This window comes from Drosophila mauritiana, chromosome 2R (assembly GCF_004382145.1).
Source record: "Drosophila mauritiana strain mau12 chromosome 2R, ASM438214v1, whole genome shotgun sequence".
Lineage (NCBI taxonomy): Eukaryota > Metazoa > Arthropoda > Insecta > Diptera > Drosophilidae > Drosophila > Drosophila mauritiana.
The window spans coordinates 2,528,905-2,650,800 of record NC_046668.1 but is presented as its reverse complement, the minus strand read 5'-3'; the positions used below and the strand labels follow the sequence as shown (position 1 = coordinate 2,650,800).

Genomic DNA, 121,896 nt, shown 5'->3' with positions numbered 1-121,896 from the left:
CTCCGCCTAGCTGCCGATCACGCCATCAGCGACAACGACAACGTTCTGCCGACGCCTCTGCCAGACACCCACAGCTTACTTAGGGCTTACTCTAATTCTCAATGTTTAGTTCTTAATTTGAATCCGAAATAAAAGGTCAACCTCGCAAATTGGACTCGTTTAATTTCCACAAAGGAAAAGATTAACTGGCGCCCGAACAGGGACCTGATGAGAAGGAAATCTTGTTAAGTCAGATTAGTACATTAGTACGACTCCATCAGTCCCAAAAACCCCTGTTGCATTCTTTGGTACGCGGATTTACTAAAGGCAACCCATAGGCGGTCTACGTGTTCTGTAAGGTACGACCGCAGAACATCCTCTACGTGTGGGCATCGCAGGATCCCGAGTAACAACGTAAAAAGGACAACATCCGGATCACCAGGAGGAGTAGCCGTATCAAGTTAGCAATGTAAGTAGAGTTAAGTGAATCAGATTACCTAAAACGTAATAAGAAGTCAAGAAAACTAAAATAATTCAAAGTAAAAATAGCGATATGTTAAAAGCAAAAACAAAGTGAAAGTGTTTAAAGAAATTGACGAAAGTTTGTGAATAAAATAAATAAGCGTAAAGCAATAAAATAAAATATCGCTGCACTACCAATAAAAAAAGCAGTATAACAAGCTCAATCTTGCGAATCCCAAGGGACCCTCCAAGGTAAAAGAGCAAAACCAGACACTGGTTTTCAACAATTAAAATAAATTAAATTCACTTTAAACAGAACACAGTTCTTTGATCACGTTCCTTTGCTAAAACTAAATAAAGTAAAATTCGAAACTAAAAGAAATTACAATTCATACGCAACTAAATAGGTTTAAAAAAAATTTTTATGATTCATAATTTAAATTTCAATTAAATAAAATTTTTAATACGCGATTAAATTTTACCATAAAATAATTAAATTAGGAGTAAGTTTCAATATTAACGTGCTATAAAATTTTGCTACTAAACACTATTGATTATTAAGACCTATTTAAATTTTAAATCAAACATAAATTAACTAAATAATTGAACGGATCTATCAACAAATCTTAAGTGACACAATTTAAAATATTTTGTTCCCTCATTCATTTTATACACTTAAATAATTGATTATATTGCTATAACCATACTTAGCTACGCGTAACCATACTAAACAAGTTGACTATTCGATATCACAGTAATTCTTTACCTCAATGGAAATTTCTCCTTATGGCAAATTTCAACAATTTAATTAGACCACTAGTGCTCAACTTAGAAACAGAATCTGAGGCAATAAACCGAACAGAACCTAACGCACCTAATCTAATTCAACAACACGGACAAGTCGCAAGACAACAAACACACCAACAAAACAGAAACATAATGGCACAGCCCGAACAACTAGCCGAAATCGTTCGTCAGATTCTGGCCGAACAACTCCCAACTCTCTTGCATCAAAGTCAAAGCTCTAGCTTTGATTTCGCAAATGTCGAGAACCAGGGTATTAATCCAGAACATCAACATAATTTACAAGATTTAGACAAAGTCCCCGATATTGTAAGATCTTTGCATGATTTTTCCGGTGACCCAGCTGAATTCGGTTCCTGGAAAAGGAGTGTAGATAGAATATTAGAAACTTATGCTCACACCGTAGGTACAGCAAAGTATTTCGGTATTTTGCACACAATTCGAAATAAGATAAAAGGCATCGCAGACATTGCCCTCGATTCTTATAATGTCCCGTTGAACTGGGCAGCAATCTCAAAGTGCTTAACATTACATTACGCAGACAAACGAGATATTTCCACCTTGGAATATCAAATGACAACAATATTCCAAAAGCCCAATCAGACAGTTGAAGAATTCCATCAAGTTGTTTACAGACATTTGTCTCTAATACTCAATAAAATAAGTTGCATGGAATTGGGCAGGGAATCAGAATTGGTTATGACCAAGTTGTACAGGGATAAAGCTTTAGATACCTTTATCCGAGGTCTCCGTGGCGACCTTCCCCGGTTGCTGGGCATAAAAGAACCCACTGACTTGCCATCTGCTTTGCACTTGTGCCTAAAGTTGGAAAACCAGACTTACCGTATCAATCACGCTTCGGGCAAAATTCAACAGAACATTTTTAGAAGCACACCTCAAGGGCCGCCTCCACGCCCACTACCTATACCCAATAATATGGGTTACCAAACCAGACCAATACTACCACCCAGACCCATGCCAGCAGGAGTGTTTAATGCTAACTTTGGACACCCACAATACCGACCAGCACCGAATAATTTTGGGCAACAATTCCGACAAGCTCCGATAGCACAACCCCCAGCACACCAACCGTATCCACCACCTCGTCCAATTGCAACAAAACCCCAACCACGACCAGAGCCAATGGACGTGGACAGAAGCCTTCAATCTAGGCAAATTAATTATATGAACAGGCCTCAATTTGATGCCTCTGGTAAACGACCCCCAATACCTATTACAGATCCAACCAAAAGACAAAGAAATTTTAATATCCAAACTGAAATCGAACAACAAACTGAGGCAGAACAAGGAGCACCGACAATGGCCGATTACGAACAGACTTTAGCAGAACAAAATGAACAGACAGACTATGAACAAACACTTGGTGAATACACAGAAGTGATTGACAGCAATGACCAAGAACCAGAGCATGACTATTCCTATCTCAATTTTTTAGGGTAACTGACTCTTCACTGCCATATTTTGAATGTAAGGTGAGGAGTGGAGAAATCTTAAAAATATTAATTGATACCGGCTCTAATCGAAATTATATTCAACCAAAACATGTCTCAAACCCGTTACCAAACAAAACCATATTCAATGCTGTCTCTGTAGGTGGCGATATAAAAATAACTCATCACAAAAACGCCAATTTATTTAACGATCTGAATACAATAGTTAAATTTTTCCTATTACCAACCCTCAAAACTTTTGACGCGATATTAGGCAATGACAGCTTAAAAGAATTAGGCGCAGTCATTGACACAAAAAACCAAATAATGCATTTAAAAAATGGCTCGAATATTCCCATTAAAGAAAAAAAATTTGAATCAGTCAATGTAATAATACCAAGGTTGGATCACCTTACACACAATCAGCGATTTGAATTAAATCGCTTACTCAAAAATTACCCAACCTTATTTGCCGAACCGGATGACAAACTGACCTACCTCACAAATGTGAAAGCCGAAATACGAATAAATACTGACACACCAGTTTACTCTAGATTTTATCAGTACCCAATGGCTTTAAAAGCTGAGGTTGACAAACAGATTAAAGACCTTTTAGAGAATGATATAATACGACCATCGCGTTCCCCATATAATTCACCTGTGTGGATCGTTCCAAAAAAACAGGATGCTTCCAACGTAAAAAAATATAGACTGGTCATTGATTATAGAAAACTGAATAATGTAACAATAGCTGACAAATACCCTATACCTGACATAAACGGAGTCATTGCACAGTTAGGTAATAACAAGCTTTTTTCCGTTTTAGACCTTAAAAGCGGATTTCACCAAATTCCATTAAAAGAGAAAGATATAGAAAAAACAGCATTTTCCGTAAACAATGGAAAGTACGAGTTTACTAGGCTCCCCTTTGGTTTAAAAAATGCCCCTTCAATATTCCAACGCGCCCTTGACGACATCCTTAGAGAACACATAGGAAACATTTGCTACATTTACATTGATGACATTATTGTTTTTAGCAAAGACGAAGAGTCTCATTGCAAAAATCTGAAAACAATTTTTGAAACACTAAGTGCAGCAAACGTTAAATGCCAACTAGACAAGTGCGAGTTCTTTAAGAACAAAGTAGAATTCTTAGGATTCGTTATATCAGATAAAGGAATAGAGACTAGCCCAACAAAGGTAGAAGCTATAGCTAACTATCCGAGACCAAAGACCTTAAAGGAATTAAGATCCTTCCTTGGGCTATCAGGATACTACAGGAGGTTTATACTGGGCTATGCGACAATGGCCAAGCCACTGACTGATTTGCTTAGAGGGGAAGACGGACGCATTTCAAAGGGAATGTCGGCAAAGAAATTGATTCACTTAGACGATAAAGCAATAAAAGCATTCGAACAGTTGCGCAGTACACTGATATCCAAAGATGTAATACTCCAATACCCAGACTTTGATAAGGAATTCACACTAACGACAGACGCCTCTGACTATGCGATAGGAGCAGTATTATCACAATCCAACAGACCGATTTCATTTATATCTAGAACACTTTCCAAAACTGAAGAACAATACGAAACGGCAAAGAAAGAAATGTTAGCAATACATTGGGCTGTTAATTTCTTCAAGGGATATCTTTACGGTGGTTCAAAGGTCAAAATCTATACCGATCACGAACCACTTACGCACGATTGCAATTGGAAAGGTGGGATAGCTATTAGAAGGTGGAAGTCTTATTTGGATGAATATAATAAAGAATTGCTCTACAAGCCAGGGAAAGAAAATGTAGTAGCAGACGCACTATCGAGGGCACCAAGACAAGTTGAAATTAATTCATTGACAGCAACTCAACATAGCACTCAAAGTTCTAGCCACAATTTGATATCAAATGTTGAATCTCCGATTAATGTTTTTAAAAACCAAATTTTTATACTTAAAGAAGAGCCACCTGACTATAAATTTACCCTTCCATTTCCCACATTCCATAGGCATACAGTATCGCAGCCAACATACTCAGACGATGATTTAATACAAATTTTAAGAAAACATCTTTATCCCACAGTCATTAATGGCATTCACACAACAGAAGATATAATGGGCCAAATACAACGAATTTATCCAGAACATTTTCGATCTTTTAAAGTCAGATTTAGTCAAAACCGGGTAGAAGACATAGTTAATGAAACAGATCAAGACGAACTTATCCTTAAAACTCATAATAGGGCACATAGAAATGCTGAAGAGAATAAAATCCAATTATCCGAAAAATGCTATTTTCCCAAAATGAAATCTAAAATTTTAACATTAGTAAAACAGTGTCAGGTGTGCAAGGAAGGAAAATATGATAGGCATCCCACAAACCCAGAAATAATGGAAACTCCAATTCCTGAGTTTCCGGGACACACAATCCATATAGATATTTTCTCTACAGAAAAAAAACTGGTACTAACGGCAATTGACAAATTTTCTAAACTTGCGCAAGCTAAATTAATAAATTCAAAATCAATAGAAGACATAAGAAAACCCTTACATGACATCCTATTCTATTTTGGCGTACCAAAATACGTCGTAATGGATAATGAAAAATCTTTTAATTCCGCTACAATAACTTTTATGATGAGAGACCAGCTGGGCATACAAATTTTTAAAGCACCCCCTTATAAAAGTTCCGTAAACGGACAAATAGAACGGTTTCATTCTACCCTCGCTGAAATTATGAGATGCTTAAAAACTAAACAGGTACACCGAACTTTTGAAGAACTATTAGATTCAGCTGTCTACGAATACAACTTCACAATTCACTCTGTAACGAAAAAGCGTCCATTAGAAATATTTTTTGGCAGAAATATAACCACTGACCCAGGAGAATATGACAAAAGCAGACAAGATAACATTGAAAAACTGAAATCAAAACAAGCAACAGACTTAAAAAACCATAATGAAAAACGCAATAAGATCAAAGACTATGAGCCAGGGCAAATAGTGTTTATAAAGCAAAACACAAGACTAGGTTCTAAACTTTCCCCACGGTACAAGAAAGAAACAGTAAAAGAAAATAGACATACAACTATTATCACAGAAACAGGAAGAATCGTTCACAAGAGTAACATAAAACAAGAGTAATAATACCCTCTAACTCAGTATTTTTGTCCGTTTGCGGGTATCGATCCGATCGATGAGGGATGAGGGATGAGGGATCGGCCTATACCCGTAAAAAATTAATTCGTTCACTGAATAAATGATTTTTCTTCTTCTCCTTTTCCCCATTACAGGATTTTCTTATTTTTAATGCTTCTGCCATTAGCATTGGCAAATATGGAAATCACTAATTACACCGACGCTCAAACCGTCTCAGTGTACAAAGGATTAGGGAAACTACAAATATCATCAACTAAATTAATCCATCTAATAGACCTAGAACAGCTAGAAACAGAATTGTACAAAATACGAGAACACACAATTAATGACTTAAAAGGAAGCTACCTCTACCATACACTAACACACGAAATAGCTCAGGCATTTACCGCATTAAGTACTCTGACCTCAAAATATCGCAAAGCTCGATCAATCAATTGGATTGGTTCCGCTTGGAAATTTGTGGCAGGAAATCCGGATCATGACGACTTAACTATGATCGAAAATAATTTAAATAGCCTTATAACTAACAATAACGATCAGGTAATAGTTAATAAACAACTGCAAAGTAGAATCAATAATTTAACAACAATCTCAAATATGCTTACGAACTCAATAAAAAAGGATAACAATTTTAACAATGAAATAGCAACGAGTCTGCAAAATCAGGTCAGATTGATAAAAGAAGAAATTGTAAACATTAAATATGCCATTCAATGGGCAAAAATTAACGTAATTAACACACTCCTTTTAAACGAATTTGAACTAAATGAAGTAAATAAAATATTTCAAAAAAACAATATTACCTCTTTATCAATCGAAGAAATGCTAGAATTTGTTGATGTTTCAGTATTACATAATAAAACAGCGATTATCTATATCATCAAAATACCAGAACTAGACCCCACTACCTATCAAGATATGTTGATAAAACCCGTTATAAAAAATAACTTTATTGTACACTTAGAAACGAATGAAATATTCATAGCGCAAAAAGAAATCATTAATGTACCCAAAAACTGTAAAATATCCAATTACTTAAAAATATGTAAAAAAGAAAACACTGTAAATCTAAAACAAACAAAATGTATTGCTAAGTTAATTGAGGGAAAGGAAGCGCTGTGTGACTTCAGTAATGCAGAACATATTCAGAAAATAGAGGAGATCGATGGCAGCTTAATATTACTTAACAACTACACCGGCAACTTAATACACAACAACATAACTTACAATCTAAAAGGAACATACCTGGTTCATTTCTGGAACGATACCGTTCAAATAAATAGCAAGCAATTCAACAATAAAGAAAAATCTATCCTAAAACCCGGAACACCAATAATTCAAATGTCACCCATAGAAGTGGAGAGGTTAAAAATTTTGTCATTGGAATCACATCAAAAACACAAAGCACTTAAATAACGTAACAACACACTCTACCATAAACCGCATCGCGATCTTGTGCTTACTGGGCACCGTCATACTTCTTTCAATAATCTCCAAAATCCACTTTAAGCCCAGAGAGAAAGTAACCATTCAAATTCAACAAGAGCCTCCCACGCTTAATAGTAAACTTAAGCCAAGGCCGATACAGCCCGAATTCAACAATATTCCCTATTTCTAACACCCACTTGAGGACAAGTAGGATCCTGAGGGGGGAGAGTTAACAACAGAAACTTTTGTTACTCCTCTCGACGGCCGATACAATGAACCCTTAGTACTTTTCCTGCAAGAATTGTGCAACAAAGTATTCTAAGAAATACAAGAGTTCAAAAATCCTAAATCAACAATATTATAAACATCCGCCGCGACGAACCCACGCAACACCGAAATTGCAGAGATTGCAATTCGATCCAGTTCAATCGAGTTCAAACCACTCCAATGCTCCGCCTAGCTGCCGATCACGCCATCAGCGACAACGACAACGTTCTGCCGACGCCTCTGCCAGACACCCACAGCTTACTTAGGGCTTACTCTAATTCTCAATGTTTAGTTCTTAATTTGAATCCGAAATAAAAGGTCAACCTCGCAAATTGGACTCGTTTAATTTCCACAAAGGAAAAGATTAACTTATACATATATATAAATATTATTTAATAAAATAATTTTTATTTTTTATTATTTAATATTTATTCGGTGGTAGACTTTTTCACTTATTCTATTGCAATACACTTTTATAATACCTTATCTTCTATTTGAAGCTGTTCACGATCTCGTCCCGATTCAGACTGATCTCCTAATTCTTAATCCTGATCCAATCAACCTCGGTCAGAAGCTTTTCATTTGAAACTTTTTGAACTTTCAATTATGTTAGGATAAGAGATTTATGCTGAAATTATTTCACTGTATTATGAAATTGAAATTTGCTGACTGATGCAGTTTGATTTAAGCTTAACAAGTTGACCATGGCTTGATCTCCAAGTAGAAGTTGTGTTTACTTGAAGTTTGATTATTTATCGGGTGGCTAAGTGTTGGCGACAAAAACAAGGGCAAAGGCAATGCTGCTGAGATTGGAGTTTTTTTTTTTTTTTTTTTCAACTGGGGCAGAGTTTTATATTTACAAAAAAAAAAAAAAAAAAAAATATTACGGCTTTATTATGAATTTCGCTTAAGTGCTTTCTTAATTCTGTTAAAAATTCTTTATCAGTATTAGTTTTTTTTTAGTTATGGTCGTTTTGGTGAGGTTACAAATATACTAGATCCAAATTTTATAATTAGTTATTAGTTTTATTATTACTGTGCTAATTGCATCTGTATCTCCCCGCCCCGTAACGCTATCAGAAAACTCGGGTACTTTCCAGAGAGATGGAAAAAGTCGATCAAAGTAACGATACCGAAGGCAGGAAAGGACCTTTCAGTTTCTTCATCATACAGGCCTATAAGCCTATTGTCTTGTCTTTCGAAACTCTTCGAAAAGTGTCTGATGACCTGGATCACCCCCTACCTGATGACACGTAACCTTATTCCAGCGCATCATTTCGGCTTTCGAGAGAAACATGGAACCATTGAAGTAGTCAATCGAATTTTTTATTTATTTATTTATTTATTTAGAAGCGATGAATCCATACAATGCAGTAACAGTAACATAACAGCGCAATTAACAGATAAATGATAAAACCAAACCTCGCACTAAGCATGTGAGGACTTACAACTATGTCTCATATTTCGAGGGGGTCTTTAGGGTTGTCCAAGAGTTTTGGCGAAACCCTTCCTTTTTAATCTCCCTAGAGGCCTAGCAGGGAGTAAACGTCTAGCAAGTATACTGTGGTGTCGTCTAAGTCTATCACTATATCTGCTGTGGTGGATATCTGCTCTTCCACTGTATGAAGATTCAGATCACGGTGAAGGGTTGTGACACGTACATAGTGTCGCGGATCGAATATTGTTATCGATAGGCTAGTTAGTATTTTTGAGAAGTCCGAATGTGGAAGGATTTGTAAGCCCATATGTGTCTGGGCACATTCTTTTTCGCCATTGTAAATTGCCGGGAAAATTTAGCCTTTCATTGTCGTGTAAGAGTTGGAGGACACACTGCGGTGAGCTAATAAGTTAAGTTAGTTGCAATTGTGAAACATTGAATTCTTCAAGAATAAAACGTGTTCTACTACCACGGATTAGTCTGCCCTTTCTTTCGGGAACCAATGCGTGGGGTAGCCGTTTAAGGCAACTCCATGTGACGCACGACGACAACCTTTTATTCGCAGTCCTAGGGCGACTGCAGAGGCAACTTGCGCTGGAATGACGGTTTAGACGGCCAGCTAGAGAGTTGCCGGAGCTGGAGTGACGGTTTAGACGGCCAGCCAGGATTTGTGTGAGCGCAGCCAGTGCTACGTACCGGCAGAGGAGTCGCAGCCAGCGACAGTGGCGTCGCAGTCAGCGACATAGAGGGACGCAGCCAGCGTCGAACGCCGGTACGAACGAGTCGCAGCCAGCGAAAAGGAGACGCAAGAAGCGTCATTTGTGGAGACCGCAGCCAGCGGTCAGAAGGCGCAAGGAGCGCCAAGCATCCGTGGCCGCAGCCAGCGGCACGAGGCGTCAGAGACGCCGCCATTTTGAAGCTGGGGAAGATGCAGCATTCCCCCAGGAAGAGTGCCCGGCTGAACGGAGGGGAAGCCACCCCTATAACAACAGTGAGTCAGCAGCCAGCCAGTAGTGGAGCAGGAACTCGGACGCGGGTGAATATCACGGCGGTGTCGATTCCTTGCCCGGCCACTACGGTGACTACAGTAGCTTCCCAACCTAGAAGTACTGCTGTCACAGCTGCGAGTTCAGTACCGGAGGTGAACCAGCCCCTCGTGTTGGAACTCATGGAGAGGATCGCAGCGTTGGAGAGGGAGCTGGAGAAGGCTAGATCCTTCACTTCACTAGACACTTGGAAAGTGTGAGCACCGCCAATTGCGCGCCAATCGCAGTTGGCCCAAGCGCAGTTGGCGCCAACAGTGGAGCGTCGGGGCGGCCGCCATTTTGGAGCGGCCAGCCAATACCCACATCTAAGGAGAGGCCTTACATAACGGGGTCGGGTCGGTGCCATACAACGGTGACGGTGCGAGCGGTGCGGCCTGCACGCTGCCGCCATCTTCGAGTGGACCGCCATTGCTAACGACTAGCAACTATTTTGTGGAGCCACTGTGTGCAACAGGCACTGCGCAGACAGCGCATGGACTCGTGCTACCGGGCGTGAGCATCCACAATGCGGCAACAGCATCGCCACTTGTCGGATCCTACGCCGCGACGAAGCCGAGTGGAATCCAGGGAGCATATGGGCCAAGGAAGCTTCCGGACTTGCCTATATTTGGAGGGCAGCCCGAGGAGTGGCCGATCTTCAGCTGTGCGTTCGTGGAGACGACCCGAGCGTACAACTGCACGGACCTGGAGAACGACCAGAGGTTGTTGAAGGCGCTGAAGGATGAAGCGCGCGAGGCAGTGAAGGCGCTATTGATTCATCCAGGGAATGTCAGCGCCGTGATGGAGCAGCTGCGCTTTAGGTTCGGCCGACCGGAGCAGCTTATACGCAGCCAGCTCAACAACGTGCGAGAGGTGCAGCCAATTTCGGAGCATAATTTGGCGAAGATCATTCCCTTCGCAACCCGAGTGAGTAACCTCGCGGCCTTCTTGCAGTCAGCGAAGGCGGAGCAACACCTGGGGAACCCAACACTCACGGAGGAGCTTGTGGCCAAGCTGCCAACGAGCAAGCGAGTGGACTGGGCCAGGCATGCTGCAACGATTGCGCCCTTTCCCACTGTAGTCCACTTCAGCGCGTGGCTACAGGAGTACGCAAACGTGGTGTGCACGGTTTTGGACGTCGAGGGAAAGGAGCCGAGGCGTCGACTTCTCCATGCAAGCGTCGACTATAATGAATGCGATCAACAGGATGATCGGCATGGAGGTTGTCCCATCTGTGGAGGACAGCATGGAATATTGAACTGCAGAAAATTTATTGCAGCTTCGCCAAAGGAAAGGTGAAGAGGCATCGGCTCTGCTTCAATTGCCTGCGAAGCGGGCACACGGCTAGATCCTGCTATACGCAAGGTGAGTGCCAGATTAATGGATGCCGAAGGGAGCATCACCGTCTGCTACATGGTGCGGACGAGGAGCGAAGGCCGCTGCAGCGAGGTGCCTTCAGACGCCACGAAGGGAACCAGCAGCCAGCAGTTTCCAGACGCAGCCCGGCCAGGAGGCCTTCGCTACGAGATGGTCACGGGGACCAGGAGAGGAACCGGCAGCCAGCCGTTCCCAGCAACAGCCTGGAGAGAGGAGCTCCGCGTGAAGCGGGAGCGCCCATGCAGAGGAATTTGAGCTGCGTTGACGCCGAAGGAGGCCATCTACTGTTCCGTATACTGCCGGCTACGCTGTACGGAGCGGGGCGAAAGGTGGATACGTATGCGCTCCTAGATGAGGGATCCTCCGTCACGATGATCAATGACGAACTACGAAGGGATCATGGAGTGCAAGGAGAGCGTCGGCAGCTAAATATCCAATGGTTTGGAGGTAAGGCAACCAGAGAGCCTACCAACGTGGTGAGTCTGAAGATAAGTGGAGTTGGAAAGCCCACTCGCCATGTATTGAGAAACGTTTATGCCGTTTCGAGTTTGAGTTTGCCGATGCAGACATTGAGCCGACGAGATATCCAGGGCGTGCACAGGGATCCGCGTCTGCCGATGAAGCCTTACAGCAACGTGGTGCCGAAGCTGCTCATCGGCCTGGATCACGGACATCTGGGGTTGCCACTTAGGACGAGGCGGTTTGCTCGAGAGGGACCGTATGCGGCCGCAACCGAGCTGGGCTTGGTTGTGTTTGGGCCTGTAAGTGGGCAACCGACCACGCCGTCACCGAGGTCCTGCCTACTTGCCGTGACAGTGGATGACGCGATGGAGAAGATGGTGGAGGACTATTTCGACATATAGAACTTTGGAGTGAAGACCGCGCCGCCGGTCGCAGCCAGCGACGATGTTCGGGCCCGAAGGATACTCGAAGACACCACGGTGAAAGTGGGGCGTCGCTACCAGACGGGATTACTCTGGAAGGACGACCACGTTGTGCTGCCACCGAGCTATGAGATGGCGTACAGGAGGCTGGTCGACGTCGAGAAGAAGATGAAGCGCAACAAGCCGTTGGCGCAGGAATACGATCGGATTATAAAGGATTACGTGTCTAAAGGATACGCGAGGAGGCTGCAGCCGGAGGAGGTCACGGTAAGAAGCGATCGCCTATGGTATTTGCCACATTTTGGTGTCGAAAACCCAAACAAGCCCGGCAAGGTACGGCTTGTGTTTGATGCTGCAGCCAAAGTTGGAGGAACCTCGCTAAACTCGGAGCTGGACAAAAGGCCTCAGCACTATAAGCCTTTGCCAGCTGTGCTCTTTCATTTCAGAGAGGGAGCCGTCGGAGTCTGCGGTGACATCAAGGAGATGTTCCACCAAGTGCTGATCCGACCCGAGGATAGATGTTCCCAACGATTCCTCTGGAGAGATGGCGACGACGAGAGAGATCCGGATGTCTATGATATGAACGTAATGACGTTTGGAGCAGCCTGCTCGCCGAGCGCTGCGCTTTACGTGAAGACTATGAATGCCCTGAAGTATCGGGATTCGGATCCGAGAGCGGTCAAGGCCATCACCGACTACCATTATGTCGATGACTATGTGGACAGTTTCGCTACAGAGAGCGAGGCTATCAGCGTATCTACCCGAGTGAAGGAGATACACAAGGATGCTGGATTCGAATTATGCCAGTTTTCATCCAGCTCACCCACCGTGGAGACGGCTTTAGGACCTGGTCGAGTCAAGAGCGTCGGATGGGGTGAGGCTGAAGAGAAGATCCTCGGAATGCGTTGGCAAGTTGGCAAGCAACAGATGACTTCAGATTCAACGTGGAGTATCATCGAGTGCCAAGCAGCGTCCTGAGTGGAGATCGAGTCCCTACGAAGAGGGAATATTTGAGCCTGGTGATGTCAACGTTTGATCCCCCAGTGGGGACGAACCACTACCGGAGGAGTCAAGCAAAGCCTTTGCGATTTGGCGCAAAGAGATGGACGCCGTGGGACAGTTCCGATGTCCGCGCCATTATTTTGGGCGTGGAGCAGTCCGGGCCATAGAGTTGCACGTCTTCGTGGATGCTAGTCAGGCAGCATTCGCGGCGGTGGCCTATTGGAGGGTCACATATGAGGACGACGACGTGCAGGTGAGCTTCGTGAGTGCGAAGACGAAGTGTGCCCCAATGAGAACGATGACGATCCCACGGCTGGAGCTACAGGCAGCAGTTCTTGGAACCAGGCTGATGAACACTGTCAAGGAGGAGCACAGTGTGGTCATCACGGACCTGGTGTTATGGACGGACTCTAAGACGGTGCTGAGATGGATCGGCAGCACCCACCGCCGGTATAAGCAGTTTGTTGGCAACCGAGTGGCGGAGATTTTGGAGTCGTCGAAGGTTTCCCAATGGAGATGGGTGCCTACAGCCGACAATGCGGCTGATGATGCGACGCGGTCGCAGAAAGGAGTCGACCTTAGCCAGGAATCCTGGTGGCTATTAGTTAGGTGACTATCTGTCTCAAGGCAAATTTTTTTTTTTTTTTTTTTTTTTGGATGTATTAATTTAAAAGATCCGAATCCAAGTCCCAGCTTTGTGTTATACCATAGTTGCTAGGTGGTCGGGTATACCATGATACAATGCGAAGTCTATGCAGGAGGGCGTATGACTGTACACGTACGGGTACCTTGTCGGAGAGCCAGTTGCGAGGATCTTAGCTCCAGTCACGGACAAGGCTTCTGCTAGTTTCCGCCCGCGAGGTGAACTGTAAGTGTCGCCCCAAAGCCAGTGGCGGGCATTCCAGTCGCCACCTACCAGGCGCGTATTATGTCAGTAAAATGCCTTTCCTCGATTCTAGTACTTGGGGAGCAGTAAATGGCGCTAAACTGCAGGTCCCCCAGTCCTGTGGCTACTTTTACTGATGACAATTGTATGTGGCGTGTCTCAATGACCCTTTGTGGAAAGTGACGAACACCGCTACTCCGCCAACACTATTATTATTAAGGGATGGTCTATAAGCTGGATAGTACGTATATCCATATATCTTCACAGTTTCCCCTCTTTTAAGTCTAAGTTCAATCACAAGAAGAATGTCTACCTTATTGTTGTGCGCGAACAGCTCAACATCTTTGGCTTTTCTTAAAATGCCGTTAGCATTCCAAATAAGAATCTTTAGTTTATTCATTGGGAGGCTGAGACGTTGTTAAAGAGCTGGGGGTTAAGTTCACTCCTAGCCCATTCTTTTAACATATTCGCTAGTTCAAGAACCATTTTTTCAAGCTTTTCCAGTCTTGATTGGTTTGGCTTTTATACTGTAGTTGTTCTTGCTGCTGCTGTTGCAACCACATAAGAAACTGCTGGTGTTGTTGTTGTTGGATCTGCTGTTGCCATTCCAGAAACTGTTGTTGTTGCTGTTGTAAGAATACTTGCACATCAGATGAGTTATTCTGCTGTGTATTCGATCGATGTTGCTGCAATATTTGTTTCGCTTGTGAGTTGTTTAGGCGTTGACGCTGGGCTGGTCCATCCTTGGAGGGCGCTATATTTGGGAATCCTTTTACTACTGCAGCATAGGATACTGCTCTGTTTCCGCCAGTGCCTATAGATGGTTGGCTTTGGGCCAAATTAAGCTGTGGTTGTGTTGGTAGCTGATGTACTGTTGATTGCGTGTTGTTCTTGCGGTTCTTGCGGCAAGGCAGGAAGCTCTTGCTGGTCTCTAGAAGATTGATGATGATTGTTCATATTTAACCTGTTCGCATTTCTTGCAGGCCGATAGAAAGAAGAAGCGAAGAAGCTCCACATACTTTAGGCAACCTTTAAAGCTAGCCGTATGATTTTGAGAGCAATGGCAACATGTGGGCAGCGCATCTATCGGTCGGGTGCATTGCATGGTTTGGTGATTTTCGCCACATCTGGCACAATTTCTTTTTAATCCGTATTTTCTGTCGGCAAAGGGTCTTCACATGGTAAATTACATTAATTTTTGCACAGGGCTTTATATTAATAAAAAAGATGTTTAGTTTTTCGTCCTTATTAGTCCTAGAACTAGGGTTGTGAATGTGGAGTACTTCGTAGCCTAAACATTTCAGATCGGCGGTTATGTCTTTGTTTGATGTACTGTGATGTAAGTCCCTTATTACAATTCTCTGTGGTTTATCTGTCAGCATTTGATAAGTGTGAAACTGAATACCAATGTCATCCATATGGCTTACTATTTCCCTGTAAGTGTCACTGTCTTTTGGACATATTCTGACCGTTTCCCCTTGATTAGCTTTGACGACAACGTTATCTAAGCTTGTCTTTTCTTTTATAATCTCAAACAGATCATTCAAGTTACTAATATTAACAACAATTTGTGGTGGTTTTTTGTGAACATTAAGTTGATTGGTTGTATTGGATGGTTCCTGAAAGTTTCGCCTAGTACTGGAACCATCAAGTTGAGAATCATTCATATGGGCACTGTCAATATCAGCACCCTCTATCATCATGCCTTCCACGCTATCTTCGTTAGTAAAAATATCCGTGCCAATCGAATAACATCAGAAATACGAACTGCTTTCGAAAAACGCGAATATTGCAGAGGAATCTTTCTGGATGTCTCCCAGGCATTTGACAAGGTCTGGCTAAATGGTTTAATGTTTAAAATCAAAGCAATGCTCCCCCAAAACACCCACAAACTCTTGAAGTCGTATCTCTACAATACAGCCTTTGCTGTGAGATGTAACTCTGATATGTCCAATGACCACGCTATAAACGCTGGAGTTCCCCAAGGCAGCGTACTTGGACCTACCCCATACGTCCTTTATACAGCAGATACACCCACAACGACGACACAGCGATTAAGTCGATCCAAATGTCCTCTACAAGCAACAACTCAACTCTCTCGTCACTTAGTGGCTGTGGAGAAGTGTATATCTGATTGGCGAATCAAAATAATCGAACAAAAATGTAAGCAAGTAACATTCATACTCAACCGGCAAGACTGCCCTTCGATCACTTTGAACAACACCGTACTCCCGAAAGCAATCGAAGTTACTTATCTTGTAGTGCACCTCGACCGAAGGCTCACTTGGCGTAGGCACATCGAAGCCAAAAGAACACATCTGAAGCTTAAGGCTAGTAGTCTCCATTGGCTTATCAACTCACGGTCATTCCTCTGTCTTGACCACAGGGTCTTACTCTACAATTCCGTATTAAAACCAATTTGGACATACGGCTCCCAACTATGGGGAAGTGCCAGCAGTAGCAACATAGATATCAGGCACCATGGCAAAGGGCTCTGTCCAAGATACTGAGAACAATCACTGGGGCACCATGGTATATCCGAAACGAAAATATCCAAAGAGACATTAACATCATATCTGTCAGAGAGGAAATTACTCAACAAAAACAGAATTACATAAGGAAATTAACTTCACATTCTAACCATCTTGCGAGAAGTTTATCGCGGGCTTGTGACCAATCCCGTCTTCGCCGCAACGACCTTCCGACTCATCGCTGATTATTAGGTCCGTTCTTCAAGAATACAGTTCAAAAGACTGTTCAAAGCAGTACATAATTTAGATTTGTAAACTTATTGTTAGTCTCATAATTTCTCAGAAGATCCAATAAATAAAGTAAAGTTAAATAAAAAAAGAATGGGTAATCTACAATACGTTGGGGAGCTCTCACATATACATTCGCACCGATAGGCTCATAGGTAGGGTGGGATAAGAAGCGATCTCTACGAACAATATCCTTGTAGAAGCGGAATCCTTGTAGGGTGCAATAGCAATTTTAGGTCCCGATTCAGACGACACCCCGCACGTAAAATAAATAATACGCAAGGATTTTCTATAAAAGTCGTATAGATCTTTGAGGCTGAAATGTTTAACGAACCCCGCCACAAGCTGTTTGATTAGCTGATTTTTTAAGGAAACTGAATCAAGGTCGTCGGTCCGAAGAACAAGAAAACAATAACGGAATGTCCCCGAATGGGATGTTAGGTTCCTACTCAGCAAAAAGAACGAATCGTGTGGCACGCTACACAGCTCATTGGGATCTCACGACTATCACTTCGAGGCAGTCCGCTTGCCATTTGGAGTGGCAATGATACACACTTTGTCGGTGCAAAGAGCGTGTTTGCCGAGCCGCGATGAGATCGATTTTAAGTTCATTTCTCCGCGTCCCACACACTTCGGTGGTTTATGGGAGGCTTATGTTAGGTCTGCTAAATTTCACTAAATTTCGTAAGGTATACATCTTAGCCATCAAAGAATTAAGAACTCTGACGTATGAGTTTCTGCCATCCTTAACTCTGTCCAATTAAAAAAAAAATTTTAAAGTCTTTAGTCTCTTAATTATCGCAATAAATGGTCTTTGCCCTTGGGAAGAAGTTCATGAGCTGAAGCAGCACTGGCTTCAGGTCTGCAATAGTTCTGGAGACGATGTTCAGGCACCAGGTTGCCAGCAAGAGGCGTATTTGCATCTTGGGATCTTGGTAAGCCGCTCACCTCTCCAACATAACGAGAATATATATTAGAAGTGGTTGTAAAAATAATTACATTCGTACTGTTCGTCTTTCAGTAGTCCTCACTGCCCCACAAGCAAAGATGTCGCTTGATCGTAAAACGATCGGGCAATGCTTCAGCCACATTCCCTACTCAATACGATCCCCTTTTATTAAGGCTTTCCGTTAAATGTTAATGTCTGTCACCGTTTCTGACCTAGTCCACTTCTCGGGTAGCACCCATCTTGAAAATGTATATCTACTCATTTTGTTGTAGTTAAATTAATAACATATCATTATTGATTTATATATTATATATTATTATACATTTTATATATTGCTGGCTAGTGTCATGTGTAAAATGTAATTAAAGGCTAATATACAAAAGCTCCACGATGTTGAAAACAATGGTTTTAACGAAGAATATCGAATTCAGTACCAAGCAACGGTGCACAAGTCAACAAAATTTGTAAGCTTTTCAGGAGAACAAGCGCAAGTGCAAAAAATATTTTTATCGTAAAAAAAGATAAGCAAGGTTGGCACGAAAATATATGTATATATTGTAGCGCTTGTGGCAGCTAGTGTCGGCAGCGTCATCTATGGAGGTAAGAAGGTTTGGGGCCACCATCTATGTTCGGTTCCCAGAACTAAAATTGGGGCAGAAGAAGAATTCTACGGGTCGAGAATTTCGGATTCAAAGAGGCAACAGAGCTGATTGTCAGTTCCATGGGAATGGCGGTGGGACTTAAAGAAAGATAGATGGGTTCGGCCGGCATCCGAAGGCCAAGATGGTTTTCTTCCATTTCTGACGGTCTGACGAAGCAGTGAGACGGAAAAGTTTTTTTTGGTTGGCCATCGAAAAGTGAAAACAATTCAAATTATCATCGAGGCGCTGGATTCGGAAAAAAAGGGTAAGCGAGTGCTGGGGGAAATTTAGGTTGAGATATCTAAAACATAATTTAAATACAATGTAGACGCAGTGCTGAAATATTAACACCGTGATCAACTGGGTCCAGGACAGGAGGCCTTGAGGCCCGGGAAAGTGAAAATCATACATTTAAATGAAATTATGAAAAACTGGCATGCATTTGTGAGGGTCGCCGCTGATTTTTTTTAGAAAATATCAAGGTTCGAAAGAAAGAGCGATACATCCGCCGGTCTCCGAAGTTCGCCAAAAAAATTCGCGACCGACCGCAATTTTTGGCTCGATGCAATGCAAAGAATTTGCTTAAGAGAACTTAAGAGCAGCGTCATATTCCTGGCTCCCGCCCGCGTTCTAAGCTTCCAAACGGTTCGGGAAAAGAACACGGCGATCGAGCTGATTAGTTCCCGGAGACTGGCCCAAAGCAATGGACACGGCTTTTGTGGCATTATAGTCTTTATTAATATCGTGTTAATATCGATGCGTCGTAAGAAATCTTAAGGCCAAGTTGGCGAACGCGAAGGGATAGTCCGGTCCGAAGTAATGAGTTAATTTAAGTTAAATTCTTAGTGTTTTTTATATGTTGTAAGGAACTGATTTTCTTATTTCTCTCGCTACGGATTGCAGCGGCTAGCTCAGAGAGTTTGTGCGTTCGTCCCACCAAATTTATGATTTGTGTGATTGCTCGACCAAGGAAAAGCAATGGGTTCATAATATAGCCGTTTATTCTACCGTTTCATATATAATTTCTTCAGAGATCTTACTACTCCTGCGGCGCTTCTCCTGCAACGCCTTGCCTCCGGGGTATTGCTTGCTCCTTGACGCGGACGACGAGTCGGCCCGGCCGGGACTAGTATGTTATGGGGCAGGGTGTATCGTCCTTGGGCGAGGCAACGCTCGTCCTGGGACCACCTTTGCCGACCACTGACTCCACTGTCCTTCTCGAACCCGCTACGTCGCTGTCGTCTCCTCTGGAAGACCACCCGCCGGTCGGTCTGGGCTTAGGATGTTATGGGGTAGGGTGTATCGTCCTTGGGCGAGGCAACGCTCGTCCTGGCACCACCTGTACCGACCACTGACCCCACTGACCCTTACGGACACGCCAGGTTCTTGCCTTCCCTTCTTAAGGTCCTTCTGCCGGCCGGAACGGATTTAGGATGTTATGGTGCAGGATGTATCGTCCACGGGCGAGGCAACGCTCGGCCTGGGACCACCTTTGCTGGCCACTGACTCCACTGATCCTTACGACACGCCAGATCCTTCTCCTCCACTCCCAGGATCTCCACTTGCTTGCGGTGATCGTCCTCCCGCGTCCTTCGGGCTTCTTGCCGCCCGATGCTTGCACTGTTACTTTCCTTCTGACTTGACCGCGCGTTCACACTTCCGAGCTCCTTCCGTTAACACTCCGACGCTCGTCCTCTTTGTGCACGCACCGTTACCGGTCGACCTATGGTCAACTCGAGTCCAAGGTCCAGAGCGGTACCGTTAGTTCACGGTGCGTCTTCTTTGTGCCTGTCCGACATCCGCACCGTTACCGTTCGAATGCGAGGCGCCGAATTTAATTTAGCCCGTGCACACGCACATATGTCTGAAAAGAAATATATGTTTATTTTTAATTGAGGTACAAAATTGTCTTTCCCCTCTGGAATTATTTCATCCAAATTAAGTATTTATTTTGAGGGAAATCGAAAGCTGTGAATGGAAATATTATTATTTGCGGTCTGAATTTTATTAAGTCTCAATTAACATGTATGATAGCTGTGAGAAATTTTATTCATGCTAATATACTCCTTTTTATAATGTTTTGAAAAACTAATTTGTTTGCCTATGACTAGGAGGTATTCCCTGGGGAATTCCCTGGGCCGGGTAGCAGGGATTTTCCCCTAAAAAATTTTAGGTGTCAGAATCGCTTTCAGCGCCGTCTTCGATCTGTGCCACAGCGCCGTTGGCGGCTTGGGTTATATGATTGACCCTTTTTTGCCTTTTCTTACCGTTTTAGCAATCGGACATGGCCGACCGCCTGTTGACGCCAACGGAGGCCTGGATTGTTTAAGACAGCGAAGGTTCCACCTCCATTGGTTCTGGGGCACCGGCGCGTGTTTGCTGCTCGGCATTTCGCTGCCTACTGAAGTGTGGGTTCTTTGACCCGCTTGCCTGCGCTTGTGCTTGTTAGGGCGGTTGACTCGCTGCTGGGCATTTGCCTTGGATTCTATTTCCTCCACGCTCCTCGCGAAGCTGGCAGCGAATGCTTATCTTCCGTGGTTCAATTCTAACTCTTGTGCGAGCGCCAGAGCTGACGGCAAGTCCCTTGGCTTTGCTGAGAATAGCACATCTGTGAGACTACTCTCGAGTCCCGACTTTTTGCTGACTTCATCGTAATATTGCAGTAGGGACATGCTGACTTGTCTCAGCGTGCCCAACTCTTGCTTGATTACGTGAAGTGGACGTTTGTCACTGTATGTGAAGTCGAGGCGACTTATAATCGCGTCAAAGTTAAGTACTGTGCCGAAAAAGGACAGAACAACATCCGCGGCCGCCATTGATTTTGTTTCTTATAATTAAAACCGCTTGATAATGGCGTGAGCAGCCATCGTACGGCCTTAAAATACGGTAGGCTGAGAGAGTCACCTGTCTCCATGAAACATATGATTCAAGTGCGCCTGCAAACTCAGGCAAATATTTGACGGCATCCAATGACTCATCGCAGCGAATATCATTACAACGATTGAGGACGGAGGCAACAAGGTGGCAAAATTCCACGGATCGTATTACGTTGAACGATAAAACAAAACGGACAAGACAAAGGCAGACGGAAAAATTTCGTGTTTTTTTTTTATTTAAATAATTCTTGCTGCCAATAGTATATTATTTTTCGTCAACCTAATCCACCACTACTTTCACGCGTCGTTGTGTGTGTTAAAACTTCTTACTGTTAAACTCTATCTTAAGAAAGACACTTGCAAAAACTGTATTTTAATATTAATTTTTAATTCGCAGATTCCCGCGCAGCCGTCTCCGCTGTCCAGATAGCTTGCGCGCTGATCTGGGTACAATTCGCTGCCCGAAGAGCTCCAGCGGGTTCAGTGAAACGTGAAATTAAATTTGCGCTAAAATAGCGCTCCTCAGCCAACCGTACTCAAGAGGCGAGGTTAATGACGTTGTCGCTGAGTCGCCTGCGTTGACGTAGGTCAGCAGCAGCCACTTGTCGGATTGCTCTGTTGCACGCACTTGTCATTAATGTTAGCACTTTAGCCCTGTTGACGTGGCTGAGTTTGATTCACTTGTAGTTAAAAGTAATTTTTTAGCACTGTCAAGTACCACTACTTGGGCGCCAATTAACCAGTTTCCTGGTATGTTATGTTTTTAGTATTTTACGCCGGTTTCCGCAAGCTGGTGGCTTCACAATAAATACACGACGGAGTAACTTTTAAAAAACTCTTTATGGAGCAGAGAAAGTGCTGCTGCTTATGAGGGTAGAAAAGAACTAAATACACAAATGCAAAAATTTAAATTAAGAGCTAAAATGAAAACGAAACGTATTGTTGCGATTTCATATTTGTAGCGGCCACGCAAATAAGCAGTGTTTGCCGGCTACGTAACGACATCCGGTCTAATGCTTACATTGGAGAATGTCGTTGTTGCCGTATTTCACATGCTCGCCGTAGCGGTGTTAACTTAAGGTAACTTATATAATTTCGGCAATAAGCAACCTAATCAAAAATCAAACTTTTGTAAACTGCTCCTATGGGAGTTTAACTGCGTCGAGGAAATAGATTAGGATACATTCACACTTTATATAATTTGCTAGAGTACGTCGTTAACCCAACGTGAAAAGGCCTTTATCGCAGTTGCAGCGACAGGATGAGTGCATAATATGTAAGCCTGACCTTGTTCCTCATAAAATCAAGACAATAAATAACCCGAATTTGAACATAAAATGCCAACAAGGAAACGGTTATCCATGTTAGTCTAACCAAGATTTTTGAATTTCTTTTTTTTTCCGTTAGGTAAATACCAAGGCACTGCACGTTGAAGTCGCTAAGATAAAAAATGAACTATATTTAGCATGGAAATTGTAATTTAAGATGGCTTTACTTTTGTCATAAGTATTGTACTTTTCTATAAGTTTAATAGTATGCCACAAGAAATTGCATGCCTATGAATTAGATGTGGCTGAGGATGTAGGTTTAAACATGAATTGATACCGTTTTGGACATGAAAACATATGTCCTTTATATTATGAAGTAGTAAAGGAAAACCTCTCCTTCACAGTAGAATGGGTAATCTACAATACGTTGGGGAGCTCTCACATATACATTCGCACCGATGGGCTCATAGGTAGGGTGGGATAAGAAGCGATCTCTACGAACAATATCCTTGTAGAAGCGCAATTCATGTAGGGTGCAATAGCAATTTTAGGTCCCGATTCAGACGACACCCCGCACGTAAAATAAATAATACGCAAGGATTTTCTATAAAAGGCGTATATATCTTTGAGGCTGAAATGTTTAACGAACCCCGACACAAGCTTTTTGACTAGCTGATTTTTTAAGGAAACTGAACCAAGGTCGTCGGTCCGAAGAACAAGAAAAGAATAACGGAATGTCCCCGAATAGGATGTTAGGTTCCTACTCAGCAAACACAACGAAACGTGTGGTACGCTACACAGCTCATTGGGATCTCACGACTATCACTTCGAGGCAGTCCACTTGCCATTTGGAGTGGCAATGATACACACTTTGTCGGTGCAAAGAGCGTGTTTGCCGAGCCGCGATGAGATCGATTTTAAGTTCATTTCTCCGCGTCCCACACACTTCGGTGGTTCATGGGAGGCTTATGTTAAGTCTGCTAAATTTCACTAAATTTCGTTGGGTATACCATCAAAGAATTAAGAACTCTGACGTATGAGTTTCTGCCATCCTTAACTCTGTCCAATTTGAAAAAATTTTGAAAGTCTTGAGGTGCTAACTAAAGGTTTCCAGCTACAGACAATTTCCTGAGCCGGACATCACTCTCTTTCGCGACCGCCTGAGCAGATAGCAACGGGTGACCCAGATGCAACAACACAGATGGAGCTGCAAGTATTTGACCCTTCTATAAGAGAGAAGTAAGTGGCATCAAGGTTGGAAACATAGTTTTGCTGAAGGATGACAACATTTCACCCTTGAGATTTAAATATATATATTTAATATATGTGTATATATATATATTGGAGCCAAGCTTTCGCTTATTCAGTCACATCTCCGAATAAAACAATGCATGCATATGCATTAATATAACCTATTTGTGCGTTCTTATTAATTATAGCCATAAGGATTGCATATGTATTTGTTGTTATATTATTGAAATTATAGTGACGTATTTGCGCCACTCAAACCGACCAATTTCATTAATTCAATGAACAATAAAGCACTTAATTGGTTCCCGTAATGTATGCCATCTGCTCAGTATGCGTTTTAATAAACAAATTCTCTGGCAACGATAAACAAATTCTTTTGCAACGGTACTTAGCCATTCATGTAAACAAATCACCAAGGCTAACCTAAATAGTTTTCCCTGCTCTCTCTCCTCAACTGAAGAATCCAAGAGCAATTCTCCACTAAGCATCCAAAAACAAATTCTTTGGCAACGGCACTTAGCCATTCATGTAAACAAATCCCAAAGCCTAAACGAAGCAGTTTTGCCTGCTCTCTCTGAGGCTCAAGTTAAGGCTTTAAGGCTTCTCCTCAATTTCACTTACATTTAAATTTCAATCTTAAGCAAGAATTAAACAAGAAGCGGTCTGGTTACATTAATAGTCTTGTTATTTTGAAAAAACGTTGATTTCAGCTTCGGACTAAGTTTGTATACGAAACGGTTCATTTAATAGATTTAAGCCGATTTGTTGTGGCCTTTTATATGTAACTATATATATATATTATATTTTTAATTTATAGTAATTTACTTTTTATTATACAGTATTTTTTTATTATATTATATTTTTTTATTTTATATTTTATATATATATTATATATTTTATATATATTTTATTTTATATTTTTTTATATTATATTTTTTATTATATTATAATTTGTATTATAAATTATTGTGGAAGGGAGGGAGACTACTATACTATATACACAAAGAAAAGACAATGATGAAGTTTTTTCGATCATAACTAGTGATATGCGAATAGAAAAGTAAAACGTTACTTTAAAATTTAAGCCTACATTTTTTTTCAGTTAAACCGCTTGATATGATAAATTGTAGTTCTACCACTCTCCTCTCTCAAGGAAATTTACCTCCACAGGTACATTGTGTTTACAAAAAAAAAAATGGTGTTGAAATGAAATTAAACGGAATTTGAATCATATAAACGGTACGAAATAAAAATATGTATATTACCATGTAAAAGTGTCAATGGTTCAAAAAGTTATACATTGATGGAAACCAACTGATGACGGTTTGAAGATGGGAATTAAAGTGTTGCTGGAATTTATTATTCATTTTCGATGGTCATTCTTAGTTGTTATTGCAATATGTAAGAATTCACATATAATTTATATGTAAAAATAAATTAATTCTAATATAAAAGCATTTTTAGATCAGAAATACAAAAGTTAGTCATTTAAGAGTGAAAGTTGATTTTTTTTTAAGTTCCCACAGCCACGACTCATCTTTTATATGTGGTACACTCGTTCCCCTGGTTTCCAATCGTCCAAGGATGATCAAGGATGTCTTCGCTTGTGAAACGAACGTCTGGATCCGCCTGAAGCATATTGGCTATAAGATCGCGCACACCGTCCCCTATATCAGACCAGTAAGGATCTGGAAACTCATAAATGCCAGAGATAATAGCATCGAAAAGCGGCTCCTGTTGGTTGTCAGGCGCTACAAACGGCGGAAACCCGCATAGAAGTATGTACAAAATGATTCCAGCGGCCCAAACGTCAATCTTTGAGAAGATTATGTCAGTATATTCATTTTTAATAAAGCTATTATTTGCTTACCTTTAGCCCATATCCCACTTCTAACAATATCTCTGGTGCTACATATGTGGGAGTCCCGCAGACAGCATAGAGAAGATCGTTTACCTCACATGCTAATCCGAAATCAGCAAGCTTTAGTTCAAGAACATGTCCATGCTCATCTAGTTTCACCTGCAAATAGTTCCAATAATTAGTCGTATTAATGATCAGTATTTTTCATTAGTTATTTCATACTAGAAGATTCTCAGGCTTTATATCTCGATGCACAATGCCCATTGAATGCAGATAAGTCATGGCCGCTCCCAAATGTCTAATCATAATGCGCGACTGGCTTTCTGAGAATCTCGTTACCTGAGTTATAGCGTCGAATAAATCACCACCTGTTACAAATTTAACAACATATTTAAGCAAAAAGAAGCTGTGATTGTATTCACATTCAACGTACCACTTACATATTCCAGTACAAGATACATATTTGTATTTTGGTCTACACTCAAAATAAGCGAAATTATATGCGGATGATTTAATTTTTTCATGACGCGAACTTCCGCATCAATGTAGTGTTCCTTGCCCTTGCATTTGTTTTTGTCTATTATTTTTAGGGCGTAGGAATGACCAGTTTGGCGGTGCTTTATCTTAAACACAATGGCAAAGTTGCCGTCGCCAATTATTCTTCCCAGAGTGTAAGTGTTCCGAATATTCGATGGTAATTCATTGATCTCCATACCAGTGCTCGTAAGTAAAGCCGCATGCCTATCATCTTCTGGTGTGGTTGCTGCCTTAAAAGCCTCCGAATCAACCACAGGAGGATAAACTTTTTTGCTCTTTATGGGCATCTTAGGCTTAGGTCCCTTGCATGTGGTTCCAGTCGTGCGCATGGTCTTACGAATGACATTAATAGCTCGATGCTCCTCCGCCTCTAACTTAAAGTCTTCCGCAGTGTTAATCCGCTCTGTCCCATAAGCGAAGAAAACATCATCCGACCCAAAAAAATCAGATAGTCGGACCACTGATACACCTGAAAGGGTGAATACCTTTCTCACATAGCCCGTGTCCAATCGAACCACTTGCGTAATGGCGGTCAGCACATGATCGAAGCTCGGGCTGTTACGCTTGTTTAGCAATAATCGCACAATACGCCGCGGTTTAGTTCCACTACGTATCAGCGTCACAATTCGAGGATGAACCACTGTAACTCGATCGCTTGATCTGGAAGCGATATGTGGACTTCCGTTGCCCGTTCCTCCGCCACAAGTTGGCAAAGGACTGCTGCCTGCAAGTAAGCCATTTTTCAGGGGAGACGATGGTCGACACTTAGCCAGTCGATGACTGTTGGAACGACTATTGGTCAGCGTCAGATTGGACAAAGGCTGGGATCCAGTGTTGTACTCAACCTTCTTAAAATTCTCGTTATTGCAGGAACAAACATAGCTCTGTCCATCTTCCAATTCATCGAGAGAGGTAATCTACAAGGGCAAATAAACAATAAAAGTATGTGTAGTAAAAATAACGAGAAGTATCCACCTTCTTCCCACACATGTTGTAGATGGTGCGAACAGCACCTGGTATCTTTACATTCTCTTCCAACAGACGGGTTAGGTCTTCAAAGAGTCTTTCAAAGGATCTGTACCGTTCGTTAGACACGGGAATGGTTATACCCGGATAAAAACGATCCCCGTTGCGGTAGAATTTGATTCTTAGTGCCTTTCGTGTCGGCGTTCGACTGCTTGGAATACGTTTCTTAATGTGATCAGCGGTGGGTGCAATGGTTAAGCATGCCGACCCACTAGCAGAGTTGGGTTCAAGCGTTTTAGTTCTGGAAGTGACTGATGTGATAGAGTAGGCGCCGTTTAGCGAGCCAGTCGATTTTCCCACCACTACGCTGTTTGTTAGAGAGGAGGAGTGCAAGTACCGCAGATCATCCAACTCCTTCTCCGGCTCCGAGCTAGAACTTACGGGGCTGTCGCAATCTCTATTGTAGCTATTATCTTCCTGGACATTATGCTGTATATTCGTCTTTTCGATAATAGAAGCCTCGGTGACGGCATTCGCCTTTGAAGGAACGCTCTGAGGGTGTGTCGCAGAAGGGGATGCTTGAAGTGAAGACAGAACAGCATCATTACAATGAAGGCTGTTTATCTTTACTTTCTCTAATTCCATGCTGAAGCAAGAAAGAAATGATATGTGAAGAATAAGCAGTTAATTTTTATATATGGTTTACGTAACGATATAAATTTGTCTGATTTTTATACTTCGTTTTTGTTACTATATTTAAAACCAGAGAGAATGCTATAGTAGATTTCATTTTCCTGGAATATTGATAGATATTGGTGAGTAAAATAATAAAAATTTAACAATTTTTCAATAAGGTGGGCGTGACGGTTTTGGGCGGTTTGTGGGCGTTAAAGTGGGCGTCTGCGCTGCGTATATGTCTCCGGAAAGTGTATGCTTAATCTCAACTCAAGCTTCTACAGTTCTTGAGATCGACGTTTATACGGACGGACAGACGAACGAACAGGCGGACAGATCGACTCGGCTTAAGAATCTATACGCTTTATATGGTCGTAAACGCTTCCTTCTGCCTTTTACATATTTTTCAACGGATCTGGTATACCCTTTTACTAGTAACAGGTATAAATAATAGATATGTATAATGCATATTTGCTTTGACCAGCACTACCGGATGTGCCGATATAGACAAATCCCGTGGACTATGTAAAAGTTGTAGTAGGAAAGCATGTGAATGTATATTATAATTCAGCATATAGTTAGATTCGGCCTTTATAAGCGAAACCTTAATTTTGGAAATTTGAATATCGATTTGGGTCAAAAGGCGTCCTTAACCAATTCCTTTTAGCAGATGTTGAGCTCATAAGCTTTTTTAAGCAATTAAAAGAGCGATTTTGAACGATATGTTTTATTGTTGTAGCGATAATTGCATTGATGCTATATGTACCATGATACGAAGGCGAATGGTTATGAGCGATTTAATTGCAGAGCGAACCGCGAGAGATTGAACTCTCTCTCTGAGTGAGGGGAGCTTAGATAACCAAAGATAATGCTGCACAGCTGGGGTGCCGTATAACTTAATTGTGCCTCCAAAGCTGGCATGAACGAATAATAAATTTAGGATTGCTGGCGGCTGCGTGACCTGCCATACTACCCCCGTTGGAAGCGTGGCTTTCAACAGAATTCCTAAGGGGTAGCAGACAAAGCTTATTCACTGCCCGCTTCGTCAATCCTGTCGGTGTCCTCAGCGCAGCAACTCTACTCCATCTTCTCATAATGCCGACTGCGGTTGTAACTGTTAATGCTGTCGTCATCAGCATCTTCCGTTTGTCGACGGCCAACAGGCCGGGCAGGTTAGACATGCCAATAAACTGGATCGTAGAATCCTCGAACAATAGTACCCAAGTGAACCCATCGAACAGTCCGCCTTCGAATGTTACCAAACTTCTCACCCAAGTAACTTTCGATTACATCCCAATCAAGTTGAGCTCGTTGACAAATTTTCTAAATGTTTGTTGGAACTAAACGATTAGCTCCAACCTCACACGAAGAACGAACTCATTAAACGAAATTAACGCAAAACTTGAAAAAGAATACGCTAATCGTTCCACTCGATTATAAATTGCAGCCTCCTTGCTGCAAAAATGTAACCCTGTTTGCATCAGCGGAAATTTCAGCAGCCATGGCAAAATCAACAACAGCGAAAAGGCAGAAATTAGATTTCTGATTAGATTTAGTAGAACTAAATTGTGTCTCCAAAGTAGGCATGTTTGCGGCTGCGTGCAATGTCGGGTGACACCCGATTTCCATTGAGTTGTATGATGCAGATCCCTATTGCTATGTGGGCTCCGCTTTATAGGACTCAAAAATTAATCAGACTTCAAGTTATTAATTTGGAGTGCGCGTGTACTCTCTTATGCTCTTTGTACTCAACTGCCAGATCCGAGCTTTATTTCACATGTTCTGTCTCTTATCTTAATTCTTAGGCTAGCTTAAGTGTAGAAGTAGACTATTGTATATATGTACATACATGTATACATTTTATGAACTTATACCAGTTACGCATAGAGTAAGAGGGTATACTAGATACGTTGAAAGGTATGTAACATGCTGAAGGAAGCGTTTCCGATCATATAAAGTATATATATTCTTGATCAGGATCAATAGGTAAGTCGATCTGCCGTATGAACGTCGAAATCTCAGGACCTATAAAGGCTACAAGGTTTGAGATTCAGCATACAGATTCTAGAGACAAAGACGGATCCCAAGTTGCCACGACCACTCTAACGCCGCCCAAACTTGTCACGACCACACTTTTGAAAAATGTGTTGACATTTTTTCACATATTTATTAGTCTTGTAAATTTCTATCGATTTCAAAAAAAAAAATTTGAACGCCCACTCTAACCCCCTAAAACAGTTCAAAACTGCCACGACCACATTTTTGAATCAGTTTTTGATATTTTTCATAATTTTTGAACATAACATTTTGGATGTTTTCATAATTAAATTAGTGTTATAAATTTCTATCGATTTGCCAAAAAAAAATTTGCCACTCTAACGCCCTAATACCGACCAAAACTGCCACGCCCATATCTTAAAAATATTTTAATTTTTTTTATTAATTTTATTAGTCTTGTAAATTTCTATTGATTTGCCAAACAACTTTTTGCCACGCCTACTCTAAAGCCCTAAAGCCGCCAAACCGGCCACCCCACACTTTTGAACAATTTTAAAAGTTTTTCTAATTTTATTCCCCATATCTATCGATATCCCAGAAAAATAATGAAATTTCGAGTTCGAATTCACAATAGCCGAGTACCAGGTATCTGATAGCATTCTATTTGTTTTAGAGTAAATTTAATGAAAAACCTTTATGTGGTGGTGGGTTCAAAATATAAATAAGATACTATATATACTATATAAAATACTATATAACATACATATATCTTAAGTGCGACATTACAAACCACATAATATTCCGCAAATTACTTTTACAATAGAGCTAAAATTCCTGAGTTTGAAATCATGGCAGATCCAGTGGGAAATGTCTTATTTCGCCACGCTCATATCGCAACGATTAAAAGCAGTGCTTTGATACCAGGATTCGAGAGAATTTACAACGTTAGTCTCTGACGTTCATCTCTGATTAGTGAAAGAGTACCAAACACCAATGTTTATGCCTTGCTTGGTCCGTATGATCCCCTCGATCTCAGGAACTAAAAGCTAGAATGCTGTTATTAAGAGACAATTTCTAATTTCTACCAGTATAGCAAAAACACTTTGGCCACGCCTCTTCTTACGCCGTTAAATAGCCCAAAACTTTTATGCCACACACTTTTAAACCATTTTTGTAATTTTTTCAGACTTGCACTTCCACTAGCTGAGTAACGTTTATCTGATAGTCGGGGAAATCGACTATAGCATTCTATCTACTTCTTTCTGCAAAACCCTATTTAAGGGCGGATATACATAATGGGGGTATAAGCTTTTCAAATGAATATTTAAAATACTAACACATTTTAATTTTTATATATATAGTAAAATTAGTTGTAATATTTTTTTATTTGAGTCGAATAAATGTCCCGCCAGTTGACTAAGGACAACGCTGAGAAGAATTATTTAACGAAGGGTTTTATTGAACTTCTTTATTCGGATATCAGCTTAAGACTAAAAATCAAATGTAAATTGGATTGAATATTTTAACAATATTTGTATTTCGGGAGACCCTCGCTCTTGATTCTTAAGATTAGGAAAAGATTCAAAGAGAAATCTGCTTAGGTCAGGCTTTATGACTTTTGCCGCTGCCAAAGAATTTGTTATTAGAGACGGATGCTGCGCAGCTGGGATATATTATGGAAGTCTCTTAAGTACTATACTGTTTATAGTTCTTTGATATCATTGGAGTGGCCGGTTTGGACCAGCCAAATACGTCACTCCCCTTTCCTTAAAGAGAAGCCTATACTTGGGCTGGGATTAAAGGATATAGTATGGGAAATGGAGTTTCTTCTATTTCTATTTGTTGTGGAGTGTTTCGATTTTTTCTTATTTTAAGTTTTACATTCAGATTTTTTCTTATTTTAAGTTTTGCATTCAGCATCATAAATGGCTTAAATTACACATATCTTAAATATAAGTACAACAAAATTAGTGCAATTATTCCAATGGTCATTAGTATGTAAAGTGTAATATTGTTCTCTGAAATCATCTCAACAATGTCGTTGTGTTTTACAATTTTTATATTTGTTATATTAAGTGGTGTCAAATCTATTTCTGGTTTTAACAAATTTGCACTGAAAATTATACTATTGATTTCTATTTTGCATTGCGTTACTCTTATCATTTTGTTTCCTTCTATTTTTATATTATTAATTGAATTTTGGCAATTTTGGTTAAAAATGGTTTGGGTTAAGATCCAGGTTTGTCTTGTTTGGTTCGATGTATTTTATAATTTCTTTCGTGTGCAATGGCTTAAAATTACAAATTGATTTTAAGTGTTTAATAATATTGGTGACACATTCATTTTATATTTCTTCATTTTCGGCATTATAAAATTTAGTTTCTTTTTCATTGTGTGTCTGTGTAATCTAGCTGATAGCCGTTGGAGTCTGGGTAAGGGATTATTTTAAATGTGTTTATTAGTGAAAAGTAAATGGGTATGTGGGATATGATTAATACTTGGTTATCATTGTAGTTAATGCGCGTTAATGCGTTTCTGTATTATTTCCAATCCTTAGTTTTAATTGGCTCAAGTGTAGCGAATTTAGAATAAATATCAATGCAACTGATGTAATGTTTTCCCTCAGATGAATAAATATCTACCACAAATTTTTCTCGGCAATGTTCCGGTTTAGGTGTGATTTTGGTGTTTCCATGTTTTGTTTTGACCAAATTGCATATGTTGCATTCGTTTATTATATTCTGAATTAGTAGTTGGCTATTTGGAAAGAAGTGATTTTTTTTGTTTTGATTTTGTCATTTTCTGTTTACCAGGGTTTAAAAGTTTTTTGTGTGATTGAAGTATGATTTCTTTGAAACAACGTTCTCTAATAGGAAAGGACTGCGTAGTACCTTTGTGTAGGTGGTATTAATAATTTATTTGTGTGCACTTTGAATACTTTCAAAATCTACATCGCTCTCAATATAAATGGTAATTTTTCTACGGATAAAGTGATCGAGTAAAATTTGTTTGGCCTTTTCAAGTGCCATTACATCATATTGAATTGTGGTAATGGAGTTACCGAATATTATTGCATTCTCTACTTTAGTTTTATCGGATTTAATAAAGATTATTTGTTTTTTGAAATAATTTATTGGTTTTTCTGTTAAATGAATAAGGTTGCTATTGTCTTTTTTTGCACTATGTTGAGTAGCTTCACTATGATGATTTTCTCCAATTTTAATTCTGGATAATGCATTTGGCAACTGAATTTTTCCTCCCTTTGATATAATCGATTTTAAATTGGTATTCTAACTCTACATCTTTATATTTCTAGCATTCGGTTCTTTAAGTTATAAAGCCATCTAAGAGATTGATGGTCACTAGCAATGAGAAATTGTCGCCCTAGTAAATAATGTCGAAAAGTTTAAGTGGCCCAAACTATGGCGAGTAATTCTTTTTCGATAGCACTGTAATTTAATTCGTGATCGTTAAGTGTTCTACTAATAAAAGATATAGGAAGACCGTTTTGAGAAAGGACAGCCCCGAGGGAAAAGTTACTTGCGTCTGTGATTAAAAAATTTCTTTTCAAATAAATTTTTCTCGAATTATCAAAGCCTTAAGTTTTAAGTTTTTTTTAACTCACAAAAGGTATTCGTAATGACCGCTTTTGGTGGAGAATGCAGTTTTAGGTATTTATTCCTTTCTATTTGGTGAAATCCTTTTGCGAGATCGATTGTTGTAAATTTATTCGCATTTACCCAGTTGCCAAGAAGTTCGTCCATATTTGGAATTGGATATCTGTCAGGTATGGTTATTTCATTTAGCTTTCTATTCTCAATTACTACCCTGTACTTTATTATGCCACAAGCATCCGGTTTTTTTTTTGGTACAACCCAAGTAGGACTATTGTATGGTGAATTACTTTCCCTAATTAATCCCTGATTTAGCAATTCCTGTACTTGGTTTTCTACTTCAATTTCGTGTGTTTGCGCAAGTGGGTATAGTTTTGAATAAATTGGGGAGTTATTTGTTGTACTTAGTACGAGTTTAATGGTATTTGTAAATGGTAATTTGCCTCCTTCATTATATTCAAGATTTCTAAATTTACATAATAAGCCTTTTAACTTTAAGGTTTCTTCCTGATTTAGGTGATCTAATCGAAATTGTGAAAAATCTAATTTTTTATTGATTCCTAATCTGAGTTTTCAATTGGTTCTGGTGTCCTTTGGATATAAAAATTTTCGTTTTCTTTTGGATTCTAAGTAAATAATTTGTATGTTTGATCAAAAATCGTATTTTTTTATTGATTCCTGATCTGAGTTTGCAATTGGTTCTGGTGCCTTTTGGATATACAAATTTTGGTTTCTTTCGGATTCTCAAATAGTTAATTTGTATGGTTGATTAAAAAGGGTAACTGAATTATTTTTGCAATTAATAACTGATTGTGCATTTTTTAACAATTTTCTGCCAATTAGCATATCGTAATTATTAGAAAATCTATGCACATAAAATGGTTCGGTTTTTTTGAAAATACTATTTCTGGGTCACATAATCAAGTCGTTCAAGGTAATAGGGCCATTTGATGTTAAAATTTCACATCTTCTATTTTGAATAGGAAGATCATAATTGATCATATTAATTGTGGATCCTGTGTCTATAAAGCAATTGCATGTGCAACATTTGTGTGCTATTTCTATGTATTCGTGTTGTCCGGGGATGTTGACCGAAAATTTTCGTTCGGTTCAGAGTTATTTTGATTTTGTTCGTGATTAATTTTGGCGGGTTGGACCTGTTGTTGCCCTTCATTAATGAACCCATTATTTTGATATGGATTGTACTGATTTTGCTCATACTACTGTTGTTCGTAATAATTAGGTTGGACTTGTTCGAATTCATGCGCGTCTTGGAATCTCATTTCGTCAATAGACATTTTAGTTTGTTCACTGTCCGATGATCTTAGTCGTTTAGTAATCGGGAAGTTAGTATTTTTAAATGTAGAGGGTTGTTGCAATTGAGGGTATGTATTTCCTCTTAAATGTGTTGTTTGGGGATTTTGGGCTTTGTTGGGATGTTGTTGGAAAGGATTTTTTTTAATAATGTGTTGGGTGTTTATGTATTGGTTGGGTATGAAATAATTAGGTGCGTGCACATTGGTGGGTTGTTAATCATCTGCTGTGTATAGCTAGGTCTAAATGGTTGCATGTATTGACAAAATTAGGTTGGAAGGGTTGGAAATATTGTAGGTAACTTCGTCGATATTGAGTTTGAACATTTGTATTGAATTTATGTGATTTCGAATTCTGATTAGAATTTGAGTTTTTATTACGGTACTCTGGGTTTTTATTAAATTCAAAATTAATGTGTTCTTCATAAATTCCCTCATTTTGTGCAATGGTACTTAAAGATCTTAAGTCTGTAATATCGTGATGAGCATTTTAGCTCATAAATAATTAAATTGTATTGGTAGTTTTCTTATCAGTATCTTAATAGAGTCTTTAATAGTCTTAATATAAATAAGAAAATCCGATGAGTTACCTTCCAGGTGTAGTTTTGAAATTAATAATTGACGGCGTCTTTCAGCTTCTTCGCAGAATGATCTTAGGTTTCCTCTGTAACGGTGTCTCCCTGAAGTTCTCCAGAAGTTTGTAGCTTGAAGTTTGAGGGTAGGCCAAACTTCGATGTTCGGAAGTCCCAAAGATCGAGTAACCTGTCCGTCCAAGTTCCTTTCGATGGCTCCCAGTACATTGGTTGGTGGATATCATTGGACATCATTGGTTTGGTAGAGCGAAATTACGTAATCTACTCTGCTGATGAAGGTGTGAATGGTTTCTGGATCACCCTCGAATGGTAAAATGTCTTTAAGCTGCCGACGGGCTTCGTCAAGGTTGTTGTCGCTCAGCGCAACGATTTGGGGTGCGGCAATAGTTGGTTGAGAAATTTTTATTGTAAAATATATATATCCGTATTTCACTTAATTATAATCCAAGTTGAAGAGTTTTCACGAATTTATTTTGGGAAATATTTCGAGCACTGGATTATAAAATTTAACTTATTTTCCACTCAAAGGTCCTTTTTTCGGATAATTTTGTATCTTACCGAGTGCGCCAGTAAAATTAGTTGTGATATTTTTGAGTCGAACTAATGTCCCATCAGTTGACTAAGGACAACGCTAAGAAATAAAAAATTATCGGAGAAATAGTTTTCACGTCTTTATTTTTTTGATCTCAGCTTAAGACTTAAAATCAAATGTAAATTGGATTGAGGAGAAGATTCTTCAGATTAAGAGAAGATTCAAAGAGAGGAGTCAAATCTGCTTAGGTTAGGCTTTAGGATGTTTACAAGAACGACTCAGTGCCGCTGCCAAAGAATTCCTTATTAGAAACGGATGCTGCGCAGCTGGGATACATTATGGAAATCACTCAAGTACATTACTGTTTAAAGTTCTTTGAAATAATTGAAGCGGCCGGTTTGTATAGTGAATTATCCATAAGTTAGTAACTCCAAAGCTCTATTTTAGTAGAACTCTAAAATTCAAAGGCCATATTTAAAAATCTCTAGACCGAGGCTTGAACGTCTATCAATCCAGATCAATTATTTGAGTTTAGTTTGATACCTTCTTAAAAACGGTCGGTGACTTCAAAATATAATTCATTCAGATATTAAAAATTTTATATTTTTTAACTTATGAATATTGCAAACTCTTCATAGGCGCTCACACTTTTGAAAAATATTTTGATATAAAAATATCAATATTATAAACTTTTATAAATTTGACAAAAATCTGTTTGCCCGCCCACTCTAACGCCTTAAAAACGCCCAAAAATGCCACGTCCACATTTTTGAAATTTTTTTGGATATTTTTTCATAATTTAATTTGTAAATTTCTATCGATTTGTGTCAAAAAACTTTTTGCCACGCCCACACTTACGCCTACAAACCGCACAAAACTGCCCCGCCCACACTTTATGAAAATTTGTTGGATATTTTTTTAAATTTTTGTAGTCCACCTTTTCATAAACCAAGCACACGCCTGGCCTAATTGACATTAGTCGATATATGGACTAAAAATTTTTGTTTTGGGTCCATAAATATCATCAACCCGTGTTATTCCGTCCAAAGAGCACGCACTTACAGTGACACAACTAAAGGACTTAACTTTTAACTTTGAGCCATTTAAGTGTAGTACCTTATCGCGGCACCATATTTGAAAGCTATCTAGATCGTATTGTAAGTCCAAATGGTACCATATTTCTTTAAACTGGAAGCATAATTTAACATCGTCTTCGTAAATAAGTACTGTCGTTAATAAATATGGTAAAAATAAGCGGACCGAGAAGGCTCCCTTGTGGGACAACGAATGTGACCCGGGGAATGCAAGATAGAGATTTTTTAAAGACGGCCCGTTGCGTCCTGCTATTCAGATAACTTAAAATCCAATTTAGAAGATCAACAGGGAAACCTAATAAATCAAGTGTGCTTACTAGAAGAGAAAGACTAACGGAGTCAGATGCTTTACTAATGTCAATGTACATGACATCTTTTTAAAGATTGTTTTTGAAGCACTGTATTTCAAAAGAAGTTAGCTCCAATAGGTTAGTGGTTGTTGATCTTCGTTTCAAAAGACAGTGCTGACATAGTGATATAATTGAACTACAAAAGTGCTGTAAATTAGCAGTAATAAAATTTTAAAAAAGCTTATGGATATCCGACACTTTAAGGATTGCTCGTAACTGCTTGCATCCAATTTGTTACCTTTTTAATGGAGAGGAATCACAAAGGATTCCTTCCATATATGGAGGAAGATTCCAAAGATAAGGTTAACAGTTTCAGTAGAGTCTTTCACATGGCTTCCGCACAGAATCTGGGCACACAGCCAGGGATTCGGTCGGGACTTGGCGAATAGACAGGCTGAAGTTCGTAAATCACTGACCATTCATTTAGAGTGGGAAAATATATTAAATTCGACTTTGACGACTTTAAGAGTATGGCTGTTTGCAATTTGGTAACGTGGAATATTTGGTTTGAAAAACTTTGTAAATTTCCTGATCAGTGGTATTTTCAAAAAATAGCGAGGAAGGGTAAGAAATTGTTTGGCGAACTGGAACGTACAGTACAATAGTTCTTGTAACACTGGGCATTGAGCACAGTAAAATTTTACCGAGCACTTTAAAATTTAAAAAGGTAGACCGGTATTTTTAAATTTTGTATGAAGGCTGAACTTTACATTTCTTAGGTGTGTCAAGTCTTTAGTAAACCAAGGAGGCGTATTAGAGATTGACGGAATGTAAATCGGAACGCAATAGCTTAAAAACAAGAGGGAATGCTATATTCGAGCTCCCCGACTATCAGATACCCGTTACTCAACTAGTGCGAATGCCAACCCGAAATTTCATAATTTTTTTGGGAATCTATTAGATGAGAATTTAAAAATTGTTAATAAGTGTGGGCGTGACCAGTTTGGCAGCTTTAGAGCGTTAGAGTGAGCGTGGCAAATCGTTTTTCGGTGAAAATTTACACGACTAATAAAATTATGAATATGTATCAAAACATTTTGCAAAATTGTGGGCGTGGCAGTTTTGGGCGGATTATGGGCGTAAGAATGAGTTTTACATTTTTTGGTGGTTTGTGCGCTGCCTCTATGTCTCTGGAAACTGTATGCTTAATCTCAAGCTTTTGCTTTGTATTATACTTCTCAACGAATCTATTATCCCCTTTTAATATATCGAAAAGAGACGTGGTTTTGGTTGTGGTTGTTTCGGTCAAAGCGACCGAAAGCGCCAGCGCAGAAAAAAATTTTCAACGTAAATCTCAGCCCAGAGCTACCTTTTCGCGACCTTTTACGCTTACAGGACATGACTTGGTGGGCCCCTTTAATGTCAAGAACTAATCAGGTCGCGCCTGTCGACTTACTAAAGGCTATGTGCGTGTATTCGTATGCTCCAGAAGGCCATACTTTTAGAGGCCACCTCTGACCTCTGACCATCTCTATTACGAGTGTACATGAATATTAGCTGAAATAAGGACACGCCTTTCCTGAAGTGAAATATAACCCCCTTCAAATCTTCTAACAATTATATAAACTAAATCTCCCAAAAGATTGTTCATACATTTGTGAAATTTTGGAGGGGCACGATTGTGTATTCAGAGTGCCCATGTTTAGTTGAAAAAGCGTAAAAGCGGTCCACTCGCAATGGAATTTTCATCCATCAGAATTTGGTGAAAACCCTTGGCTATCGATCGTTGTAAAGTGTTGACTTCGTCCAAGTTTATCAAATATTTCATCCATTCTTGGAATGGGGAATTTGTCGTTGTTATTGAGATTCCCTTTATCGACTACCAATCTAAGCTTCCTTTTCCCAGAAGCGTCTGCCTTTTTCGGGGCCACCCAAATAGGAGAACAATAAGGTGACTGAGACTTGCGATTTATACCTTGTTTTATCATATTCCTAATATACTTGTTGACCTCCTGATCAAAGCCTTAAGGATATTTTTAAGATCCGAGTCTAGATGACATATTTAAAAGTACTCAAATTTTCTCCTTTGTACCGAATGTTCCAACACTCATATGGGACCTCCTTTAAACACTCAACTTCCTCTGTACTCGTTGCACTCGCGTAATTCATTATTTATCGCGATGCTGACTATATCGTCGTCAACGGACATGAGATCAAAGTGCATCATATTCCAGTGCGTCAATGTTTATTCTTGGAGTGAGGCATTTTGCTGATACGGTCTCCTCTTTCTGTTGATTTGGTTTAAGTTTTGGTTTAAGCATTGCTTTAAGGAACTTTGCAGGTGCGGACTTTTTTAGGTCGAGGCATTTTGTAGATGTGGTCTCGTCCTTCTCTTCCTCGTATCTGATCTTGTAGGTCCTCGATCCTTATGTTATAGTTTCCTTGTAATAATCAATCTTATCTTTGGTTTGTTCGAGATATTTTTGATCTAACTGGAAATCATGTTTCAGAAAATTTATGAATTATATTTATATTTATGAATTTTACTTTTCTTTAATTTTATTGGCCCTCTTATAGTGTATACTGTCAAATCTCTGTTTCCTTCCTCCAAGCCTGCAATACATTCTATTATGGTGTTGATAAAAGAACCAGTATTGATCATTCCATTATAAGAATTATTATGATAACTTGTTCAGACATGGGTACTAGTTCATCCCTCCACGTCTCTTGAGTTTACGTTCTTCCTGCTTTGTTCACTCTGACTTCTCTCTATCTTTTTACCGGCCCATTACCATTCACATTATTTGAGGTTGAAAATTGAGAGAATTGTTTGTCTACCTTGTTTATCCACGGTACATTTGTATACACTATAAATAAGGAACAGAATCCATAATATCTTTTAAGCTGCACATTAGGTTAGGTCATAAGGAACTGAACGATTCCTACTGACCAATGAATAATCAAATGACTTAATCAAATGACTTAAGCTCAAAAAAAAGTCTACCTTGAGTTAAGTCCCTTCTAAAGGTGTAGTAATTTCCTCTCTTATTAACAGTTACAGGATGAGGCGAGTACTGATTTTGATCTCGTCCCCGTACATCTATACCTTCTCGCTCAGTGGCAATGTATGTTCTACTTCTGCCAGCAAGACTCACAGTAGCTCTCTTCTCAGCTCATTAGCGGATCCCCAACCTTCTGCAGGATGGCAAGATGTCTCTTTTACACCAGGTAAAGGAAGAAACAACAAGAGAGCAAGCACAGCCCTCCACACAAAGAAGGCAAGGAGGGCATCATCTGATCAGCCTTCAATAAACTCCACAAATCGCTTTCAACCCATAAGCAATGATGAAGATTTTGATATGGCCGTCGTATCCTCGAGTGACAATGATGAGCCTTGTTCACCGAAAGACGTCATTATTCGTGCCTCAAGGAAAACAACACGCAACAACCAGCCGGCTAGCTGATCCCCCCACCACGAAGCCAATCCATCACTCTAAGGTATCCAGAATGATGTTTCCCAATGTGGTGAGGCAGCTTTTTTTCACAGCTTTTCGCAGCGAACTGGACGCCCTTTTAGGTGATTCCTACACCATTGTGTAGGATATGTTTATATAAGTTAACACGCGCAAGCTTAAGTTTGCTGACAACGCTGCTACGCCGGATGCCGTCGCGACGGAGTTGCAGCCGAAACCAGAAACCCGCACGCGCAAGCTGCCTGACCGCCCGTTGCAGACGCTGACGCAACATTCAGCCGACTTTCCAGCGGCAGCGGCGGCTTCGTGGTCCGGCGGAGCTTGCCCTAAGTTTCAGTTTTAATTTGTTCTCCAATTGTCACGTACAATGAATAAAAACAAATAAATACAATTAATAAATAACAGTCTTATTCTAATTTATACTCCACGCAATAAGTCGACTTCACTCCCTCTTAATATGATGTTTATTGATCTCAAAAAAGCGGAAAATAACAAGCTTGTTAAGAAAATTCTTGTCGTGTTCAACATCGAGTGACATGGGAGAAACCACGTAAGCAACTCGAGCATGTAAAATGCCGTAGATGTGCAGGCTATGGTCATACCAAAACGTATTGTTCTCGGCATTTTATTTGCAGAGAATGTGGAAATGTGGTTGCATTAAATACCTAAAATAAGCTTCTACTCGTAAGCATCATTTGAAGACCTGTTGGTCCTATAAACGGATCCCCTGCTCAGAGGCAATCAGCCAATGTTCAGCCAATGTTTTTGCTGCTGCCTACTGCTTCTAATGTAACTACCAACCTGGACTCCAAACTGTAACATCATTTTTATTCTAGGTTTGACAAAATGATGTCGTTAGTGGAAACGTAGATGCAACTACTTCTCCAAACCCATCCATCGTCGTCTGCTTTTAAAAATGGGTCCTCTTAAGAAAGCAGCATGGAATTAAAATGGGTCCTCCTCGATGACCAATGATATCCTCGCTTTTATTGATCTTCACGACTTCACTTCTCCTCCCGGTCCAGCTTCCGGGTCGATGGCTTTACCCTACATACTACCAACCATCCGGATGCCAGACAACACGCTGGTGCGGAGATCCTTGTTAGATCAAATATCTCTCATCAACCATTCGCCACTCTATCGCAAAATCATATTCAGGCAGTAACCATTCAGCTGACTGCAAGCAGAGGAAACCTAAATGTTGCCTCATTATACTGCCCTCCGACTCATAGATGGACAGATGGTATTGTTGGGCAGTTCATCACACAATTTGGCACATAGTTCCTTGCGGTAGGTGACTGGAAGGAAAAACACAGATGGTGGGGAAGTTACAGGATGTGTACCAGAGGTAGGGTACTGTGTTTTGCACTTGCAGAAAGTCGAATCGACCTCGTTGCAACTGGAGAAGCCACATGCTACCCTATCGTGCAACTGGCTCTCAAAGTGCCATCGATTTTGGGATCTCCAAAGGCTTTAGACAGCAACAAATCAGGGTGATCTGACCATCTGCCTTTGAGCTAGATGAAGACGCCCAATCATTTAGAAGTGTTACAAAAACGCTGTCTCCACAAGCGAACACTCGGATCTTTAAAAAACACATCGATGCTACTGTAGAACTGAACATTCCCATTGACACTTGCAGCAGGCTGGAAGCGTACGTCGACTACTTCACATCTGCAATCATTGAAGCTGCAAGGCAGGCTACACCACCCCCTCACCAAGTTGGTCTCACGACCATAAGGAGGCCTCCCATTTTAAGCTTGGAGGCTAGGGACTTGCTTAGCCACAAAAGACGCCTCAGAAGACAATACATCGGGACAGGAGATCCTAGCATTTACCAGCAATATTCAAGTACTACTAATCGACTGCGTCTGCTAGCCAATAACAGTAAAGCAAACCTGGATACCTTATTCGGGAGTGCTGGTCCAGATAGTAATAGTGGAATATCAATATCAATATGGAAACTCACGAGAGGCATCAAGAGACAGCCTCTGTTCCAATCACCAATTCAGGATCGAAGTGGCATCTAGCACAAGACGGATGATGATAAAGCAAGTGGTTTTTCTTCGCACCTGTCCTCCACTTTTATGCCCTTCAATTTAACGGAAGACACCAATCGTGAAACCATCGCAAATTTTTTGGATACTCCGACTGCTCAGGCACGCCCTATTAGACATACCTCACCGCAGGAAGTAATGACGCAACTAAAGGCTTTGCAACCCAAAAAAAATATTTAATGACATGCTAAGTTTAGGTTATTTCCCCAGGCAATGGAAGCGTGCGCGCATTGTAATGATCCCCAAAGCTGGAAAGTCACCAACACAGATCGACTCATACCGCCCGATGAGCTGCTACCAATTTTCTCCAAAGTTTTTTAAACTCCATAAACATTTGGTGACCCCGACGTGATCTCAGTTTTTTATAGGAGTCTGTAACTTATTGCTTATTATCGTTTAATTTTCGCTGTCGTTTGCGGGCATTCGGTCACAAACACATGAACATACACACATGTGTAATATTGGGGAATAAAATGAGTGTGGGCGTAAACGGTTCGGAGGCTTTAGAGCGTTAGAGTGGGCGTGGCAAAAAGTTTTTTTTACAAGTCGTTAGAAATTTAAGCGACTAAAAAAAACTGTGAAAAAATATCAACACATTTATCAAAATTGTGGGCGGCGACATGGGTCAACAAAACTGCGCTGCGTCTTTGTCTCTAGAATACGCTGAATCTCAACCTTCAAGCTTTTATAGTTCCTGAGATCTATATACTTTAAATAGTCGGAAACGCTTCCTTATGCCTGTTACATACTTTTAACGAATCCAGTATACCATTTTACTCTACGAGTATTGGGTATAAAAATATAATTTTTATTAACTGAATTATTTTGTTTTGAAGAACACCTATCGTTTTATTTGGGTATCAAACTAAACTCAACTAAATCTGGATTGATTTACGTTCAAGCCTCGGTCTAGAGATTTTTAAACATGGCCTTTGGATTTCAGGATTCAAGTGCATTTGCTATTGGATATAAACGGTCTTAGATTCTTACAATTTTGTTTATTAAAATCTAAAACTTCTGTTTTCGAGTTTGTGAGTCCGAACTTTAAATGTGGGAAAGTGACAATTGTGTAAGGGCAGCCGAGAAATGTTTAGCTCAGGAGTTTTCTATCTATTTGGGGATTCATGTAACAGTGTTTCTTATCTGGTATTGACTGGGTATATAGGCATGTGTTTAGGTCTAACGGAGGTATGGATATGTCACTCTCCAAGCCATTGACTTTCGCCTGTCCATAGGCCGTTAAATTTCGATTTATCATGATATTGGTTTCGGCCTGAATCTGTTATTTTACATTGGTATTGGTTATTATAGTAACGAAAAGAAGAAATGTTTATAATTTGGAATACAGTGTAGTGTTTTTTTTTTATTGTATTTGGGCTATCGGTTCAATTCTTGTAACATTCATACTGCAAAAAAAATATGTTCCGATTTACTATCCGTTAATCTCTAACCAAAGACACTAAAATAACTATTATTTTAGTATCTAAATTTTCAAAAAAAAAAGAAAATACATGTTAAAAAATATATTTCATAAAAATAATACAAACATATATAGTTAAAAGTTAACATTTAAAATAAATAAAAAAATGCAAAATTGATTTCTTGGGGCACGAGGTGCGGACATTTCGATGTCTACTATAAAAGGTCTCCTCTAATTTTTCACACGTCGCAAGCTGAATACTCTAATGCCAATTATTCTGATATACAGTCATTTTTTAAATTTAATTTGTGATATTATGTACATAGATTCGTCTATTACTATTTCAAAGATGTATAATAATAATAATAACGTTAAGGCAATGCAAAACAAGAATTTTTTACATATATGTATATACATATATATACAAAAATAATATAGATTTAAAGTCTAAGGACTTGTAAAGGGAAGGGCATATTTTGCAAATTTACAATGCATGAGCATACGTGTGCACACATACAGTTGTCGGCTGTCACTATAGGCGTAGAGCTGCTGGCTGTAGAGCTCTCCTCTCTCTCGCTCTTGAAAAAAAATTTGAGAGAGCATGGAACCACCTAGAGCCACGCCGAACAAATCGTGTGCAAAAAATCGTATGGCGGTAAGCATCTTGATATTCTAGTGTCTTTGATTCAGAGATGTTAAATAGCGCTAGCGCATTCTCACATATCTACTGACAACTGGGATTGTCTGTTCGTTATCCTGTGCGCGAGAAAACTGCCAAAGTAGACCCTCTATTTCTGGGAACAGTCCTTAACGTCCAAGTCCGAAATCCCAGCTTGGGATGAAATTAACACCTTCCTGAGCCGTATCGGACATTGGAGGCCATCGAGGATATGAAAGCGACAAAGGTCAGCACTAAAGAGCACTAAACAGAACGGGTGTGACTTATGCTCCAAGGAGAAGCATACGGTAGGATTGTGCCCGCGCTTTCTCCAAATGTCAGTTGCCGCGCGTTCCGGCTCCATCAAAAAGAAGCAGCTATGTCAGAATTGTTTTGCGAGAGGCCAACAGTCACATGACTGCACGAGCATACTCAGCTGTTTTACCTGTAAAGAGAGGCACCATACGTTGCTGCATTGCAGCCCCGAATTCCTCAACCTCCTTGCCTCCTACACAGCCATCTCGACCTTCGAGAACCTCCAGCAGAAATTGCATCGTCAAGCTCTTCAGCGGTGAAAACACATTTCGCACCGGCACTTCTAAAAAATTCTGTTCCAAAACAAGGAAAGAAATATCCGAGACTTCGAATTTCGCTTCCGGCACTTCTAAAAAATTCTGTTCCGAAACAAGAAAGGAAATATCCGAGACTTCGAATTGCAAACAGTTACCTTCGGGGTCAACTGCGCCCCGTTCTTCGCTTTTCGAGTACTGCAACAGCTGGCAAAACACGCATCATTAAGCAGCACATTTACGTCCACGACATTCTGGCGGGGGCAAATTCCGAGCACCTCATCGACATTGATGACATCGTTGAAGGTCAAAGACCGATTGGATCCTGCCGGCTGGCTCGCTTCGTTCATCATCCGTTCCAAAATGTTCATGCAGGATATTTGGTTGCAGGACTTAGGCTGGGACGATAAGCTTCCACCCAAAGTGAGTCAGAGATGGCAATCGTTCTTAGTGAGTATTCCGACCTCAACCAGATCCGCGTTCCGAGATGGGTGTGGTATCAGCATGAGGTAACCATAGAGCTTACCGGATTCTATGACGCGTCTCAGAAAGCCTATGGAACGGCTATCTACATCCGGGTCGACTGCCAAGTTCAGATATCCGCTGCTGGACAGATTCCACAATTGTTCTAGCCTGGTTAAAAACGCCTTCTTGCTACTGGACCACGATTGTGCCAACAGAGTTGTCCAGATCGCCACGTTCGATCTGAAAAAACTCCGCCGAACTAGCCAGTCGAGGCGTATCCCTACATGAATTGCCAGGTAATCATCTCTGGTGGCACGGACCAGCGCAAGGGGCACTCATCCAGCGGTCAAAGTGCATTTTGCCAAGGCGCCGTCTATCGACTTCCTGGAATGTTTTTCCAAACTTTACAAGGCATATCTACGACGTTTCCTGAAGCGCTACCGCAAGGGTTCGATCTCGCCCAATTCACGTTCCACTAGTGAAGAAATCCGAGAGGCAGAAAAAATCTCCATTTCGCAGCACCGAGTATACGGCCAAGAGCAGAATCATCTGGTAGATAAAAGGCCCCTCCAGTGTCCATTCCGTTTCTAAATCTGTTTCCATTCATTGACCAACACGGTCTTTTAAGGGAATTCTGCCGCCTTACTGCCTCAAGAGGATGAACGCCATATGATTCTCCCCTACGACTGTAGACTGTCTCGCCCTCAATTCCAATTTCCAGATTACTCTTCACGGCGGTAGTCGTACGCCTGTTCCGATCGAAGTATTGGATTTCTAAAATCAAGAATCTCGTGAAGGCTGTGGTGAATCCGTGCAAGATTTGCACGATTTACAAGAGGAGATTTCAAACCTAGTTGATGGGCGATTTTCCGACAGATAGAGTCTTCTTCTCGTGGGCCTTCTTCTTCACGGGCATTGACTATGCCGGCCCTTTCGAAATTAAAAATTAAACAGAGAGAGCGTGTCTCTTAAGGAAGGTATATTTTTGTGTGTTTTTCCACGAAGGCGATCCATTTGTAACCCACCTCCGATCTTATAACTGAAAAATTCATAGCGGCCTTTGCTCGATTCGTAGCGATGTGCGCTTGTCCTCAACGGGTCCATTCGGCTAATGGCAAGACCTCTGTGGGGGAAGCAACTTTACTTTCCAGGAACTTCGTACAAGCCATCAAAGAGTCTGTGACTGACGCATATAGCCACCAGGGACTTGTGTGGCGGTTCATGCCACCCGGGTCTCCACATATGGGGGGTCTGTGGGAAGCGGGAGTGAAAAATCTCAAAACACTTTTCTATATACCTACATCCGCCCGCAGGTTTACGTTTGAGGAGCTGGCGATGCTTCTCGCTCAGATCGAGGCTTGTCTCAATTCCAGACCCCTCTCCACGATGTCCGAAGATCCCATATTTTTGCAGTTGTTCTGAATTCTCTCTTTCAGAGCGTTTTACGTCGGTATTCACGACCGAAATCTTTAAAATAAGAAGCAGTAGCGTATTTCGTGAATTTATCGATTGTAAGGTACATGATGTTGGGAAACCAAATATCTAAATTAATTATTTCGTTGCGTTGCGAAAGGGTATTAGTTATGTTTTACATATATTTTAAGGGATTTCGATTATAATAAGATTTATTATTCCAATCTTCTTATTCGCTTATATCGCTTTTTTATTGCTGCAAAAATTTCGTTCATACCGCTATGGTTACTCCTTAAATGTTCTTTCATTATTTTTAAAATTTTTTTATTCATCTGTGACGTCTATTAGAAAAAAACGATCTTTTTAATTTAATTCAAAATAGCATTACTTCTCGTGTGTGTCTTATTTTTCGTTTATACAGTATTTTGGTGCCTCGCGATTTCTTTTCCGACTCTTTTAGTACTGCAACTTATATATGTTCAATGCGTTTACTGTATTTTTAATATAGTTTAAATTGTCAGATTGAGCGCTGTAGATTGGTTTGATAATTGGTCTATTAGGTCAAACGAAAAGTCATTCTTTTATTCGTCATTTCTTTTAACTGATTACATGAGATTGTTAAGTTTGCCTAAGAATATACATGTTTCATCTTATTGGATGGTTTCATTCTTATTTATTTCGGGATGGTCTAAGAGGGTATTATTAGTTTATATCCTACTAAGACCATCCGCTAAGGCGTTTTCTTTTCCTTTGATGAGAGCAATATTTCCATCTCTCAATTTTCCATCTCTTTAGCTTTAAATTGGGTTCTGTTAAATTGTTCAGCCTTAGGCCAGAAAATAGCTTGAAGTTGGATATCGCCATTTTGCTAAGTCTAAAGAAGAAAATATCTTTCAGCCACCCAGCTTATGATATATGCCGTCTATATTAGGTAAAGGATATCGATCTTCGATTGTTTGCGAGTTTAATTTTTATAATCGACAACTTGTCGGCACCATTTCTGTAGGTTTATATGTCCAAATGTGGCAGTTTTGGGAGGTTTTAGGGCTTTAGAGTGGGCGTTTTTAAATCGATATAATTTTACAAGACTAATAAAAATATGAAAAAATATCAAACCATTTTTCTAAAGTGTGGGCATGGCATTTGCGCGGTTTGTGGGCGTTAGAGTGGGCGTGACAACATTGGTCAACAAACTTGCGCTGCGTCCTGTCTCTAGAATCTGTATGCTTAATCTCGATCTTCTAGCTTTTATAGTTCCTGAGATCTCGGCGTTCATACGGACAGACGGACATGTCAAGATCGACTCGGCTATTAGACCTAATCAAGAATATATATATATGTACTTTATACAGTCGGAAACGACTGTAACGGGTATAATGAACGGCACTTTTTATATCAACAAAATCGGAAGTTCAAAGAAGAAAGCCACCGTTTCAGCCATGGCCCAAGAAACGTGCTAAGACGCTTATCATCAGTTCACGTCATGCGCGTTAAAAATCATCAACACAATAACCATATCCAATCCCGGCAGCCATCGGGAAAGACCTCGATCTTTTGCTCTCTTCCACAGACTTCATAATCCTCATTATAATTTATCTTATTTGCCGCATCAAACGTAAACATCCATCTAAGGACATAGAATTCGGATGCCTTCAGCTTGAGACAGGGAGAGGGTTAGCACGCGCAGGTCGAAGTGATACAATGACCCAGCGAAATGCCACTCGGAACCGGATGCGGCACCGTCAACAGTAACATCAACGTTACCTCGCCGGGCGAGCTTCATTCCGCTTCGGCAAAAGCGATGTGCAACGTTCAAAATAATACGGCACGGGCTTGTGAGCGCCAATTGTCCGTCGGAGTCATGAAGCTCCAACTTGCAAAAGAGGCATGGCGCGAGGCGCTGAATAAGCGATCTGAGTTTGACTTTGCGGGATAAATAAGTTAGCTCTATAAGTTATTTCGTAAGAGACCGAAAACAAGAGCAGTTGGCTCAATAAATAACTCTTTTATTATAATAATCTAATTGACTTAATTTATATACTACCAGCAATAGAAAAGTTTTAAAGTTATAGGAGTGTGAGACTAGTTTGCTTAGGAACGGACGGCCAGGCACAGATGCCTTCTGTCTAAATCAATATACCCTCCGCAAGGGTATATATATAAGTCAATTTATAAGTATAAACATTGCAATAATATCGAGCAGTAAAAATGTTTCTGCTTGGATGGATGTTTTTTAGGATGCTTGTGTTGGTTGAAATAAGCTGCAAACCATAATTCCCTGCATTGAAAAAGTTTGTAGGGAATACCAGTCTATTGAACACTCCAATCAATACACAGACGAACTTCAATTTGATAGCATAGTGGAGAATTTATGTTCATCATTAGGCCCTGCAGTAAACGCAAAACTTTGCCACGCTGTTAAGGGGACGGGTTAAATATTTATTTATTTATTTATTTATTATGATAGATAGAATAGTTTACAAAACTAGACTAACTTAGATAGTATAGCATTAGCTACGGGGCTTACAGCGGGTTAAATATAAATGGTCACAATGCGTACTTTAATGGAATTTTGTGTTATTAGGCATCTTTAATGCTCTCACCTGATGTCAAAACAATTTATTTCTTGGGTGGTACCTTTAAACCTGTACAGCAGAGTTACGCACACAATTTTCTAGTTATTCACACAATCGGATTATGCCGAAATGTTACTTATGCGTTTTGGCTTAAGAAAATTTATGATGTCAGCATGTTTTTTAACCGTATTCGACATTCGTTATAGCACAAACTAAATTTGATTTACCTGACAATAATACTAATTGAACACTGCTATTAAATATACTTGTTTACAATTCTTGTTCATTGAATCATTCCGCCTAAACAAAATTAAAAAAAATTATAGTTTGTTAAAAGATAATTCGAAACGGATATCGAATATATTAAATTTAATAAAAATCTTCAGCAAAAACTGATTCAATTGTAATACCGTGCTTCAATATATATCACCACATATACAACGTTGGGCCGCAACTGTTTTAGGAAACTCTTTCCTAAACAAAATCCAGGTCAAGATATCGTCGCTCAGTTTATGCCAACTAAGGAACATTGAAGAAGGGAAAAATAGGATCCCATTGATTCGTTATTAAGGGTCTTAATTATATATATACATTTTTATATTATCATTGTATATAAGTTTTATTTTTTTAAATAATCGATATAAACTAGTCGCGTGTATCGAGAGCTGCCTGTTAACTAGCACAATAGCTAGAACACACTGTGTCGCCTTGTTCGAGGGCACACGTAAAAATAGGCTCACCCACTCATGATCGGAACGGCTTGTAAGGGGAATAAGCATTCTCACCCTGACCAACCACTAAGTTCGCGCGAGAAGCAGAGCGAAGCGATGCGATAATATTGGGCAAGAACGACCTATAAGCCACTGCATGGATTCTTAAGTGCAATCACTCAAAAAATGTCAGAGTGAGAGCGAAGCTAGTTGTCAGCTCAAGCGATAAAGCGGGAGAGCAGTTTGTAACCTGCTTTATCGCTTTCACTCGCTCAGAGCTTACGTTTGTTTTGTTGTATTCTGTTCTTTAATTACCGTTTATATTAATTTCTTTCTGTTTGGTCCATTCTGTGCTTTATTTACCGTTTATTTTTAAAGTACGCGGTTTTAATTTTTTCATAAGGAGTCATTTGTGAGAAAACACTAGAACGAAATGGAGATAAACGTGGTTTCGTAAGTCATTTTATAAATTATTATATTATTATTATTATTTTTCATTTCTAATGCTCCTTTTATTAAGCAGCTGGTCATGGGTTTTGCTATGTCTGCGTAATTTGGAATAAATTTGTGATAATAACCTGTTAATCCGAGGAAAGATCTAATCTCTTTTACTTTTGTCGGAACTGGGTATGAAACTATGGCTTTAACTTTAATAGGATTTGGTTTAATACCATCAGGAATTACTACGTGACCAAGAATGTTACCTTCTTTTTTTAAAAACTCACATTTGTCGAGTTGCAATTTTAAATCATGCACCTTTGAAAAGTAGCGGGTGCATTCCTATGGCCAAATGGCATTCGAAGGTATTCGTAATGACCCATTTTGGTGGAGAATGCAGTTTTAGGTATTGATTCCTCGTCCATTTCTATTTGGTGAAATCCTTTTGCGAGATCGATTGTTGTAAATTTTTATTTACCCAGTTGCCAAGAAGTTCGTCCATATTTGGAATTGGATATCTGTCAGGTATGGTTATTTCATTTAGCTTTCTATTCTCAATTACTACCCTGTACTTTATTATGCCACAAGCATCCGGTTTTTTTTTTGGTACAACCCAAGTAGGACTATTGTATGGTGAATTACTTTCCCTAATTAATCCCTGATTTAGCAATTCCTGTACTTGGTTTTCTACTTCAATTTCGTGTGTTTGCGCAAGTGGGTATAGTTTTGAATAAATTGGGGAGTTATTTGTTGTACTTAGTACGAGTTTAATGGTATTTGTAAATGGTAATTTGCCTCCTTCATTATATTCAAGATTTCTAAATTTACATAATAAGCCTTTTAACTTTAAGGTTTCTTCCTGATTTAGGTGATCTAATCGAAATTGTGAAAAATCTAATTTTTTATTGATTCCTAATCTGAGTTTTCAATTGGTTCTGGTGTCCTTTGGATATAAAAATTTTCGTTTTCTTTTGGATTCTAAGTAAATAATTTGTATGTTTGATCAAAAATCGTATTTTTTTATTGATTCCTGATCTGAGTTTGCAATTGGTTCTGGTGCCTTTTGGATATACAAATTTTGGTTTCTTTCGGATTCTCAAATAGTTAATTTGTATGGTTGATTAAAAAGGGTAACTGAATTATTTTTGCAATTAATAACTGATTGTGCATTTTTTAACAATTTTCTGCCAATTAGCATATCGTAATTATTAGAAAATCTATGCACATAAAATGGTTCGGTTTTTTTGAAAATACTATTTCTGGGTCACATAATCAAGTCGTTCAAGGTAATAGGGCCATTTGATGTTAAAATTTCACATCTTCTATTTTGAATAGGAAGATCATAATTGATCATATTAATTGTGGATCCTGTGTCTATAAAGCAATTGCATGTGCAACATTTGTGTGCTATTTCTATGTATTCGTGTTGTCCGGGGATGTTGACCGAAAATTTTCGTTCGGTTCAGAGTTATTTTGATTTTGTTCGTGATTAATTTTGGCGGGTTGGACCTGTTGTTGCCCTTCATTAATGAACCCATTATTTTGATATGGATTGTACTGATTTTGCTCATACTACTGTTGTTCGTAATAATTAGGTTGGACTTGTTCGAATTCATGCGCGTCTTGGAATCTCATTTCGTCAATAGACATTTTAGTTTGTTCACTGTCCGATGATCTTAGTCGTTTAGTAATCGGGAAGTTAGTATTTTTAAATGTAGAGGGTTGTTGCAATTGAGGGTATGTATTTCCTCTTAAATGTGTTGTTTGGGGATTTTGGGCTTTGTTGGGATGTTGTTGGAAAGGATTTTTTTTAATAATGTGTTGGGTGTTTATGTATTGGTTGGGTATGAAATAATTAGGTGCGTGCACATTGGTGGGTTGTTAATCATCTGCTGTGTATAGCTAGGTCTAAATGGTTGCATGTATTGACAAAATTAGGTTGGAAGGGTTGGAAATATTGTAGGTAACTTCGTCGATATTGAGTTTGAACATTTGTATTGAATTTATGTGATTTCGAATTCTGATTAGAATTTGAGTTTTTATTACGGTACTCTGGGTTTTTATTAAATTCAAAATTAATGTGTTCTTCATAAATTCCCTCATTTTGTGCAATGGTACTTAAAGATCTTAAGTCTGTAATATCGTGATGAGCATTTTAGCTCATAAATAATTAAATTGTATTGGTAGTTTTCTTATCAGTATCTTAATAGAGTCTTTAATAGTCTTAATATAAATAAGAAAATCCGATGAGTTACCTTCCAGGTGTAGTTTTGAAATTAATAATTGACGGCGTCTTTCAGCTTCTTCGCAGAATGATCTTAGGTTTCCTCTGTAACGGTGTCTCCCTGAAGTTCTCCAGAAGTTTGTAGCTTGAAGTTTGAGGGTAGGCCAAACTTCGATGTTCGGAAGTCCCAAAGATCGAGTAACCTGTCCGTCCAAGTTCCTTTCGATGGCTCCCAGTACATTGGTTGGTGGATATCATTGGACATCATTGGTTTGGTAGAGCGAAATTACGTAATCTACTCTGCTGATGAAGGTGTGAATGGTTTCTGGATCACCCTCGAATGGTAAAATGTCTTTAAGCTGCCGACGGGCTTCGTCAAGGTTGTTGTCGCTCAGCGCAACGATTTGGGGTGCGGCAATAGTTGGTTGAGAAATTTTTATTGTAAAATATATATATCCGTATTTCACTTAATTATAATCCAAGTTGAAGAGTTTTCACGAATTTATTTTGGGAAATATTTCGAGCACTGGATTATAAAATTTAACTTATTTTCCACTCAAAGGTCCTTTTTTCGGATAATTTTGTATCTTACCGAGTGCGCCAGTAAAATTAGTTGTGATATTTTTGAGTCGAACTAATGTCCCATCAGTTGACTAAGGACAACGCTAAGAAATAAAAAATTATCGGAGAAATAGTTTTCACGTCTTTATTTTTTTGATCTCAGCTTAAGACTTAAAATCAAATGTAAATTGGATTGAGGAGAAGATTCTTCAGATTAAGAGAAGATTCAAAGAGAGGAGTCAAATCTGCTTAGGTTAGGCTTTAGGATGTTTACAAGAACGACTCAGTGCCGCTGCCAAAGAATTCCTTATTAGAAACGGATGCTGCGCAGCTGGGATACATTATGGAAATCACTCAAGTACATTACTGTTTAAAGTTCTTTGAAATAATTGAAGCGGCCGGTTTGTATAGTGAATTATCCATAAGTTAGTAACTCCAAAGCTCTATTTTAGTAGAACTCTAAAATTCAAAGGCCATATTTAAAAATCTCTAGACCGAGGCTTGAACGTCTATCAATCCAGATCAATTATTTGAGTTTAGTTTGATACCTTCTTAAAAACGGTCGGTGACTTCAAAATATAATTCATTCAGATATTAAAAATTTTATATTTTTTAACTTATGAATATTGCAAACTCTTCATAGGCGCTCACACTTTTGAAAAATATTTTGATATAAAAATATCAATATTATAAACTTTTATAAATTTGACAAAAATCTGTTTGCCCGCCCACTCTAACGCCTTAAAAACGCCCAAAAATGCCACGTCCACATTTTTGAAATTTTTTTGGATATTTTTTCATAATTTAATTTGTAAATTTCTATCGATTTGTGTCAAAAAACTTTTTGCCACGCCCACACTTACGCCTACAAACCGCACAAAACTGCCCCGCCCACACTTTATGAAAATTTGTTGGATATTTTTTTAAATTTTTGTAGTCCACCTTTTCATAAACCAAGCACACGCCTGGCCTAATTGACATTAGTCGATATATGGACTAAAAATTTTTGTTTTGGGTCCATAAATATCATCAACCCGTGTTATTCCGTCCAAAGAGCACCACTTACAGTGACACAACTAAAGGACTTAACTTTTAACTTTGAGCCATTTAAGTGTAGTACCTTATCGCGGCACCATATTTGAAAGCTATCTAGATCGTATTGTAAGTCCAAATGGTACCATATTTCTTTAAACTGGAAGCATAATTTAACATCGTCTTCGTAAATAAGTACTGTCGTTAATAAATATGGTAAAAATAAGCGGACCGAGAAGGCTCCCTTGTGGGACAACGAATGTGACCCGGGGAATGCAAGATAGAGATTTTTTAAAGACGGCCCGTTGCGTCCTGCTATTCAGATAACTTAAAATCCAATTTAGAAGATCAACAGGGAAACCTAATAAATCAAGTGTGCTTACTAGAAGAGAAAGACTAACGGAGTCAGATGCTTTACTAATGTCAATGTACATGACATCTTTTTAAAGATTGTTTTTGAAGCACTGTATTTCAAAAGAAGTTAGCTCCAATAGGTTAGTGGTTGTTGATCTTCGTTTCAAAAGACAGTGCTGACATAGTGATATAATTGAACTACAAAAGTGCTGTAAATTAGCAGTAATAAAATTTTAAAAAAGCTTATGGATATCCGACACTTTAAGGATTGCTCGTAACTGCTTGCATCCAATTTGTTACCTTTTTAATGGAGAGGAATCACAAAGGATTCCTTCCATATATGGAGGAAGATTCCAAAGATAAGGTTAACAGTTTCAGTAGAGTCTTTCACATGGCTTCCGCACAGAATCTGGGCACACAGCCAGGGATTCGGTCGGGACTTGGCGAATAGACAGGCTGAAGTTCGTAAATCACTGACCATTCATTTAGAGTGGGAAAATATATTAAATTCGACTTTGACGACTTTAAGAGTATGGCTGTTTGCAATTTGGTAACGTGGAATATTTGGTTTGAAAAACTTTGTAAATTTCCTGATCAGTGGTATTTTCAAAAAATAGCGAGGAAGGGTAAGAAATTGTTTGGCGAACTGGAACGTACAGTACAATAGTTCTTGTAACACTGGGCATTGAGCACAGTAAAATTTTACCGAGCACTTTAAAATTTAAAAAGGTAGACCGGTATTTTTAAATTTTGTATGAAGGCTGAACTTTACATTTCTTAGGTGTGTCAAGTCTTTAGTAAACCAAGGAGGCGTATTAGAGATTGACGGAATGTAAATCGGAACGCAATAGCTTAAAAACAAGAGGGAATGCTATATTCGAGCTCCCCGACTATCAGATACCCGTTACTCAACTAGTGCGAATGCCAACCCGAAATTTCATAATTTTTTTGGGAATCTATTAGATGAGAAAAAATTTAAAAATTGTTAATAAGTGTGGGCGTGACCAGTTTGGCAGCTTTAGAGCGTTAAAGTGGGCGTGGCAAATCGTTTTTCGGTGAAAATTTACACGACTAATAAAATTATGAATATGTATCAAAACATTTTGCAAAAGTGTGGGCGTGGCAGTTTTGGGCGGATTATGGGCGTAAGAATGGGTTTACATTTTTTGGTGGTTTGTGCGCTGCCTCTATGTCTCTAGAAACTGTATGCTTTCTCTTTGCTCTCAACTTTCAAGCTTTTACGGACAGAACATGGTCAGATCGACTTCCTTCTACCTGTATTATACTTTTTAACTTTATATTATCAGCTTTTAATATGTTTGAAGTTGTGCACAAATAAAAGGGGGATTCCTTAGCAAAACGAACGGAGTTTTAATAATTATGTATACAAAAATAATTTGTAAGGAATTTATTAATAATCCACGACGAGTTTTGGCTGGTGGTTGTCAAGGGCATGCCTCTAATTGCTTAAATATCCTTAGTACAGCAAAAGTCTCATGCAAGGTCGGAGGTGTCTTAATTATGGACAGGTCACGATGCAATTTATGAAATTAAGAGTGAGTATTTTTGCTTTCTGAAGTCGATTTGCTGGGTTACGTTTTAAGGTGAAGTCCCACCTGGGAAAACGGCTGCGTATACGCGTGTCCGATACCCGGGAGGTCTTTGGGTGCAGAGTAAAGAGGAGGGATCGTCTGGTACGTGGGAACTAAAACAGTCGTGGTTTTGGTTGTTTATGTCAAAACGCACGAAAGCGTCAGCGCCACGCATCGATTGCAGGCGTCCGCGATAACTCGCTTCTGTTTCTCTATAATTTGGCAAAGACACTAGAATAACAAGATGAGTAACACCATACGATTTTTTGGCACACGATTTTTTCGGCGTGGCTTTAGAGGTGGCTCCAGGTTCTCTCGAATTTTTGTTCAAGAGCGAGAGAGCGGAGAGCGCTACAGCTAACAGGTCTTTTCTACGCATAAAGTGATAGCAGACAACTGCATGTGTGCACACGTATGCTCATGCATTACAAATTTGACAAAATATGCCCTTCACCTTAGAAATCCTTAGACTTTAAATCTATATTATTTTCGATCAATTGGCAACCAAGTAAAAAATCATTGTTTTGTATTGCCCTAACGTTATTATTATTTAAATATTGCTTAGAAATAGTAATAGCCGAATCTATGTACAAAAGATACCAAAATAAATTTCACAAATGACTTTATATTTAAATATTTTTCTATAGAGTATAAATTAATAAGGCAATGATTGTTGAGTGCTTGTGTCCGCACTTCGTGCCTCCAGATATGACTTTTGCAATAAACAGTTTTCATATTTTTATTTATTTTATAAATTTTCATTTTCTACTACGTATTATTTTTATGAAATATTTATTTCTCAATGCATTGCCTTTTTTTTTGGAAAATTTATGTTTTATATTACAGTATATATTTGCATTTGCTTTAATTATTTAGAATATTTATTCGCTTCAAATATTTATTGTGACTGATCTTGAGTACAATATTACTGCACGCAGGCAGCCAAATTACATGCTAAAGGGAATCTCACAATAAGAGAAAAAAAGCTTTTGGTTACCGCGACCAAAAGAGGGAGACACAGTGCATTGACCTTAATACATACATATTTTCAACAATAATGTAGGTAAATGACCCATTTTTATTATTTAAAATTCAAATTAGATTCAGTGAAATATTTCAATTTGATATTTTTAAAAAGCGCTCAATTTTGGGTGAAAAAAAAGAGCTCCAACTTTATGGTTTTCCTTTTAATTTCTCTTAATCCTTTTGCTTAATGTTGACTATACGCAGAGCTCCTCGTTTTAGAAATTTTCGCTTTATAACCGAGTTTACGTTCAATTATAGTCGTTTTTTGCAATAGTAAAGTAGTGAAAAATATGCTCGAAGGTTATATAAATATAGGACACCATTAATTATTAACATAAATATAAATATGTAAACGGTAGCTAATTCGAGCGGCGATATTAACAAACGAATATTCAAAAACTTTAAAATTATAATTGTCAGGGCGTGAAGTTTTAATTATTATTTTATTTCATCATATTGCTACGAAATTGGTCAAAACTCCAAATAAGTAAATTTGATTATTCGATCAGAATTGATTTCGGCCCGAAAATCGTCTTCCAGCACACGTACGCACACATATACACGTTCTCGTCTTTGGTTTTTACTCACAGAAACAAGCAAATTCTATTTTTAGACTTCTTACGCTCTCAGTATAAGCGAGCGGACAGAGAGCAATTTTCGCCGTCACCAAAAAAGTGGCTACATATTGCTATTGCACCTGCGCTTTGTAGCTGACGACTTGTACTAAATGTTCGTGGGCAGGGTTGGTTTGCCTCTTGATCACTAAATGGCACTAGGGATAAAGTCTAGAGATTTCTTTCCTGAGGTTCTGGATCGTTATCATTGACGGTATCCTTAGCTTGTCGTTGACTAACGGCCGTGGGCTGTTATTGAATGTTGCTGTTGCTTAGCTGGTGCATATTTCGATCGGTGGAGTGCTTGCGATCGAATGGCCAGAATGTTGCCTGATTGAGGGCGGTTAAAAGCATTTTTAAAAATTCCAGTTCTCAATCATTTATATAGATAACTAGCGGAGTTCCAGCCCCACCACTTTTGTCTAGGATAAATAAATGCAACGCTGCTGCTGTTAGAAGCTACTGCTTTATTCTCGGCGTCAATTCCGTCTCTTGTTAATTTAAAAACCTCATGTTAATCAGTCACAAATCGTGATTCCGGCAATTGCCGTATCTGGTCCACCGATTCAGACAGAATCTGGTGATATTGATTTCCAACCGAATTGAGTACTAAGACTAATTAAGTTTTAAAAAATGCATTAAGTTATGAAAAATTAAGGTGGAAGAGTGGGCGTGGCAAATAGTTTTTAGTGCAAGTCGATAAAAATTTACAAGACTAATAAAATTGTGAAAAAATATCAACTCATTTACCAAAAGTGTGGGCGTGGCAGTTTTGTACGGTTTGTGGGCGTTAAAGTGGGCGTGGCAACATGGGTCAACAAACTTGAGTTGCATATTTGTCTCTAGAATCTTTGTGCTTAATCATCTAACTTTTCTAGTTCCTGAGATCTCGACGTTTATACGGACAGACGGACATGGCTTGATGGACTCGGCTATTGATCCTGATCAAGAATATATATACTTTAAATAGTCGGAAACGCTTCCTTCTGCCTTTTACGTATGTAAAAGTTGAATAGTATTTTTCAACGAATCTAGTATACCATTTTACTCATGAGTAGCAGGTATAAAAATAATGATGGCATCGCAATAGCGAGGCGAGAGCTTGGAGGCTAACGAAGGTAATTTGCATAGAAGTTATTGCCCTGCAATTGATTCTCTAACATCTTGTGGTTCTACATAGTTCTGCATAGTCTCCGCTGCCATCAACGCCAACGAACTGTTAAGCGCGACATCAATACTTCTCCGCTGCGCCGCGGCCGACGCAACTGCGCCGCTGCCGACGACTTCACTTGATTGCTAGGGACTTAGGGAAACATTTTGTACACTAGCTTTAGTTTCAAATGATAAATTGCAATAAACGGTCGCTTGCGATCTTCAAAATAAAATCAATTAACTGTAATTATTAACTTAGATAACACATGCTGCACCTTAGCAAAGTTGTACTGTGTCTACAAAGTTAATATGTAAACAAATTACAATACTAGGAATGGCTGGCGGCAGAAACACTGAATATTTTTAGTTCCTATATAGATAAATGATCGCTTAGAAGTTACGTATTTAATTTAGCTTAAATTCGTGTAAGTGTAATGTGAAAATGTGGGTGGCGTAACCGCAGCTAAGCATTACTAGTTGCAACACGTTTATAAAATCTTCTATTTTAAAGCCTCTGCAACTAAGTAATACAATAAAAAATATATTAAAAGCTGATACTCATTGGCAAAACAAGTATGTGTTAAATAGATGTGTTAAACTAGAAATACGTAAAAGTGGATATCTGAAATTATAATCCATATGCGTATGAGGTTTTGTGGTATATGATAGCGTACATGTATTCCAGCAGATGGTTTGACATAGAATTTGGTATTGACGTTATAGATATACACAATAAATGGTTTTGTAGAATTTGTGGTATTTCATTTGAATTTCTTGTCTTGTGAAACTGTAATGCCCTGATATTGAAAAGATAACAACAACGTATAGTGCGCTGAGTATCTTATTTTGTTGATTATACATTGTTGTTTACATGCCGCCTCCGAAACAATTGGCACAATTAGTTTTTGGCAGTTTTGGGCGGATTTATGGTGTCGTGGCAAACAGTTTTTGGGCAAATCGATAGAAATATACAAAACTAATAACGTTATGAAAAAAACCATAACACTTGGAGTGTTAGAGTTAGAGTAGGCGTGGCATAAACATATTTGGCAAATCAATAGAAATTTACAAGACTTATATAATTATGAAGAGGAATATCCAAAAAAAAATACAAATAGAGTGCGTTTGCCTGTTAACCTACCTTCAGTGAATCTGAATACTATATACTCCACGAGTAACGGATATAAAAATTAGGGACATAGTCTCATGTAATTTAAATGTTGGCTTGGTATTTTGGGATGCTTGGTATGTTTGCTGATATAATTAATTGATTTCTATTGCTTGAGGTATCCCCTAGTGCAAAACAAACCAATTATATAATACGATTATAATATGTTCCGAGAGATGGTAATTATCATTGATTAAATCAATGACATAACGTGGCACAATTGAATCGTACGTTCAGTGTAGACACCCTATAAATATAATAATACGGCAGTGTGTGCACTCTATAATTGCACCCTATTAGCGTGGTTTAAATTCATTTTTGAAACGAGGGTATGCATTTTAGTATAAGAATATCTCGCCAAGATATGAAGCCGTATTTAGATTCAGATTATTCCATTAGTCGCAACTTGCGTCAGAGACATAGAAAACAGGGAGTTTCTAATGAATACTCACATCATTTAGATTCCGAAAATAAAAAAAAAGGCAGAAAGAAATGTCAAAATGGCGCATATGATGAATACGGAAATATTCGCTCAAACGGTATGGACATTTGTAAGTACAAATCACTTTTTACAAGGTTGAAATTAATAAAACCCGTATTTCAGGCGACTGTATGAATCAAGAATGTGATGGTTGCTGGTATAATTGCCGAAGTTGTGGGTCTACCAGGTGTGGTCCCCAATGTCGCTCGAATCGAAAGTTTTTTTATGAGGACATTACATATGACGGTAAAGATTTAAATATTCAAAATAAATATATATCAAGATAAAGTTAAACAAATCACATGTATTATTAAAATATTTGTAACTTAATTTAAGTATCCATGAACAGCCAAACGAGCATTAAACTATCATTCAGACGAAACACATCACATATAAAAATTCTCAATTGATTCAGAAAAATACATCATTGTGCTAATTGAAAGGAAATGATTAAAAAAATAAAGTTAATTCTTCTGCAGCTATGATGATTCTTTCTAAAATGTACTTATTCTGGGTGATTTCTCAATTGTAATTTATTTTCATTATTACTAATGTAATGTAATAAGTAAATTTTTGATGGTATAATTATTTATTCATTGATAGTGTTGGACCTACAATGGGGCGGTTCGATTCGCGAAATGGTGCGATATTGTCCTCTGCAGAGGACCGTGTGCGAGTGATAGTAGAAAAGTGCTGATAACCTAACACGGAGTTAAGTTCATAAGCAAGGCGTTCAAGAGGTTGCTATAGGAGCTGGGGAGCGACACAATCAAACGGCTTCATACAATCCACAGGAGTACCCAACGAAAAGCGCCAATAGTACCGTGAAGAAACTAAGGGAAATGTACAAGCTGGTGCGGTGAAGTATAAAATCTCGCCGTTACCGGTGAGCTGTATCCTGGAGCAAACGATATCGTAATGGAGAACGGCAAACACATATATAAAGGCCGGAACTGGAGCGCATACCCGTACCGGCTCACATACACAGATGTGAATTTTGTGGGAGGCATATGCACCTACCTGAGATGCAGGCGGTCACAACGCGTTAGTGAAGAAGGGGAGAAACTATACTGGCAGGAACGTCCGGAACCGGTCTCGGGGTCCCGCAGCCAGCAGAGGTCTCAACAGATGCCCAGGAGTTCAATTATTGTGTTATAATTTTTCTTGTCCTATTAAAATTTTTGTACACTAACCTTCTTATATATAAAATTAAAAAAAACAAGAAAAAAATAATCAAGAACCACAACAAGTAATAAAACCCGCACAAAACCAGTGCCTACATTATACCAAATACATTAGAATAACAAGATGCGTAACGGCCATATACATTGGTTTTACACTATGATGCAGCCACTATTTTCGGGCCGAAATCAATTCTGATGGAAGAAACGAATTTACATGTTTGGAGTTTTTTATAGTTTTTAAAATTGTATTTTTCTTTCTTTTCTGCTATTGTCTCAATGACAAGTTTTATTTGTAAGTCTCTGTGTATATTCTCGTTCCGAAGATACCATGGAGCTCCAGTAATGATTCTCAGAATCCTAGACTGTGCTCGCTGTTTAGACTGAGGTGCGTCGTCTTGGCCTCTATGTATTTCCGCCAGGTGAGCCGCTTGTTCAGATGAATACCTAAGTATGTTACGTTATCAGCTTGTGCGAGGCGCGTCTGGTTCATTACCAAGGGCGGCAGCTTTGTTTGTTTATGGTAAATGTTACCTGTTTGCACTTTTCTTCATTTACTCGTATGCGCCAATCTGCAAGCCAATGTTCTACACAAGTTAGTTGGCGTGCTAGTTGCATCGTATTTTTTACTGGGCATCTGGATCGACTTGTCATCAGCCAATTTGGATATCGTTAGCTGGTAGTTTGTTGGGATGTCCGCCGTGTATAGGGTGTGTCGAATTGGGCCCAGAACACTTCCATGAGGCACTCCGGCTTCTATAGTACAATCGCTTGAAGTGCTTGTACTGCATCTGACCGCAAACATTCTTTTATATAAGAAAAGAGCTGGGCAGTATTCACGGTGTTCAAAGGCAGTGCGAATTTCTGTTGTGATGCGGTTAACCTGTTCAATGACTCCATGTTTTGCCCGAACACCAAATTGGTGCGATGGGAGTGTGTTTTGTGGGTTTTGAGGTGGGGACTGATGCATATCAGCAACACTTTTTCAAATAACTTGGATAGACAAGTAGTAAGCTTATTGGCCTGTTGGATGACGGCTGTGTTTTGTCTTTCCCAGGCTTAGGGATCATATTTATAATTGATTTCTTCCACTTTTGAGGGAAGTATCCAATTTTAGTAATTGCGTTGAAGAGCAAGCAGATTCGTAGAACTGCACACATTGGGAGCTCAATGATCATTTTCGGGGTTATTAAGTCGTAGCCAGGCGATTTTCCAGTATTCAGTTGCTCTTTAATGACTTTCGTTATCTCGCTTGACCGAAATTCTACAGGATCTTGTGGTGCTAAGTCAGATGCAGTTAAAGGCGGGAGAGTAAATGAGTTAGTGGTTGGTTGGTTGGTTACTCTTGCTCTGTACGTGTCACTGCGAGAGCAGTTTCCGGTAGAGTTACGGAGAGGTACACGCGAGTTCCACAACGAGTTCCTTGAGCCTGTGGGGGGATTCTTGATGTACCTTAGTTGTTCGTCCGCTTCTTCTTTCTTAAACGCTTTGGTAAGTCTGCGAGAAGCTGCTTTTAATTTACTCTTTGCGTTATGTGATCTGCGCTCCTGCCACTCCCTTCGATGTCGTCGTTTTTCAAGCACAAGCAGTTCAATATCTATACTTGTCTTGTTAAACTTTATACTGCATACATGGTTTTCTTGTGGAGTTGACGCTTTTGCTGCTGCGACAAGTATTGATTCTATATCACCAGCAAACTGATCAATGTCTTGCTTGGTTTCCAGGGGGCTAGAAAAGCCGGTATGGGAACAAACATATTTTTTGTAAATCTCCCAGTTGGTCAGTTTATTGCTTGTAAGCCTACACGGTCGCTCGATGTGTTGTAGCTGGTACAAAAGATGAAAGAGCACCGGACAGTGATCAGATGAGAGTTCTGGAAATGCCTCAGCTGTAATCATTGATTGGGGTATCCTTATTGTGATGGCAAAGTCAATCAAATCTGGAAGCTTCATTGGATCTAATGGCCAGTATGTAGGCGCTCCCGGGGAAACATAGTTAAGTTGTGTTGCGGTTTGATGATTGAGTTGTACAGCTGTTTTCCTTTAGGATTCGCTATTCGAGATCCCCAATACATGTTCTTGGCATTCCAATCGCCAGCTGCAACAAACCTTTTACCAAACGAGTCAAAAAGTGTTGTGAATTTTTCCTCAGAGATTGTTAAGCGAGGTGGGCAATAGACATCAGCCAGATTGAGAGCACCGTTATGGCATTGGAGTTTTATAGAGGTACATTGTAAGCAGTCTTCTTGCCAATTACCAAGAAAGTGGTGCTTAATTCGCAATCGTATTAGTATCCCAGTGCCTCCATGGGCCTTGCCATCCGGGTGATTCGTAAAGTAAAATTTATATCCTGGTATTTGGAAGTTGTACTTTTTGGTAAGGTGAGTCTCTGAGAGTAGCATAACGTCAATGTTTCTGTCGGCTAAGAACTGAGCAAGATCTAGCTTGTGCCGCGAAACGCCATTAGCGTTCCAGGTAGCTATTATTAAGGGAGTCATTATCCTGTTCTAGAAGAAACGAGCATTGGAATAAGGATGTTTTGGTTCCTGATAAGCCCTTGCATAGTTTCTTGCATGAAGGTCATGAAGTCTTTCATGGTTTGCTGCATCGAGAGCATAATCGCTTCAACGCCAATTACTTGGATCCCTGATTTTAGTACACTTGCAAAGGAAGAATTTGGCATTGTTTGGTGGCTGGCAGACGAAGGGATGTAAGTTGTAGTCGGTTCCATTACTTTGTGAGTTGTTGGTGTGATACGATCTCGAGCTGAATCCACTCGTTTGTTTAGGCGACTCTTGAGTTCCTTGTAAACAATGCATCCTCGCTAGTTGGCTGTCTGTTTTTCGCCACAGTTGCTGCATAACTTAATTGAACTGTCGTTTTTATTCTTAGGATAGTTAACAGTACTGTGGGCATCGCTGCAAACGACGTAGATGCATTTTAGGGTGCAGTACGCTTTGGTGTGGCCATATTCTTGGCAGTTGGTGCATTGCACAGGTTGCCTGCGCTTGTGTGGCTCTTCTACGGTTATTCTTCGGTGCAGTAGATACTGTAGCTTATATATAGGAAGTACTTCATTTTTGTTGTTTTTCTGACTCGATGGTTCCAGTTCGACCTTAAAGAGGTCGCGATAATTTCGGATGCTGTCACTGATGACTCTATTCCTTTAATGACAACCTCCAATCCTTTGGCACTTTTCAGCTGGTAGGTGTAGTAACTTTTCCCAGCTTCGTCCAGGTACTTCCTCCAGGTCACTGATCGGTGGCTAGACTCATCCTGAGTCTGCACTTTCGTTTCTTGTATGTTACCCTTAGTAAGAGGTATAACATGGAACTTGTTTTATCCGATAATTGCAGCTAGTTTGTTAACCAGCGCACTTGAGGTTCACTCACGATCTCAGTGCGTTCGGGTTCACTTCGTGGAGTCATAAGCATTGGTGAGCAAGACCGCGATCGTTTTCATTCTGCAGGTGCTAGGTCATTGACCGGGTGGGTGATTAGGAACTCGCGGGCGTCAGACACAACGGTTAAGTATGCATTGTTCCGCTGCAAAGAGAGTCGACGCTTGTCTTGCTCTTTTTGCCTCTGAGCGCGCAATTCTCGTTGGTTCATTTTAGAACGATCGATTTGTTCGTTGTCTATTTTGCATAAATGTACATAAAATGTATATCAATTTTACATTGCCAAATATTTATGATACTAACTATTTACTTCTCTAAAAGCTTGCTAGAGTTGAATATTCAGCTGACGATCGAAGTGCACTCACGATAAATGCAAAATAATTTAACTGAATCTAATTTGAATGTTAAATAATAAAAATGGATCATTTACATACCTTATTATAGTGTATTTGGCTAGACCCATGAGCACCGAGAAGACGATTTCTCGAATTTTAAATCTATTTTGGTTTTCTAGAATGCGCAACTTTGTAAAGCGCTACATAAATAGCGTTGTGATATACAAATGCGCTCCATCCAGTGGAATATAAAAGCAATAGTACCACTAAATGTTCTTTTTTTTCAGATCTTGTACGGTTATGAGCCCCGAAATATTAAGAATATCTTGAGCAACGTAATTCAAATTCAGGATCAAATGTTTGATAAGATGACGCGCCGGTGCGAACTTCAACCAGATGATCCCGAGGGATACAGTAATGAATTATGCCAGGAAATAGAGATTTTCCAGGACATTCTGACTGCGAACTAATTTCAATAATATATAATTTTTGTTAGCTTACTTATGCTATTATTATGCATTCATAGTTTTTTTTTGTTCTGTCTAATGTTATAAATACCTTTTTTACTTTTTCTTGCTACCTAATAGACATACTCTCATCAGGCAGAAATGGTGTGTATGAAAAAAATATGTTTATGATGCAGCGTCCTGCCGTCCGCTTATCTGGCCAGCTAAAAGATGATTTGTGTAGGCAGGTGGTAGGGTTTCGGCTCCAGAAGGTGGTCCGGTGCAGGATCAGGATTGGCTATTAATCCTAAGCAATAATATATGGACCTTTTTTGGGCGGAAGCGATTCTTTAACTCTAGAAGCAACGGGTATAATAAGTCTAATTGAGTAATAAATTTCAGCGCCAGGGCTAGCGGTATCTGTTGACGGCGGTAAAGTCCTAACCAATTAGCTAAAAATTCTAATTAAGTCAAAGGAGGTTTCACCCTCCCTACTCTCAGCTACTGGGATGCTTGTAACGTACCCACCGGCGGTATCTGGATCGCCCTCGGGGAAGATGGTGGATTAGGATTCTAACCAACTGCTGCGTGCCGATCGTTCGCAAGAAGTCGAAGAGGACGGGCGAGCTCTAGGAAGCGCCAACATAGCCTGGAGACCCCACATGTGGAGACCGGAGTCCTCTACGCGGAACGACATCGAGCGACAAGTGGTGGCGGCCACCGAAAAGGTTTACCACCACGGCGGAGGAAAAGAGCGAGGAACGTACGTGCGTAGGAAACATTAGCTACCCTTTGAGTTCCTAACCGTAGAGGCTGCGGCCAAGATCCAAAGCGCCAGTAAAACCCTCCCCGTATCGTGCTACCAGGTCCTCAATGAGGACCTATTATTATCGTGCTAGTAGGTCCTCAATGAGGACCTATTATTATCGACTCCAACTCCAACAAATTGATTAAACGTTTTCTTATAAATATAATTTTTTTTTTTTAATTGTAGATTTGTTATCCGCGGCCTGTGGGCGGTCCGTCTCCTAAGCGGATGAGATACGAATCTAATGCTGATCTTCCCTCTGTCATCGTCACCCAATAGATAGGGGTAATTTTTTTTATTATTTGCTGCCTGAGAACATTTGAAAACTTGCGCTTCCTCTATGTCTGCATAGAAGAAAAATAGACAGCACGGGAGAATTCTATAGTCGAGTTAAACGACCTTTAGATACCCGATACACACCTAGTGGAAGTGTGAACGTGAAATTTCATAGCTTAAAAATATATACAAAAACAAAATAGGAACACGAAATGTGTAAAAAGTTTCTTGACAGTGCAAAAAGTGTGTAAACTAGGAATTTGTTGATTATTTTCTTGTATATTTAATATTCCTAATTTGTTTTTCGATTTATAAGTAAAACAAATATTGTCTCATTATATTTTATAAAAAAATTTCGTTTAATAAAGCAAATAACTCTTTCTCTTTATTTTTACCTTTAAAGTCAAAAATTCAAATTATTTCACAGTGTGTAAACAGTTTCTTGGCATACTGTATATATACTCGTATATAATATCAATGTGTGCGAGTAAATAGATAAATTATCTATGAACGCGATTTTGTGCAAGAGAGACCAATTTTGCTGAACATGCGCTGATAGTTAGGAGTGCGATAGCGATACAATAAAACCCTTTGAAGAAATAAGACAAGACAAGGCAAGCTGCACGAAATTAAAGATTGGCAACATTTTTTGAGAAGCCAAAGCAGACGCAGTTAAGCTCTTTTCTCGCCCGCAGTGAGATATCAATAGACAACCATTTTTAAAACTTGGCATCCCAACATATGAGTTTTAGTATTTGATATTCAAATAAAAATTAGTTAAACGATTATGTTCTATTCAAATTTTATAGATTTTTTTAAATAAGACAGTTAATCATGATATAAAATCCCCCTTTCGTAAAATTGTGAATATTAACATACACGTAATTTTGTAACATACGTCGTACATATATGAAAATAAAAATCACAACAATATAAGAATAATTATTGAGTTGATGAATTAATTTCTGTAAAAGTGTGTATTTTTTTACATCACCGGACACTATATTATCGATAACAATAGAAAGAAGGTCAAGCACATTTTAAACTAGCGGTACTCACGAAAAGTATAGAAGCAAAAAAAAAGGGTGATGCATTGTTGTTATTCTATTGCGTTTCTGTTCAGTTAATTTTTTAATTTTGAATCGTTAAAAATTTAGCGACTGCTTTAAGGTTCGTATATTGCAAGTAAGTAGCACAAAATGCAACTATTTCAAAATATTTTTATTTGAAGGTTTTTTCAGCGTTTTTTTCGTTTAGTGTCTTCTTTCTTATATTATTTATTTATATTATATTTATATTATATTTCTCTATTATTTAAATTGGACATCTTTAAAAAAACGCCATTTCCTTGAAAACTGTGAATCAAGTTTTAATGAAACTTTCAGGAAAAATAGTTAATAATTTTATAATAATAATAATAATAATTTGTGACACGGATTTCCCTGTTGTGCGAGTGCATTTGGAAACACGCTTTGCCAAAGAGTGTGTTACCAGGGTAATATGACCAATATGTCTATATATGTATACTTAGATCTTTCTTTTATGAAGAAATCCGCATATGTTCCTATTTCCACCGCTCCCAAATCGTCACTAGCTAACTGAAGCTAGTTTGACGAACATATTCTCTTATCGCCTACATCTGCATCAGTATTTTAAATTTATTTGTGCACAGCCACACAGAAAGTTTGGTCACATGATATGTTCACCTGACAAAATCACAGTTTTCATTGAGGAATTCTGACGAATTGTGTTTTCTTAAACTTTGTTCTCTCATAAAAGCGGTTTAACAAAAATTAAAAAAATGAAAATCTGTGGTCCCAAGCTATCTCTTTGTGGTCTTATTATCTCTGTTTGGGGTATTGTCCAATTGGTGAGTATCCAGGTTCTAACTTCTTCACATTTTCAAAAATTAACCACTTACATATTTATGTTACAGGTTTTAATGGGTCTATTCTTCTACATAAATAGTGTAGCCCTCATTGAGGACTTACCTCTTGAAGAGGAATACCATTCGTTGGAAGATTTTTATGCAGCTGCAAATAGAGCATACAATCAGGTATGTTCTCTATTCACAACATATGTACATACGCCCAATAATGTGAAGTAATTTTTTTTTTTTCAGAATGCCTACAACTGCTGGATTGCCGCATGTATCTATGTTTTGACTTTGTTGCTCTCCGCCCAGCAATTTTACATGAATAGCAGAGTAACTGCTAACTAATAATTTGAAATGTAGTTTCCCAACTACTTACAACTAGTATTGAAATTTTCTCTCCGATATATTTGTTAGAGGTGTTTTCGTTTTAATAAAGTTAAAGTTCAATTTAAATATTACGGCATGCTTAATGTATTAAGGGGCGTTTGTTTGTGTTCTTTAAGCCTCAAAGAAGGCTATTCAATTCATTTTTTTTAGGCTTTATGTGGTCAATGTACTGTTATATATTTTAATTTTTAGAATTAATATATTTTATGTATTATAGTAGCGGTAAGTCAAAACTCCTATAGAGCTACAGAGTCATAAAAGCACTTTTATTAAAGAGGTCAATCTTTTTTCGAAAATCTTGAAAAAAGCCTAAAAGAAACGATATTTTCTTTCTCCACAGTTTCTAAGGAATTTTAACTACGTAAGGCCTATAAACAGAGGTATTTTAAATGCTTCTTACGGTTCTAATGAAATTCTGTGAAACGGATCGACGACGCTTTTGAACATTTCTTGCTTTTTTTTTTATTTTTGTATCGCCATATGACGAGTCTTTAATACAAAAAAAAAAAGGTTCAATGAAGCTGGAGCTTATGAGTATTGAAATAATTAATAAATATATCCCTCTTTGGCATGAATAACTTTATGGAGTCTAACCTTTACTAAATCCTCCAAATTGTAAAGGATCATCTCTTTCCAAAGGTAAGTGATTTCAGAAATCGCCCTCGCGAGTTTTGCGTAACGGAACAGTTTTTTTTTGCGTTTTAAAAGAGACTAGAAGTTATTAATTATATTTAAATCTGGACGTTGATGTGGCCAGTTCAAGACAGTGACGCCAACAGCCTTTAGAACCTTAGCTATAATTCAGTCTTTTTGGTAGGCAGCATAATCTTTATGCAGGATAAATGATCGCCGATCAGCCTATCTCCAGAAGGAAATGCATTTTCGTTTAGGGTCGTTACATATTGCATTGGGTTCATCGAGCCGGAGACAGGGACCAGGTCACCGAACCCTTGTAGCCAACACCATCATGGCTCCCAAGCGAGCCGTATTTTTTGCCTTTTGCGAATTGGCGATCTTACAATAATTGTTTTGTTTTTATACTCTATAACGACTTTGGCTTGTCTAAATGTTCCTTTGCAATTTTCAACCTTTTAAGCTTATATTCATTATTTGCATTGCTCATCGTTTTCGCACTGTTTTTTATCGGTATCAAGCGCAAGCGAGTTTCAAAAGAAGCAGAACATTTCGTGCAAATACAACGGATAGTGTATATCGTCTTTATTTTGCAATACCTTTTCAATTTATTCGTTTACATTTACTTCGATTTAATGTACTTTATTTTATTTATACGCTTCTTATGAAGAGATCAGTCACATTATGCCTAGTAATGCTTTTTCAATGGTTAATTATCTTCGGGATACTAAGGCACCATATATATAATTGTTTGCATTGATATCGATATTTGTTTCCAATATGTGAGAATTAGATCGCTACTAATTAAAGCTTTCCATATTCCCAACGCTGCAGCATAGCGTTTACATTTATTTAAGCTTCTTTCTCTAAGCACTGAGTTATTGGTTTTGCAATTAAATAGTTTATTCGAGTATTTTTATTTTTATTTTGTTTGTATTGAACAGCTTGATGATTTGTCGTATTAAACAGCTTAAATCTTATTTGGATTTGCTCTGGTTTATTGAATACTGATGACACTTACAAATTAGGAATCAGACATTTTTAGGAACTGATTCCAGGTACATATTGATTATGCTGATTTTAGGTCTTTTTCCCTATGTCAGCTTCGTGTCCTTGAGTTGCACTTTTTTCGCCTATTTTAAAAGACATATTTTTTCGAATGTTTAACTAGTTGATATTAAATGTTTAAATCTATCAATCAATCGCACTTTTTTGAGATCAGTAGTGTCTTAGTTTTTTTGAGCTTATAAGCTTTTTTATACCCAATTTTTAGCAATGAAAGACGAATTGTGTGTAGGTTTTTCAAACGAATATGATTTTATTGGTTTTAGAGAGCGAGATTCTGCATCGATGCATATATGCGTAGGTAACGAAAACAATTGACAATGAGCGTCTTGATTGCAGAGCGAGGAACAGAACGCCAAGGCAAAGGTGTAGATGCGAGCAAAGACACTAGAATAACAAGATGCGTAACGTCATACGATTTTTTCGCCGTGGCTCTATAGGTGGCTCCATGCTCTCTCGAATTTTCTTTCACGCTACAGCGAACAGCTCTTTTCTACGCATACAGTGATAGCAGACAACTGCATGTGAAATTTGACAAGTCATCTTTTATCGAAGTATTCATCGGTCGACAAACTTCTTGGAGTAATGGCGTATGTATTACGCGGAAAATCGCAGCAGCCGTCACATCTTACGGTGGAGGAATTAAAGCTAGCAAAGATTGCCGTGGTAAAAACGTATAAAGGATACATTTGTGTAATTGTTTGTATGGCAACAAAAGCGATACATCTGGAAGCTGTTAGCGACCTTTCGTCAGATAATGGAGTGGATAATAGATAATAGAGTGAGAACCTATACTCAGATAATGGAACAAACTTCGTGGGAGCTTCAAGAGTATTGGACAAAGAATTTGTAGCTGCCTTTAAAAACAATAATGAGTTAGCACCTACACTAGAAAAAGAAGGCATCAAGTGGCACTTTATTCCCCGGGAAGCCCCCACATGGGAGGTTTATGGGAAGCCGGTGTAAAATCAGTGAAGCATCCATCACCTTAAACGAGTTATTGGTTAAAAAAGCTTTACATATGAAGAATTTGCATCGCTGCTATGTCAAATCGAAGCAGTGTTAGTCATGAGTCCATTAGTCACTAGTAAGGTGATGGTGAGGACATATTAACGCCGGGTCATTTTCTGGTGGGAAGACATCTAATTGGAGCTGCTGATCATTTAAGACAATCAGCTCTTTGGATAAATGGAAGCTTATTCAACGCATCAGAGGTGATTTCTGGAAGAAATGGAAAGAGGAGTATCTGGTGTCATTGCAACAGCGAACCACATGGCGCCAAGAAAAGTCGAATCTGAAGGAAGGACAGCTGGTTCTTATAAAACATGAGAACACTCACCCTGCAAAATGGCCAATGGGAAGAATCATTAGTATGACTAAAGGACAAGACGATAAAGTCCGGGTAGTCTCGGTTAAAACAAACGATGGGGAAGTAAAAAGTTAGATTCAAACACCCGAATTGAACTCATTAAGTGTACGCACAAGTTTATAGTGTGAATACCCTTTATTTTGGCATTGTTGTTAAATTTTTCTACTATGTTGGTTTCAGTTAAATTCCATGTTGGAATTATATTTGGCTCAACATATTTAATCCATTCTTTAGTGGGGATTTTCATGAAAATGCAAATTGGATTTTTACGTTTAATTATGTTTGTGATTATTTTTGTGATAAAAGATTTTATTTTTATTTTCGAAGTAAGACTTATGGTGCCAGTAATCCAACTAGTATCCGTTCTGATCAGGATAATGGATAACAATAATTGTGTTAATCAGTGTTTGGTTAATGGGTATGTGTGATATGATTAGTAACTCGTTTTCTTTGGGATTACTACAAGTTGATGTTTTAACGTTATTTAATTTTCGTTAGCAAGTAGTTTTGGGTTGAAAAGTCCTAAGCGCGAAAGTTGCATGCCCATCTCTATGTATTTAATGAACTGCATAAGTTCGTATACAATAGTGTAGGTATTATTCTCATACTTTTTAAGTCGTTGTAGTCCGTCGTTCATAAATTGTATAAAATTGTTCATTTCATGAAGTTGTATAGAATTTTCATAGATTGAATCTAATTTTTCCTGAAAATTCACTCGATCATTCTCATCAAGTGGACCAAATAGGAATTTAAAAGATGAACCTATTACGTTTAATAGTCCGTTTTTCTGTCTATTTTTTTTGGTAAAAGTTATTCCGTTTAATTCTTTAAGTAATTTATTATACAGCTATTTCATGCGGGGTGTGTCTGGGTTGTTTTGTTTTTTTTTTTTGTTATTTTAAGTTAAATTATTTTTTAGGTAATGATGTTCAAATGGTGATGGTATTTGAATTGGTTTACTTGAAAAAGGAGATAGCCGTGATTGGTGTCAATGTTGTTTATATGAATTTGTTGTGTGTGGGCTGTCCCAAATAATAGAAGCAACATCATCATTGTACGGACAGAGGGCAATTTTGGTCGTCACCAAAAAAAAGTGGCTGCATAGTGCCAAACCAATGTATGGCCGTTACGCATCTTGTTATTCTAGTGTCTTGTCTTTGGTGCGTGAGAGAGGGGAGCTTCGATAACGAAGATATTGCTTCACAGCTGAGGCGCCGCAAAGTTTAGATGTTATGAAGTTGGCATGTTTACAAAGTATAGACTTAGGAATTTCTGGCGGCTGCGTAACCCGACATACTCCCCCGTTGGAAGTGGCTTTCAACAGAATTACTGGCAGCAGACACAGCTTCGTCAATACTCCTTCGCCCTTAGCACAGCAACTCGACTCCATCTCTTCATAATGCCGGCTGCGCTTGTCGACCGCTGGTCCGCAGCTTTTCGCACATCACAGTTCCGCTGCCTGTCTTCATCCTCATCTTCCGCCAGCAGAACAGACTGCTCCTCTATTTCCCGTTCTGTATGTATCTCTTTGCCAACTATATTCAATAGCTGCTGTGGCCACTTATACGAAAATTGTAAAAATAACAAAACTTGCTACAACTGCAGAGAAGACTGCCACCTTGATCCAAACACTACCGAAAAGTGTATAAGACCACCTCAAGCCCTCACAACGCCATTAACAGAAGATGCTCCGCAGAATGAATTTAAAATCACAAACAAAAAAGCGAAAACAAAACTGACCTAACAATTCTTAGGACTCGTAAAACCAAAAAGACGGACAGGGCTAGATCGACTCGGATATTGATTCTGATCCAGAAAATTCTGGAATAAAATTTAGCAATTGTAAGCGAATGATTAACAATTTAAAAATATTCTAATAAACAATGTTACGGATCGCGAGCTATGTACATACATATGTATGTATGCGTACATAAATGTGCTTATTTAAGTATTTGCTTTGCTCTGTCCGTCGGTCCTAAAACATGTGAATTGGCGCCACAACTTACAGTAAATACGTACATACATAAGTACATATGTAGAAATTAGGTTTTAGTAGGTAGGTAGGTGGGTAAATATATATTTTTAAGAAGTGGGCTAACAAAATTAATTATTTTTAATGGGGGCAAACGAGAAACTTTTTTTTTCTTGAAAGGGTGGGCAAACGGTTTTAATTGAAAATATTTATTTTTTAGAGGTGGGCAAACGATAAAATTGCTTTGAAAGGGTGAGAGACCGTTTTTTTTATTGAAAATATTTATTTTTAGGAAGTGGTCTAACGAAATTAATTATTTTTAAGGGTGGGCAAACGTTTTTAATTGAAAATATTTATTTTTAAGAGACGGGCAAGCGTCATTTTCTCTAAAATTGCCTTTTATGTCTTATATTTTCTAAAGTATAGTTTTTTTTTAAATTCTAAAGGGTCTAATAAAAAGTCTACTTTTTGATTTTCGAACTTTTTCGAACTTATAGATCTCATTGGACGTGGGCAAAAAACTAATTGGTGGGCCGACATGGTATAACAATTCCAGCTTTATATCACAAAAATTTCAAAAATTCGATTTTTCCGAAACCAGCTTTATTGAGCAAACACTGGCGACAACCACTTATGGTTGCATGAAGCAGACGACTTTTCCATGAATTTTAAAACAAACAAACTTTTTCTAAATACATCAATAAACTTCGGAACTCCCAATAGGTCTGAGAAATGTCACTTTGGCCCTCTGACGCTTTCGACACATGGTTGTTTAGCCCAAACAATGTAACCGATTCTTGGATTCCATCGCCTTCTCCACGGGTTGTAATGTCTGGCCAGGCCTAGGGAAACTTTTTTCAGCTCCTCCACACTATCTCAAAAATCTCTTTCTTTGCTTCTATTTATTGAATCTTCTTGTATAAGAACTAACAATAAGTTCAAAAGCTTAACGATAACAAATTTTTGTGAACAGTTTTTCTATTTTTGTTCTGCTAGACGTCCCTAAAAATTTCTTCACTGGGCTGGTTCTCATTTCGTCGGAGACGGGATCGACTGCTGAGCTCTGGTAGACCCCTCGCTAGATGGTTAAGGTGCGATTTCTCGCAGCTTGCTATGATATTTTTCTAAAGTTCCGTAATTGCATCGATGACTGGACATTGCCTCTTGGGAAATTTTTATTCCGAAGGTATCGCTATGCCCCCGTGATATTCTCAGAATCTTTGATGGTGCTCCTTGTATGATGTCAATATTGCTGTTGCTGGCATTTCCCCATAGCTGTGAGCCATAGGTTCAGATAGGTTTCAATATAGAATTATAGAGTAAGACCACATGGTCTGAACAGAGAGATAGCGTTGATGAGCCAGTGTAAGTAGTTGGGTTAGAGTTTAAGATTAATTATTTTGGCTTGATTGTGCCTGTAGCTTGGATTGGGGATCTTGAACGGCTGAGAAGAGCTGTGGCGAAATGCGGAATGTGGCAGGAATCCTCTTGTTTGGAATCCTATTGTTTCAGAACGTTAGCCAATATCCGTGTGACTATTTTTAGCCTTTCTTTTGCAGAAGGAGATATAGAAGAGATCCCTATTTGTACGTTAGTCTTATTCGGACTAACAGTTGTAATTTTAGGTGGTGCAGTACGAGCTGCTGCTGCAAGAATGGATTCTAGTGCACCTGTGCAGCTCTCTATATTAGATTCATTGTTGAGTTTTTTGACAATGTGTAAGCTTATATATTTTGTATACCTGATCCAGTTTGTTTTGTGTGAAGTCAATTTGTAAGGAGAGCTGGGGGAGGTGAATTAGTACCCGCGAGTGACAGGTCTGGCAAATATTAAGCTCTAACCAGGCTGCGAGATATAATTTTCGTAACTGCGAAGTAGATCAAGTCAGGCAGCGTTAGATTGGGCGTGGAAAAAAGTTTTTTGTCAAATCGATAAAAATTTACAAGACTAATAAAATTATGAAAAAATTTCGAAAAATTGTTCAAAAAATGTGGGCGTGGCAGTTTTAGTTGGATTTAGTGGGCGTGGAAACAAAAACTTGCGCTGAGTCTTTGTGTTTAAAATCTGTATGCTGAATCTCAACCTTCTAGCTTTTATAGTTCCTGAGATCTTGACGTTCATACGGACAGACGGTCAAACGGACGTAGCTTCCATGATCTTTGCCGTTTATAATTTAAAAATAAAATTTTGTTCGCCATTAAATTGATAACTTATCCTAATTTTTCTCAGTGTATTTCGTGGGTCATTTCCAATAAACATTTTTTTTTTGTAAAGAAAACTCATTCTAATTTTTCACTCCTCGGCGAAAGATCGATATCCTGGCGCAGATGAGATGAAATGAAAGCGTGGCGAATACTTTGAAAATGTACGAACGCACAGATACTGACACTCGAATTTCGAAACAAACAACTTTAAACAGATTGAAAATGTACTCATCTTAGAAAAATAATTAGATTAGGTTAGTTTATATAAAATAAGAAAAAGTAAGTACTAAAAGGAATTTAATTTTAATAAAATTAAAAAATACAAAAGTGATGTAAACTGGAGACTTAGTTTACATCACTTTTGTATTCGGGTAAACATTTTTATAACTTATTGTATAACCTTGTAATATATAATTTAAATAAAAATAGTAAGTACTAAGAGGAATTCAATTTTAATAAAATTAAAAAATACAAAAGTGATGTAAACTAAATCTCCTCCTCAGGTACACATATATATAACCTTGTAATATTATATTTAAAAATGCAACTTCATTTCTCTCAGTGCAGAATAGCGGTTCGGTGATCGAGACCCTGGGATTTGTATTTAAATTAATTGCCAGAAAATTGTATAATTAAAAGAGAACCCCAAAGTGAGGTTAAAAGCGCGGGTGAAAATAGTGGGGTTATGGGACAAGAATACACAGTGAGAAGTTCCTGATGAAGTGAACATAAAAAAAATAAAAAATATAAATGAAAATGCTTGATGAACCCTGTCTGACCTAAGCCTAAAACGGAAAAAAAATCACCGAGCCACCATTCTGCACTGAGAGAAATGAAGTTATATTTTCCCATCTATAATATATTTATCAGCCTATTCCCTTCGCATCCATTTAATTATAACTTTATATTATTATCATAACTTATAAATTGAATAACTTCTATATTTTTTTTTTTTGAATTCACGACAAAAAACAAAAACCCTTTGCCTTATATCTCCTCAACTTACTTTAGTTTGTATTTATTTATGTACTTATTTAATTTATTATATATTTATTATTAGTTATATATATGTTGTTAATTATAAGTCACCACCATGAATACAGAAAACATGAATTTCTAAAAACTTAAATACTGAATTCGGCTGATGTGTTTCCGGACATAGGGTACCAAACGGGCTAATAGAGCTCTTAATAGATGCTCTTAAGGAAAGCGGTAATACGTAGGGTAGGCACTCCGCGAACACGATTACACCAGTTTTTCGTAGACAACAAATTCTCAAACTTTTCCTTCTCTTCTAGAACTGTCTCCTTCCGAATATATTAATTTGCTTCTTTTGATTTTGTATACTAGTTCCTCTATTCTGTTGTTGCAAGCACGCTCAATTCTTGATCTTATTCATTTATGTCTGTAGCGAATAGCTATCTGTACAAGCAAGACTACCACAGCCAACGCCATTAGCTGGAGCCGGACTATAAAGCGAGCACCCTCAAGTACAGGTTCCCTTGCCTTCCATCAATTTATTTTGTGACACGTTCCAAATTTATTCACAATGTTTATTTGTGAACGCCAGGGTTTGGAAAAACAACATTTTTAGAAAGAAGAAAGATCTTTTTAGTGTTTCAATTGATCAAATTATTTAGTTTTATGGGGAGGAGAGTGATAAGCCTAATTTTAATAATACTGAATACTTTAAAGGCGATCTTAAAACCATCGAAAATGAAACTAATATGCCTATTCGTTTGATACTGCACGACTTGATGACTTTGCTTTAACAAAATGGAAACTGTTCACTAAAGGTTTCCATTACCGAAATTTATCTGTTATTGTAGTTACTCTAAATATATTTCACAAATCATCGTATACCAGAGATATTTCACTTAACACTAAATAAGTAATTACATTAAAAAGTTTTCGCGACAAACTTAAATTTCAATGTGTGGCAAGACAAATATATCTAGAAACCCCTATGGAGTTATTCAGAATATATAAAGAAGTCACACAGCAACCACACGGGTATTTACTTATTGATCTCACTCAGGGAATAAACGATCCCTTAAGATTTAGATCAGAAATTTTTAAAGCGGAATATACAGTTGTTTAGAATAGTTTAGAAACATATCTTAAAACTCCTCACAAATCCGAGTGCATGGGGAACGGCTAGCAGCAGCGAAGTCGTCTGGAATGCGAGAAGAGTCAAGGGCGGTCAGGTCGAACGGGAGGTTATGGACTTCGGAAAGCGGAGAGGCCGTGAACTAACGGTACCGCTCTGAACCTTGTACTCGAGCTGGCCAAGGGCACGAAGGTCGAACGGTGCGGACTTTGGGCTCGCACAAAGAGGATTCACCGTGAACTAACAGGACTTTTTAAACGAGCGGGACGTGCGCTAAAGGGGAATCAACGGGATCCCCGCGGTCCGTAAAGGGACCGTGCAACACGCTAGGAGCCATACGTACACAAGGATATTCGAGAAGAGGACGGCGCGAGTCACGCGGTCAGGACGCGGCTGCGCAGTCAGACAGTCGGAACATAGTCCGAAAGCGACAGTAAGTTAGAACGCAAGGCGAAGGTGACAGTATTCTAGAACGCGCCGAGAAGGTCGCAATCAGCTGGAATGTACGGAGAATGGCACGGTCAGTGAAAACAGACAGGATTGTATTCATTTGCTTTGCAAATAAAGCGATGCACTTAGAGCTTATTAAATTTATCTATACAGTTGCTTTCTTGCACGTCCTAAAACGGTTAATGTGCACAAGAAGGAGCCCACGAAAAATTTGGTCCGACAATGCAACTAACTTTGATGGCGCAAAGAGCGATTCGCTTGAAGTGAGGCGTTTATTTCTCAGCGATGACCAGGAGCTTTGCCTGGCGGAGAATATAGTGGCGGTTCATTTCGTCTCGATCACCTCATTTTGGGGGTCTTTGGGAAGCCGTAGTAAAGAAAACAAAGCATCACTTTTACTGAGCTGTGGGCTCTTACATTTAGACCTTCGATGAGCTGAGAAGCCTTCTTTCCCACATATCTGCGGTAGTTAATTCTCGACCTTAAGTATCAATTTCAGAAAGACCTGTCAATTAATCCCGCCCTTATCGTTTATCGAGTCAGATGTTAGAAACATAAACTTCAATCGCTCGGATAGGTGGCGGCGCCTCGCCTACCTGCAAAGGATTTTCTGGTCCCGATGGAAGGAAGGGTATTTAACCTCACTGCACCAGCGATCGAAGTGGAGCACTCCCATGCCTGGGTTAGTTGTGGATGACATAGTCCTCGTTTAGAATGAAAACTTGTCGCCCTGAAATGTCCTTAAGCGAAAGTCTGCTGCCTGAAAGAGATGAAGTCGCCAGTGTTGCTGTGCTGAGGACACCAAGGGGATTGAGGAAGCGGGCAGTGGAAAAGCTGTGTCGGCTCCCCCTTAAGTGTGCTATTGAAAGTCATTTTTCCAAGGGGTTGAGTATGTCGGGTCTCGCTGCTGCTAGCAGCACCAAATTTCAACGTGAGCATTTATGCTCGCCTCCATTGCGACCTCTCTCTTGCTTGCTTGCTGTTTGCACTGCATATAACATTTACACTGACTAAATCCTATAATCAGGCCTAGTAACATATCTCGGCGTTCACCCAGATAGACGCCTCACCTGGCGGCGACATAAAGTGTCTAAAAGGACTCATATAAAGCTTAAGAAAGCCTATAATTTGCAACTCCCCTCTTATCTAAAACTTATCTGGACATACTGCTGAGAACTATGTGGAAACGCTCCAAAAAACAATGCAATTTATACAGCTCAGTCAACGAATCAGCAGAAGGTATAGCTCCAAGTATCCATGGATCGCCCACCGGCGCCGATCTTCAGGACTATGGGGCAGGTCAGGGTGAGAAAACTTAGCAGCGAACTTTCTCTTCAGAACTTCCGCTTCAGTCGACTTTCTTTGCTCTTTGCGTGGTGGCTGCCACCATACAGAGTTGCCGGTTCCGCCAGCTGATCTCTCAGGCAGCTGTAAAAACAGTGCTGGGAAACGGCCAACGCACCCCGGTCTGGTGTCGCTGATCGGATGCGAGACTCTCCAGGCACAGGTGGAGCTTTCTCGATTAGTGTACTCACTGACATCGTAAATATTAATACATTCCTAAGCTGCTGACGGGTACCCTTGGCAACATCCCATACAACATAAGAGTGTAAAAAGTCAAGGAGCAGACCAATAGCCAAATCCGAAGCTCTGGCGACCGAGCTGGAGCGGTATGTCTCCCACCGTCGCAACTTCCCCTTTACAAACAACCACGGCCCGTCTAAGCCAAAGTGAGCAGCGTCGTGTTCTCTTGACCAGCCGGGCAGCGCATAATAAAAACCCATTCTGCGTTTAAGCCAAGATGGCCGGAATGGTCTGCGTCTGAGTCGCAAAGTAAAAGTGAGTTGGTGCCAGTGACTTCAAATACATGAGATCCATCGAGACGCACCTTTGGCAGATCCGCCATTATCTACTCAATTGGGCGAGGTTTCGTTCGGAAACACCTGACGCACTTGTTTACTGCCCTGATTGCGGTTTTCCTCCTCCCTGTTGCAATATTGGGATCGAATTATGCTGGGAAGAGCACGAGAACCAGTATGTAGGTTGAGCTCATGAGCGTGATTTATAATAGCCATAGTAACTAGGTGATCCTTTGGTAGGATGATTGGGTGACGGCCATTGAAACCCAACGAAGAGTTCTGCAACCGACCATATACTTGCAGAAGTCCAACTTGGTCAATGAAGGGTGACAGCGAGGCAAGTGGACTAGACGGCGGTACTACCCCTTTGCTCAGCAGGATTTAAGGTCATTCCAAAAATGAACACGCTGAACCATACGCAACAACAGAGAAGTCCCACATTGAACGTCAGTCACAGTAGGCCCAGGATGTCGAATGCGCTTGCATAACATTTGGATGTAACGTACGCTGCAAAGCAGCATATGAATTCGCATATTTGGAGCATGGAACAATATCAGTGTATGGAGATTTTATAAGCAAGACCCTTCGACGAAGTTCCAGCACTGGCTTCTCAGTTACTACTGTTTGTGGACAATAAGTTATGGGGCTGCTCAGAAAAGGCGGTCCATGAGCTCCTCGCGAAAGAATATCTGCCGGATTTAAAGCAATGGGAAGAATGTATTCCATTGTACGCATCACCGTCAATTTACGGATTTCAGCTATAAGCCGAACTAAGAGTTTAGATCCGCAAAGCTCAAGTTCTGGAACGGTTAGGGTTTTCAAAGGAGCCAAAGTAAATGGCTGCTGTACGATTGCCCCCTAGAAACGGCATATATACACAGGCTCCATATGCTTCAATGCTGGCATCGCGAAAACCATGAATCTCTAATTCAAAATCTTTTGCCAAAGGAAGGCTTTCGTCGCAGAACAACTATTCCTCGCACAGCAGCTAAAGAAAAATGTTAGTCTTTATGATTACTGGGCCAACCAACCAAGAGGATCGTTGAACCGAGAGATATCGGATAAATCTGAAAGTAAGGCCTGGGCGGCTGTTGATTGAAGGGTGGAAAATGAGAACGATAGCTTATCAGACACCGGATCCCAGGCGAGACCTAGTGTTTTTGTAAAATAACCTCTATCGCCTTCAAACTTCAAGAAGAACCACTTCCTTAGTTTTAAATGAGCGCGGACGTGCTGCATTATGTTGATGTCTTCTTCTTTGGAGCTGGCGCCAGATATTAAATCATCAACACAAAAGTCACGGCGAAGAATCTCAACACCCACTGGAAATTTCGCACCTTATACATAGACAACTGATGCATCGACCTCACAGATAGGTAGGAAGCAGGCTTTGTGCCATACGTTACAGTATCCAGCTTAAAACCTCTCAGATCTGGAGGAGAGGAAGCACCTCAAGACGATCCAGTTTGGTTTCCTCCTTGGGCAGAACACCCGCACATGATAATATTAAGGATATTAAAGTCTTGCCATTGGAGCGACTGCAGCCTCCGGAAACAACCCAGCCTAAACGAGTTGGGCTGATGTTCCGTTATATTGGAAGCTATGACAGCAGTGATAGATGTTGAGTACTCAGAGTTTCGAGATCGCAATGTTAAGTGAACTGACAAATCATTAATCAAATTACATAGGTTCTTATCATCTAATTATATAATGCAGCGCTTGTAAGACGCCGCAGTCTGCGTTGGTAAATGCAGCTGAGTTTTATTCTTAAATCTTCGTTTGAGGCCTCCCGAGTGGTCATATCTCTTGACACTCCGGCAATAGGCCGCTGCAATCGTACTTATCTGTAGTTGCCACTTATGCTGTCCTGTGACATGTTTACTGCAGCCCATAAATAGAACATATAGCTTGCCTACTTATCATGTCTAAACACATATATAGACACCCGTTGACGACGATATAGTCAGCTTTGCAATAATTAATGAATTACGCGAGTGTTAAATACATACAGTAAATACTCGAAAATCTAAATGTAGAGAAAGTTGGGTGTTTACGGATGGTCCTATATGTGTATAGAGACATTTAGTACAAGGAAGGAGAAAATTTGACCTTCACAAGTTTAATTAAACATGTCATCCAAACACAGCATGAAGACTCAGTGTTTAGGCAACAAGCTTTTTCATTGACTTTGAGAAATGGTGTGGCAATCAGTTAATATTGTTGGTCAGTTGGTGTGGTTTCAGTTAATATTTCAGTTTTATTTCAATATATTTTGCCACACATGGCTGTAGGGTTTAAAACGAACGGCGGCAGTGCCCGCACCGAACCGATTAAGAGTTAAGGTGCATCACAGCAGTACCGGTGTGATCAACACTTAATTTGTAACTAAACTTGCTATGCAGAAGGCAAATGAGCAAGTTTTACAGAATAAAGATTAAAACAGCTGTGCTCGCTCGCTATTGAGAGAGGGGAGCATAGCATAAAGGGGAATGGAAAATCTATTGCTGCACAGAGCAATGTATAAGAGTGCTCGCTGCTGGCTGCGGGCACCATAACCAAACATCCTCCCCCCGTTGGAGGACACGGGCTGACAACATCATCCTATTTGGGTAGAACGCATAGTTTAGCGACGGCTCTATTGAAGATTCCAGTGGCAGTTTTGAAAACAGCAACTCGTGCGACGCTATCGGGTCCAGGGATCAGATTGATTACTCGAGCTAGTGGCCATTTGAGGGGTGGCAGGTTTTCATCTTTTACTGAAACGACATCATCGAGTTGAACGTCTGTCTTCTGTGCTCGCCATTTGGAACGTTGCTGAAGAAGCGTTAGATATTCACGTCTCCACTGGCTCCAAAATATTTGCTGGTAGTAGGTGATTGGCTGCCAGCCATTCAATCGGTTGAGATATAATTTTCTAAAATCAGGCTCAGCAAATAAGGCGAGTCGGGCCGTGCCTAAAAAGTGCACTGGCGTTAGTACTTCAAGGTCGTCGGGGTGTTCTAAAAGAGGATCTAAAGGTCTTCAATTAACGTTTGCTGCAATGTGGCAAATGAGCGTGGGCAGGTCATCAGCGGGCAAAAGGCCGGGCCAACAGCTCGGTAAAAATTATGCTTGGCTGTTTTGAAAGCCGCCTCCCAGATCCTGAAGATCCTTCAGCTCATTCCGAGCGCCAACCAAATTGGTGGCGTTGTCCGACTACATGCGTGCGGGCTTTCTACGAGTCAGTATAAATCGACGAATGCATTAAGAAATGCAAAAGTGGAGAGATCCTGAACCAGCTCATGGTGAACAGCCATTTTAGAAAAGCAGATAAAGATGCAGATATAGCACTTGAATGGGCCGCAAAAGTCCAGACCAGTGACCTTAAAGGAATGTGAAGCTGTTACGCGGTCCTCAGGAAGATCACCCATCATGTGACAAGCTATATGTGGCTAGGCTCCAAAACATATGATGCATTTTCTGACTGCACTTGCAGTTGTCTTGCGACCGCCAATGGGCGACAACTGCAGTCGAATGGAAGCGAATAGTGCGCGAGGTCCAGAATGCAGATTGCGACGGTGATAGTCGAGTATAATGGCACGAGTGACTGGGTGCTGACGTGGCAATATTAATGGATGCTGTGCGTCATAGTCCAACGATAAGTGCTTCAGTCTGCCACCAACTCTCGAGTCCAGAGTTGTCAATGATGGGTGCGAGGGATGCAATTGAGCTCGATGATTTTACTTGTCGACTGTTGACCAGAGCATTATAGTCCTCGGTAAGGTGTGCCATCTGAATGGAGCGAATGATAAGTTTCATGCCTCCGGTGAGATGATTAACAGTCAGGCCGGGGTGCCTGATACGATAACAAAACTTGTTTTTGTATCCAAAAACATGCTTAAATTTTTGCTAAGAGTTGACAAATTTACAACTGGTTGGAATGTCGGTGTCAGCAGGGGTCTTGAGAGTAATGAGGGCCTTCTTCCTTAGTTCAGGAAGAACCTTTGGAGCGAGACAAGATTCCGGCCTGTGCGATTTGTCTTCTTGAAGATAGTCAGGACCATGAGACCAAAGACTTGGCTCGATCAGCTCACTAGTAAGTGCCCCTCTGGAAAGTATGTCCGCTAGATTGCAGACTTTATGAACATTATGCCACTCTATGGTGTTTAATAGCTCCTGGATTAAAGAGATGCCATTAGAAATAAAGGTTTAAAAGCGTGAAGACTCATCTCGAATCCAGGACAGCACCACAGCAGAATCTTATCAGCAATAAACCGGGCATAAAAATAAGCCAAGCTGCTGGACTTCCCGCATTAATTCTAATTTGGGAACTTCAATGTAATTTTGGGTCTTCAATGGGGCAACACGAGATTTAGCGCAGAAAAGGTGGGCTCGTTGACTTTGAGACATGGAGACTATGTAGATGCATTCTCCATATGCGTCAATGCTGGCATCACTTCATCCATGGATTTCGACCAAACTATTGGGTACCAGTGCGAGACGAGGAAACTGCAACTGGGTGAGACAGATATCAGCAGACAACTTTAGCCAAGCAGAATGAAGCGCCGAAGGTAAACTTTCGTACCCGTACACATCGGCGGTACATCTTGTAGATATCACCAGTTAAAGCAACAGGGAAGGTTCGAAACTGTAACAAAGTGTGAAACAGTTTGGGTTGCAAAGTGGGGCTGCCATGAGTATTACGTTTAAAAAGCATCCAGAAGAAGTTTTGGCAGAGCCTTCAAAGACAACAAGCAGCTTAGTTGTTGTGCTGGCTTCCTTTAAAACGCAGTGATGCGGCAAATAAGACTTGCATAGTTTCTGGGAGTCTAATGGTACCAGAGACATTTGATTTAAAGATAAGTACTCGTGAATAAAGGAATACTTCTGAATACTTTTTTTGAGCTGGCGATGGCGTTCAAGTTTGTTTTCCAGATTTAAAAAACGGCGATAGCCTTCTCGATAGGAGTCTCACAACACTTCCGGTCTGCGCTTTGCATAAAGTCGAACTGAATATTCTCCAGATGGAAGCCTAGAAAATATAGACTTGAAGTGGGCCTCGCAGTCGATTTCTTCCTTTGTGCGCTTAGAGACGGATTCAGCAATTCAGCAATTTGCGCACCAGTTCCTCCAGACGGCTGCCCTCATCAGGCATTTGAGACGCATTAGTTTGAACGGTCAATGTTAGGCTTGGAGCCACCACCAGTGACAATCCATCCAAAACAAGAAGTCCATCGGCTAATTTTATTTGGCCTACACACAGCAGATCAAAGAAAAGACTAGCGCCTATCAGCAAGTCAATTTTTTGGGGCCTGAGAAATTGGGAATCGGCCAAGCGAAGATTAGCTGGTATTTTCTAGCCTTCAGAGTTTATAGTTTGGTTGGGCTGGTTGTCCGTGATAGTAGGAGCAACCAAATCTGCGATGTTGGCAACGAACTCTGAAGTTTGAGATTTGAGATTAATATTTACCATACATTCATCTGAGCTAAATCCGGCTTCACCAATTCCAGAAACCGTAGCTGCAGACTTGTACTTGGGCAATTGCAAACTGTGGGCCAGACGAGAGGTGATTATGTATAGCTTCGAACCGGAGTCAAGCCAGGCGCGACAAGGAACCCAAGATCCTGATTTATTTTGAATATTGATGACGGCAGTGGCCAGCAACACAAAATCTGCTCCCAGATTTTTAGCAACTAAGGAAGAAGATTGACCAAGGCATGATTCCTGTGCAACTACTTGCAATCCGTTAGAATGAGTATCAGAAGCTAGCTGTAGCAATTTGTTGTGCTTACTTCCACAAATACGACAGCGATCGGCATAACAATGTCGTGGGTGATGTCCACCTTTAAGGCAGTTTTGGCATAAAGCCAACCTTTTTGCCTCCGGTAAGCGATCTTGAGGCGAAAGTTTTCTAAATTGTGGGCAATCAAAAATGATGTGGTCTAGAGCATTGCAGACAGGGGTAGTAGCAACAAATGAATTTCTATAGTTGTGGATGGCTTTCCTAGGTTTTACAACCTGTTCCATGATTCGAAGTGCTACATTGGTACGTTCGTTGTTTTCAAATTTCTGGCATCTTGTCTCCAAAAACTTAACAAATTCATAACATTTGGAAGCCTTTCAGTGGGAGCAGCGTCCTCCAATAATAGTTGGGTTTCACGTTCGATTTTTTGAAGACGACAATAAATGAGAATACACTCGAATATTTCCACAGGGGTTCCCATATTGTGAAGTGCCCGTAAACGCTAATTAATTTGGTAGGACAGTTTACGCAGCTTTACAGAAGATGAACCCTTGGTAGGTTCATGATCGCCGAAATGTGAATCTAGAAAATAAGCCGTTTATTGTTGTAGCGCTTATCCAACAACTCCAGGGCAGCCGGGTAATTAGCATCAGTAACCTCTAAAGCACCAACGGCATCCAAAGCGGGACCTCTTGGGCAAGACTCGAGGTGTTGAAGCTTCTCCATGTCAGCCAGTATTGGGTTTTTATCGATGACAGTGGAAAACATCGACATAAAATCTGTGTACACAGTAAATTTCCACTGAAGGTTGGTAGCTTCAGGTCAGGAACATTCGGTCGTCGAAATAGAGAACCAGAAGACCACTCAGTTCCTGGATCTTGACGCATAGTTAAACAAGCAATCTCTCACACTTTGCGTCTACTGAGTTCCGTTTGTATCACATACCGTATTTCAAACACAATGTCTTTGAAGTGGTCACGCAATACGCTTCCCATTTTATTGAGATCCAGTGCCTCCAGGGAATCGTGACCCAAGTTGAACGAAGCCTCTGATTGTTTTATTAAATCTAGCTTTAAATGCAGGCCATCATCATTCAGGCAAGTGACCGATTCGGTGGTTAATCCCGCAGCAATTTTTTCAGCGTCGAAAAATTTGGGATTTGCCTTGCGCTTTACAAATGTTATTCTGTCAGCTGGCAAACTGACTGTGTCGGTGTTTGTATTTGCACCGGCAACCATACTGCACACACAATAGCAATGATGTGTGTGTGTGCGCGGTCCACCGTCGACGCAGTCAACAGAGTGGTCGAAGTAGCGGCCCAAGCAATCGAGGGCACCAGATGGTCACACAGGTGGGACAGGATCCTAGAAGGATTTGCCCTCCTTACTGTTACATTGTTATTCCCTTTAATTAATCTTAATCTTAAATGTCTAATAACGAATGAAAAAAAAACACAGCCAAAACGACACGAATTTGGCGGTAGTCAAAGAAGAAACCGAACACGAAACGATAGCAAGCGAAACGGGTGCAACTGCCGCTATGCGAAAATGCTTGCGATAAACAAAAAGTGGCTTCGGCGAAGAGTGCAGCCACTTATGTACACAAAAGTGCAACGAAATTAATTAAACTTTTTTTTGAGATCACGATAAAGAAATGTTACATATCACGTCGGGATCACCAAATGTTTCGGCAATGAGCCTTTTCATTGAATTTAAGAAATGGTGTGGCAATTTATAAACAGGGCTGTAGGCTATTAAACGAACGGCTGTGCTCGCTCTGTATTGAGAGAGAGGAACATAGCATAAAGGGGAATGCAAAATCTATTGCTGCACAGAGCAATGTATAAGAGTGATAAATAAAATAACTTAAATGATGAGTTTCTGCTGGCTACGGGCTGCAAAACCAAACACTCAGTTTACCACATACATCGAAAATTTACCCAAATCAATCGGTTAGAGCGAGTTAATTTATCCATAAGGAGAAGTAACCCTCTTACTTTACGGTTGTTAATTTTTCTGAAGGAGATATATTACGGACCTCTACTTCCGGCAAAGCGCCACCAAAGAAATCTTAGTAAACGGCGCCATTGGCTTTGACTTCACATTCTGCCTTCTTTTGTATCAAAGTTCTCTTCTGTTCGAATTAACGCTCCATTTACAACAACAATTTCAACGATCAGCAGTTTGGCCATCTGTCCTTCAACTTATTTCTGAATCAGATTTCATTAATCCCTGCATCAAAGGGAGAGAACAGCTTTATTCTCGACGCATACTTCTTAAGACATCGTTTGAAGATATTTCCAACGTTTGCCATGGATGGCTTTTGTATGCAATTTGAAGCTGTGGCCCTTCCACACAGAGCTCTCTTCGTCTTCATTTCATGTTTCGTCTCTTTCGTGTCATGTGCACTTTTCGAGTTGCTCCGTCTGCTTCTCTTTGCATCTATTACTCTTCACTCTCTTCCGTTCTGGCGCTACTCTTTGAACTGGCATATGCCTTCTTTATCAACGCGTGATTACATTCAATCTTTATGCTGCCAGCGGCTTAAACTATGTATTTGTGTAGCCCATACTAATAAGCGGTGACATTCTGCGCAGAGTTCTCGAAGGAAACTTTGGACACTCCATACTCACTTCCTACATGGGAATGCATTGTGACTTCCGTCTACAAACCGGCTTCTATTTTATCAACACCACCCATTGCAGCTTGCATGAGAACGGATATTACAAGAACTAAGACAGAAAACTAAGATAGAATCATTATATTTGTTATAACATAGTTAAGCACTTACTTTAACTCGTCAGAATATTTGGATCTGAATATTTCGAAGTCTTCCCTAAAGATAGAGAACACAGCAGAATGCATTGTGCGAGGGGTGGTGGTGTTATTGTGGCTGTTCGCCATACTTGTTGTAGTTTAATCATCCAAACTCTATTTAGGATCAGTTGGCGGTATCTGTATCTGGCACGGATGGGAAATTCTTTATTGCGGTTTCTTTTATACCCCCTGAAAGCGACGCTACCCCACATGGACAACATCTCCCATAGTAATGCCAACTTGGAGGACTCCAATGTATTAATTGTGGCGGTCATTTTCATTTCAGCTCTGTTGTGTGGTAATTAGATTTACATTCCTCGTCCATGGTTCCTTGCAATGTACATCTGTCTCATGAATTTATTTTTATTGATGATTTTTATAGCATGGGCCTCACCCAAATTAATAATGTTTTCAAAGTTTACCGCAAGTTACTTGATTTAATTTATTGCAGTCCTGTTTTCAGCTCAATTGTTCTGAACGAATTTACTAATTCAGGAATTTACTAATACAAGCTATTATGTTTTAAGATTGTTTATAAACGCCGTTAGTGCATCTGTTTTTAAAATTATTATTGGTTTGAACTTCGCACAGTTGGACTTCGGAAACCGCGATGCGCGGACAAAAATGTGACATCTTAACCGATACATGTGACAATGAGCAGATATATAAGATAAGAACTCATAGAATCTAACGAATTATCCAAAGGTAAATAAAGAGTGGAAAACAGAATGTCTTGTTCCCAAAAACACCGGCCCACCTGAACGGTTGTTAAGCACTTGGTCATTACAGCTACTTTAGTAATTGGCAACATAAACGACCCGGACGACCTTGACCTGCATGAACATCCGTGATACGGTATCTCCAGGCGGTATGCTTCGGGTTAGGCAGTATACGGAGCTGCGGTCAAGGCTTAAGCGGGTCTAAAGTATTATTTCTGGACAAAGCGTCTGTTAAAGATGGCTTCAATTTGCGTCAATACAGTTCTGAAATCTTAATGCTTTCCCCAAAATGTTGGGCAGACGGAGGAATGAGAAATTAGCTTGTTTCTCTTCCTTGGCCTTATTAATGACCCTCCGTCCTATGTTGTCAAAAAAAAAAAATTCTGCCATGAAATGTAGTCCTCTTGTCCGAGTAAAGGTCCTTAAAGGACCTCTTGAAGGCTTTGTTAGTTAGATCGCTAACTACCTCGATGCGAATTACCTTATAGGTTAAGTGTAGAAAAATTGTTAGCCAGGCCTTTCTGGTTCGTGGGCCTCCTTCCTTTGTCTCTTTATGATTGATTGATTGATGACTAGTGTTCTTGAGTTGGAGGAAGCAGAACTTACATTGGAAACATGACGGAGCCATGACGGATGCTTCAGATGCTTGGATAAAGTCCTCGAGAGGAGCAATCCACAGGATTGTCTTTAGTGCGTACAGGGTTCCAGCAGCAGATTTCGGAGGCTGATTTATGTATTCCAGTTTCGCTGTTTAGCTGGATCTGTCCAAAGCTGTCGTTGAAAATAGGAATTGTTAATTAATTGTTTACCATGTTTAACAACCGGATCAGCAGCAGCGCAGCATTCAATACTAAGCGCGGAATTTATATTGGCTTGACTGTGCTTTTGAGCGACGGGAGATCCTCAACCAACTTTTCCAGCACGTGCTTAAGGTTTCCGGAATCCGTTCATCCCATTGTAGTACTGTTCTCCACCATTGTTGAAATATGAGCTTAAGTAAGACTGTTGTCGGTGAAGCTTGCCCTCACCGGGTCGTGGATGGGGAAAGATTTTATAGTTGTAAACGAGAAGCTTAGGTGTGCCGTACGAGCAGTACTGAATTTCTTTATGTTCAGACACAGAACATCTTTACCTGGGTTCCATTGAATTTGAAGGATTTTGACTAAGATTTTGAGCTGCTGAGGGGCTGTACAGATTCGTGCACCGATCTTTTTCTGGCAAGGATTCTAAAAGGCGAGAACAGTTTGAAGTCCATTTTCGTAATTTAAATTTCGCCCTTTCTAGCAGTCCAATCATCTTTTCCTTTAATACCAAAAGTTCTTCAGGCGCATCCTGTTGGGATATCTTCGACATAGGCATCGTACGCGAATGCGCTGGCTGCTCCAAGATACTCCTGGAGGTGGTCGTCCGCCAGTTGTTTTTAAAACTCTAACCACCAAAAAGGGGGGTGACGCCAAACCGTAGGTAACCGTCAAAGGAGAAAGTGAAGCAATCGGATGGTCTCAATCTTGCTCCAAACAATACGTTGAAAGTTGGTGTGGGCTTAATCTGAAAGGGGTAATCGACAACGTAGACACCGTCCAATGAGCGCGTGTATGTGTCCGCAAAATGTCGCTCCATGGGAACACTGGCGTCTAAAAGAGATTGGCTAAGCTGAATACTGTCCATCTCCATGAATTCGTGCACCATAGTGTCAAGATCCGTGAGATGAGTAGCAGCAGAAGCTGGGTGAGCATCACAAGCAGGGTACGAACCTGCAATAACCCAAGCGAAGATTATCATGAGAGCAATAGGAAAACCGTTTGCATTCTCCAGTGTAAACAGATCAGAGTTGATCCGATCCAACGATGCCATATATTAATCCCGGCGTGAAGAATCTGCTATGGGAAGCTCGCAGATCTGCCTTGTCAAAATTAAAGAGGCCAATTCGGGAGATTGATCCGAACTGCAAAAATTCAGCTTCAAGTTTGCGAGTCCTCGGGTAACGGCAGCGCTGTTGGATGCGAGACCAAGAACGGATATCCGTGCGCGCACTCATCGCACGCTTATCCTCTGAACAATTGAATCTGATGCCAGTGCTATTGTAGATCCTGTGTCCAGTAGCAGCCTACACGTTGTAATATTTCCAGAGGCATCGCGGACATATGCAAGAATGGTTGAAAAAAGTACCTGAGACTCTGCGTACGTTCGAGTTTCCATGGTGTGATGAGTATAATTATTGCCAGTAGCCGAAATGTTTCCCATATGGTGATTTTGTTGTCGAGACGATATGTGTGTATTTGAATATCCAACTCCTGAAGTCAGATTTTTCACTTCACCGGACAAATATGATTTTAGGTAATGAAATCGTTGTTTGCACTGGTAGCAATCTATGCCATACACAGTTCCGAGACATGTTTCCAATCCTCATAATTCCCGGAAAAGGTAGGCAGGTTAATTCGCTCAAACTGAAAGTCCACCTGACTTCTATGCGTGGTATTTGGAGTTTGAACAACGGTCGGAGTACTATTGGCCGTACCCTCAGCCCGTGGTTCTTCAAGGGTATTGCTAAGAATGGCGTATGTACAGTAATTATTGTCATCATAAGCATCAAAGTCGTCGTCGGATTATCCCAATCTTGTTTCTCTTGTATTTGGATTTTGCAGAAGCCCCGCTGATGAATCCCACTCTACATGACGAATGGGTAATCCAGTTGATGGGGAAAGGTACAGAAAACAAAAGGGAATTTGAGCTCCTGAATAAGTTCTTATACAATCAGTTGAAATTGAAAATAGCCTCAAGACGTACCCCTACACATTCTGGCGCATTATTAATTCCGAAACAAAATCTTTGTCTTTACCTTCTGTGATGACATGTGACATATCAGCTAACTCTGGTGCTGGCATCTGTAACCCATTTGCTCCCTATTTTGTTACTAACTTTGAGTCGGCAGTTGCCTAGAATGACCAAGATATTTTATGAAAGATACCTGAAACTTTCAATATTGTGTCGTTAGATATTACTACGGCATTGACGGCATTGCTGATGCGATATTGCACTTTAATGATTCCCCTAAACTAGACATTGATTGAGGGTTCACCTTCTTTCTTAAAAGCTGTACTTCAAGTTTTTTCTGCCTCTTAGGATGCTTTTTTCGTCATAATTATTTATGGCTATCTTTATTTCGAGATGAAAAATTCCAAGATCATGCCGATTCATAAAAATGATCTCTTCCACTTCTTGAAAGGATATATATGTACATATATGCTTCCTCATTTATGTTTATATCGATCCAAATTAGCAAGGGCGTATGCCTGTGCGCTCAACTACTATTAACCTAGCCACAATCTCTAAGCACTGCATGAATACCCTTGAAGCCCATTCCCAGGGTTATTTAGTGTACATAGATTTCGCTAAAGCCTTTGACAAACATTTCAAGCTTGGTTTTCACTCTTCTTTTTATACCCGTTACTCGTATAGTAAAAGAGTATACTTTATTCGTTGAAAAGTATGTAAAAGGCAGAAAGAAGCGTTTCCGACTAAATAAAGTGTATATATTCTTGCTCATATATATTTTTGATCAGGATCAATAGCCGTCTGTCAGTCTGCACGTATGCACATCGAGATTTCAGGAACTATAAAAAGCTAGAAGGTTGAGATTCAGCATACGGATTCTAGAGGCGAGGACGCTGCTCAAGCTTGTTGACCCATGTTGCCACGCCCCCTCTAACGCCTACAAACCGCACAAAACTGCAACGCCCTCACTTTTGAACGAATTTTCGAAAGTGTTTCATAGTTTTATTTGTTTTTTTTTTTAATTTCTATCGATTTGCAAAAAATTTTTTTGGCACGCCCACTCTAACGCCCAAAAACCTCCCAAAACAGCCACGCCCACATTTTTAAACAATTTTTAAATTTGTTTCTTATTTTATTTCCCAATGTCTATCGATATACCAGGAAAATGATGAAATTTCGCGATCGCATTCACACTATGGTAATAGGTATCTGATGGTCGGAGAACTCGACTATAGGATTCTCTCTTTTTTAAAAAAGATAACATATATGGTGAATACGACTTATTATTTAGAGATTAGTGGAGTTGTTTCCGACCCGTATGAAGCTACTTCACGATTTCCTCGAGATAGTTCTCTGAGCCCTTTGCTTTTTGTTATTTTTATCATTGAAATTTAGGCGAAATTCCATGCTGCTTAGAGATTCGTACTCTCGTCTATCTGGATACTCTGCTTTTGTCCGTTCTAGGGTGGAATATGGTTCCATTATTTCAAGCCCTACTACCCCCGTCCAAATCAATAGTCTTGAGCCGCTTCTGAATGATGAAATGAAATGTATGGGGCTGCTGTTTGTTAATGATATGTTAAACGGAACCAATGATAGTTCTTATCTATTAAGGTTAATTAATATAAATATTCCAGCAAGAAGTCTTCGCACCTTATTCCATCTAAATTAAGCAAATTTATGCGCGAAAATAACGCATCCGCAGGTCCTTGCGATTATTTAACTCTCCTGCAAGCATTCTCTTCAGTTGGTGTGTGTGACAGTCGTAAATAAAAATTTAATCGTGCATAAAATATTACAAAATTAATTGCAGAGAGCTTCAAACAACGACTAGTTGACACGTTCCCGCATATAGGCTATTAGTTTGGCGACATCTCCTTTCCGACCGCACAGTATGCGTGTAAGGGATTAAGTTACTAATTTCTGTCGAGTGTTGCTTATTTGGTGTAGGCTGAGCAGCTTTTCAATTCGTCTGATAAACGAACTTAGGCTGGTTGGCTCTCCAGAGAACTGCGGCAATTGGCGTATGTGTCAGAGAAGTTGGTATAGATTATCTATAGTAACTTATGTAGTTACCGCTTTATTTAATCACTATGTATAATATATTATTGTTTTATGCCCGTGAGCTTGTTGCGCGGCAGAGCTGAAGTTCCGGTGTGTCCAGTCTGACGATATCAGAAGATATCGTCCTCCAGGAAAGGTCTTGGCGTTAGTACTTGTTTTCGCCGTGATGCCAGACCGGGCTTCAGTCTGGGCGCCACATCTACTCCCCCTCCAGTGACTTCGCCAGGTGGTGAAGGTAACGGTATAAATTCAGGAGCTGCAGGTGCAGGGCTCGGTGGTGTAGGTGGCTGCGAAATCTGTTGGTCAGGCGGTGGATCCTCGTGGTGGTCTTCGCAAGCGTCAGCTTCAGCTAAGAAGGCAGGCTTGAGGAGATCGACTGATATGGCCTTCTCTTGTCCATGAATGCTGATGATGTAGAACTTGTCATCAACCCGGCGTATTACCCGATGAGGTCCCGTGTAAGGCGGCTCGAGTGGTTTCTTAACAGATGCCACTCGCTTGAAGACGTGCGTACAAGTTCTCAGGTCCTTACAAATGAAAACAGGTGGTTTAGCGTGATGCGCTGCAGGAGTAGGTCGGGCTGCCCTGATATGTTGACGTAGTTGCTCGGTTAGTCGGTGATCCTTGCTGAAGGCGGTTGGAGTGTGCGATTCAAAAAATTCGTTGGGGATACGAATAGTGGTGCCAAAAAGCATTTCGGCTGGCGATGACTGGAGGTCCGCCTTAAACGCCGAGCGCAGCCCCAACAGAACTGTAGGCAGGAGATCCGGCCATGCTATGTGAGACTTACACATCAGGGCGGCCTTAAGGGTTCGGTGCCATCTCTCCACAATGCCATTTGACTGAGGGTGATATGCGGTTGTACGAATCCTTTCGGCTCCAATTAGTTTAGCCAGCTCAGCAAACAATGAGGATTCAAATTGAGTTCCCTGGTCCGTTGTTATAGTGAGTGGGCAGCCAAACATGCAGATCCACTGTGTATACAGAGCTGTCGCGACAGTCTCCGCGGTGATATTGGATAGTGGAATAGCTGCAGGCCATCTGCTGAAGCGGTCGATGATGGTGAGACAGTAGCGTAAGTTACGGATTGTGGGAAGTTCAATCAGATCGACGTGAATGTGCTCGAAACGATTGTCAGGAACATCGATCTTCTCCACCGGGCTGCGTGTGTGGCGATGGATTTTGGCCCGCTGGCAAGGAACGCATTGTCGAGACCAGAGGGTGGCATCACGGTTAATTGCTGGCCAGACAAACCGCTGTTTAAGTAATTTCGCAGTTGTACGGCCGCTGGGATGCGCCAACCCATGTACTGCATCAAAAGCTTGGCGTCTCAGACTTTTGGGTAAGTATGGCCGCTCGCGTCCACCCGAGATGTCACACCAGATGTCTAGGTTGTCGATGTTCCTAACTTGTAGAACCAGGGACGTGGTTTGAGAGAGCTCAGCCATTTCATCGTCGGTTTGTTGGGCCTCGAATATCGCTTGAGCACTGAAGCTAGACGGCATGCTTATGGTGTTGATGCGTGAGAGGGCGTCTGCCACTGCGTTGTTTTGCCGGGATTGTACACTATCTCCGTTGAGAATTGGGAGATAAAATCCAATTGGCGGAGTTGTCGAGGCGATGCTTTGCTTGCTTTCTGCCTGAAAGCGTATTGTAATGGTTTATGGTCGGTTTGGATGATGAATGGACGACCCTCTAGAATGTGCTTGAAATGGATGATACCAGCGAAAATAGCCAGGAGCTCGCGATCATACGTGCTGTAGCCTTGCTCTGCCGGAGATAGTTTCCGCGAGAAAAACCCGATGGGACGCCAAACGTTGCCGACTAGTTGTTCGAGAGCAGCACCGATCGCTGTATCGGAGGCGTCCGTTTTAAGGGCGAGGTGAGCCGATGGGGAAAGGAACGAAGAGCACGTGGCACGTAAAATTCCTTGCTTGCAGGCCTGGAATGCACTCTCCGCAGGGCCGGTCCAGGCTATTTCGCGCTTGTCATTTTTGGTTGCGCCTTTTAGGTAGTCTGTGAGCGGGATTTGAGCCTGAGCCGCGTTTGGGATGAGGTGTCGGTAATAGTTGACCATTCCCAAAAACCGGCGCAATTCCATGATAGTTTGAGGCTTGGGAAAATTGTTGATTGCTTGCGTGCGCTCAACAGGGGGCTTGAATCCGCTCGCGTTGACTTGGAACCCTAAGAAAATAACCTCACTTTTACCAAATTGGCACTTTTTAGGGTTAATTTGGAGGTGGTTCCTCTGCAAAATCTCAAAGATTGTCTGGAGGTGCTTCAAATGCTCCTCATGCGTTGTGGAGAACACGATGATGTCGTCCATATAGCATCCTACGAATGGAATGCCACGAAGCAGGTTGTCCATGTGGCGCTGGAAGGTTTGCGCTGCATTGCGGAGTCCGGGTGGCATGCCGACAAACTCGAAAAGGCCGAACGGTGTAGTGACGGCTGTTTTCGGAATATCATCTGGAGCGACTGGGATCTGGTGGTAGGCACGCACCAAATCGATTGTGGAGAAAACTGAGCATCCATGCAGACGTTGAAGAATGTCTTCCCCATCGGGAATCGGATAGCGATCTGGAATAGTGGACGCATTAAGTTTGCGATAATCCCCAGTAGTACGCCATTCGTTGCTCCCCTTGGGGACCAAATGAATAGGACTGGCCCATTGACTGCTGGAGGGACGAATCACTCCTTGCTGGAGTAAGAGATCGAAATCTCGGCGTGCCGCTTTTAATTTTTCGCCTGTAAGCCGTCTTGGCTTGTCGAAAACAGGTGGGCCAGTTGTTTGAATGCAATGCGCAACCTCGTTATGAATGCGGGTTGCTAAAGGCACATTAGGACGTGTGATCTGCACAAAGCGACTAAGAAGATTGGAGTACGGGCGATCTATTCCACTGGAACTTTGCACGTTGATTGTAGAAACGTTGTAGAGTTTTGCTTCTGCAACTTCTCCTTTGGTCGAAACAGCTTTTGAGGGATCCATAAGGCGTTTACCCTTGAGGTCGAGGATGAGGCCGTGGTGCGTGAGGAAATCTGCTCCGATGATTGCTGATTGGACGTTTGCAACGACGAACGACCAGGTGAAGTTACGCCGTAGGTTGAGACCAAAAGTTAGATTTAGCGTGCCGTAGGTATCAATTATAGACGTGTTGGCCGCGTAGAGTTTGAAGTCGTCTTTGCGACGATGCAATCCCTTGATTATCGAAACAGGTATAAGTGAGATGACTGATCCGGAGTCGATAAGGAATTTTATGTGGGTATTACGATCGATTATGTGAAGTCGGTACTCCTTTGAGAGGCTAGTGCTTGGAGGTCTGCTGTCACTAGTCGCCTGAACAGGTGACAGCTTCTTTAGTTTCCCTGCTGTGGCACCCAGGCACAGGGCGAGGAGCATTTTCGTGCATTAGGTCCGAATTTGGCATGATAAAAGCAGACACGTGGTGCTCGGAGTTGCTGCTGGTTGCGATCGGCTGAGCGAGAATGGCTGGGAGGCTGCATGTTCTGCAGAAGAGTTAAAGAGGCCTTGATGGCAGCGATGTCGCGTTTCAAGTCGTCCACGACACTTGTGCCAGCAGCCGGCGCGTATTCGCGGGTGTTACCTCTGAATTGTGCCGAGGAGGACCCAGCAGCCATGACAAAAGAACCCGATTCCTCTTCCATGAGATCGTCAGCGAGTGCAGTTTGCTCTTCCAAAGTTGCTGAGCGTAGGAGCTTCAAGCCCCGTTGTACGTGCTGCGGTAGCTGAGAGAGCCAGCGAACTCGCAAGGCGTCTGCAGACGCGCGACCATCAGCAAGTGTTGTCATTTGCCGAAGGAGCTGCGAGGGCTTCTTGTCCCCAAGGTCAAGCTCCAGTAAAGCGCGCTGCAACTGTCTGTCCGGCGATTCCGTAAATCGCTTGATAATAATCTCCTTCAGGTGCTCGTATTTGTTTACTTCCGAAGGTTGCGCCAGAACATCAGATACTTCAGTCATTATATCAGCATCCAAAGCACTGATTAAATGGTAGTAGCGCGTGTTATCTGAAGAAATGCGGCTGCATTGAAATTGCGCTTCGATCTGCACAAACCATAACCGCACATTTTGCTTCCAAAATGGCGGTAGCTTGATGGTGGCAACCGTCTCGACGACAGGAATAACGGTGCTTGTGCTGTTGCCGCGTTGAATTTCACCAGAGTCAGGCGAAGTTGGCGGTGCAGGCAAACAATCTCCGGTGTTCTGCATTTTGCTTATTGCGGGGTCACCAATATAGTAACTTATGTAGTTACCGCTTTATTTAATCACTATGTATAATATATTATTGTTTTATGCCCGTGAGCTTGTTGCGCGGCAGAGCTGAAGTTCCGGTGTGTCCAGTCTGACGATATCAGAAGATATCGTCCTCCAGGAAAGGTCTTGGCGTTAGTACTTGTTTTCGCCGTGATGCCAGACCGGGCTTCAGTCTGGGCGCCACATATCAACGGATAATGTTATCTTAGATTTATTTGATTATAGTTTTTAGTTTTTAGTTTTTAGTTATGCAACGGCCAAACTAGTGTGTTCTGTTCACAGACTGCTTTGATATTTTATTATATACCTTAGTCGCGGTTTTACTTTATGAGGTGGGCAATTAATAAGGGGATTTTATACAATAACGTTCAAACAGGTTCTTGGGGCAAAGACTCAGCGGCAGTTTGTTAACCCATGTTACCACGCCCCCAAACCGCACAAAACTGCCACGCCCACACTTTTGATTTTGTTTAACATATTTGTATGATGTATGTGCGTACACATTTATTGTAAAAAATATGTATGTTTGCATAATGAACTAATATGCCTTTTTGTCCGATATTTTTGAGCAATAGCAAGGTGTCTGAAAAATTGGCATATTTACAAATAACAAATTTAGGCGGCTGTGAGACCAGAGAATTCATTTCAAAAAAATATTTATGTTTATATTCACAATTTTAAAATGAGGACATTGTATAAAAAATATAACTGAAAAAAATATTCTTATAATTATGCAAACAGTTTGTGTAGACAAAACGTGGTTAGGCTTGTACCCGAATGTGCATGATTGTAAAAATATATGAAATCGGCAAACTACGAGCTTTTATTTTCCTTAACAAAAAAGTACATATAACTGCATTATGAATGCTTCTACTAAGCTTCTTTATTGCGGAAAAAATAAATTGTTTCGTTGTCGTGTGTAAACAAAAGCACTCTCTAATATTTTTTTTCCTGGATACGTTCCGATCTTCCGACTGGGATTCTAGCACAAGTACGCACATAGACATTTTCTCTGGGATCTCGAATATTGCCTTCTCTCTTGTTTCCGTTGATTTCGCACCATGTTCCCAATAACCTTACAAAAGCCTTTCACGAAATGTCACTGATGCGTTAGAAGAAGCACCTCCAGTTTTTATTAAACAGCCCATACTTAACAATTTTTTTTTTTTAATTTTTGATTTCCCGAAAATAGTTTCTTAAATAAATAAGAAATCTATTTTATCATATTATTCGATATCTTACAGTTTTTGATTTCAACAGGGCATTGTCACTATCTCACCCCGTTTAAATGAGTTTTTTTTAATTTTAAATATTTGTTTGCGTGCCTTATTCCTTTACCGAAACTGTCGATATACTGAAAGATATAATCAAGCACAATACGTTCACCAATTTATATTAAGCGATATACTGAGGTCAGATACTACATCATGATAACGGGTGTGCAGCACCTCATACGATTTATCAGTTTGAAAGCCGTCTAAAAAGTCATTGTAAATATGTTTTGTTAATGAGTTTTCGGGTTCGGACCGTGGAAGGTTGTGGTATAATTCCTCCAGTTTCCGAGTAAGCTCGCGAACGTGTTGTCCGGTAGTGGGGCGTATTTGTGCTCCTCCGTTTATGCAGCCTGAGGGACATGCCATTACCTCAACAAAGTGGTAGTTTGATAGCTTTTCACGCTTCAGTTTTTGTACCAAGTTTTGTATGTTCCGGAAACCGTTAGCAATAGCAAATTTCAGCACAGCTTTGCCATTCTGTTTAAGTATAATTTCTCTAAAGTCGCGGTTTTTGAGCTGTTTGAATTCCAACTCTGTTGTTAAATCTTCGTTAAAAATATGTTTTGCGGCGAACTTAAATATGTGTTCTGCGTAACCGCCAGATAGCGTCTTCTCGTGAGCCCATACCATGAATTCTGGGCGTACATTAGACCATGGCCAGTCTAAATCAAAGAGATCGTACTGCGATAGCGGACGCTGAGCCTCACTGAGCAACTGTTCCACCTCGACTGCAAAGATATATTATATTAATATTAGGTCAAATTTTTGGCTCTCAAACAACCTGAAGTGATTACACAGTCTACGTCGCGTGAGTTATTTGCCTTGCTGAAAAAGTCCTCTCGAGAGGCCTCAAGCTTCTTGTCGTAGCAAGGCATCACGGTCACATGGTATATTCGTGACGCAGGAACATTTATCTTATCGGCAAGGATTTGCTTCACAAGCACTCCCATTATTTGCTGAGGAGATCGCGTAGTGGAAACGTAAGGCAATATGAAGTTTCCGTGTGTTTTCTCCGCGTAACAAACCCACCCCGGACAAGAGGAGCTAAGCATGGTCAAGTTCTCATTTTCGCGGTACCTATCTACAAATTCTTGACGGCATTCGAGCAGCGCGATATCGTCCGCCACCTTAGTGGACAAAACATAGTCCGCACCCAAACTGCGAAAATACCCATTAAGATGACGGGCAGCATCCTCCACACCTATTTGATAGCGATGGGCCAAGCTTAGTAGAGGCTGGGTGGCAAGGGTGATTACGATCGTAAGCACATTATCCCAGTCCTCAGAGGCCTTATTCTTTGAATTCTCTTGAAGGACCTTAAGCAACTCTTCTTGGCTCTGCTGCGTGATCAGAACTTCTTCAGCTGAAGTGATGCAACCGGAGCACGCAAGACAGTCTTGCAGGGAAATATCAACTTTATTAAGTTTTAGATTTCCACTCTGTAACGAAACCATTTCAATCAATTAAAAATGGACGCCCTCGAGAAGCTTACCTCTGATTCCTCAAAGCAGCTGTCACCTTTTATCTTGATCTTTGCCCCAGTTTTTGACCTTGCCTTATCTATTTGCACGGGCTTAATACATATCTGAGTACAATTAAATTGGAATTAAGCTTTTTTGGTATATTATTGTTTCAAACCTGTGAGGGCGTAATAAAATCATCTATATCTGTTAGCTGCAGGCCTGTACTCAACCTTGACATGGTATTCGTAATAAATAATATTTAACTTTTTATATTATATATTAACCAAACCGCCTTCTGAAATTATACAAATATTTAGTGCAGTAAGCCAAGCTAGCGTCGACACATAGCGGTAATTGTGAAACGGGCGGTAAGGAACATTAAATTATAAACAAATGTATTTGCTATGTTACTACTGAAACCTACATATATTTATCATGTCAATTGTATGCCAAAAGTATGGGTGTTAGAGCTTTGTTTCGCACAGATGAATAACATCTAAATTTTTAAAGCTGAAAGTTATGTAACAGGCAGGAGGAAGCGTTTTCGACTATATTATTATTATTATTATTATTTTTATTATTATTATTATTTATTCTTATCAGGATCAATAGCCGAGTCCACCTGGCCATGTCCGTCTGTCCTTCCGTCCGCCCGTATGAACGCTAAAATCATGTTTTCTGATTCATGTTAGTACGCCCACTCTAACGCTCACAAACCGCCCAAAACTCCCACGCCCTAAGATCGGAACAATAATTTGTTGTTTTCTTATTTTATTCCCCAATATCTATCGATATCCCAGAAAAATTATGAAATTTCGCGTTCGCATTTCCACTAGCTAAGTAACTGGTATATCAGAAACGGGGAAGTCGACAATAGCATTCTTTCTTATTCTTGCTTCCAATTACGCTGGGAAAGTTTGATTCAGAAAAAATTTAACGACAACTTTAGCACACGCAAACGTATAAAACCTTCTAAAAACAAGGCTTCAACTTATCCAAAACTTCAGCATTAGATGTAAAGCTGGAAAACCATCGATGGCACTATCGATACTATCGATGGTTTTAAGTTTTTAAACCAAACCATCGATGCTTTTCGAAAACAATCGAACAATCCCCACTGGCGTCACTACCACTTTGATACAGCGAGAGAGACATGTAAGTTTGGTAAATTTTATACGGAATGGAAATTATAGTTTTCAGATTATAGAAAGGAAATAACTGTTTGAGAAGATTGGTGGGGTTGGAAGAGGTTGGAGATGGATAAATACTTGAAAAGTAAGTACTTTTAATGCAAACACTCAATCAGACTCGTTCGCGTACAATGTGCACACGTGTATGTATAAATTATAAGTCGTTGGTTTATTTTAGATATATTTATTTACCACTCTCCCGTTAGGGCGATGGTCACAATATTTGGGTATTTATAATTACTAGGCGTAAGCCTCGGAGTATGATGTAAAACTAACTTAAGAATTCGGTCCCGGTTCAACTCCAGGCCTCTGGTCCGCAGCAGAACTGCTGGCAGAAGGCCAAGTCAGCACTTCTGCGTCAGGCCGATCACTCGCTCCGCGAGTGCTCCGTGCGGGCTCCGGGCAATTGCACCTGGAGTACGCGATCAGCAGTTTGTTAATGCGCGTGCAGACCACCGGATATGGCCTGCAATTCAGCAGTTTCACTCCGTGAGAACTGCTTGTGTTAACTTCTCCGCCTTTTAAGAGGTCGCAGTCCCGGTGACCCACTTGCTCCACATCACTGTTGTCCCCTGGCTTTGTGTGGCTCCTGGTCTTTAGGTGGTGGTAGCTCAACCAAATGGTGGAGCACAATAGGAAGGCAGCAAGTATGGCGAAGGAATTGCTGAGGAGGGACCCCAAGGTGAGTTTCTCTCTAAGAGTCCCGATGTGGTGAAGGTTCCTCAGACTTAGTTCGTGGAGAAGTGGAAGGCTTAAACTATTCTGATGAGTCGTAACGTTTACAACGGCGATGACCGACACAGCAGGTTTTTTATCTGAATTTCCTAGCTGATTAATGTACCAAGTCCCATTGAGGGCTACCTTTTCGGTGTATGTTACCAGGTAGGTACCCGACACTTTCTGGTCTTTCCCTTGGCTGTCGGTTATGGTCACGTTGGCATCATTCACAATGAGAGTGCCGTGGTCTACAATGGTCACCGAATCCAGGTGGCCGGAAAGTGTAGAACAGTGTGCAAAGGCCCCGGAGATTATCTGCTGAGCGCAAGTGCCATTCTGCAGTTCTTTGCAGAAAGTGGCGCCGACCGTCGTCTTGCAGTTCCCGATGTTGATGTTCCGGGATCTGCATTCGAAGTTCAAGATCTTGTTGTTGTGCTGGACCGGGAAGATTGTAATTTTCTTACATTTAATCTTAGGGTTAGGGAATTTAATTAAAAAGTGTAAAATTTCTGAGTTTTGGAATACGCTTATGCTAGATACTTCTAGTAGCTCTATTAGACTAATGTCAATAGGCTGTCTGTCTCTAAATTTGCCAATATCGGTTTCGTCTAAAATTGATGGACTTACAATGTTTTGTTTTTCTAGGGTTAAGCCCATAAGAATATTTTCTAAATCTGTAATAACAATTATATTTTTAGCTAAAATGATCTCTAGTAAGTGTGTTTCTTTATCTGTTTCAGTTTTAGAAATTTGATTCATTGCTGTTGCAAGTTCATTCAATCGTGTTTGTAATTTGATATTTAATTCTGTTTGGCTTTCTTCTGTTCTTATTAACTGCTCTTGATTGAATTTTATTTCTTCCCAATCGTTAAAGTCGGGGGTACCGGCAATGACCTTCAGTGCCGTTCCGATCAAATTTAAACTCCTAGCAGTCCTATGGTGGAATCTTAGAGTGGCTACTAATTTGCGAATGTGTGTCAAGTCCGTCATAATTACTGGTGTCCGGTGGTCGTCTGTAAATGTCCTTGTCATTGTCTCTGTCTGATCGGCGTAGTCCTCGTACGTTGTTATGTTTGTCGAGTGTTGCAAGTATCCGTACGATTCCCAGATGACGATTTCATTGTCCTCTATTGGGATGTAGTCTGCGTTCGTATAGTCGTTAAGTCGTACCGTCGCGTCTGTCTTAACAGCTATTAGTATAAGAATTCGAATGGGATACCGTAACCTAAAAAGATATAAAAAGATTGGAAACGGGGTCAGGACTCTTGCGAAGATGTTTATCGTAGATTGTCCTTGTGGACCACCCTCCCCTTTATTAAGACCGTGGTCCCAAGGTCTGCCTCTATGGTTTCTTCTGAACATAGTGGGGAAAGCTTGTTCCCTAATCGTTTGTTGGTTTTTAAGAACACCTTTTCGCCAACTTGATAGTCCTTGTAGGTTCTATCTTTATTTACTTGATCAAGGGTCTTTTCCTGTGCTTGTTTAATTTTTCTGCTGATATTTCCTTCGAATCCCGAAGACTTCGAATGGATAATTTCTATCGGTTTTTCATTAGTTACTGAGTGAATTGAATTGTACTTGTTGGTTGCCAACATAATCAATTCGGTTGTGTCATTTAGGCCAGTTTCCAGCTTTAAGCATCTCGCTATTTCTGCCAGGGTACTGTGAAACCTTTCTACCTGACCGTTTGAGGTGCTGTGCATAGGCGGGGCGTTGGAAATGGTGATATTAAAATGATTTAGCAACATTGTCTTAATGGTCTCGGAATTTAATGATCTTTCGTTATCCCTCAAGATTTGCTTTACGTTTTCTTGTGCTGCTCGGTGAGCTCTGTTGTGCTCTGTTATAACAATTTCTCTCTGCTCAGTTGCATCCGTTATGTCCTGCACAAAGCTTTTCGCATGCTTGAAAGTGGTGCTTGGGAACAATTCAACTAATCGGTGCTGGATAAATGCCAAGATCGGTAGGGAGCAATGTATTGCGTTAACTACTTCAGCATTTACCACGTCTTGTAATGCATTAAGAAGATTTTCTCGTTTAGAAATCCTTATTATCCTTATTACCTTGCTTTTAAACAAGATGAATGTGTCTACCGAAAAACTGTTTCCTTCTTCGATTATTATTTGATTTCTGAAACAGTTTACCGGGTTGTCCGTTGTGTCAATAGTGTAAGTTAGCGACTGTTCGCTGTGTATTGTTGCTACATCTGACTGTTCGTCATTTAGAACGTTTATCTTTTGGCGAGACAGCGCGTCTGCAACACGATTTTCTTTGCCTGGTTTGTAGACCAATTTGGCGCCGTGATCATCGATAATTCCCTTCCAGCGTTTTAGCTTCGCGTTATGGTTTTTATCCGAGACGGCAAAGGTAAGTGGTTGGTGATCGGTGAAGATCCGCAACCCTTTTACACCGTATAAGTAGTTTCGGAGGTTTTTCAGTGCCCAAACTATGGCGAGGAGCTCTCGCTCGTTGGTTGCAAAATTTTTTTCACTATCTCTAAGGGCGCGTGATATCATTGTGATCGGGCGGCCGTCTTGAGATAGTACCGCTCCTAGACCAAAACCTGGCGCATCTGTTGTCAAATCAAATGGTCTCTTAAAGTCTGGGTATGAAAGCAGAACGTCTTCCGATGCCAAGATTTCTCTCAACCTGTTGAACGTTTCTTTCTGTTCTTTGGTCATATCGATGTCGATTTTCCTTGACTGATATTTGCTTGCTTTTCCATTTTCTCCCTTTAGGATATTCGTTAAAGGCCTTGCGATTGTCGCAAAGTCTTTTATAAAGCACCTATAGTAGCTTGCTAGTCCCAGAAATGATCTGAGTTCGAAAAGCGTTTTAGGTAAAGGGAATTCTTTTATGGCTTTGACCTTTTCAGGTGAGGTTCGTAGACCCCCTTGCGACACTATGAACCCCAAGTATTCAACGCTCTTTTTGAAGAACTTTGATTTCTCCTGGGATACTCTCATGCCTGCCTCCAAGAGTTTCCCAATCCACGTCCTTAACGTGGTCTTCCTTTGTTTTGGAGAATATTATGACGTCATCGACGTACACGTAGCATATTTTTGAAATTCCATCTCTTAGGACGTCGTCAATGGCCCTTTGGAAAATGCTTGGGGCATTTTTAAGCCCAAATGGTAATCTACAAAATTCGTACTTGCCGTTGTTTATTGAAAATGCCGTCTTTTCTCTGTCTTTTTCTGCCAGCTCTATCTGGTGAAAGCCTGACTTAAGATCAAGTGTCGTAAAAAATTTTGACTCTCCCATATTTGACAGTATTGTCGAAATTTTTGGGATAGGGTATTTATCGTCAACTGTTCTCTGGTTTAGTTTCCTAAAATCGATAACTAGTCGTTTCTTTTTTACACCATTTTGGTCTGTTCCCTTTTTATCTACAACCCAGGTCGGGTTGTTGTAGGGAGATTCGGATGGCCTTATTACGCCGTTCGCTAGAAGTTGTTTAACCTCTGCATTGACGAATTCGGTCACACCCATGGGATGCGGGTATGATTTTGAGTATACCGGCTCCCCATCTGTTTTAATTGTGGCGATAGTATTTATATTGAATGGTAATGCCTCGTCTGGGTCAGCGAAGGCTTTGTGATTTTTAACTATCATTTTATCGAACGAGTTTTTAATAGCACGAGGAACGTCTCCATCATCGATTTTTGTACCGGCTCGCCCCATTAGGCATACCACTCCGCAGGAAGTCATGATGCAGCTGAAGGCGCTACACATCAAGAAAACCCCTGGTTACGATAGCATCGACAACCGTGCTGCGAAGTCTCTGCCACGCAAAGGGTCTTTTCCTGTGCTTGTTTAATTTTTCTGCTGATATTTCCTTCGAATCCCGAAGACTTCGAATGGATAATTTCTATCGGTTTTTCATTAGTTACTGAGTGAATTGAATTGTACCCCTGGTTACGATAGCATCGACAACCGTGCTGCGAAGTCTCTGCCACGCAAAGGAGTCCTAGCCTTAGTAAAAATTTTTAATGCCATGCTAAGGCTAGGGCACTTTCCAAGGCAATGGAAGCGAGCACGTATCATCATGATACCTAAAGCCGGAAAGCCGCCAACGCAGATCGATGCATATCGCCCAATCAGCCTGCTATCAACATTCTCTAAGATTTTTGAGAGAATACTCTTAGCCCGCCTGATGGAACTGCCGCAAGTAGTGAACCACATACCTCCACACCAATTTGGTTTTAGGAAGTCCCACGGCTGCCCTGAACAAATACATCGACTGGTAAACCAGGTGACGCATGGCTTCGAGCACAAACTCTACACGGTCGGCGTCTTTCTAGACGTGAAGCAAGCGTTTGACAAGGTGTGGCATGAGGGCCTTCTATACAAGATGAAAGCTCTCCTTCCTGCTCCCTACTATGCCATCCTGAGATCGTTCATCTCTAATCGGACGTTCGACGTTGCAGTGCGTGATGCTCGATCCAGCCTGGAGGAGATTCATGCAGGAGTTCCACAGGGAAGTGTTCTTGGGCCCTTCCTATACACCCTGTACACTGCTGACATGCCATCTCCCGCAAACAACGCCGAAGTCCCCCCGGCTCAGCTGCTCCTGGCCACTTACGCCGATGACACTGCCATGCTGGCGTCTCATCCTTCACTGCTAACTGCCTCCAACGCAGTCCAGGAATGGCTGCACGTAATTAACTCCTCAAAGTCAGCCTGTGTAACTTTTTCCCTGAGACCCGGAACCTGCACAGATCTGACCTTCAATGGAAGCCCTATCACCAATGCTAGATCGCACTGCTACCTAGGAGTTCATCTAGATCGGAGACTGACCTGGGGGGCCCACATCACGTCGGTCAAATCTAAGTCACTGGCGAAGCTAAAAAAGCTCGACTGGCTCTTCCACTCCAGCAAACTTCAAATGAGCTCAAAGGCTCTTTTAACCAAAGCCATTCTCGCTCCAACGTGGAGTTATGCCATCCAGGTGTGGGGAACTGCCGCCAAATCCCAGCTTAATAGGCTCCGTGTGGTCCAGTCGAGAGCTGCACGTCACGCATCTGGGCTCCCCTGGTACGTGACGAACATTGTCATCGAAAGAGATCTGAAAGTTACCCTTCTTGGGGATCAGATTAATTTCCACAGCAGCCGTTATGCCGACAGGCTTATGGCCCACCCGAACCAACTAGCAACTATCCTAGCTGATCCCATCTCCCTCCGAAGACTGAAGAGGGTACACCCCAGCGATCTCCTTACCAGGAGGATAACATAACATATTACATTTTCTTTTGTACTTTATAATTAAGATACCACTTGGTCTCATTTATCTGAATTACTGAACGATTCCTTTTGAAACCATAATAAATAGAATTAGAAAGAAAAAAAAAAAAAAAAAAAAAAAATCATCGATTTTAATGAAGTTAACGTTTTTCGCCTTAGCAAACTGGATCTTTTCAGTTCCGTTACTAGTATTTAAAACATTTCCAGTAAAATCAAGTTTCGCATTTACTTGTTTAAGTAAGTCGAGACCAATAATACCGTCAAAGATTGTTCAGAATAAAAAAGGGTGTCTTTACGTTAAACACCGAAACTATGCATTTTTTATCGATTTTGGTAAAGCCATGAATTGACTTTACAGTAAAGGGTTTTTCCGCTGTCACGACGCCTTTCAGCCCCGGGAGTGGAGTAATATAATTTTTTGAGGTGCCTGTATCTAGTAATACTTTTATTTCTCCTCCTGCCACCGTACGTGTAATGTAGGGGAGCAGGGACTTTACCCTAAAAAATTGCAGGAGTCCTCTGCATCCAGCTCGTCCTGTATTTCTATGACGCTTGCCTGGGCAACGGAGTCACAATCTTCTTCGTCGGTGTTTTCTTCCGGCATGAAGTTGATTTTTTGCTGAGACCGTGCCGACCGCCCTCTTTGCCATGTTGTAGTTTGTTTGGACCGGGAGGAAGGGTCAACTTCCATTGGCTCTAGCGCCGGATTTGGATTTTCGGTTTTTTATCTTTAAGTAAACTTAACTCCCCCATAATTGTGGTTAGTTTTGCTTCGAATAGTTCTTCCTGCCTTTGAAGTGCGCAGGCTATGGCAGCCTCCATATTCGCAATTTGTTCCGCCTGCATTTCTGTTGCCCTACTGTTTGACGATATTTCAATTCTATTTATTTCTGGCACTTTTCTGTGTAAAAGTTCTAGGACTTCTTCGTCTGAGGAAATGTTCCCAGTATCCCTATACATGAGACAGTTCTTTATGTAAAAAATTTTGCAGGTGTTATAGAACTAAATCAAGAGTTTGTAGAATATTAATTATAAGTATTTGTTGTTTGTGCAGGAGTTAAATATCAAATTAATTTGTGGTTCGCTAAAATTTCAACTCCACAACTTGCTGGATATCATTTAATTGGTGTATTTTTTATTTATTATTTTTTATTTGGATTTTCTAGCACATGAGAATGTATTTATTAAGTTTTAAGCTCAATATTTTTTATTTATTGGCGAACTTTTGGACAAAAAGCCTACTCACATGTTAATAAATTAATTTTATTGTCGAGGTGTTTTGCCGACGGCTTTCTTTCGCTACTGGTGGCTGTCGTCGCTGCCGATGTCGCTTCTGCCTCTCTATTTGGTTGAGAATTTTCTGCTTGGTGAATGTTGGGACTTGTGTTTTTTCCCTTCGGGTGGTTTTTATTGATTCGATCTGTCCAATTTATGAAATTTTAATTTTGGTGATTTTAATTTTTTCACTTTTTTTCTTTTCACTTCGGGTGATTGTTTTTTGTTCGCGAATTCCGTCTCGCGTGAGTCCGATTTCTTCGTTGGGCGACAATTATAAGTCGTTGGTTTATTTTAGTTATATTTATTTACCACTCTCCCGTTAGGGCGAGGGTCACAATATTTGGGTATTTATAATTACAAGGCGTAAGCCTCGGAGTATGATTTAAAACTAACTTAAGAATTCGGTCCCGGTTCAACTCCAGGCCTCTGGTCCGCAGCAGAACTGCTGGCAGAAGGCCAGGTCAGCACTTCTGCGTCAGGCCGATCACTCGCTCCGCGAGTGCTCCGTGCGGGCTCCGGGCAATTGCACCTGGAGTACGCGATCAGCAGTTTGTTTAGTGCGCGTGCAGACCACCGGATATGGCCTGCAATTCAGCAGTTTCACTCCGTGAGATCTGCTTGTGTTAACTTATATATAAATGTGCATGTAGCCACAAAATATGCATTTACACGTGTTTTTTAAATTTATATTAAGTAACCCCTGTATTCTTGATTTGAGACCCTTTAACAACTGTGGATAATACGATTCCAAACCTTAAAAAGGAGAATTAACTGGTATGGGACCATTTTAAGAAAACTAAGGATGTTCGGGGAGCGGTTTGCAGCAGATGTGGTAAGCTCTATAAAACTTCTGGGATCACATCCAATTTATTGGATCACTTAAAACGTGCACATCCCGAATATCTGGAAGCTGAAAAGGTTGCTCCTTCCACTAGTTTGGAACGGTTCCTAAAAACTGACCTCACTTATAAAAATGGGTCAGCAAAAAAAAAACGGATCTGGACAAGGATCCAACCCTTTTTTTTTGTTGAAGATAGGGGATTCTGCGATTTGATTCGAAAGCTAGACCCGAGGTACAAGGTACCCAGTAAAAGCCATCTCAGAAATGTTGATCTTCCACGTGAATATGTAGGTTTAAAATTTAAGTTGGAGGAGAATTTAAGTTACGTTGACAATGTATCCATTACTACTATTACTATTACTTTAACTATAATTACTATTGTTGGACCTCGCGTGCTAATGAGACGTATCTCACTTCACTTCATTAACGAATGCTATGGACTTAAATCAGCAGTTTTGTCGACGCAAAAACTTGTAGATGCAACTAACCACTGCGCTAGTAATATTGCGAACTCACTCAGCGCCGTTTTGAATGAGTGTAACCTTTTTAATAAGGTAGTAACGATTGTTACAGACAACGACGCGTCTATGAAAGAAAAGTGCGAATTAATAAAAATGAAACATTTACCTTGTGTCTCGCATACTTTTAATCTATTAGTGCTAGATCTTCTAAAAATAGATTCTATAGTGCCCTTACTAGCAAAGTGTAAGAGAAGCGTATCGTTTTTCAAATCGAGTTCAATCGCAACAATGAAACTTAAAAATGCACAAACTTCTGAATCACGCTATGGACTTATACAAGAAGTTCCAACGCGTTGGAATAGCGCGTACTATATGATTCAACGGATTATTTTAGTAAATGACTCGCTTTCTGCAGTGCTTCTAAACTTAGCTCCAAGTCCATTATCAGCGGACGAAATGATCGTTCTGGTTGAGATATGTCAAGTTCTAGCTCCGTTTCACGAAGCCACAGTGCAGATATCGACAAACAAAACTCGTTCGATTTCCGTAATACTACCTCTTATTTATGAGTTGCACCAAAAATCATGCAAAGTATACAGCCAAGTAATTTCACAGCCTGCGCTTGATATTTGCGAGGCAGTAAAAAAACGATTGCCAGAGCGTTTCTCGCATTACGAAACTCGGACTGTTACTAGAATTGCTACATTACTGGATCCCAGACTTAAAAAGGACGGTTTTTTGTTTACATCGAACTCAGAGCAAGCCGCGAAAGCTTTGCAGTTGGAGTTATTTTCAAGTTTGTCCCGAGTTCCTTCCACACCTGATATTTCAACACCACCAAACACTCCACAAGAAAAAAGAAACAGTTTCTTTACTTTTTTAGAAACGAAAATTTCAAATAAAGTTCACTCAAACAGCAGAATGCTCTTGAGGACATATTTTGAGAGACCTAATGAGCCAGAGGATAAGGATCCCCTTGCTTATTGGATGGTAAGAATATCATTTTTACTTTTTAAATTAAATATTCATGACTTTATCCCTTTTCAGGCAAACAGTGAGAGTCTGAAGCCAATAACCAAACTTTGTAAAAAGTACCTGTTCATTCCGGCCAGTTCAACAGAATCTGAAAGAACTTTCAGTAAACCTGGTCAGATTGTATCTGACTTTCAGTAAACCTGGTCAGATTGTATCTGACCGCAGAGCATCGCTTAAACCAAAAGTAGTAGACATGCTACTTTTTGTGAACAAAAACCAGAAACAATGATCTCTTGTTGTCTTAATATGAATATAAAAAAAATTATTTTGTTATTACTAAATATTTTGAATACTGTGTTAATTTAAATAAAATTTGCATTGAAGCAAATAAAACGTTTTAGTTTTTGTTTAAAAAATGCATTTTAAATCCTTTGCAGGCCCTACTGCATATTTCTAAAGGGCTACTGTAATATATTTTTTTTATTCTGCAAGGGTATATAATCTTAGGTTCACGGTAAATTATAGTTCCATTTTTTTTTTAACTATCGATAATATCGATGTTTTTTAGAAAACCATCGACACCATCGATAGTGCCAACCATCGATGGTTTTCCAGCTCTATTTTAGATGTGGGGAATTATTAATCGAACAATGTTTTTCCAAAACATTGATACATATGTTTCACAATTGTTTTATGAACTGATTGTTATCTTTTGTCAGTGCCGCGAACTCGGTTCTTCCCAGGGAGGGGTTGGAATGGTCAATGCGGTAAGTATATAAGTCTACAAAACATGTCGAAAAACTAGGCCCACAATTGGCAGTGCTTTTGATTACTACAATAAAAGTGGACGTATGGAACTACATCCATACGTATATCACCTAATCCACCAGGGCTCCAAGTGACGAGCGAAGTCCGGTATATGCATGTATTTTCTTCAGAAGACTTAGGCAGATTCGCAACCCAACAAAGAGGTAAATACGTGGACAAGTGACGCTATGATGTTTGCAGTGCGCGGAGTTGCAAAAACATGTATATCGTATATGAGATCAATTCAAATCCGCATTCGCACTCAATTTTTCAAGTGCTGTGAGCACTGCCGATGTGTACAGATAATTAATGGTACGCAAGCGACGCAATAATCATCATCGAATACTTTTACGCAATCATATCTATCGGACGACGTGAAAGTACGGGGTTAATTCACAAGAGCGGGCAAAAGAGCAAATTATTTAAAAATTATTAAAAAAAAGGATCCATATCCACCATATCCACTATGGTATGGGGAGAAAGTCAAGAACAGGCGCTTCAACGACTAAAGGTAGCCTTAGCATCGAAGCAGGTGTTGACCCTGTACGACCCAACGAAATATCATGAAGTGCACACGGATGCGAAGCCTGCTTTTTTTATAGCCGGCTATGCGTTGAAACTGCCACTCTCACATTTTTGAACCAGTTTTCGATATTTTTTTATAATTTTATTAGTCTTGTAAATCTCTATCGATTTGCAAAAAAAATGTTTACCACGCCCACTCTAACGCCTTAAAATCTCATAAAACTGCCACATTTCTGAACCATTTTCGATATTTTTTAATAAAAACCTATTTGCCACGCAAACTCCAACGCCATTAAGGAACAATTTATAAATTTGTTTTTTTTTTTATTCCCCAATATCTATCGATATTCCAGACAAAATGATGAAATTTTGTGCTCGCATTCACATTAGCTGAGTAACGGGTATCTGATAGTCGGGGAGCTCGACCATAGCATTTTCTCTTGTGCTTAATTTCTTAGTTTTGTCCTTAGTCAAATGGCGGTAAATCAGTTCGAATCAATAAAATGCCGCCCAAAAGTGCCACTCCCACATTTTTGAACCATTTTCCGATATTTTTATGTAAATTTATATCGATTTTCCAAAAAACTTTTTGACACGCCCACTCTAACGCCCTAAAACCACCCAAAACAACCACTCCCAAGCTTTCTTTAACTTTGTGGATTTTTATTCAGAATTTATCTAGTTTTGTAAATATCTATCGATGTGTTAAAAACTTTTTGCCACGCCCACTCTAAAGCACTTAAACCGTGGCAGCACGCCCACATTTTTGGAAAATATTTGGATATTTTTTCATAATTTTGTATTATATATTTTTATAAATTTTTATCGATTTTCCAAAAATAAATGTTTGACCCGCCCTAAAACCGCCTAAAACTGCCACGCCCACATTTTTGAACCATTTTTCATAATTGTAAGTCTTGTAAATTTATATCGGTCACGCAAACACTTTGAAACAATTTTTAAATTTTTTTCTCATTTCATTCCCCAATATCTATCGATTTCTCAGTAAAATTTTGATAATTCGTGCTCGCATTCACACTACCTGATTAACGGGTATCTGATGGTCGGGCAAGTCTCTTGATTTGATCTTACATTCTTCATAGAACTCGGGTATGGAAACCTCTGAATTCCTGAATAAACCACTTGTTAAACCAGCTGATTTCAGACTTTGTGCTACGTAAAACAGGTACCTTAGGTGCATCTGGAAATCGGTAGCCAGGATAATCGAGTGTCTTCCAGTAGTCGCGAACGCCGTGTAATCGGTGCTTTTGGTATCAAGTTACTTATGCCATCCTCAACCAGCTTTGGCATCGCTGGAGATAAATATGGTTGATTATTGAAGACTCGAGATTCTTTCATTAGTTTGATTAAATGCTCTTTAACGCTAGACACCGCAATCCCATCCCGTTCAAAGCTAAGAAACTAATTCCTACTCTGACGTTTGGCTTTAGGAATCCCCTTTCACTTCGTTTATGTCTTCACCGAATGCTTCCTACACCTTGTTCGTACATTGTACACCAATGCGCCTATTGGTATCCACCACCTCGCGTTATTCAGATCTCGTGATCTTGTTGCGGTCCCTCGCTTTCAGAGCTTTCCTCGATTCTAGACGCATTCCACTCACCTGATGTTCTGTGAAGATTCGATTTTTGACTTCTAAGTAGGGTCGCATACTTCCTTCCGCTCGTAATTAGCTTCGACCTACAACTATCAGTGTGGTTAATTAGTTCTGTCTCTGTGCTTACTTTTCGGGATTCTTAAATGGGCGAATCCCTCCCGGTCTCGTGCTTCGAGAAGTCATTTTTCCCAGCACGGTTGGGTTGTCCATAACTATAGCAAAACAGCCGCGTTTCCACAGCTGGATAATACCAGGAACTATGCTATTGGATTGCACTGTTCCAACATCCTGTTCTCGCTGCGTTTCTGTGTCTGTTGCGGATCTCATCCACCCATAAGACCTGAGATTTACTAAGGACCTCATTTACCATCATCTAGCCTTGCTACCCATACGTAGGTCATCCTCGGCGTCCGAAACTCCGTTCTGCCTTAACGCATTCCTCCCGAAATTCATCAACGATGAACTAATCCATCGCGTAAGCAAATCGCGCTCTTCCGTTTCTCAACTACCTTCGCAAATTGCCGGTCCGAGATTGGTTGTTCCAGGCGTGAATGAAGTAGGTACAATAATTCGCTCTTTCCCTCGCCTGTTATTCGCCATGAACCAACGCGTGCTTCCTCTCGAGCTCCGTCGTCGAACGTGTTAACGCTGCAAAATATTCAGAAGGCTAAAAAGTCCTCATTTGAACTGTGGTCGTCCTCGCCATTAACTAATATTCTCCAGCGGTCCACCCGGATGTATGGGCCATTCAGAATTCCAGTTCAAAGCTAACGCTGCTTTCATCTTCTGGAGAGTCCATGACTAGTTTAATCTCCGCTGGACCATACGCGCAAACAACAATCTATAGTGGAAAACAGCATTCATGGTCGGTCTGTCCGTTTTGAACCTGTGCTTGATGATCCAGGTCCTTCAGCAGTGGCGGCAGGCTTTTTTTTCTTTAAGTTGAGGATACCGTTTCGGATCTTTTCCTCCAAAAACATTTAGAAATATATCAGCAAACATCGCACCAAACAAATCTTTCTCATTGCAAAACCATCAAGCCGTTTTAGACACTTCACACAGACCCACCCTAGTCACTGGAGATTTTAACGGTTGGCACAAAAGGCATAACAGTAGAAAAATGTATCGCCCAATCTAATTACATCTTACTAAATTACAAGTCACCAACACACTTCAGCACACACAACATACTTAGAAACTTTCGTCGGGCCGAGTTCTGGATAAAATTTTAGCTAAGAGACTTTGGTTGTATGTATTATACGACAAACTAATCCACAACAGTCAAACTGGTTTTACGAAAGGGAAATCGGTCTAATACTAATACTACTTTAAATTCTAATCTACTTCTCTAGAAGAAACCATACATCCATAATATCACTATATTTTGCAAATGCTTTCCACCGTATAGGGATACACTTTTATCTAGACCATCTAGTAGCTTGGAAAACTGGTCCCAAAATTACATGACTAATAGAAAAATACTCGAGCATTAACTCCGACCTCGCCTCTTCCATCACACGGCTCAGACTCGGACACACACAAATAGCATAGAAGCACTTCCTCGACCAAACCCAACAGACAACCTGCCCGTTCTGAAACGACAATCTATCACTGGAACACCTGCTGCCCACCTGTATCCATGTAAAAAAACATAGATGCAGCATTTTTAACAATACCAACCTAATAGATCTCCCTTCAAATCCCACGCCTTTAAATATCCTTAAAAACAATAAAATATCCTATCTGTACCACCATATATAATGTAACCTTAACAAGATTACTCGATGTAAACCTAATAATAGGACGAGTCGTGCGAAATCGTGTATATGCATTATAGTTTTTCCGTCCGACTTCTTCTGATTCGGGACTCAATTGAGAGGTATCGGCACGACGAGGACATTTTGGACTTGCGATTCTGACTCCGGATTGACTCTTAATTATTGATGTTAGGACTTAACACTTTAGGAATCTTTACTTTAAAGCACAATGCTCGCCAAGATTGAGCTATGATTTGCACTTTATTCAACGTTCGGCAAAAAATCATCTTCAGCGCCTAAGCGAATTGTATTAGATACTGTATATTGAATATACGCAGAAAGTAACGGTTTGGTGCCCATTTTGGACCTGAGGCGTGATTGGTCCGTATTTTTTCGAAAATGATAATGGTGTGGCCGTCACCGTCTATGGTGAGTGATACCGGTCGATGATAACCAACTTCTTTTGGCCTGAAATCGAGAATCTGGATCTGGACAACATGTGGTTCCAACAGGACGGTGCTACGTGCTACATACACACGCTACGATGGATGTTCTGCACGAGCAATTTCCGGACATGGTCGCGCGGATGCGACGTGAACTGGTCACCAAGATCGTGAGATTTAACCCCGCTGGATTTTTTCATGTGTCCGCACCATTAGTCGAAGCCGTGATGGTTATTTGAATGATGTCATATTCCATACATGGAATAGGAATGGGACCTTTTAAATATTAAAAAAATTTAAAAACAGACGCCTTTCCACAGCTGGACAATCCTAGAAACTATGCTTTAGGACCGCACTGTCCCAATATGTCTGTCGCGGATATCTTCCAACGCATTCCTCCCAAAGATCATCTACAGTGAACAAATCTGTAATAGCGTAAACGAATTGCGCTATTCTGTCTCTTAAGCCTTTCTTAACTACCTTCACCAATTGCCGTTCCGGCATTGGTTTTTTTTGGCGTGAGGCGAGTTGTTGCACGGAGTGGACGTAAATATCCGCGCTCTTCCTTGTCTGTTATTAGCGTTGAACATGCTTCTGTATCCTATCAAGTTTCGTCGGCGAACATGAAACCAGTACCATTCCTTCCCCTTTTCCGATAGGAAGACATTAAAGTTTCCCCAAACATCCTAACGCGGACACCGGAGTTTACGCTGCAGAAACTCCAGACAGAAAACCATTTTCTCAACAGAATTGCCGTCGTATACTGCATCAAACTGCATCACCGGGATGTATCGGATGTATTCCGGCATGGGCTCTTGCCATGACATACACTGAGTGTCGCGTTCGGAATTCTTTTTCCCTTGATACTAAACCAGAGGTGGAAATATTGCTTTTTTAAAATATTTGTATATTGTTTAATATGGAGTTTCACGGGCTTTCGTTGCTTGTATTTATTTAATATTTTTGTTTTGTTTAGGCTTTCCTTAGTGATGCAATTCCTTCGCTACCGCCAAAAAGCATCGGATCGCCTCTAAGCTTGGGACCAGGAGCCATAATTTAGATCTTGCTGAACCGCCTCCCGTCCGGTCTATAATGCAGCAGTTTAATTACTCCGTCACCATTTCTGGTGCAATTGGAGATTGGCTGCACCATATGCGATGACGTCGCTAAGGCCATCAGGACCAACACGCTGTTATCTCGCCTTCTTTTTTATTTTAGATGTTACGAATTGCTTGTTTTTTTTTTTTTGGCAGTGTCTCTAGCTCGAGTTTGCCTAGGGCTTAGTTTTTTCGGTGCGACACAGCGCGCAACCAATCGATAACTATCGACATATCACAACACTAAACACCTTCGAACTCTAAATATTAAGAAAGGTAAGCAAAAGATTCAAGAACGAACAAGAAACGAATAATGAAAAATTTGGAGGCGTTTGACAGGGTGGGATTTTACGGAAAATCACTCCTTATAATTACTCGGAGTCGCTACAGGCGACTATGATAGCTTCAATTTGGAGCTTGTTTGGTTAAATATGCATGAAGAACATTAATTATTTCTCACATACTTTATATTCATATCAAACAAGCCTCTGAGATCTACCTTGATCACTGACTGCTGCGTAGGAATGGTCATAGCAGTGAGTATAAATGGTCTGAAAGAGCTACGAAACAAGCAAAAAACTTTCCACGCAATTGGCGGTGCTTTTTATTACTGCGTCGTTAACCACCTTTTGCTTCGCTAGAGATAGATAGGGTCCATCCCTAAAGACTGGAGCTTCTTCAACTAGCTCGATAAAATGCTTTTCCAGGCTAGACACCTCATGGCCATCCCGTTTAAAGGTGGAGGAACTCTTTCCATTTGTCTTGCATAGATTTCTGCTGCTTCATACACCGGGCTCGACAGGAATTTTCCCACGACTGCTAGTACATGCTGGAATACTCGCCAGAAATCCATACGAAATTACTCAGCTTCTTCCAAGCTTTGCCCTTAGAACAATTGTTGTCCTAATTATTCCGCCATAATTTACAGGCAAATTCAAGCACACCACTGTGGTCCAGAATTCGATTTTTTTTGGCATGAAGTCTAAAAATTTAGCTACAGACTTGAAACTTTGTACATTTTGTTGTTAAATCACAAATAGTTTGTATTGTTTATTGAAAAGGTGCTCCAAGTGTGGAACACTGACAACCATAATGGGAAGATCCTAATCTTCACCCAAACTCAGCGAATTGAGAGCAAAGGCTGAAAGAGTAAACGCGAAATAAAAAGTCCTAAGCCGCGTGTCCGAACACGAAGAAGTTTTATTTGAAACTGATATACAGGATATGCACTAGAGGCAGGGTGCTGCTCTCCGCTCTGGCGGGCAAAGGTATCGACATTGTTGCAACTGGAGAAGCTACTTGCTATCCCTTTCGAACAAGTGTCACTCCAAGTGCCATTGATTTCGGGATCTCCAAAGGATTCAGACAGCAAGAAATCAACGTGCAAACCCTGACAGAACTGTCGTCTGACCATCTCCCCCTGCTGTTTGTGCTGGATGAAGACGCTCAGCTTTTCAAAGGTGTCACTAAAATGCTGTCACCTACTGCAAATACTGTGGCCTTCAAGGAGCTCATCGAGGCCACAGTTGATCTCAACATCCCCATTGACACATGCAGTAGTCTGGAAGCTTATGTAGATTACCTCGTAGCTACAATCGCGGAAGCAGCACGGAGGGCCACACCTCCCCCACATGAAGCTCGTCACACGACCGCAAGGAGGGCTCCCATCTTGAGCTTGGAGGCTAGGGAGCTGCTCTCCCACAAAAGGCGCCTCAGGAGACGGTATATCGCCACAGGTGATCCGAGCATCAAGCAGCTATACTCTAGTACCACAAACAGACTGCATCGTTTGCTAGCCAGGACCCGACGAGATAATCTGGATACCCTGCTTGAGGGTATTGGCCCAGATAACAACAGCAACTTCTCGTTATGGAGGCTCACAAGAAATATCAAGAGGCAGCCGATGTTTCAATCTCCCATCCTGAGTCAAAGTGGCCTCTGGCTCAAGACGGACGATGAAAAAGCGAGGACATTTGCTTTGCACCTGACCTCCACCTTCTTGCCCTTCAACCTAACAGACGACTCAAACCGCGTAGAAATCAATAATTTTCTGGACGCTCCCACTGTACCGGCTCGCCCCATTAGGCATACCACTCCGCAGGAAGTCATGA

General features: G+C 40.3%; 5 protein-coding genes across 10 annotated transcripts; 3 read left to right on the top strand and 2 right to left on the bottom strand.

Moving 5' to 3' along the window:
* Window positions 1-399: 399 nt before the first annotated feature.
* LOC117137782 lies at window positions 400-7,899 on the top strand. Its single transcript, XM_033299407.1, has 2 exons — window positions 400-448; window positions 5,984-7,899. Coding segments are annotated over exons 1-2 (1,284 nt in total). The 5' UTR covers window positions 400-446; the 3' UTR covers window positions 7,266-7,899.
* A 17,339-nt stretch (window positions 7,900-25,238) lies between these two features.
* On the bottom strand, window positions 25,239-50,366 carry LOC117138171 (serine/threonine-protein kinase GM11705). Of its 4 annotated transcripts, XM_033300054.1 has the most exons (7): window positions 50,232-50,365; window positions 50,032-50,153; window positions 27,274-27,910; window positions 26,195-27,215; window positions 25,984-26,129; window positions 25,771-25,920; window positions 25,239-25,715 (listed from the first exon to the last, which is right to left on the bottom strand). In XM_033300054.1, the coding sequence occupies exons 3-7, from the start codon at window positions 27,907-27,909 to the stop codon at window positions 25,434-25,436; spliced, it is 2,235 nt and encodes a 744-aa protein (XP_033155945.1). In that variant the 5' UTR covers window position 27,910; window positions 50,032-50,153; window positions 50,232-50,365; the 3' UTR covers window positions 25,239-25,433. The 4 variants fall into 4 exon arrangements, with proteins under 4 accessions (XP_033155945.1, XP_033155946.1, XP_033155944.1 ...); XM_033300055.1 differs by lacking the exon at window positions 50,032-50,153 and having other exon boundaries at window positions 50,232-50,366; XM_033300053.1 differs by having other exon boundaries at window positions 50,032-50,365.
* A 10,824-nt stretch (window positions 50,367-61,190) lies between these two features.
* LOC117136292 (ARL14 effector protein) lies at window positions 61,191-62,383 on the top strand. 2 transcript variants are annotated; one of them, XM_033297128.1, is made up of 3 exons: window positions 61,191-61,414; window positions 61,480-61,602; window positions 61,960-62,383. In XM_033297128.1, the coding sequence occupies exons 1-3, from the start codon at window positions 61,207-61,209 to the stop codon at window positions 62,034-62,036; spliced, it is 408 nt and encodes a 135-aa protein (XP_033153019.1). In that variant the 5' UTR covers window positions 61,191-61,206; the 3' UTR covers window positions 62,037-62,383. The 2 variants fall into 2 exon arrangements, with proteins under 2 accessions (XP_033153019.1, XP_033153020.1); XM_033297129.1 differs by lacking the exon at window positions 61,960-62,383 and having other exon boundaries at window positions 61,203-61,426; window positions 61,480-61,824.
* A 7,096-nt stretch (window positions 62,384-69,479) lies between these two features.
* On the top strand, window positions 69,480-70,130 carry LOC117137958 (ribonuclease kappa). Its single transcript, XM_033299721.1, has 3 exons — window positions 69,480-69,671; window positions 69,738-69,857; window positions 69,924-70,130. Exons 1-3 carry the CDS (start codon window positions 69,603-69,605, stop codon window positions 70,020-70,022), a joined length of 288 nt encoding a protein of 95 aa, XP_033155612.1. The 5' UTR covers window positions 69,480-69,602; the 3' UTR covers window positions 70,023-70,130.
* Window positions 70,131-101,198: 31,068 nt separating this feature from the next.
* LOC117136551 (probable cytosolic Fe-S cluster assembly factor GD17698) lies at window positions 101,199-103,137 on the bottom strand. Of its 2 annotated transcripts, none has more exons than XM_033297504.1 (4): window positions 103,008-103,137; window positions 102,862-102,954; window positions 102,148-102,808; window positions 101,199-102,097 (listed from the first exon to the last, which is right to left on the bottom strand). In XM_033297504.1, exons 1-4 carry the CDS (start codon window positions 103,068-103,070, stop codon window positions 101,478-101,480), a joined length of 1,437 nt encoding a protein of 478 aa, XP_033153395.1. In that variant the 5' UTR covers window positions 103,071-103,137; the 3' UTR covers window positions 101,199-101,477. The 2 variants fall into 2 exon arrangements, with proteins under 2 accessions (XP_033153395.1, XP_033153396.1); XM_033297505.1 differs by having other exon boundaries at window positions 102,151-102,808; window positions 103,008-103,135.
* Window positions 103,138-121,896: the final 18,759 nt, after the last annotated feature.

What these genes read in the sequence shown, in the direction of transcription:
- LOC117138171 (XM_033300055.1), bottom strand. Translation starts at nt 27,909, where the DNA reads ATGGAATTAGAGAAAGTAAAGATAAACAGCCTTCATTGTAATGATGCT. An exon ending in TAAAGCCTGAGAATCTTCTA is followed by an intron (nt 25,921 to 25,983) that starts GTATGAAATAAC and finishes AACTATTTGCAG; the next exon opens with GTGAAACTAGATGAGCATGG. An exon ending in AAGTGGGATATGGGCTAAAG is followed by an intron (nt 25,716 to 25,770) that starts GTAAGCAAATAA and finishes ATCTTCTCAAAG; the next exon opens with ATTGACGTTTGGGCCGCTGG.
- LOC117136292 (XM_033297128.1), top strand. Translation starts at nt 61,207, where the DNA reads ATGCATTTTAGTATAAGAATATCTCGCCAAGATATGAAGCCGTATTTA. An exon ending in CGGAAATATTCGCTCAAACG is followed by an intron (nt 61,415 to 61,479) that starts GTATGGACATTT and finishes CCCGTATTTCAG; the next exon opens with GCGACTGTATGAATCAAGAA. An exon ending in TGAGGACATTACATATGACG is followed by an intron (nt 61,603 to 61,959) that starts GTAAAGATTTAA and finishes ATTCATTGATAG; the next exon opens with TGTTGGACCTACAATGGGGC.
- LOC117137958 (XM_033299721.1), top strand. Translation starts at nt 69,603, where the DNA reads ATGAAAATCTGTGGTCCCAAGCTATCTCTTTGTGGTCTTATTATCTCT. An exon ending in TTTGGGGTATTGTCCAATTG is followed by an intron (nt 69,672 to 69,737) that starts GTGAGTATCCAG and finishes TTTATGTTACAG; the next exon opens with GTTTTAATGGGTCTATTCTT. An exon ending in CAAATAGAGCATACAATCAG is followed by an intron (nt 69,858 to 69,923) that starts GTATGTTCTCTA and finishes TTTTTTTTTCAG; the next exon opens with AATGCCTACAACTGCTGGAT.
- LOC117136551 (XM_033297504.1), bottom strand. Translation starts at nt 103,070, where the DNA reads ATGTCAAGGTTGAGTACAGGCCTGCAGCTAACAGATATAGATGATTTT. An exon ending in GCTGCTTTGAGGAATCAGAG is followed by an intron (nt 102,809 to 102,861) that starts GTAAGCTTCTCG and finishes GTTTCGTTACAG; the next exon opens with AGTGGAAATCTAAAACTTAA. An exon ending in CTGTGTAATCACTTCAGGTT is followed by an intron (nt 102,098 to 102,147) that starts GTTTGAGAGCCA and finishes ATATCTTTGCAG; the next exon opens with TCGAGGTGGAACAGTTGCTC.